Source organism: Prenolepis imparis, unplaced genomic scaffold, assembly GCF_030444845.1.
Source record: "Prenolepis imparis isolate NDT839.2.m4 unplaced genomic scaffold, iyPreImpa1.0 SCAF_4, whole genome shotgun sequence".
NCBI lineage: Eukaryota > Metazoa > Arthropoda > Insecta > Hymenoptera > Formicidae > Prenolepis > Prenolepis imparis.
Genome location: NW_028141162.1, coordinates 20618087 through 20759951, shown reverse-complemented (window position 1 = coordinate 20759951; position 141865 = coordinate 20618087). Strand labels below are relative to the sequence as shown.

General features: G+C 38.9%; 2 long non-coding RNA genes and 2 pseudogenes across 2 annotated transcripts; 1 reads left to right on the top strand and 3 right to left on the bottom strand.

Moving 5' to 3' along the window:
* Positions 1 to 75899: 75899 nt before the first annotated feature.
* LOC145935622 (protein GVQW3 pseudogene) lies at positions 75900 to 77254 on the bottom strand (annotated as a pseudogene).
* Positions 77255 to 79503: 2249 nt separating this feature from the next.
* Positions 79504 to 81849, bottom strand: LOC145935621 (uncharacterized; annotated as a pseudogene).
* A 2150-nt stretch (positions 81850 to 83999) lies between these two features.
* On the bottom strand, positions 84000 to 85353 carry LOC145935736 (uncharacterized). Its single transcript, XR_014425262.1, has 4 exons — positions 85219 to 85353; positions 84800 to 84899; positions 84248 to 84350; positions 84000 to 84142 (listed from the first exon to the last, which is right to left on the bottom strand). It is a non-coding gene; the product is annotated as an uncharacterized LOC145935736 (long non-coding RNA).
* Positions 85354 to 122295: 36942 nt separating this feature from the next.
* On the top strand, positions 122296 to 123167 carry LOC145935641 (uncharacterized). Its single transcript, XR_014425251.1, has 3 exons — positions 122296 to 122437; positions 122551 to 122761; positions 122968 to 123167. It is a non-coding gene; the product is annotated as an uncharacterized LOC145935641 (long non-coding RNA).
* The last annotated feature ends 18698 nt before the right edge of the window (positions 123168 to 141865 follow it).

The window sequence follows — 141865 nt, the reverse complement described above, 5'->3', positions numbered from 1 at the left end:
ATGAACTCGCATTGTTAGCGGTCCAACGCTTATAAAACTGTGGACATCATTAGAGTCGTTCCGAAGAAAATTTTAAAGTATCATCGAATATGAAATTTTTATGCTTTTATTCCATATATTCCTACATTTTTTTTTTTTTTGAAGATCTTATATTGAAAATTATTGTACGGAATTCACAAATTTGACATAATAACTTTATAAAAGCGTATTTATTTCGTTTTTAAATCGGATTTTTTTTTTTTTATCCAAAGAATAATATAAAATCGTAAATCCCCTTACTAATCTTGATCATTGAATAAATCTCACCATTTATCTACATTTCCCTTCAATCAGAAATTTATATAAATTTAAAATCATACTATATTATCGTATGCAATTAATTACAATTGCGATTTAGTGCGATTATTTATATTTATAATAAAAAATGGAAAAATGTTTATATTTGTTTTATTTGAATATAAATGCATAACGAGAAGACTAGAGGAGACCGGGGCTAGTAGGCTCAGTTCAAAGATATTATAAAATACCTCTTTTGTTATAAAATATATTTTTTTTTGTTTTGAACACGCGTTTAGATTGGTTATCACTAATTAAATAAAAATATATTATATAACTAATTTTTATCAGATCTATATTGATGTTTTATTTCTTCTAATATAACAATATTGATATGTGTGCAATTGAAAACTATTAAAATCATCAAAAAAGCCCGATCTCTAAAAGTTAATAAATTATATAATTTTTTCCGTGATTCACGTATATGGCACCACTGTGCGACATCTCTCTCGCGCTATCTCTCGTAAACACCTCACGCTCTCTCTCTCTCTCTTTTAAGCGTTCTCATGGTCCTTTCCGCAGGTATAAACAAAACAGCGTATGGCGTATAGCATTACGGTGAGCGCTGATGTCCAACCGCTCGAATTTATAAACAGATATTTATTACTACGATTTATCTGAGGGGATGGGGCTGAAGCTTATGGAGAGAGGGTCTGTCTCTGCGATGTTCATCACAAAGTTTAAAGCAGTCGCTGAGCTAAGTATCGCTAAGTGTCATCGAGCTAAGTTATTAAGTGCAGTGCAAAATGCCTTTTGGATCGGGAGACATTTTGGGCCCAAATTTTTTTTTTTAACAAGAATATCCTTAGGACTTCATGAAATAATAGACATAATATCTTGGAAGACCCACCTGCTAGAAAATTTATTGAGGACTCTGTTCCTTATATTCACAATGCCGGTAAGTTTTTATTATTATATAATAAATTTGTTTATTAATATTATCTACCAAATTTGTCGATTTTCAGAAAATAACCGAGGAATCCATCCAAATCGGTGGATACCTTAATCATCGGCATATAGAACAAGTACGAAATTATCGGTGGTGCGATCGGCGGGAATTGGCCGAGCTATGGGACGACGCGGAGGGGATCGTGGAATGGGCACAGGATTACTAGTGAGATGACGTCTTCTGCCTCAGAAAATTGTTCGGCGAGGAATCATATCCTCCCGAACCTGTCAGGGAGGAATTATGGGTCTAGTGAGTATCTCTTTTTAATTTTAAATATTATTAAAATAATAAAATAATTAATAAAAATTTTAAATTTTTTAAGTTGTTTTTATATCGCTAGTACAATAATCAAAGGGGTAGTTGTAAATTAATCGACCAAACTAGCCAAAATTTGTTTATTTAATAGAAGTTACAACGCTTCGACCATATGGTTGTGGTCCTTTTCAAATATAAACTGAAATAATAATTAATTAAAAAAAAACGGTTTGAATTCAAAAAGCAGTAATATACATAAATGGATTTGCTATAAAATTTTGAGTACACATGTTCTTATTGAAACACTTCACAAATTTGAGTTAAAACAAATCATTAACATCTTGTTGAATTTTAAAGAGAGAGAAACATTGTATCAGTATGAAACTTTGTCAGTGAGTGAAATATAAAAATAGGAAACCAAGCTAAACGACCTTTATTATTTTGTCATAGATTTTATTTAAGCTATCTGTGTCCTTTGTAGGTTGATTGTATTATTGAATTTTTTAATATACATTTCCGCGATTTCTCTCTTTTTCACATATTTCTCATTATGTAATATATTAGGTTTTGTCCAAATCAAATTCATGTCCGAATTCCAACTTATGTTTACTTATAACGGAATGATTGGTTTCATGCAATTTTATATTGTTAAAATGCTCTTTCACTCGAGTACGTAAGCGCCTTTTTGTTTGGCCGATATATGACGCATTACAGTTTTTGCAATCTAATTTATATACAACATTAGTTCTCTGATCATTATGTAAACTATCTTTACCACGTTTAATCAATGTATTTAGTTTTTTTTTTTTTTTGTTATTTTATAGACGTTGAATGCCACGCATAACACGACATAGATCATAACTCACATCTTTAGCATATGGCAATGAAATAAAAGATGTTCTGTCAGATTGTCCACGATTCATATCACAATCATTATTGTGATTACGATTTTTTTAATACATTAATTCTTTTTTTTGTATATGTCGTTTGATGATGGGTTTAGGGAAACAATTATTAAGTAAGATATCATTCACCATCTCAATGCTTTTATGATGGAAAATGTCATTGGATAGTAGAATGACATGATCAACCAGATTATAAATAGTATTAATTTGATATTTTAAAGGGTGGTTAGAAAAAAAAAGTTTATATATCTTCCTGAAAATATAGGTTTCCTGTACCAATTAGTAATGAGTCTATTGTCAGAACGAATGATCGTTGTATAATGGAAGAACTGACTTCAATTTCATATGTGAAATTCAAGTAATAATTCAGGTAATTATTAAAAGTCATTAATATCTCATCTATTTTTGTACGTGGCAATATAGCAAGAACGTCGTCTACATATCTATAATATATGGATACAGTGACACTTAACTAACATAAACATTGTGTCTCCAAATCATCCATCACAATATCTGCTAGGATAGGTGATAAAAGAGAACCCATCGGGCTGCCAAATATTTGTTCATAAAACTGACCATTGAAGCTGAAACTAGTTGAATCTAAAATTAATTCTGTTGCATGTAAAAATTGAGCTAAATTGAAATTTGTGTTCTTAGCAATGTCAGTCCAACGTTTTTTAATGGCATATAAAACCAACTCTTTAGGAATATTTGTGAATAATGATCTAAAGATATCATTATATCATTATCATTAATAAAAGTATCTTTAATATTTTTAACGTTTATCACTCGTTTATCGCAGTCTGTAACGCTAACTCAGAAACGACTACGAACGGCTCAGAAACGACTACGAACGGCTCAGAAATGGCTTTGAACGGGTCAGAAACGATTACGAACGGCTCAAAAACGGCTTTGAACGGGTCAGAAACGACTACGAACGGCTCAAGAACGGCAACGAACGGGTCAAGAACGGCTCAGAAACGGCTTTGAACGGCTCAAGAACGGCTACGAACGGGTCAAGAACGGCTCAAAAACGGCTACGAACGGCTCAGAAACAGCTTCAAACGGGTCTGAAACGACTTCGAACGGGTCAAGAACAGCTATCTTACGATAGCGGACGATAAAGAACGGCTATTGAAGAATGACAACAGGAAATGTATGATAAAACAAACAACAAACGGCGATCGGGAAAGCAAAGAAACAACATAGTTTGGAGATACGGCAGTTTGTGAACGAACTGCAGGCTCCGTCGAGAAAAAATTTTCCCCGAAGATATGTCATAGTGCGGGATATGATGACCTGTGACAAGCCGACATCGTCGAGATGCGTCCGTATTCTCGTTTCAATAGAGGTTACCACTCAAGAGTAAAGACAAAAGCGAGAATACGGACGCATCTCGACGATGTCGGCTTGTCACAGGTCATCATATCCCGCACTATGACATGTCTTCGGGGAAAATTTTTTCTCGACGGAGCCTGCAGTTCGTTCACAAACTGCCGTATCTCCAAACTATGTTGCTTCTTTGCTTTCCCGATCGCCGTTTGTTGTTTGTTTTATCATACATTTCCTGTTGTCATTCTTCAATAGCCGTTCTTTATCGTCCGCTATCGTAAGATAGCTGTTCTTGACCCGTTCGAAGCCGTTTCAGACCCGTTTGAAGCTGTTTCTGACCCGTTCAAAGCCGTTTCTGAGCCGTTCGTAGCCGTTTTTGAGCCGTTCTTGACCCGTTCGTAGCCGTTCTTGAGCCGTTCAAAGCCGTTTCTGAGCCGTTCTTGACCCGTTCGTTGCCGTTCTTGAGCCGTTCGTAGTCGTTTCTGACCCGTTCAAAGCCGTTTCTGAGCCGTTCGTAATCGTTTCTGACCCGTTCAAAGCCATTTCTGAGCCGTTCGTAGTCGTTTCTGAGCCGTTCGTAGTCGTTTCTGAGTTAGCGTTACAGACTGCGATAAACGAGTGATAAACGTTAAAAATATTAAAGATACTTTTATTAATGATAATGATATAATGATATCTTTAGATGTTAGTTCATTATTCACAAATATTCCTAAAGAGTTGGTTTTAAATGCCATTAAAAAACGTTGGACTGACATTGCTAAGAACACAAATTTCAATTTAGCTCAATTTTTACATGCAACAGAATTAATTTTAGATTCAACTAGTTTCAGCTTCAATGGTCAGTTTTATGAACAAATATTTGGCAGCCCGATGGGTTCTCTTTTATCACCTATCCTAGCAGATATTGTGATGGATGATTTGGAGACACAATGTTTATGTTAGTTAAGTGTCACTGTATCCATATATTATAGATATGTAGACGACGTTCTTGCTATATTGCCACGTACAAAAATAGATGAGATATTAATGACTTTTAATAATTACTTGAATTATTACTTGAATTTCACATATGAAATTGAAGTCAGTTCTTCCATTATACAACGATCATTCGTTCTGACAATAGACTCATTACTAATTGGTACAGGAAACCTACATTTTCAGGAAGATATATAAACTTTTTTTTTCTAACCACCCTTTAAAATATCAAATTAATACTATTTATAAACTGGTTGATCATGTCATTCTACTATCCAATGACATTTTCCATCATAAAAGCATTGAGATGGTGAATGATATCTTACTTAATAATTGTTTCCCTAAACCCATCATCAAACGACATATACAAAAAAAAAAAAGAATTAATGTATTAAAAAAATCGTAATCACAATAATGATTGTGATATGAATCGTGGACAATCTGACAGAACATCTTTTATTTCATTGCCATATGCTAAAGATGTGAGTTATGATCTATGTCGTGTTATGCGTGGCATTCAACGTCTATAAAATAACAAAAAAAAAAAAACTAAATACATTGATTAAACGTGGTAAAGATAGTTTACATAATGATCAGAGAACTAATGTTGTATATAAATTAGATTGCAAAAACTGTAATGCGTCATATATCGGCCAAACAAAAAGGCGCTTACGTACTCGAGTGAAAGAGCATTTTAACAATATAAAATTGCATGAAACCAATCATTCCGTTATAAGTAAACATAAGTTGGAATTCGGACATGAATTTGATTTGGGCAAAACCTAATATATTACATAATGAGAAATATGTGAAAAAGAGAGAAATCGCGGAAATGTATATTAAAAAATTCAATAATACAATCAACCTACAAAGGACACAGATAGCTTAAATAAAATCTATGACAAAATAATAAAGGTCGTTTAGCTTGGTTTCCTATTTTTATATTTCACTCACTGACAAAGTTTCATACTGATACAATGTTTCTCTCTCTTTAAAATTCAACAAGATGTTAATGATTTGTTTTAATTCAAATTTGTGAAGTGTTTCAATAAGAACATGTGTACTCAAAATTTTATAGCAAATCCATTTATGTATATTACTGCTTTTTGAATTCAAACCGTTTTTTTTTTAATTAATTATTATTTCAGTTTATACTTGAAAAGGACCACAACCATATGGTCGAAGCGTTGTAACTTCTATTAAATAAACAAATTTTGGCTAGTTTGGTCGATTAATTTACAACTACCCCTTTGATTATTGTACTAGCGATATAAAAACAACTTAAAAAATTTAAAATTTTTATTAATTATTTTATTATTTTAATAATATTTAAAATTAAAAAGAGATACTCACTAGACCCATAATTCCTCCCTGACAGGTTCGGGAGGATATGATTCCTCGCCGAACAATTTTCTGAGGCAGAAGACGTCATCTCACTAGTAATCCTGTGCCCATTCCACGATCCCCTCCGCGTCGTCCCATAGCTCGGCCAATTCCCGCCGATCGCACCACCGATAATTTCGTACTTGTTCTATATGCCGATGATTAAGGTATCCACCGATTTGGATGGATTCCTCGGTTATTTTCTGAAAATCGACAAATTTGGTAGATAATATTAATAAACAAATTTATTATATAATAATAAAAACTTACCGGCATTGTGAATATAAGGAACAGAGTCCTCAATAAATTTTCTAGCAGGTGGATCTTCCAAAATATTATGTCTATTATTTCATGAAGTCCTAAGGATATTCTTGTTAAAAAAAAAATTTGGGCCCAAAATGTCTCCCGATCCAAAAGGCATTTTGCACTGCACTTAATAACTTAGCTCGATGACACTTAGCGATACTTAGCTCAGCGACTGCTTTAAACTTTGTGATGAACATCGCAGAGACAGACCCTCTCTCCATAAGCTTCAGCCCCATCCCCTCAGATAAATCGTAGTAATAAATATCTGTTTATAAATTCGAGCGGTTGGACATCAGCGCTCACCGTAATGCTATACGCCATATGCTGTTTTGTTTATACCTGCGGAAAGGACCATGAGAACGCTTAAAAGAGAGAGAGAGAGAGCGTGAGGTGTTTACGAGAGATAGCGCGAGAGAGATGTCGCACAGTGGTGCCATATACGTGAATCACGGAAAAAATTATATAATTTATTAACTTTTAGAGATCGAGCTTTTTTGATGATTTTAATAGTTTTCAATTGCACACATATCAATATTGTTATATTAGAAGAAATAAAACATCAATATAGATCTGATAAAAATTAGTTATATAATATATTTTTATTTAATTAGTGATGACCAATCTAAACGCGTGTTCAAAACAAAAAAAAAATATTTTATAACAAAAGAGGTATTTTATAATATCTTTGAACTGAGCCTACTAGCCCCGGTCTCCTCTAGTCTTCTCGTTATGCATTTATATTCAAATAAAACAAATATAAACATTTTTCCATTTTTATTATAAATATATATATAATCGCACTAAATCGCAGTTGTAATTAATTGCATACGATAATATAGTATGATTTTAAATTTATATAAATTTCTGATTGAAGGGAAATGTAGATAAATGGTGAGATTTATTCAATGATCAAGATTAGTAAGGGGATTTATGATTTTATATTATTCTTTGCATAAAAAAAAAATCCGATTTAAGAACGAAATAAATACGCTTTTATAAAGTTATTATGTCAAATTTGTGAATTCCGTACAATAATTTTCAATGTAAGATCTTCAAAAATTGTAGAAATATACGGAATAAAAGCATAAGAATTTCATATTCGATGATACTTTAAAATTTTCTTCGGAATGACTCTAATGATGTCCACAGTTTTATAAGCGTTGTACCGCTAACAATGCGAGTTCATACGATTAACAACGTCAAACTCATAAGTCTCGAATCTTCAAATGTATGCATGATGATGATCGAATCGACGTTACACCATATGTTCGATCTCGATCCATGCATTGATGTATCTTTTGATCGATTGGTTAAAATTACCGAAACAGTGGATGTTAAATTTACACAATTTTCATTATCGCGTCTAATGTAACGGATAATAAAAAAAAAGTATCAAATATAATACGCGCTAGCGACGTCTTCACTAAGCATCAGCTCATCGATTGCGAGCTGGTAGCTTTAGTTTTTTACTCCATAATATGCATGAAAAAGAAAATGTAAAAGAGAGAAGAATAAAGAGATTTTAAGTTTAAATCATGACATAATTTCTTCACACGCATTTCCATTCTCCATTTTCTCCCCATCCGTAAGCAGTCCCAGCTCTCATACGAAGCTTGTAGCGGTCCTTGCGGGGGATAACGTCATGCAGGGAAGGGGAACGTGATGCTAGGGACCGCGAGAGAAGATAGAGATAGCGCGAGGCGAACGTGAAGGAGAGAGATGTTGCGTCGAGGTACATGAAAGAAAGAGATAGCGCGAGGTTAGGGACTGCGAGAGAGGTAGCGCTTAGGAGAGCGTGAGGTGTTCGCAAGAGAGAATTTTTTCTATTAATAATATTTAATAATAATTTTTAATAATTTAAATAATGTCGCGATGGGGGAGAGGAGAAGGACATCTTATTCTAGAATAAATATATTTTTTTCTTTTAATATTAATAATTTTAATATGTATCATGTGTATTGTACATTTGTGTGTGTGTGTGTGTGTGTGTGAATTTAAAAATATAAATGAATATAAAATATGTGAATATAAAATTTAAAAATATAAAATTAAAGAATATAAAATTAAAAGTGGGAAGGGTGGCCGCTCCTTCTTCTTACGGTCACCATTATACAGTGGTCTGCCAGTCTACTGAAACAAAAAAAAAATAAAAATTTATTATTAATTTTAATATATATTATAAAAATAGATTAAATATACTTACAATATTACCAATCATTAAAATCTTCGGGAACGAGTCCGAAAAGTTCATCTGGCGGTGGCGATGGTGTTGATGGTGGTGATGGTGGTGATGGTGGTGATGGTAGGTTGAGTTCTGTTACACAGAAATTATGAAGTCCCCAGCGTGACTATAGACGTTCTGTATAAGATTTTTTTTTTTAAACCGATTTCACGACTTTGTATCGCTTGCACGATCGAACTCACTGGATTATTTCCCGATATCGCTGGTACACTGACACTAGGTTCGAAAAGTCTGCGTAATGAGTACTTCAAACCCTCGAGGCGTGCGATTCGAGCGCGAAGCAACGCATAATAATAATCTTCCAAATGTTCACATTCAATTTGTTTTTGCTCTTCCATCAACAATCCGATACACTCGTCACATTGATCCTCCTTTTTATTCATAAAATGTGTGTGTGTGTGTTTGTGTGATTAAAAATATATAAAAGCATGTAAAATTTAAAAATATATATAATATAAAAGAATATAAAAGAATACAATAAAATGTAAATATAAATTAATATAAAAGAAAATTAAGAATATTTTTATCGGCTCAATATCAAAGATATAAGTATGAAATTGAATGGATAAAAGAAAATATAAAATAAAAATGAAAATATATGAATAAAAATTAATATAAAATATAAAATTTAAAAAAAAAATGCTAGCGGCAACGGCAGCTGTGAGGTGGTCGGGCGATAGAGGTTGTTACAGTGACTGCAGCGATGACTGGTGAGGTAGTAGAGTGGAGGCTGCGTCTTATACTGAAAATAGAAACAGTGAATTTTACTTTTGTTTTTTCAAATTTTTAATTTATTATAAATATAAAAACGGATACTTACAATGATTACAAAGTGGACACATGTTCCGCATGAATATCAGATGCAGCGGAGCGTGACAATTGCTGCACCACTCTTCTATAATCACTTCATAAGAAGTGGTACAATGCACGCGTATGGCACAAATGTTTACAAATAGTTCCGCATTTCGTACTACACAAGCAGTGCATAATTTAATATAATCTTCAGGTATATAATATGAATATATAGCGCACACCTTCGTTACAACATTTATGTTGCTGATTACAGGCACTCCCAATAATTGTTCAATTATATCCAAGTCCCCGCCGTGCTCGCTATTATAATCGGAGTCTGTTGATTCACTCACTATATCATTTTCTTCTCTATCACTATCTTCCGCAATATCTATAATTTCTATGTCATTATCACTATCTTCCGCAATATCTATAATTTCTATGTCATTATCACTATCCTCAGTCATAATAATATCTTCATCCATTTCTTTTACTCTGATCTGTGCTATACGAATGCTAAAGACTGTTTGATGCGGAGACAGACTCTCTCCATAAGTTTCAACCCCCATCCCTCTCAAAATTATCGCAAAGGAATATCATAGTAATAAAATCGAGCGCTATCTGTTTACGACCGATTTTCTGCGAGGGTACAAAGCTGCCGAACGTCAACGCTTTTACATTTGCACTTATATAAATATTAAGAAAAAATGTTTTGCTCTCGTTTTTATGGGAGATTTTCCGCGAGGGTACAAAGCTGCCGAACGTCAACGCTTTTGCACCTAATCACGTTTCAACATGTTCGTCGCAGCGTTGGCCCTAAAATCTTCATTTCTTTCCTAATGATAAAATGTCTATAAAATGAAAAACATAGTTTTATGGATTCTAGAACGCTCCGTTGACAAGTTCGAGCAGCCGGACATCGGCGCTTCCGTAATAAAATTATTCTAATGAGGGTACAAAATTGTCGATCGTCGGCGCTTGTTCTATACCTTTTTGGGAAAATGTCTAGGATCCCTCATAAAAAAAAAAAAAAAAAGTCGTAAAGATATCCATCTACAAATATTGCACTCAGAAAACTCTCCTCCCTCCTTTGTCGAAACATCCCCTCCACCCGCGTGACGTCAGCCCCCGCGCCAACGAGTTCCCCCGCCCCGCGTGACGTCATACCCCGCGCCGAGAGATACCCCCGCACCCCGCACTCCCCTCGGAGCCCCATGGGTTAGAATTGGCATAGTATACCTACTCAAGCATTCGCTATAAGATTGCGTTAATGTCACTCCATGTCACTTCATGATGTTAGGTTATTATGTTGTCAGTTTTGACATATGTACACGCACCGGCATAAATGGTGTCCGGCGTTAGATGTGTGCGAATACGTGTATGACAGCCGAAAGTCATACGCACACATACGTAACGCGACATACGTATATGACTTTCGGCTGTCATACACGTATTCGCACACATCTAACGCCGGACACCATTTATGCTGATGCGTGTACATAGGTTACGTTTAACTTGATGTTTAGCTTGATGATTGAAAGAGAGTAGAAAATTACTTGTATAGTATACGAAAAATTGTTCTTATAAAATGAGAAAATTAATAAATATAAAAGCTAATAATAATATAATAGATAACATAAAAAAGTCATAAGAATTTTATAACTCATAGCATTGAGTGCTATGAATTATTAAAAATGCATATTCTTTATGACTTTTCTCTTTACGTTATTTATTATATTATTAGCTTTCATTCATTTCCTTATTTTACATCAATTATATATTTATGAAAAATTAGTAGGATGGTAGTGTAACAAAAAAGTGGTTGTAATGAAAGAAATATGTATCACTTAAGGCTATCGCACACAAAATGCATAGAACATAGACATAACATAGCATAAGCATGAGAAAGATATGCAACTTACACAAATGTTCATAGACATAATGTAAAAGCACCTTAACCGCGAAATATTTGAATTTGACATATGTCAAATTATTTATTTTTAATAATTTTTATAAATGCTATTGACATGTGTCAAATTTAATGTCGTCCGTAGAGATGTCAATGATGCAAAGAAAATAAAAAAAAACGATTAAATATGATAATTGATTCTTTACATAGACAATATGCATATACATAGGTGTCATATGCATAGAAATTTCGTTCTTATGGATTTTTTCATTTCTATGCATATGTTTATGCTTATGTTTATGCTATATTATGTAAAGCAATATGGCGACTTTATGTTCGATGCTCATTGGTTCAGACAATCTTATGTTATGCATATACATCTATGTTAATTTGTGTGCGATAGCCTTTATATGTGATATTGTTTCGCATGACATGTATGTAGTAATAGTATTGCAAAATGTAGATTCTGCTACTTCTTATATATGTATATATTTATATAATATTTGCAATATTATTTAATCCTACTATTTCTTTCATAAGTATATAATTGTCGATAAGTTAGTAGGATGATAGCGTAAGAAGAAAGTAATTATGAAGAAAGAATTAGTAGGATTGCAGCGTTAGAAGAAAGTAATTGCAATTATTATATAAATATATATTTATGAAAGAAATAGCAGGACTTTGTAATATTATACTACAAAAAAATAACTTTCTTGTTACTGGAATAAATACACATACCACATATGTGTGATATACTATATTTCTTTCATAATAAGAACCACTTTTCCTTGTTATGCTATCATTCTATTATTTCTTTATATAAGTATGTAATTAATATAAAATAAGAAAGTGAATAAAAGCTAATAATGATGATAAATAACGTAAAGAAAAATGTTATAAAAATTTAATAACTCATAGCACTATTATGATTGCTCTGAGCTATCAAAAACGCATATTATTTATGACTTTTCTCATTACTTATTATATTATTAGCTTTTATTTTATTACTTTTTATATATTCAACAATTTCATACTTATGAAGAAATAATAGGATGGCAGCGTAATAAAAATATAGTATATCATATATATGTGGTATGCGTATTTATTCCAATATTAAATATTATGACATATCGTTTTATTTCACAAATTCTTTAATTATAGAATAAAAACTTACTTTATCATTTATCTGCCCCCTTACCACAATATATCCTGGCTATGTTCCCATATATGTATATATACATCACTAATACAGAAAATCTAAATATACGTAACATAAATTATAGGTTTCTAGTATTGGCAATGTATCTGGAAATCATAGCTTCTCCTTGAAATTTTTTATTTTATATATAATACGTAATACACATACACATACAACGTATTAAATTTATTTATATATTTATTAAACTAAATAAGCAGTAACGATTATTAATCAATAAATTTAGAAGAATAGATTATGAATAATAAATCTATATTTCTGATATATTGATTTGTAATTATTCGTTATTCTTACAATAAGAGTAAGCAAAGAAAGAAGGATCTGTGGTATTTACTGTAAGCAAAGAGGATCGTCGTATTTTGATAAAATATGACGGGGGCGGTGGTGGGTTCTTTGCTTCTTTGTTTTAAAATGTATAAATAAATATATACTACAAAAATGAGAATGATATCATTAAAAAAACTTACCTTTGTAAAAAAGGTAAAAAAGGGGCGCCAAGTCTACACGCCATGTGAAAAAGTGTTATACAAAAAACAGGGTTTTTAAATTATTGTAAAAAAACTTAATATTTCTAAAAAAAATAATGATATCAAAAAATTGCGCCAAATAAATAAAAATTTATGTTTTATAAAAACTTTATTTGTTTTATTATTTTAAATATCTAAAAAAAAGTTACTCAGCCAAATATAAATGTGTATTTTGCAGATTATTATCTGATCTGATATAAAATTTATCACAGAATCATCTTTGTATTTTTAAGAATGATGCATCTGCACAGTCAAAACGATTTAGACCCGGTATTGAAACAATTAAAATGACGAACAAAAACTTGGCGTGCCCGAGTCGGGGCATTAAAAATTAAATTTTTAAAAATTAAATTTGACATGCAATCTTCAAGTATCTGCATATAAATAAAAAATATATATATAATTAATTAAAAATACATTATCTTAGCATAATATAGCATAATATAGCATAAAATGTAAAATATCAACAAATTGCGGACACAATGCAGCGCTTACTTTTTTTATGTTAATTTATTAAAAAAGTATTTAGGCTGCGATATCTTTGGTACAAATGTAATCTTCACACAATAAACTATCGAAATATATACAGATAAAATTGTTGGCGTGTTTTAAAATATTACATATCATCAAATTATCGCGGCGGACACAATGCGGTGCTTATTTTTTTATGTATATTAATTAAAAAGTATTTAGGTTGCTATATTTTTGGTACAAATGTAATCTCCACACAATAAACTGTTAAAATATGTAAATAAAAAATTTTTGGCGTGGTTTAAAATATTACGTATCATTAAATTATCGCGGCGGACAAAATGCGGCGCTTACTTTTTTTATGTATATTAATTAAAAAGTATTTAGGCTGCTATATTTTAGGTACAAATGTAATTTCCACAATAAACTATCGAAATATGTAAATAAAAAATATTTGGCGTCATTTAAAATATTATGTATCATTAAATTATCGCGGCAGACACAATGCGGCGCTTACTTTTTTTATGTATATTAATTAAAAAGTGTTTAAGCCCCTATATTTTTGGTACAATTGTAAGCTCCACACAATAAACTATCGAAATATGTAAATAAAAAATATTTGGCGCGTTTCAAAATATTACGTATCATAAATTATCTCGACGGACACAATGCGGCGCTTACTTTTTTTATGTTTATTAATAAAAAAAGTATTTAGACTCCTATATTTTTGGTACAAATGTAATCTCCACACAATAAACTATCGAAATATGTAAATAAAAAATGATTGGCTCATAAAAAGTGTTTAGGCTTCTATATTTTTGATACAACAGTACTCTGCAAACTATATACAATCAAAGTATGTATAGAAAAAATTTTTGGCTTGTTTTAGAATTTTACGTATCTGTTGTGTGCCTCGAGCAAGGCACTGGGGTTGCGCCGAATAAAGGATGGGGATCCTCCGATGGGGGTCGCGCAGGATATTTGCAGAGAAGATGTATTTTTCTTTTTCAAGAATATATATTTTCGTTAAATTGGATTTGGTGTTACACTTTTGATTTAGTCCTCGATTCCACTTAAATATTCGCGTAGTATTCGGTGGTTAGGTAGCGAATGTTTCTTAATGATTCGAACTTTTATTAGCGACTCTCGTTTTGATGTTTCGGATTCTTATTAGCGACTGTCGTCTTGATGTTTCGGATTCTTATTAGCGACTCTCCCTCGCGGGTCAACTCTCGGTCTTATATCCTCTTTTGTTCTTGGATTTCTTTCGGAAGAGGCCCTTGGAAACAGGTCTCTGATTGGTTAATAATATTCACGCGTTTTTTATCTAACAAGGGGAGGTCGCGGTTGACTCTTCACCGATTTTGATCTCCTTTGGTATGGTGAATCTACATCGAAAAAAAGTTGCTCCGTGTTCGAGCTTTTCGTCCAATGCGCCTTGTAAAAAAAAATTTTTTTTTCCCGAAGTTTAGAGAAATTGTCAGGTTCGTTACGAGGCCTAAAGAAAGACACACTTTCGATCGGTGCCGCTAGTGCAGCGGCAGAGCACAAGAATAGTAATCCCCGGGATCCCAGGTTCAGAACTTTGGGCTGTCATAATTTTTTTTTTTTTTTTTTTTTTAATAACGTATTATTTATTATGATAAATAAATATTCGGCATATTTTTATCGTTAGTTATGCATATATCTCTTTATATATTTAAAATTAATAAAATGATCGTAATATAAATAAAATATTTTTATAGAGAAATATTTTTAGAAATATTTTTACTTTTTAAAGATTTATACATTTTTTCAAATTTTCTTAATCTAATTAATAATCTAATAATGTTAGAATACACACTTTTCATAGCTTTACAAAATTTAATTTATTACTCATTATTATTTTTTGCTTCAATATGTAATAAATATGTCATAAATATATAAGTAAGATATTTTCTAACCGACCTTCTAGAACCCTTATTAGTAGACAGGATCAGACGACCCTCTCCTCTCCCTCCAACGTTCCTTACACTTTCACAACCAGCGGTTTCATCCAGCGGTTCACAGCAGGTAGAAAATCCGAATTTTGTAAAGCTATGAAAAGTGTGTATTCTAACATTATTAGATTAAAGAAAATTTGAAAAAATGTATAAATCTTTAAAAAGTAAAAATATTTCTAAAAATATTTCTCTATAAAAATATTTTAATTATATTACGATCATTTTATTAATTTAAAATATATAAAGAGATATATGCATAACTAACGATAAAAATATGCCGAATATTTATTTATCATAATAAATAATACATATTATTAATAAAAAAAAAAAAAAAAAAAAAATTATGACAGCCCAAAGTTCTGAACCTGGGATCCTAGATTACTATTCTTGTGCTCTGTCGCTGCACTAGCGGCACCGATCGAAAGTGTGTCTTTCTTTAGGCCTCGTAACGAACCTGACAATTACTCTAAACTTCGGGAAAAAAAAAATTTTTTTTACAAGGCGCATTGGACGAAAAGCTCGAACACGGAGCAACTTTTTTTCGATGTAGATTCACCATACCAAAGGAGATCAAAATCGGTGAAGAGTCAACCGCGACCTCCCCTTGTAAGTGCAAGCGAAGCAGGTCGAAGTCGCAGGTCTTCGCTTGCATCTCGCGATTTCCGGTGCTTCGCGCGTGTCTCGCTGCGTTAGCGTTTTCGCGCGACGAGCGCTCTTTTATGAGTAAAAATATTTTATAATATTCTACAGTAAATTCTTATTCCTAATAAATACTGATTATAGTCATTCGGACTATAACATATCATTAAATTATCGCGGCGCACAATGCGGCGCTTACTTTTTTTATGTATAAGTATTAAAAAGAGTTTAGGCTCCTATATTTTTAATATTACAGTAATCTACAGACTATATACTATCGAAATATGTAAAGATAAAATTTTTGGCGCGTTTTAAAATATTACGTATCATCAAATTATCGCGGCGGACACAACGCGGTGCTTATTTTTTTATGTATATTAATTAAAAAGTGTTTAGGCTCATCCTATATTTTTGGTACAAATGTAAGCTCCACACAATAAACTATCGAAATATGTAAATAAAAAATATTTGGCGTGTTTTAAAATATTACGTATCATTAAATTATCGCGGCGGACAGTGCGGCGCTTACTTTTTTTGTGTATTGTGACGTGACATTTTGAGAATGTCCGTCACAAGGGCCGAATGGCCCGACCGGGAAGGATTGGGGGGCCTCTGCTCTTCCAATTTGTAAGGAAAGAGAGAGAGCGACTCGAGCGCGGGGTCGGACGCGATCCCGCTGCTTTTTGTGTTGTACGCGACTTGCGTTCATTTTTTAGTAAACTTGTAGCGTACTTTTTGGCGTTTTGTGGCGGCGAAATGGATGTTCGGCGGAACCTCATCCGGTGGTGGACTCGGAGAGAGAGAGAGACGCAGGACGAGAGGAGGCCGCACGTGAAGTGGAGCACGCCAGGTGAGAGGGTCGAAATTTTCGATGGAGAATTAATTAAACGAACGTATGCTGCCGCTTTTCGTATCGAGATTTTAATCCCTAGGAGCCGAGGAGACACAAGAGGGGAAGGCCACTCCGGACACAAATTGCGTAGGAGCCCCGTTATGGAGCGACGGTGCGAGATCCGAGGCGAACCCGGTGCCCGAACCCGGATGCGACCGAAAGTCGATTTATCACCCGACGAAGGGGACATCCGGCGTCACGGAAAACCCGGGTCGGACCCGCCGTTCGCTGCCGAGGAAATTCAATACCGGCGCCCTAAGAGGAACAGACAGCAGAGCGAGAATTTAAGAGGGCCCAAAAGTTTATACGGGCGCAACGGCCGAACGATCATCGAGGCCGCGCGACGGCCCTGACCCCGATAGCGCCACACGTGGCCTATCTCACGATTAAGCCACCGGCGTGACTCCTGCGGGCCTTCCGATCGTCACTGTACGGCGAGCGTGCTTGGGAGGCAGAAGTCCCCGAGAGCGAGACCCTGAGTGCGGGACGGAGCCGAGATCCGGACCACCGGTGAGACGACGTCGTCATCCACCAGCCGATGGGTTAAGATAGTGAGGTTTGGATGGGCCGTACCACGATTCCGAGGCCGTCGTGTCTTTAATTGCCGATTTCTAGTATGTGAAGTAAAGATTTCACGACGACACGAATGGCGGGATGGTATAAGCCGGTCCATCCGAACTCTCTCCTATGGTTCGTGAGTACTCTCTCTCCTAGTAATTAGTCGCCGACAGTCCGAGCTCTCTTATATATTACCGTGGAATAATTTTGCGAATATTGTATTTTTTTTGTGTTGGTTAACGGTGAGCTCGTAATTAAGAATCTTTCGTGTAATTTAGCGTGTGTGTTCGAGGAGTATGTGAACTTGTAATAATTTAGAGTCTAATACTAAGAGAGTGTTATTTGTATAGTTGCCGTATTTTGTTCGTGTGCGAGAACCCGACGCGTGTCACGTGCGCGAAGCGTGACCTTCGTTCTCTCGCCACCGTACCGCATTGTATTTCGTTTTCGGCGTGTTTTGAAAGTAAAATTGTGTACGGATTTAATTCGCGAGTCTAATTATGTGGATATCCGGTTATGTTGAGAACATCTAGAGTTTTGCGTGATGACTTTTTTTGCGCGTACGATTTCGTATCGACCTGCTCACACGTGATTGACTATCGAGCGCCGAACGAGCATTTCTCTTTGTATCCCATACTTATCGCGGACGAGAACAGGGCGATTATCGATCTCCGCATAAGATTTCATTGCCGAGGCCTTGCTAAGCCTCGCGTAAGAATATTTGAGCTGCCGCGAGATTGTTCGAGAATTTCGCGATTTTCGTAAGGTCCTCTTGTTCTCGTTCCGGTAACGAGATTTCTGACGCGAATATCTAGATCCGTCGACGTATTACGAAACCTTTGTCAAAGTCAAATTATGATGTGCGAACTGCGAACTCTACTTATTATACTCTAGCAATCTTTTCTTTTCTTTTCGTAATATATTGTTATATTTTTTTTCCTGTTAACAAGTGTCTAGTTCTTTTTCGATCCCTCTCGCCACGTCCACGAACCCCTTCGCGACTGAGCTACCGCGTGATATTCCGTTGCGATGCTATTTTGTGAGAATCTCGTTTAACATTACGTTCAGATACAGTGTCGAATGTAGGAGAGGAGCGGTAATCCGCCCTGGCGCCCAGGTTTTCTGCCATTGTTGAGTGACCACTGACAAGTAACACTACCCAACTGATACTCACCGATTTGAATGAAACTTAACATACTTATTAAACACCGAAAAATATTAAATACGTGTTTTTTTGTTTCGGCTAAACACGCTTTTTAGGGGAAGAAAGCACTCCTTAACCCCTGGAGATGGAAACAGTTATGGCTAATTATTTCTGAAACGATACATTTTCTGAAAAAAGTACTTAGGACCAAAGTTGTAGAGTTCAAAGTGATGCACTTGATGGCGACCTTGAAGTCGACCTTGAGGTCGATTTTCAAGGTCATTTGAAAATCATTTCATGTTTTTCAAAGGGAGTAGTTTACTTTTCATCCCGAGAATCGATAGAGCGTAAAATTTTACATTCAGAACGTTGGTGATTTGTAAATAAAACAAGCCTCTGCAATTTAAAATTGTTCATTGATCCAACTAATTAAGGCAAGATCAGTCAATAATTCGATCAATAAAGGAATTAAAAGTTAATTATTCATTCAAATAAGGCAAGATGTGAGCGAAATCCAGCCAGTAAAGGCAAGATATGGTCGAGATCCAGCCAGTGAAGGCAAGATGTGAGCGAAATCCAGCCAGTAAAGGCAAGATATGGTCGAGATCCAGCCAGTGAAGGCAAGCTTTCATAATTTCTTTTCATAGTCTATGAGTATAAATTCCATGATAATTGGCATTATTCTTTATATTCATGGCAATAATGAGGAATAGCTTTATCTTCTATCGCAAAAAAATGCTCCATACACAGAGAGTTAGTACACCACGCACATTTTATTACTGCAATGTTATTGCAGATTTTGCAGACTGTACCGCAATTCTTTAAACAGAAATCAACAGGCGTTTCACATCTATCTGGTTTTTCTTCAATATATCCACTTTTCCACCAGGCATATTTAATCATGTTTTGGAATCGGGGTGATGAGAATTGATTGTGGATTAATGATTGAATTTTGAGAATGTTATTCCTCAAATGTAGGTTAATATCATAGTTGTATAAGAGAATTAAGTCCGAAAATTGTTTCAGGAAGTTTTTCCACGGTCTGAATACGTAGACATCCAATGGTTGAGTGAAGCCAGTTGTTCCCGCAGGAATTGTAAGGATTTTTACTTCTTTATTACCCTTGTCTATATTTTCAAATTTCTTTTCTGTTTGTCCTGACCAAGAGTCCAAACACAAAATAGACTTCTTGCCAGCATTAGGCAAGAAGACATCTTCAAACCATTTAATAACAATGTCGGATGTCAATTTTCCAGATTTTGTGGCAAAAACGAGGATATTATCTGCTTTGTACATTGACTTCTGTATTATCGGTCCGAAACGGCCACTTGTTTCTTGCAGAACTATTAATAAGGGGGATTTCAAGATACCATCGGCAGATATTAAAGGTTGTATTGTGTAACTGTGAGTCAAGGAATTCAAAGATTGAGCAAGACACTCCACTTTCAAAGAACCCTTTGAGGCTAATGTACGACCAGCATGTGTTTCCAAATTGAACCCTGATTGATCTGAATTGTAAACGTTTGCTGTTCCTAGCAAGCCTATCTCTAGTTTAACTTGACTCACATAATTGGAAGATTGTTCCAATAGTTCTGCTTTATTTAAAATATGCGCTTGTGTCACGAATTTATTTATTTTTCTTGAAACAATACCATGTTGTATTTTAAAGTTGTGTATCCATTTTGATGAAGCCGTAAATAATTGAGAAGGCAAATGAACTACCTCTCTTGCTTTCAAGGCCCATCTCTTTAGATCTAAATCGTGAATGGGTAGATTTCGATCAGATGCACTGTTAAATTGTTCTAGAACGTATTGAGAGATATATAACAATTTATCAGTCCTTGACCCACCCTCAGCAACTTGTGCTTCCCATCGGTACAATTGTGTTACATTTATAACTTTCTTAAATCGGTTTTTAACTGATTCTATATTCCTTCTTTTCTTTTGTCCAGATCGCCAAAATTCAATTACTCTCTTCTTATAATCAATGTCTACAATTTCTCTGAATTTTGTATCGTCTTGCATAACTTCCGAAACATCTTCTGGATTGTCTTCAATTAAAACAGCATCAGGAATCATACTAGCATCAGTATAGTTCAAAGTATCATAAGTCTCTTTAAATATATCAAAATTGATAGCGTCTTTTATCAAATCTGCAAGTTGAGAAGCGAATGATCTTTCTTCATCTGTTATTCTAGATTCTATATTGTACCTCGAAAGTGAGGCATAATAACTTTAAAATATTTTTTGGGTTTAATGACATTATGAAATTTTACAGATTAACAATGCTTTAATAATATTATAACAGAGATTCAAAGTAAATTCATAGAAACCAGAGTTTATGATTGTAAGCCTAAATGAAATTAACACAAAAAATAGTCGTGGGAACAAATGATGGAAAAGTACTTGCAGTAAATACTTTCCGAAAGAATTTTGAAAACATTCACGAGAAACAGCAGTCGTAAGAACAATTGACGTAAAACTATAAACAATGAACACTCGCCCAACTACAGATGTGAAAATGATAATTGAAGGTATATTCGAACGAAATTCACGAGCAAGATAGCTCATAGCAAATAAGTGATCAAGAAGTAATTTTGGAAAATGCTTGCTCAACGACAGTCGGGAAAATAATAATTGATCATATGTCCGAATGAAATCCTAATACAAAATAAAGAGTAAAAGATATTGTGGATAACTCCAGAGTAGCAATAAAAATTTTAAAAAATTTGAAAATTTCTAATATAGCATGAAGGTAATGTTTAACTTATAATTAGAGTGAGACATTTTATGTTTTCTTATCTTTACTTCTATTCTGAAGTTACTTACAAAACTTTTTTCTCCTTCTTATTTTTTCTATAAATTTGCGCCTATTTTCCCATTACGTCAGGGTTTTTTTCTTTTTTTAGCAAAATAACGCAACAAATCAATTCTGAAGACAGATTTAGAGTCAACGCATAAAATTACTGATTATAGATACAGGATGTGGTCAAAGTCCGGCAACGGCTAATTATTTCAAAATTTAATTGACCTTGAAAATCGACCTCAAGGTCGACTTCAAGGTCGCCATCAAATGGATCACTTTGAACTCTACAACTTTGGTCCTAAGCACTTTTTTCAGAAAATGTATCGTTTCAGAAATAATTAGCCATAACTGTTTCCACCTCCAGGGGTTGAGGGGTGCTTTCTACCCCTAAAAAGCGTGTTTAGCCGAAACAAAGAAACACGTATTTAATATTTTTCGGTGTTTAATAAATATGTTAAGTTTCATTCAAATCGGTGAGTATCAGTTGGGTAGTGTTACTTGTAAGTATCGATACGCTCGCAGCTATATCTATCTTAGTATTTGTAGCAATGTATATTAACGCTCCAATTAAGCTTTGGTACTTCTTCTTTTCAATCTTGTTTGATTCATCCTTCATCTTTCCGTAACCTGTATCGAGTGGAATTTTAAATTCCTTTGCATCCTCCATTCTATATGTCTTTAGCAGCTTCTCTATATAACCTGTTTGACTAATATTATAGATACCATCTTTATTTTTTGTAACCTTGATACCTAAATAATAGTTAATATCTCCAAGATCTATTAACTCAAAATAATTATTTAATCTTTTATACATGACTGATATATGCTTTATATTACTACTTGCTATTATTATATCATCTACATACAAGATTACATAGACTTTTTCAACGCTGATTTCTTTAGTATACAAACGCAAATCTACTTGACTTTGTTTATATCCTTCTTTAATTAAAATACTATTTAACTTTATATTCCAAACTCTAGCAACTTGTTTTAATCCGTAAATGTTTTTATTTAATTTACATACCATACTTTCTTTTCCTTTTACCTCGAAGCCCTTTGGTTGTACCATATAAATTGTATCCTCTAGAACTCCATTTAAGAACGCATTTTTTACACCGTAATGCCGGACCGTCAAATTCTGCTTCCCTGCTACGGCCAACAGTGTCCTAAACATAGTTTGCCTTGCCACAGGTGCGAATACCTCCTCGTAATCGACACCATGCTCCTGAGTATATCCTTGCGCAAGCAGTCTCGCTTTGTACCTTACCACGTGTCCTTGAGCATCCGTCTTTGCCTTGTAAATCCACTTGCATCCTACAATATTCTTGTTTATCGGCTTATCCACCAATGTCCATGTACATGCATTAATGAGTGAATCATATTCCTTTTTCATGCCGTCCATCCATTGGATATTGTTAGATGAAGATATTGCTTCCTCATACGTGTTAGGTTCAAACGTTCCTTCTCCTCCTGAGTAAAATGTCAGGTTGCAATATCGATTTGGTGGAATACCTTTATTTTGCCTCTGTGATCTTCGTAACTGCTGCTTCTTTCCTCTGTGATTGTCTTCTTTTCTTCTTGACTATTATTGCCCTCTTTTTCGTTGTTTCCTTTATCTGTATTTTCTTTTCTTACTTCCTACGATCCTCTATGTTTTCTTCATTGTTCTGTTTTCTTTTGTCCTGCTCCTCTTGAATAATTACCTCTTTCGACTCATTATTTTCATCTAGAAAGTTCACATCCCTGCTTATTATGACTCTGTCTGTACTCGTGTCCAATAAACGATATCCTTTTGCATTTTCTACATAACCGACAAATATAAATTTCTTTGCCTTCTTGTCGAGTTTTCTTCTTAATTCCTTTGGAACGTGCGCATACACCTTAGAGCCGAATGTATGTATATGTTGTACAGACGGTTTCTTCTTGTACCATCTTTCAAATGGTGTTGTGCTTGTGACTTTTGTATATAACCTGTTCTGTAGATAGTTGGCAGTGCATACTGCTTCTCCCCAATATTTATTTGGTAAGTCTGCATCAATCAACATACATCTTGCCATTTCCATTAAATATCTATTTTTTCGTTCGGCTGTACCATTTTGCTCTGGAGCATATCCTACGGTATACTGCATCTCGATGCCTTCCTTCCGAAGAAAGTTCTTCAAATTTTCGTTCACATACTCTCTGCCTTGATCAGATCTAATAATTTTCGGTCCCTTCTTGAATTTAGTCTTCATGTTCTTCACGTATTCTTGAATTTTTTCTGTTGCTTCCGATTTGTGTTCCATAAGGTAAACTACTGTATACTTACTGTAATCGTCAATGAGAGTAAGTACATAACGCTTCTTTCCTGGAGTGACTGTTTGCATAGGTCCACAAACATCCGTATGTATTAGATCTAGTGGTTCATCTGTATTGCTGTATGACCTTTTTGGAAAAGATCGCCTTGACATTTTGCCTTTTATACATGTTTCACAGACGCTTCTAATACTGCAATCTGTTATTTTTAAGCCTGTAACTAGATCCTTTGTTTCCATCTGTTTTATCGCTTCTGGATCCCTATGGCCGAGCTTCCTATGCCATGTGTGTTGGCAATCTTTCCTGTGCTTGTTTACAACCATTAGAGCCTTATTGTCGAACCGCAATCTATACAAATTATCGCTTAGATCTGCAGTAGCTACAGTGATTTTATCCTTCATTATATTGCACATTTTTTCTGTAAACTTTACTTGAAGGCCCTTCTCGGTAAATCTTCTTACAGATAATAAATTTCCTTCTAGCGTTGGAACATACAATACTTCTTTTACCATAATTGTATTTTGCTTACCCATATTATCTTTACAGGTAAGATAACCATCTCCTTTTCCTTGAACTTCTGCGCTATTACCATTCGCCAGCGTTATATTTTCGTTTGTGCATGTATTGAGTGTTTCAAAGAAGTTCTCATCGTTGCTCATGTGACTAGTAGCTCCTGAGTCAATATACCATGTCCGTTCACTGCAGTTGCTGTTCTTGATGCTGAAACAAGTGTGTGTATCCTTATTCTCGTTTACTGCTTGATTTGCCTTCTCTTTTCCTGCTTTCCATTTTTTATAGCTTCTACAGTCCTTTTTTATGTGACCTGATTTTTGACAGAAAAAACATGTAACGTCTTTCATATCTTGCTTTTGTGTAGTCTTTACAAACTTCTTAGAATGTGCCTTAAGTGCTTTGTCATCATGTTCGTCTGTGTGATCTTTCGCGTTTTTTCGTCTTCTATCCTCGTCTAAAAGTTTGCCCTTGACAAGTTCTACAGTTAACTCGTCTTCTGACCTTGTCTCTAACGCTGTTATTAGAGTATTATATGATTCTGGCAGACTACATAGTAATAAAGCTATAATCATTTTATCCTTTAATGCCTCACCTAGTGCGGCGAGCTGATCCACCGAATTGAGCATTGCGTTTAAGTGACTCTCCATATCACCATTCTCTGAGAGTTTCATGCTACAGATCTTCTTAAATAAAAATACCTGATTTGTCAGCGAAGCCTTCTGATGATAATTTTGCAGCGCTGTCCATGCTTCCTTTGCACTGCTCGTATCCCTGATATGCCTTAATTGATCATCTTCGACTAACAAGCCGATCGTAGCACGTGCCTGCCTATCCGCTTTAAGCCATTTCTCATCCGGTGCCGCCGGTCTAACCGTATCGATTGTATGCCACAGATCATCCTTTATCAGTAGCAGTTCTACCTTACATTTCCACACTTGGAAGTTTGTATTATTTAACTTTGTAATACTGAACCGTGTATCTGCAATTGTTCCTTCTTTATGCCACGTATCCTGGGCCCATAACCTCTTAGAATAAACTCTTTATTAAGGAACAAAATAGAATACAGCATCCTCCTGATATAGAAGCACAGCGTACAGTACCTGACAAAAAAAGGTGTATCGCCCTGGCCGGCGCAAGCACAGCGCCCGCATGCACGCGCTACTAGTCATATTATAAACGCGCCAAAATTTGAATTGCTGTTATCCAACAGACTGGCTTACGTACAAATGCCGTAAACGTTTAGGACCTTTTGGTTCGTCTTTATCAATATTACATATTTATAAAATATTAACTAACTATACAAATCATTAATAAAAAATTAATTATTTTACAGAGACTATTCATATAGCTAATCAAATAGAAGAGCATTTTATTAACGCATCTACGAATGATGATACTGATGATATGTGCGAAAAAGCTCTCTTAAATGAAGCAGAAAAAAACGACGTAGGAAAAAACCAGCATATTTGGACGACACGTCAGAAGAAGAGCAAGGTAATGTCGTTAATGTATGATACAATTATTTTCAAATACAGGAAAACAAATATATTTAACGAAATATTTTGTATTTTGCAGAAACCGAAAGATGTAAAGATAAATGTGCTACAACCTCAGTTCGGCTACCACCATCTCATTATGAGCAACAAAATTTCGAGGAACATCAAACTTTTTTCACAAATACACCATCGTTACATTCACAAGAGAGAAATGAAACAAATATGTCAGGTAATTATATGTGAAATACATATATATTTATATTTATTTTTAATTGCACATGATTTTCGCATAAATATGAATATAAATACTATATGAATTAATATATTTCTAGAATGTGAAAGCTCATTTGTATCAACAGAAGTATTTGAAAATAATGAAGTTTTGGAAAAATCCTTTGTCCAGGATGAAAACTTGGATTCAACACTTGTACATGAAAATACAGAAGATACTGCCATTTTGCAAAAACAAAGTAAGTCTCACATTTTATTTATATATTTTTTTTCTGATCTGGGATAATATTGACATACAGTTGCATTACAAAATTTTTTTCAGCATTGACACATTTAAGGAAGAAAGCATGCATAGAAAAAGTTCGAGACGTTAATAAGACAACCGAAAATTTACTTAGATCTTCAAAATAACGCAGAATTGAAGCTACGACATGTAAGTCGTCTGCTTAGAAAATCTAGATATGCATACATTAATTCATTATGGCTATTACTTATTTGTGTTTTTACTCTTTATCCCGTGAGCAATTTGCTTCTTAAAATCGAATACATATTAACTGTGCAGCCAGTCCAGTACGAAATGTCTAAATGCAATTTTTTGTAAAGTAAGATTCTTGAATTCATAACAAATTTTAAAGACAACATAAAAACTATTAAATTAAAATTGTAACGATACCCCCGTTACCCGACCGAACACCGTGCGGAAGGCTGCGCCCGGCAAACACCGGCCGGGCGATGCAGTGGGCGCAATGCGCCATCATTTATTAATACACGCAAATCGGGCCAGTTATTTAAAATCCGTCCGGCGCACCGTACCGAAAACAACGACGTCACGAAACGACCCGAGCGCTACCGAAGACGCGCGGCAAATCCCGAACGCGAAACCGGGACGCTTAAAAAGAGCGATCCGAGACGGGAAAAGATCACTCCGGTTCCCGATCCGCTCTCGAGCACACGTCCAGAACCGATTCCAATACAGAACACTAGTAAGCAGCAAATAACGGGGGTCGGGTGTACTCTGCCTCCGATGGGTGTTCCCACCTAAAAACGCCCTAGTGCCTTCCGTCTTCTCTCTCTCTCTGAGCGTACGACCAAAGGGGTCGGGTGTGCCCGGTCTCTACCGAGAGTTCTCGGTTAGCGGAAAAACGCTTGCATCCTTCCGTACCCCAGTTCCGGCAATCAATCACAAGGTAGGGAGTTCCCCGCCTTGGATGGGAGTTTCCGTCGCCGGTAACTATCCTCCGCGCAACTGCATCCTTACATGCGGACACGAATAACGACACGCTAAAGAGCCCGCGTATAATACCGCGCGACTTCGAGATATATCGAACGCTCTCTCGGGCGCGAGAGAGTACGCGTAGAAAAACGCGAATTCCGGAGCCACGCGCTCGGCCCCGCAGCGCCCCGCTTCACGCGCCGTCACCGTTCGCGCAATAACATCAACACGCTTGAGACAGTGGCCCTTTAAAGTGTCGCTACCCACGCCTAGGGGCAATAACCTCGCGACCAAAACATATGATCGCGAATCTCTGTACTGCTATTCTCTCACCGCGTTATTTTGATGTATCGAACGGAAACGTTTCTCGCATTGTGTATGTAATTATAATATTAAATCACGGATATACTTTGATGTATTTAACGGAAGCGTTTATCGCCTTGCGTATGTAATTATAATATTAGATCCCGGATCTATTCTGAAGTATTTAGCGGAAGCGTTTACCGCCTCGTTCCGTTAACTGAATTGATAGTCTCGCGCGAATTATTGTCTGTACTCAAGGTGTACGAAACATTATTTTCTTTATTGAATAAACGAGTTATTCATTTGCATATTAAAATACCGTCTTGTGTTTTTCGCCTCAACCGTCTTCCCGAACCTTGTGATCCCGACTGAGCGAAGCCCGGCTGTATCGGGAAAAACGGTGCGTTACAAAATCACAAAAATTACACTAGTTTTATTAGTGCGATTGATTATTAGAAATCTCCGGATTCTTATTATATCGATTGGTATTCCGAAAAGTGTTCTTGACTTTAAGAATGAGATAACCAAAAATGTAATTTCATGATACTATGCTATTTAAGTATACTTATGTATACATATAAAATATCCAGTTTTTATCTAGAAAATTGAAATGTTCTTACAGCTGCAAATGCTGAATTGGAAACAAACGCGAATCCTGTTCTTGCCGGAGATCGGAGACGAAATGCGGAAGATCGCCCGGCACAAAATCAGCAGGTGCAAGAACGCAATCGTACACGGCGTAAGTTATTAATTTTTAAGTTTATGCTATTGAGCAAATGGAAAATTGCTCTATTTATATATAACAATAAAATGATATTTTTTTGCTATTGCATGCTATTGTGTTCTATGAGATACTATACTCGCACGAACACACACACACACACACATACACACACACACACACACATGTAAATAATAATATATATATTATATATTAAATTAATAATAGTTTCAGAACCGGTTACAGAAGAGCGATTTCTAACATATTACAAGAGCTTCAATACAAAGTTGAACCATATTATCAATTTACTGAAAGATCGTCATACAGACATGCAAGTAGATGAAGGAGAAAATCTCTTGCTAAACTTTCCTTTAAGAACTGTCCAAGAGTTTGAAGAGTTTCAAGAAAATCTTGTTACATCCTTGCAACTACAAAAATTATACGTAAGGAAATCATTTGTCATTTTCTGTATGTACAATATTCAAAGTATAATAATAATAATAATAATCGTTGCCTGTTTTTACAGATTCATGAAATAAAAATGATTGGAGGATCTGATCCAGGCAAATGTACAAGAGCCACATTACGCTATTTTATATCAAATGAGGTAGCCTTGAAGTATTCCTGGTCTGGTCAAAAAAATACGCGGAAATTTCGAGAGATCCTAATTTCCCAACTTATTGTCGGTAAGTTAATATTTTATAGTTAATATTTAAGGTATATCCAAATAAATTTGCATAGATGCATAACATAACATAAGTATATACATAAAGAAATGGTCTATTTCTTTATGCGTATTTTTATGTGCTATGCAAATTTGTCTGCATATATTTCTCGCAATCAGCTTTTACACAATGATAAACGATTAATTAAAAAAATATCCATTCTTTTCAAATCATCATTTTTTATTGGATCAGTATTCAAATATTAATATTGAATTATTTTTGTCATATCTATATGACTAATTAGAAAATTTTTTCTTACAGAAACTATTTCAAAAATAAAAAACATTCCCAAAAACGATATTGAAATAATAATAAAGAAGTGGCTGCAGCACGCTAGTGACCGATTAAAAAGTAAAAATTGATTTCTTTTACTTTTTTCAATAACGATATAAAATTTTTTTTCTTTCATAGTTTATTAAAATATTATATATAGTGATTATTCATACATTTTGTTTTCAATTCTAAGTTATTTTTATCACAAAATATTTTCAAGATTATTTTGTGTGTCTTAACTCTTATTTAACGTTTAGTTTTTTATAATATTTTGAACATTGCCATTATGTATTGTTCTTTTCAATGTATTTTAACTTTTGTTGTTAATGTATTATTCTAATTTGGGTACGTCGTTTTGATAAAAGTATATTTTACTTATTATTTTATATTTTAAATAAATCAATCTGTGATATTAAAACGATATGATTAATGGAAACAATATGATTTAAGTTTTAAACCAAAGAATATAAAAAACGTACAAAGATGTACAACATATACACTTTGAATAAAAATAATATTTAATTTGTAATAAAAATCAAAGTATGACTTATTCTTTAAAATTAAGAAATATAAATTAAAATATATTTTGCGTAAAAAATATATATTATGGAAAAATGTATTTTATACGATAAATCAAATTTGTTACTATAATACAAATATTTTATATTTTACTACATTTCTCCGTAGTGTAATTTTTTGTTGCAGTATATTTCTATATAGCGTGAATTAAAGAAAGATTTATCGTATAAAATACATTTTTCCATAAAACATTTTTAGCGCAAAATATATTTTATTTGAAGCATCAAAAAAGAATCCTTTACAACCTATCCAAGAAAAGTTTTTAAATCCAGAAAGAAAATAAAGCGACCTCTTATAGAGCTCTGTTAGAATACTATTTCGAATTCTTATAGAATACTATTTCGAATTCTTATGGAATATAAAAAGATTCCCTTTTGTATCCGAAGAAGGACTCACAATTGTTGAAAGGTGAATTCTTTTGGAACTCTTAAGAATAGTTTTAGAACAGAAATGGCGATGGAAAAAGAATTCTTTTTGAAAATATGGAATTCAAAAAAAATTATTTTGAATTCTCTGTGCTATCTGGGTTAGGTTATATTGCAATTAATATTTCTAATATTTTAACAATTTTAACATTCTAGTTTTATATTATTTCTGTTTATTTTTAATATAGACATAATAATTTTATAGACATAATAATTTTAATGTCATTTTAAAGCATGTTAAAAATGTGTCTTTATAAAATATGTTACAGAAAGCATTCAACAAATATTTTGGAATTAAATATCTAATGAATTTAAAACTATCTCTATTTAATACATTTGAATCTTGTACATTCGTGTTTTCCTTATTTTTATTATAAAATGTCATAACTTTAATAAACTCGTTTAGGGTATAAATAATTATTTCCAATATTAATATTTAATAAATATTTTTTGATGTCAATCTTCATTATTTTGTTTAGAAATTCAATATTAGATTTATTTTGCATTTTAATTTATGTTTAATATTTTAGGTCTTTCTTAAAAATTGTTGAAAAGCTTATTGTTTAAGTAAATCTGTCTGAACGCATGGTAATTATTTCTCAAGTATTTAAAGTGAGTTTCTCGAAAGTGCTTTACGCTGGTATAGTTAGTACCGCCATTGTATCGCGAGATGGCTCCGCGGCGAAAAGTCTTTTCGTAGTAAGAAGTTAGCGAAGAAAGTATATAAGGCGATGAAACTATTTAACTGATTCCTTGATGTTCAAGGCTTTTGAAGAATGTTAACCACACTTTTATCTTCGATACCACTGGATACAATATCGTTTCTATTCGCGTTAATGTGAAAATTTGGATTTGAAAACGTGATTATGTTTTAACTGAATATTGAAACCAAACTAATCTTTTAGATTTGTTGTGTGCCTCGGGTAAGGCACAGGGGTCGCGTCGAATTTGAGATTGGGATCTCTGGATGTCAGGGTTGTTCGGTCCGGGATCTTATATTTTATAAATAAACTGTAGATCTTCGTAGAAATATACTTGATTTTTATTTAACTGTTTACACTTTTATTTAACTCTTATCTCAGTTAGAGTACTCGCGCTCGCGTCGTATCCTTGAATGGTTTAGGATTACGGTCGTTCCGCGACGTTCGTATAGCTTAGAACGTTCGGCGGATCGCGTATGTTATAATTAGGGCAACCAAAATATGTTAGAGATTTTTTTTAATTTGATTAATAAAGAAATAGATTACATATATTTCGGAAGAAACTATGCATTTTAAACCCTATATGTAACAGCATATTTTTGCATATTTTAGTCGTAAGTACTTATTTTTGCATATTTTAGCTATAAGTGCATATATTTTTGCTTATTTTACTTTTTATATTTTTTTATTTTACTTACTGTGCAGATTGAAGTTGTAACATATGCTATGGAAGCAATTAATAATGTAAACGGCGAGACAGCGAATTTTATTAAGAAAAAATGTGCAAACGTTATTGCGAAGAATAGTGGATTTACTGTTTTAAAGGAACTTTCAGCACGATTGATTGGAAAATCTGATAATACAGATACTACAAAAACGGAAAAAAGTACAGCGTTCAAGAAATCTTGGCATTTAAATATGCACCTATAATTCTGTTGATGTCGAACGAAGTTTTTCAATGTATAAAAATGTTCTGCGAGCAAATAGGCAAAGCTTTTTGTTTGAAAACTTAAGTGAAATGTTTATTATTTACTGTAATCAAAATATAAATTAAAAGAGTTAAACTTTTGACTTTAATATGACTATGCGTTTTTATGTGCGTTAATTTAAATGTATGTGCTTTGTGTTTTTTATAAATTCAATGGAATTAATTAATAAATCTAAAAATAAGAATATATACAATGTAAATAATTTTTCATTAAGTTTATTTTAATTTTAATTTAAATTGTAATTTTTTAAGAGCATATTTCTCTGTTTTTAGAGTATTTTTTTTAATTTTATGGAGCATATTTTAAGCGCTTAAAACAAGATTTTCACAGCTTATTTTTGGTTGCCCTAGTTATAATCTTAGCGACGGCGTTACACTTAATTCGGTTCTTACTTTGCGACTCCCGCGAGTGCGTCTATTGTTCGGTTTTATAGCTGGATTTTGGAGTCTTTTGATCGGAGGGGGTGCCTGGTAACAGGCCCTCTTGGTCAAAGTCCCGGATGCAAACGAAGAAAATTCGAAGTCTCCTTCGCTTCGCTTGCATTTTTGCAATTTTTAGATTTCGCGCGTGACTCGCTGCGTATGCGGTTTTTTCGCGGCCAGCGCGTTGTCAAGTGGATGTAATTTAAGTAGTTATAGCTATTGAGGGCTATAACAGATTTTAGAAATATCTTGGTGTGAGTAAATATATTGGACAAAATTTCAGCTCGCATTTTATATGTTACCGATGTAATACCTGTGCATAAAAGAGATTACTCATCAAAAATAAGTCTTACTATATCAGAAAAAGCCACCTATTACTGTCAAAAAGTCCTATCGCAAAATTGAATGCCATATTTATGAATAACTTATTTCCAATTTTATTCAATCGTTTAGCGCAAATGTTTAGTTAATATAAACTTGCTTAACGTTAAATAGAGACTCTCTTAATCGCGATTACGTCACAAATTAATAGAGCAACATATTAATATTAAAACAAATATATATATACACGTACTTTTTTGAAAATAAGATTTAATATGAATAAGTATATTGATTACTATTAAGTAACAAGAAAAATTAAATATATTTAAATCAAACCTGTTTTGAAAATATCAATTATCATTTTAAATACTAGAACATATATTGCTCTTTCTTCTATAAAAGTTCGAATATGTTCCATATTATAATATGCATTCAGAAGAGATTAACATAAACTATCGAATGCGTATGTATTAATTACTTTTACTAATTTATTTTCTAATTTTATTTCTCGAAGACAATTGCTATTTTTTGAAATGGGTATATTTTGTTTTGGTTTTAGAATTTTATTTTTTATTTGTATTTTATTTGTATTTTCTTTTTCAAACTCATCTAAATTTATATTGTTGAAATCAGTTGTGTGCCTTTTTCTTTTTTGGTTGTTTATTCGAAGTTTTGCTTTAATTCTGAAATGTCCTGACTTGTGATAGGATATATTTTAAATAAATTTAAGAAATATTTTTTTATCGGCTCTCAGTATTTAATAAATAAATAAATATGATTTTTTTAAAACGACCAATAGATATATTTTAATATAATGTGGTCCTTTATAATTGATTACTGTTGCAAATACATTTTCTTGATTATCAATTGATATTCGAAATTGTGTCGGTGCCAACATTGTGTCGGTGATTTTTTAACATAAAATATTTTTCTCTTCCATTTATTTTTCATAAAAGTCCGAATATGTTTTATTCCTTACTAGGTAATCAAAAGTGATTGACATAAGCTGTCAAATGTACACGTATTAATCACTCTTACCGATTTGTCTGTCAATTTTATTTTTCGCAGATAACTGTCATTTTTTAAGATTGGTATATTTGCATTTTGTTCCGATTCCAAAATTTTGTCTTATTTGTTTTTTATCGATATTTTCTTTTTCAGATTTATATGAATTCATATATTCGTCGAAATCAGTTGTGTGCTTTTTTCATTTTTTCATTTTGTTTATTCGAAGTTTTACTTCTTCAATTCTGCTATCCAGACGACACTATAGTCCTGGCCGGGGGGAATAACTGGGGGGACGCGAAGAGAATGGCGGACCTGGCGGTGGCCTGTGTGGTGCGCTCTATTAAGGGCTTGGGCCTTAAGGTGGCTCCCCATAAAACCGAGGCCATTTATTTTCATAATGGTTCTCGGGGGAGGCCCCTGGTGGCCCATGTTATCGTGGACGGCATCCCCGTCCAGCTGGGACAGAGTATTAAATACTTAGGACTCTGGCTGGACGGAACTTGGCGTTTTGGCGACCATTTTGATCGTCTGGCAGTAAAAGCCAATGGGATAGCGGCGGGACTTAGCCGCTTGCTGCATAGCAGACGACACTACAGCCGGGGGGGAGGACAGAACGGAGCACACTGTCGTATGTGATGTCCCACAGCAGTGGGCCCAAAACTGACCCCTGTGGGACACCACACGACACCGCCCTTCCGCGTTGAGTACCGGTTTTATCCCGGTACTCCAGGCTTCTGTCTCGGAAGTAGGCCTTTACGACCTCCACGAGGTATGGAGGGGCGCCATGATCTATGAGGGCGCCCCTCACCTTTCCCCAGGGCAGAGTGTTAAACGCGTTGGTGATATCCAACGCGATGGCTATCACCACCCTGCCCTCGCTAGTTTCGGACTCCACGAGATGGCGGACGCGTAAAATCGCGTCCGTTGTTGACCTGTTCTCGCGGAATCAGAACTGTTCCTCGTGGAGGTTCGGCCCCACTTCCCTCATCTGCCTGAGTCGGTCGGCAATAATTCGCTCAAAGAGCTTACCGACCTCATCGAGCAGGCAGATGGGCCTGTACGCGGAAGGCGCTCCGTCCGTTCTGCCCCCTTTAGGGATAAGAACCAGATAGGCCTTACCCCAGACTGGGGGGAACTTCCCTGCTTTTAAGCAGTCCGTATACAGCCGTTTGATCGGCTCCGACAGGTGCGTCAAGGCATATAGCCAGACCCTCCCGGGAATGCCATCTGGCCCCGGGGCTTTGTTACCCCGGGCTCTGAGCCTCTTGGCAATCCCGGCCAACTCGACACTGGACACCTCATACTCCTCCTCCCACGCGACGGGTTCCCTTATATATAACTCGGGAACCCTATCGCACTGTGGGAAGAGGGTCGACAATATGTTATCTAACACATCTGTGTCCAGTGCCTCCGTCACAGGGGACGTCCATCTTCGCAGTTTCTTCATCACTGCTTTGTATGGACGCCCCCAAGGGTCCGCATTGAGGTCCTGGAGTTGCTCGTCCCAGGACCTCGCCTTTGACTTTCTGATGGCGGCGCTCAGAGCATTACGTGATGTCCTGTAGTGCTCGAGCGCCTCTGCCATGCCCTCGTCGTTATCGCCGAGGCCGCGCCTCCTCATTCTCTTAAAGCGGCGTCTGGCTTGGACGGAGGTGCGTCTGAGATCCGCAATTTCCTCCGTCCACCAGTACACCGCTCTCTGCGGCCTCGGCTTGGCTCGGGGCATTGAGATATCGCAAGCATCCCTTACTGTTTCCCCGAGCCATGCCACCTGGTCCTCAATCCCTTGCGGTGCCTCTGCACCGGGCCAGGTGACTGAGAGCATGGCTGCCACCAGCCTGTCGGAATCTAATTTGGCTAGGGCCCACCTTTTAGGTAGGTCCCCCCCTTGGGCGCGGTTTAGCACCCCTCGGCGGGTGATGTCCACCCTCATCCGAATATATAAATGATCGGAGAGGGTCTCTTCGTCCATCACCCGCCAGTCACTAATCCTGTCCGCCGCAGAGGGAGATGCCCATGTTAAGTCAATAATGGACTCCCCCTGCGGCCTGACTAGGGTGCTGCTCGACCCCTGGTTGACAATGCAGAGGCCGAGAACCGCTGCCCAATCCTCCAAGACCCTGCCTTTATGATCCGTTCGCCGGGAACCCCAGTGCGCCAATTTGGTATTGAAGTCCCCGGCGACCACAATGGGTTCGGGGAGTCTCCTCTGTACAATGAGTGATATCTCATCGAGGATATCCCCGAACGTGGCAGAGTCAACGCTGGGGGGGATGTAGCATCCTACTACCCACAGTGGGCCCCATTCCACGGCTGTATACGCTCGCCCGTTTCCAACTCTTATACATGGGGGGGAGTCTATCTCCCTCCTCCATGTAATCGCGACCGAGCCCGTATCATTACTTGCCCAACACGGATGGTCCGGTGGGACCCGATACAGCTCGGCCGCGATTCCAATCCCACGTTTCCACTGCGCCAGGGTGTGCAGGAAAAGATCCTGAGCCCTGGCACAGTGATTGAGATTCGCCTGGAAGAGGCCTATTTTCTTCGTCATTATAGACGTTGTTTAGGCCTCCTCCATGACCACCTCCACCAGCTCATTCTCATGAGCTGGGCGAGTGTCGACTCCCACCTTCTTCACCTGTTTAGAGGCGCCCCTTTCCCTTCGCTTTCGCTGGGGTTTGGGCGCCTCTTTTTGTAGTCCTTGGGTGAGCCCGGGGGAGGTCAGACCATCCCAGGAACCCCCCTTGGCTCCTCCTCTCTCTTTTCCCTGCGAACACTGAGCGGTCCCGAGGGAGGTCCAACCATCCCCGGAGCCCTCCCTGGTTCCTCCTCTCTCTTCCTTCCGACCGCTGCTCTTGGCAGCCTTTCCTCTCTTCTTCGCGTGGCAGCTTTCGCTGCCAACGCGATGATTAGCTGGCAAGCCAGCCTCTACACATAAGACGTATCGCGTCTTTTCCTTGCATGCATTGGCCTTGTGGCCGGGGGAGCCGCAGTTGTAGCAGCAGCCACTTCTATCAATTGGGCTGCTGCACTGCTCCTTAACATACCCTTTCTTTATGCAACGGAAGCATTGGAGAGGGCGCGCTTTAAGGGGCTCCACCCCGGCCACTACCCATCCTACTTTGACCTTGCCCACCGCGGCTACCTTGACCGCAGCCGCGACTGGGCATTGAAGCCAGAGTGTGCCCATGGCCCCCTTGTTAAAGCGGATTTGTCCCGCCTTAATTTCGGAGGCCTGGCACCCTCCTATCTTCGCCACCTCCGCCTTCACCTCTTCCACGGTGGCCGATTCGTCGAGTCCGTGTAACCTTATTTCACCCCTCTTGCAGGGGCGGGTCACACGGACCCCCTCTTTCCCTTCCAACGCCTCTCTAAGCTTCTGCGCAAAGAGATCCGCCTTTTGCGCTTTGCCTTCACCGGGGATCTCGTAGAGAATAACCCCGGTGGCTGCTCTGCAGGCGTTCACGTCCTTGATGCCCAGCTCTTTAAGGTCCACCTTTTGGCGAGCCAAAGATATTGTCTCACCATATAGACCCTCGGGGCATGTGATCGTGATCGCCGCCGTCCGAACGTCACAGACCTATGCACTTGGCACGAAAAACTGGGACACCTTAATAAACGGACAATCAAAGAAATGGCCGAGAAAGGTGTAGTTAATGGACTGAAAGTGTCAAAACTGAATGATTTCTTTTGTGCATCGTGCCAATATGGCAAAGCTCATCGACTCAAATTTGCACAACAAAACTCCAATTCAGTCACACAACCCGGTGAATTAGTGCACTTAGACGTGTGCGGACCTATGTCGATGGAATCTCTCGGAGGAGCGAGATTCTTTGTCAATTTCAAAGACGAAGCTACCGGTTACAGGCACGTATATATTCTCAAACACAAAGCTGATGTATTTGATCGTCTCAGAGAATACGCAGCACTGTTCAAAAACAAATTCGGAAGAAGCATCGGAACGCTTCGTACCGACAATGGTTTAGAGTATTGTAACAAGAAGATGACAGCATATCAAGCAGCCAAAGGAATCCAATTTCAGAATACTGCACCGTACACACCAGAACAAAATGGACTTGCAGAAGGAGACAATCGCACTATAGTGAAGTGTGTGAGAACAATGTTGCGAGGAAAAAACCTGTCAAAATCCCTGTGGGCAGAAGCGGTAAACACAGCGGTTTATCTACTCAATCGAACTATCACCACGAAGAACCAAAGCTCCACACCCTTTGAAGAATGGACGGGAAAGAAACCCGATCTGAGTCATCTACGAGTATTTGGCTCTACAGCCTATGCACATATTCCAAAATTACACAGAACGAAGTTTGACTCAAAAGCAAGAAAGGTGCTCTTGGTCGGATACCAGGGAGAATCACAGAACTACCGGATCTACGATCCACAATCAAAGCAAGTCTCAGTATCCAGAGACGTTGTTTTCGACGAAAAAAATTCTATCAACATCATTACAATCAAATGAAGACGAGAGGCTGACCGTCTTCTCCCCCGTTGTCCGCCACCTTGGCGTGGTGGGGGAGCTCACCCTTCGCAAGGGGATAGCCTTGCGAGGGGTGCCAAGAGCGGACAGTGCCTCATATCTTGAGGCACACCTGCCTCCCCCGGTTCCGGGTGGCTTCCCCCAGTTTCCGGGGGTTTCTCCTGGATCGTGGGAGTCTTCTCACGGTCTGGGGGAACGGGGCCCACTTCCCCGTCAGAGCCTTGGCTCGTAGGTGGTAAGGGATGGCGACCCGGAATTCAAACGCCCGGTAGCATGGCACCGTTAGGAGAGGACATTGCACGGCGCTTCGGCGCTTGCCCTCCCACCATGCAGTCTGCGGCCTCGGCCGCCGGGGTGCTATTCCGTGTCTCTGGGGGGGTTATTCCCGGGGGTGTTCCCGGGGTGCTGGTTGGGGGTAATCTCGGGGTGGGGCTTTTTGTGCGGCGGGGGCCGCAGGGGGAGGGGACCAGCCGTGACTACCCGAGGGGCATTGCCCGGAGGGAGTCACGGCGGTCAGTCGCCGGAGCCGCTCAGACGTTTCCGAGGCGGGGCCCGGCGACGAGAGCAGAGCCCCAGGGTGCTGGTTGGGGGTCTCCAGGCTGGGTAGCCTGGGTTCCCGTCCCAGCGTCCCTGGGGCTGCCGTTCCCGGGCCACTCGGACACATTCCGAGCTCGGGCCGGGGCGGTGGAGAAGGCCACGCGTGGTTACCCGAGGGGCTTTGCCCGGAGGGGTTACCCAAGGGACATTGCCCGGAGGGTGCCACGCGGGTCTGCCGCTGGGGCCGCTCGGACGTTTCCGAGGCGGGGCCCAGCGGCGAGAGTACGTACTCCTGGCCGGTCGGGACCGTTTCCCCTTCCGAACCGGCCGGCCGGGAGAGTTTCGCCGGAAGTGATGTAACCGGCGGGGGGACGGCTGGTCGCCACGGCGTGTAGGGCAGGGCCGGGGAGCGGCGACCCTGTCCAAAGCGTCCGTGGGGCCTCTCGGGTGGCGCCACCCGCTGCGGTGCCCGCACAGTCGGAGGTGTGGGACCCCTGAAACCCCATGGGGGAGTCAAACCCCTCTTGGGGGAGTAAGGGGCTCGGAGTCTGGCCGGGGTGCGGTATCCCCCCGTCCATTGACGTATGTCCCCTCCCCGGGGGAACTTGGGGCCCGGCCTTGGGGTGTGGCCGGTCACGTTTTGGGACACCCCTTGGCCGGTGGGGGTATACCCTGGGGGACGGAGCCGCAGCGGGATAGTGGGATCAATGAAGATGAGCGAACAGATAAACACCAACAATAACTTTAAGGGGGTCGAGGCCAAGGGACCCAAACTGGGACCTAAGTCCTCGAAAGCCATCATGAAGGAGATGAAACCATTCTCCATCGTGATAAGAAGGGAGGATATCGTCCGGGTCAAGCTCCCGAAGAAGTCTGTCTGCAAAACTGCAGACAAGGAGCAGGAAGGGGAATCGGTAGACGTTGTCTCCACGGATGGCGACGTATATATTCCGGACGTGGAAATGGAGCCTCTGCCCAAGAAGCGCAAGCAAGGGCGCCCCGAAACCACCGGGGACTACGGGAGGCTCAAGGCCAAAAAGGAAGCAGAACAATTGGCCGAAAGAGAGATGAGGGAAGAAAGAAATATGCTGGATCCCACATTGCCAATGAGCAATAGCCAGGCGTGGAGTAGGCTGGACCATAAGGTGGCTGAATTCGCCGAGGAAATAGTGGAATCTCCGGCAACGGATGTCACTGCCAGGGGGCTTGAGAGTGTCACCATTCTTAAAAAATGGGCAATCTTGAGTAAAAACCTGAAGGGCACCGCCAAGAAGGACGTATCAGAGGCTGCCTGTTACCTACAGGCAGCCCTAACCGCTCTGGCCGCGATGTCGATGGCGGCCTCGCCCAGTGTCGCACCCCGAGAAGGAGAGAGTGAGATAGAAGCCCTACAGAAACAAAATAGAATTCTGAGGTCTGAAATCCTCATTCTCAAAAATGAGGCTAAATACCTCAAGGAGGGTGGAGGGAAGATATTGGGGAAGAAACCCCAACCTACCCCCAAAGCGATGCCACGCACCATAAAACCGGTCACGGAGAAGCAGAACATCCCCATACTTCCATCACCGACTTCAACGGTGATGGAGGTGGAGATGGACATTGCAAAGGAGGACCCCAAACTTCCAATCAGGCGACCCCCGATAAAAGGGGTCTCCAAAAGGTTGGAGGATTCAAAGTACCCTCCTGAGATTAGAGGTGAGGAAAATCGCAGGAGATACGACGAACTAACGTCGGGCATCCAAAGTCTTCTCGATCAGAGAGAGGATTTGAAAAGGGGTGTCAAGGCACCCCTGTTAAAACCTCCCCCAAAGAAGGTGGACTCTCTCCGCTCTGCCCCTCCCCCCGGCGTCGACCAGCAGTACGCTGAGCCACAAAGGGCACCGGTCCCTGCCAAGGAAGGCGCCGGGAGAAAGGGAGGGAAAAAGGGCAATACCCAGAAGGGTAACCCCCCCCAGGGAGACCCGAAGAAGAATGGACCTAAGCCAGTGACAAAGGTCCAAACAGTGGATCCCCCTTCACATAATCCTCCCTCGCTCCCACGGCCTTCGAGCTCCCAGGAACCAGCCTGGACGAAGGTCGTAGGGAGGAAAGAGGCGAGGAAGAGCCGGGCGCAACCACCGGCGCCCAACAAGCCCTCCTCCGCAAACGGAAGTGGAGCCAAAGCCTCCTCCCCTCTCACTAAGGAGAGGGTTGAGGGAAAGGCCGCTCCTAAAGCTTCCGCGAGGAGAACCAGGAGGATCCCACGGACGGCGGCAGTGACAATATCGTGCCCCGAAGGCCAGTACGGCGAGACCATCTCCTTGGATCGCCAGAAGGTTGACCTGGGAGAGCTCGACATCAAAGATGTCAGAGCCCGTAGAACAGCCACTGGGGCCATCCTGTACGAGATCCCCGGCGAAGGAAAAGTGCAAAAGGCAGACCTATTTGCACAAAAGCTGAGGGAGGCCTTAGTAGGGAAAGAGGGAGTCCGAGTGGCCCGCCCTTGTAAAAAGGGCGATATCAGGGTCAAAGGGTTGGACGAGTCGGCCACCGAATGGTTCAGGCGAATGAGCCGATGGAGGTGGTCATGGAGGGGGCCTAGACATCGCCAATTATGGCGAAGAAAATAGGCCTCCTCCAGGCGAACCTGAATCACTGCGCCAGAGCGCAAGACCTATTCTTGCACACCCTGGCGCAGTGGAAATGTTGTGTAGGGATCGCGGCCGAGCCGTATCGCGTCCCACCGGATAATCCGTGTTGGGCAAGCAGCGATACGGGCTCGGTCGCGATCACGTGGAGAAAGGAGATGGGCTCGCCTCCGTGTACCAAAATCGGAGGCGGGCGCTCGTATGCAGCCGTAGAATGGGGCCCACTGTGGGTGATAGGGTGTTACATCCCCCCCAGTATTGACCCTGCCACGTTCGGGGATATCCTAGATGAAATTGCACTCGTCGTGCAAAGGAGACTCCCCGAACCTATTGTGGTCGCTGGGGACTTCAATGCCCATTCGGCGCATTGGGGTTTCCGGCGAACAAACCGCAAAGGCATGGTCTTGGAGGATTGGGCAGCGGTTCTCGGCCTCTGTATAATCAATCAGGGGTCGAGCAGCAGCCTGGTCAGGCCGCAGGGGGAGTCCATTGTCGATTTGACATGGGCGTCTCCCTCTGCGGCGGACAGGATCCAGGACTGGCGGATGATGGAAGAGGAGACCCTCTCCGACCATCTCTATATTAGGATGAGGGTCGACATCGCCTGCCGGGGGGTGCTGAGCCGCGCCCAGGGGGGGAATCCGCCCGGAAGGTGGGCTCTAGCAAAACTAGACTCCGACAGACTGGTGGCTGCCATGCTCTCGGCTACCTGGCCCGGTGCAGACAACGCACCGATGGGTATCGAGGACCAGGTGGCATGGCTCGGGGAGACAATGAGAGATGCTTGTGACATCTCTATGCCCCGAGCCAAGCCGAGGCCTCTGAGGGCGGCGTACTGGTGGACAGAGGAGATCGCGGATCTCAGACGCGCCTCCGTCCAGGCCAGGCGCCGCCTCAAGAGAATAAGAAGGAGGGGCCTCGGCAATGAAGACGAGGGAATGGCAGAAGTGCTCGAGGGTTACAGGGAAGCACGTAACACTTTGAGCGCTGCCATTAGGAAGGCTAAGGCGAGGTCCTGGGATGAGCAACTCAGGAACCTCAATGCGGACCCTTGGGGGCGTCCCTACAAAGCGGTAATAAAAAAACTGCGGGGATGGACGCCCCCCGTGACGGAGGTGCTGGACACCGATGTACTCGAAAATATATTGTCGACCCTCTTCCCACAGTGTGACAGAGTTCCGGATCTATACGAAAAAGAACCTGTCGAGTGGGAAGAGGCGTACGAGGTGTCTAGCGCTGAGTTGGCCGGAGTTGCCAAAGGCTCAGGGCTCGGGGCAATAAAGCCCCCGGGCCTGACTGCATCCCCGGAAGGGTCTGGCTATATGCCTTAGCCCATCTGTCGGAGCCCATTCGCAGGCTGTATACGAGCTGTCTACGGGAAGGAGAGTTCCCCCCAGTCTGGGGTAAGGCCAAGTTGGTCCTTATCCCAAAAGGGGGCAGAACCGATGGAGCAGCGCCCTCCGCGTATAGGCCCATCTGCCTGCTCGACGAGATCGGCAAGATTTTTGAAAGAATTATTGCCGACCGACTCGTCAGGCGGATGGATGAAGTAGGCCCAAATCTCCACGAGGAGCAGTACGGATTCCGCGAGAATCGATCAACAACGGACGCAATATTACGCGTCCATTCTCTCGCGGAATCCGAGACTGCAGAGGGCAGGGTGGTGATTGCAACGGCGTTGGACATCACCAACGCCTTTAACACCCTGCCCTGGGGGAAGGTGAGGGGCGCCCTATTGGAACACGGCGCCCCACAATACCTCGTGGAGATAGTTAAAGCCTACTTCAGGGATAGGTGCCTAGAGTACCGGGATAAAACCGGTACTCTGCGCGGAAGGGCTATGTCGTGTGGTGTCCCGCAGGGGTCAGTTTTGGGCCCCCTGTTGTGGGACATCACATATGACAGCGTGCTCCGTTCTGCCCTCCCCCCGGCTGCAAGGTTGTCTGCTATGCGGACGACACTATAATCCTGGCCGGGGGGAATGACTGGGGGGACGCAAAGAGAAAGGCAGACCTTGCTATAGCGTGCGTGGTGCGCTCCATAAAGGGAATGGGCCTTAAGGTGGCTCCCCATAAAACGGAGGCCATCTATTTTCACGATGGCTCCCGGGGGAAGCCACCGAAGGGCCAGGTTATCGTGGACGGCATCCCCGTACAGTTGGGGCAAAATCTCAAGTATCTTGATCTCTGGCTGGATGGGACTTGGAGTTTTGACGACCATTTCGGCCGTCTGGCTGAAAAAGCCGATGGGGTAGCGGCGGCACTCAGCCGCCTGCTGCCCAATCTCGGCGGACCAGACGGCCGAGTGAGAAGGCTGTATGCGGCCGTGCTAAATTCGGTGACCCTATATGGGTCACCGGTATGGGCGGACGAGACGGTGGCCAGGAGACGAATTAGAGACGTCCTCCGACGTCTACAACGGAGAATGGCCATCCGCGTCGTCCGCGGATGTCGCACGAGAGTGTACGAGAGAATCAAGGAGCTCCGTGGGTGGAGGAATTCTCTCCGTCTTCCGACAGGAAAACAACAATCAAACAGTCGAAGAAATAAATTTATCCGATGAAGATAATTAAGAATTATTGAGCGAAGAAGAAGCGGATGAACCTGCGGGCCAGTCCAAACCCAGAGAAGAAGCCTCGCAATCAAATATAAGGATTTCGGATACAAAATCCACACCTGCTAAGAATCTTCGTGACAGAGCCAAGATTCATAAGCCGATAAGGTATGAATTAAATGTAGTAGAATATAACATACCTAATTCTTTCAAGGAAGCCATGTCAGGTCCCGATGCCGATCAATGAGCAAAGGCAATTTTGGAGGAATTGGAATCTCATGAAGAAAATGAGACATGGACAATTATACAAAGGAATAGCAGCCACAAACCTATAGACTCTCGCTGAGTATTCAAGGTTTTAAAGGACACAAGTGGAGAGGTATATCGCCACAAGGCACGCCTGTGTGCCAGAGGTTTCCAACAACAGCCAGGGATAGACTATACTGAAACATATGCTCCAGTTGCAAGGTAGGATTCGTTAAGAATATTTCTGACCTTTGTTGCGCAACTTGATTTTGAAGTAGTACAATTCGACATCAAAACGGCCTTCCTATACGGGGAATTAAATGAAGACATCTATATGGAAGTACCGGAGGGAATCAATCTAAAACATTGGAACATAAAATTCCGTAATTTTTTGTCAAAATTCGGATTTGTCTTGCGATGCAGATAATTGTGTATTCTCCGGTAATTACTGCGGAAAGACAGTGTATCTAATATTATTTGTAGACGACGGATTAATTGCTGCAAAGTCAAAGAAAGTATTAGCAAATATTGTCGATTCTTTACAAGAATCATTCGATATAACTATTGGTGATGTACAATATTTTGCAGGAGTAGAGATCAAGCGTAATCGAAAATTAAAAACATTGTTCATATATCAACAAGCGTATATTAAAAGAATAATTGAAAAGTTTGGCATGAGTGATGCAAAAAGTATGAGTGTACCTGCAGACCCTCGTGTAATTTTATATCCAGTCGAGAATGAAGAATACAAGTATGAAAAAGTTCCTTATCGCGAAGCGGTTGGTTCTTTATTATTTGTAGCAACGGTCTCACGACCAGACATTGCGTTCGCTGTTGGTAACGTTAGCAAGTATTTGATTAAACACGATAATAATCACTGGAACGCGGTCAAACATATTATGCGATATCTTTTAGGAACTATAAATTACGATATTTTGTACGAAAGCAACACAAACTATTCTAGTCTTCTAGGATACACTGATGCCGATTACGCCGGAGATATAGAGACAAGACACTCTACCTCAGATTACTTATTCAAGTTCACAAACGGACCGATTACCTGGCTGTTACAGAGACAAAAACTAGTCACATTAAGTACGACCGAATCTGAATATGTTGTAGCCGCTGTCTCGACAAAAGAGGCAGTGTGGATTCTTAAATTGTTAGATAATGTCAATTATGAGCAACCTAACGCGACTATTCTTTTTATAGTCTCAGTACAATCAGACTGACTAAGAATCCGGAATTTCACAAGCGCACTAAACACAATGATGTGAAATATTATTTTATCAGAGAGAAGGTCGCAGACGGTGAAATAAAAGTTCAATATGTACCTACCAGTGAACAACAGGTCGATATCTTAACTAAGGCTCTTCCTAGAGAAAGATTTTGTTATATGCGTTCACTAATAAATGTAATTGAAATGAGAAGGAATATAAGGAAAGTTCTAACCCATTGGGCTCCGAGGGGGGCGCGGGGTTCTCCGGGACGAGGGGGTCTGACGTCACGCGGGGCGGGGGGATCTCGGAGGCGAGGGGGATGACGTCACCGGGGGCGGGGGCGCTTATCGCTGTGTGGGAGACGCTTATCGCGTTTTGTTTTTTCGCGGGTATAAACAAAACAGCGTATTGTATTACGCGCCGATGTCCGTTAGCTCATAAACAGATATTACTATGTTTTATCTGAGGGGATGGGGATCTTGCCACGCTTATCGCGACGAACGCGTCAGGACACGTGTTTTTCGCGATAAAAGACTGTGTTGCATTACGCGCCGATATTCGGCAGCCTTTGCGGTACCTTCCCCCTCCCCCTAAGCGGGATTCTTTCTCATTGTTTAGGAAGCGCCGATATCCGGCCGCTTGAACTTTTATAAACAGAAATGAGCGCCGATGTCCGGCCGCTTTGTGTCAAAAGCGATAACGCGATAAAAGAGGAGATCACCTTTCCAAGATGTAATTCAACAATCGATCATACGTTAAACATGAAGAGAGGAAGAAATGGTTTAGATGAAATATAATGAGGACTGCTGTCGAATCAAACCATAGTACGTGATTTGAAAGCACACAGATACGTCGGTCGAAAAACGATTACTTGTTGCAAGTGCTCCGTAGAAGACTGAAACAAGATTTTAAAAGTATTAAAAAAATGGAAAACATCGAGCAGACTGAACGCAATCTGTTGGAGCGGTCCCATCGAGTCGCCACCTTGGGCGAGTATTTTGCATGGGCGCAGCGTTGCGAGGAATTTATCAAACTCCTCGAAGAAAACAGCCGTGTCAAGCGTCCAGGACTCTCAATCGGAAATAGACAATCTTTGGTGTCTAGAATCGCGCGACTCGAGGGTATAAAAACTCGATTGCAGAGACAATTTATACCTAGTGGTGGTAATTACAGTGACGACAAAAACGTGGAAAGACTCGTCTGGCGAAAGATCGATACCGCATTTAAAAATCGTATACTAACCGATGCGGTGATTAATGCGCAGACTATATCGAACCGCGACAATTTTTGGAAGACGCTAGTAGTGTAGTACTCGAGCTGTGCAAGACGTTGTAAAAATACACAACTGTGTAAAAGTAAATACCATGTTTAATGGTGAGTTTGTGACGGGTGATAAACGTGCCAACAAAAGTATTAACACGAGAAATTATGAATTCTTTCTTACGTCCGATTTACGCGAGTGGTACGAGCGGCACGTCATCGAATCTATATTAACGTCTCTGGAAGAGTTCCAGGAACGTGATAGTGGTTGGGCGTTGTCACGAATCCTCAATCTTACGGTCAACGTCAATAAGTGCAATCTTATGCGCGCGGGATGCCATATTAAATTGCTACGAGAAATTATGACAAAGAGAGCGGTAATTAATGTGTGATCAACGGACAATGCATGTTTCATGTGGTCAGTGGTGGCTGCACTGCATCCAGCTGACAAATATACTGAGAGAACATCGTCATATCCGCACTATACGACGGTGTTAAATTTACAAAACATTGAGTTTCCGATGACGTTGAATCAAATAAAAAAGTTTGAACTGGCAAATAACATCTGAATCAACGTATACAGTATCGAGAAGAAGAAGGAACTATCAATTCTTCCGACTCGCCGATCAGAAAAGAGAAAAACATGTGAATTTGCTGTACGTGGAGGAGGAGGACGACAACATTGGACATTTCGCATACATAAAAAATCTGTCTCGCCTCGTAAGCTCGCAACTGAGCAAACACAATGGTCAAAAATATATCTGTGATCGGTACGTATATTTATTGCAAATTATATATAATTGTAAATAAAATTGTAAATAAAATTGTAATTTTTTTCACAGATGCTTGCACTACTTTAGTTTGATCGAAAAGTTGGAGGCTCACATTATGGACTGCCGAGAAACGAACGACTGCGCCATCAGATTACCAAGCGATAAGGATAAATGGCTCGGCATCGGCAACTATAACAGAAAGGAGCGGCTTCCGTTCGTGGTGTACGCCGACTTGGAGTGTGTGCTGAAGAAAACACAACCAAAACACACGTCATATTATTAACATCATGAGGTATTTAGCGTCGGGTATTATGTGCAATGCTCGTACGATGAAACATTATCCACATCGATCTTATCGCAACGTCGATTGTATCGCATGGTTCGCCAACAAACTCGAGGAATTAGCGCATCGCATAAAGGGTATTCTGTCTACCAATGTCCCCATGATAAATTTAACATCAGACGAGTGGGAAACATTTCACAGCGCTACGCAATGTCACATTTGCGAGAAACCGTTTGCGCAGGACGATAATCGAGTACGCGATATATCTGACTGGGCAATACAAGGGACCCGCGCACTCAAACTGTAACCTAAATTACAAAGATTCTTATGTCATTCCTATAGTTTTCCACAATCTATCCGGCTGTGACGCACATTTGATAAAAAAAATAGCTACCGCATACGAAGGACGCGTAGATGTGCTTCCAATAACAAAAGGAAAATACATTTCATTTACAAAGACTGTCAATAGTACCGACGACGACAACAAAGATCGGAAAGCTTGCATAAAATTACGATTCATCGATTCACACAAATTTCTCAGTGCTAGTCTTGACAAACTGGCACCCTTCCTCGAGAAGGACAAGTTAAAAATTGTACGTTCCAATTTTTCCGCATTATCCGCTCACAATTTCGAATTATTGACGCGAAAAGGTGTCTTTCCATACGAGTACATTGACTGTGTGGACAAGCTGCAGGACACGCGTTTACCACCACGCGAATCGTTTTACAGTTCCTTGACCGATGATATAGTATCCGAGAGCGATTACATGCATGCTGTCAACGTGTGGCAGCAGTTCTCCATTCAAACTTTGGGCGAATACAACGATCTGTACTTAAAAATTGATGTCTTGTTGTTGGCAAATATATTTGAAAACTTTCGCGACACTTGCATCGCGAGTTATGGACTCGACCCCGCGTACTACTACACTCTTCCCGGTTTTACGTGGGACGCGATGCTAAAACATACACGCATAAATTTCGAACTATTCACAGACATTGACATGATTATGTTTATCGAACGGGGTATACGTGGCGGTCTGAGTCAATGTTCAGGCAGATATGCGCGGGCCAACAACAAGTATATGCAGTCGTACGATTCATCGAAACTATTGTCATACCTTATGTATTTCGATGTAAATAATCTGTACGGATGGGCAATGTGTCAATCGTTGCCTTACGCCAAATTTCGACGGGTTGAAGACATTTCAAACTTTGACGTTAGCGCGATCGCTCCGGATTCGCTCATAGGTTATATTCTCGAGGTCGATTTGGAGTACCCACAAAGTAAACACAACACGCACGCTGACCTACCGTTCTGTTCGACGCGTGATAAACCGTCAGGCAAGCGGGAGGACAAGCTTTTCGCGACTCTGTACGATAAGATGCGTTACGTCATCCACTACCGTAATCTGCAGCAGTGCACTCGTCACGGTCTTTGTATCGTAAAGATACATCGTATACTACAATTCGCTCAATCTGCATGACTCCGCGATTACATCGAACTCAATACGAAATTTAGAACACAAGCGAAAAATGATTTTGAGAAAAATTTGTACAAACTGATGAACAATGCGGTATTCGGCAAAACTATGGAAAACGTTCGAAATCATGTGGATGTAAAATTATTGACAAAGTGGGATGGACGATACGGTGCGGAGGCGATGATCGCAAAACCAAATTTCCATAGCAGGAACGTCTTTGTGGAAAACCTAATCGCCGTTGAATTACGTAAACTTAAAGTAAAATTGTACAAACCAATCTATGTCGGTACGTGCATACTCGACATATCAAAAGTGTGTCTGTATGAATTTCACTACGAGTACATGTCACCGCTCTATCGTGAAAGATGCCAGATAATGTACACCGACACCGACAGTTTAATATATCACATCGAGTGCGACGATGTGTACGAGAACATGAAACGTGATATCACTAGATTCGATACGAGCGATTATCCACTTGATAACGCGTACGGTATACAACATGCAAACAAAAAGGTGCCGGGCTTGATGAAGGATGAGAACAACGGCGCGATAATGACCGAATTCGTCGGAATTAGAGCAAAAATGTATGCTGTAAGGGTGGACGGCAAAAAGGACACAAAAAGGCAAAAGGTGTCAAAAGTAACGTAGTAGCGCGTAGTATAACATTCACCGATTATACGCAGTGCTTGAATGATGAGATTGAAATAACGCGAACAGTCTTGTATAAGATCGAAATTGCATGAAGTGTATACCGTCCGCGAGACGAAAACTGCTCTAAGTCCGTACGACGACAAGCGGTGTCATACCTGATTCGACTGACACATTATCATGGGGACATTACCGGATACCCATATGAAATATAATGTATGTGTAATATAATGTTATGTGATATATGTGTATGTATTTCATATTGTAACAACTATTGGAAAGGATGTATTAATAAAGATTTTGTATTTCATATATTTTTATATTTCAAATACTTTATATGTTGTACACATTATATTTTTCTTAAAATAAATACAGCCTATATGAATTAAATCACATTGTCCTTATGTATCCAAGAATTGTGTGAATTGTCAAATCCCAGCCATTTCACGTAAACCTCGTCACCCCTCCTGCGCAGTACTTTCTCCACGAGATATACGTCCGGATGATTTGTGCGATGCAACTCGTACTCGTAAAACGCTCCAGCAACAGATTTATTGCGATAGTCCTCGAGTAGATAGTTTACGGGATTAGTACGCTGCACTTTGATAATTTTAAACACCTCCGTCGTCCAATTTGGCGTGTAACCCTTCTCGAAAAGTTTCTTGTTTCTTTGCTAACGCGTACCGAATCACCTACTTTGAATTTCGCCGGAACGGCAATCTTTATGTTACTATATACCGTTTTTAAAAGTTTATCAGCGATCGCGGGGGTGACGTCGACGGGTCGCATGTCGATTGTTCGGTGCTTGCGCGCGTTGTAATCCGATACGAGTCGCGGCAACACGTCGATCCACTTGTAAGTTCCATTCAGCGTAAACATCTTCCACATGTCGTTCTTCAGCGTACGATTGAATCGCTCAACAACCGATGCCTTCAATACCGATTATGTAGAATAATGATTGATGTCATGTTTCCGCATAAGCCGTTGCACGTCGGCATTGTAAAATTCCTTCCCCATATCAGTTTGAATGTTTATCGGGCATCTCTTGCTATCTCGAATTATTTCGGTGATAGCGTCAGCCGTCTCGCTTCCGCCTTTACTCTTGAGTGGTACGGCCCACGCGTACTTGCTCAACACATCGATGACGGTGAGTATGTAGTGATAACTTTTGTTGAAACGAGAATACGGACGCATCTCGACGATGTCGGCTTGCCACAGATCATCGTACTATGACATGTCTTCGGGGAAAATTTTTTCTTGCCGGCGCGTGCAGTTCGTTCACCAACTGCCGTCTCTCCAAACTATGTTGTTTCATCGCTTCGTCGGTTTTTCCCGATCGTCGTTTGCTGCTGTTTGTTTTATCACTCATTTCCGTTCCTGAGCCGTTCGTAGCCGTTCTTAACCCGTTCTTGAGCCGTTCGTAGCCGTTCTTGATCCGTTCGTAGCCGTTCTTGAGCCGTTCGTAGCCATTCTTGACCCGTTCTTGAGCCGTTCGCAGCCGTTCTTGCGTTGTTTACTTCGGTTCTTGACCCATTCGAAAATCGTTCTTGATTCGTTCGCTGCCTTGTTTACAGTCGTTTCTAACCCGTTCGTAGCCGTTCCTGACCCGTTCGCAACCGTTCCTGATCCATTCGCAGCCGTTCCTGAGTTGTTTGTAGCCTTGCATGTAGCCGTTAATGACTTGTTCATAGCCTCGTTCGCAGCCCTGCTTGAGTTGTTGGTAGGCTCGTTCGCAGCTGTTGCTAGGCCGTTCACAACCGTTTCTGGACCGTTCACTACCACTGCCACTCATTGTAGTTAGATAGCAGTTCGATAATCCTTCGTAGCTGTTCGATAACCCTTCGTAGATGTTCGATAACCGTTCGATAGCCGCTCCTAACCCGTTCACTGCTGGTCATTCAGGTTGATAGCCGTTTCTGAGTTAGCGTTAGCCGCGCGTTGAAGTTCGTTTATCGCAGTCTGTAATGCTCGCACGTTCTTCTCGAACGAAGTCAGCTTCTCATCTGATTCTTTCTGTTGATTCATCAATCTTTTAACGCAGAATTCCACATACAGTTTGTTGACAGCATCATTGTGAGCTTCAGGTTGCGCTACACGACGAATCTTGCGCGATCTCGCGTCATAGTCTGTAGCGACGCGACACAAAGCGTTTCCGCGCACGTAACTTCTCACCAATCTATCCCAATGATCGCTTGTGCCGGTTGCAACATTTCTCCGTTCGAATAATCCAAATTTGTTGATAGGCATTTTTCGATGCGAATGGCGCCGATCAACTGATTAGTTTTGCCGAGACCCCGTTTTATTTATAATAATGCCGACTTCGCTAAGTTCCTCGATGATTGATAAGATCTCGTTGTCGTGAGCGTTGTGGACAGCTCTGCGTGAAGAGTTGAGCAATCATAGCTGATCCACTAGCTCGTTTAGGTCGTCCCAGTGCACGTAATCGTTTTATTGTCGGTTACGTCATCGCTTGAGGCATGAATACATCCTTTCCAGATTTTTTCGTTTTTGGTTCGATCGACATCAACGGTGTGCGATTATTTGTTTGTATTTGTATCCCCTGTTGCTCCGTAATTGACCTTGCGCATCATATTTCCGTTTATGCGCGTTCGTGGCCAATAATATGCTCTTGTATTTTTGCATATCGTCTTCCGTGTAAAAACGTCATCGGGAATCCTCTTGAAGACTAGTTCGTATAATCCAGGTGTACCAATGTACTTTACTTTGTCTATAATTATAGAATCTTATTTATCCATGTCAAATCGTTTGTTACCGAGCAACATTCCATCCTTTTCGAAATAGACACCATATACGTGATCGATCTCGTTTTTTTTATCGCCACCGAGGAGAGCGCCCATGTATTTTTGTCCCAGTGGTCCGAAGTGCTCTCGCAACATTTCTTGACCTTCCGACGTTTGTAACGTGTTTCGAACGGATGTTTCAAGTGAATTGCTTGTGGTTTCGAAAACATTTTCGTTTGTGAGTGATTCGGGTATTGTAAATGGTAGGATTCTCGTTGTCGCGGACTGTGTAGAGGTGGACGGTGTAGAGCTTATCGGTGGTTCATCCGTCCGATGTACGTGGTGTCGATGAGCGATTTGTGTTTGGTCGTTTTCTCTTTTTCGGTGTCACATCTTCCTCCTCCTCCTCGTACCGCTTAACAGCGGGTAACGTTTTAATTTTCACGTCAGCTTTACTCTCAGGTTCGCATTTCACTGCGATCAAGCTCGCGTTGTCGACAATCTTTTGTAGTGGTTCGATAATAGGTTTAAAGTGAGTCTTGACTGCGATATCGTCATCGATCTTACCAGTCTTTAAAGCACGATGTTTCTTACGGATTGATTCGCTCGTTTTCACAATTTTCTTCGCAATCTTTTCACGCTCGCGAATGTTATGGTTATCAGCCATGTCTGCAGAGTGCTCGCGTTTCACTCTTCTCGACAGAATATCGGCAGCGACTAATCGTTTTGCGGTATCGCAAACTTGTTAAATCCTTTTCTGTATCGCCCGTTTGTAAGCAAGCTGTCCTTGTCTATCACTAGGAATCCATACTTTTGTTGCCAATAAATACGACATAATTTACTGAAATCTTCGTACGACATGTCGGTATTCACATGATCGTTGTACACGTGTTTCAAGTTGGTACCGTCCTGTTTAAACAAGATCAGTAAGTTCGCGTTGTCGCGTATAAGATGTTTTGGTATTCTCGCGTACGTTTGACAGAGATAGAAGCAATCAACGTTCGAGTGGCGTCCCATTGAAAAGTACTCTCTTATCGTATCTTACTTGTCACACGCCACGTCATCAAAGATGAAAATCGAGTTTGGACATGCCTCGCTCGGTGGAATGACGTCACTGTTATTGGAGAATATAAAGTAGCCGATTTCTTCGATCGACGTCAACAAATTCTCTAGATACCGATATTTCGGCTGTGGCAGTGACTTTGTGTACACGCACACGTTTTCGAGGCAAACACCGTGCGGGCTTTCTATCAAACTAATCAAGACGTTAGTTTTACCGCAATTCGAGGGGCCGCATACGATCGCGCGTATAGTAGTCGGCAACATCGTACCATGTCTGCGCATCTCCGCGTTGTCCCCCACCGAGCGTAATCTGTCGTCGCAATTCGTCACGCGTATCGTCAAAGGTTGTCGCACGAATCTCATTTTCCCACTCCCCGATTGAATCGAACGCTTGCCTATTTATAGCTGCGCGGAACCACGAGTCGCTCAGTAACGAAAAAATGTTTGTTCTGCTAACAAGTGCTTCCGATATTCACGGTTTAAGCGCCGAACAGCTGCAATTTGTGCCAAAAGCAGTTTTACTGCAATGTGAAAATCACATCCACTACGTGTGGGACAAGCTTCCGGAACACGGATCCAGAGATTCAGGCCTGTCGCCGCTGTTTCGAACATTACAATCGACCGTGGCAGCGAACGCACATCGACGGTCCAGCGCCGATGATAAAGGATTGCAGCGAATGTCAGCGAAAAAAATAGGTAGAGGACTATTAAATCACGCAATAAACGCACTTCCAATCGAATTCCATATCCCCGGCTATCAGTTTTGTGGTCCGGGCACGCGGCTACAAAAGCGATTAGCCAGAGGCGATCGAGGTATCAACCCATTGGACACGGCGTGCCGTGAACACGATATTGCGTACTCTCGGAGCAACGATCTCACCGAGAGACACGTGGCGGATAAGATACTCGCCGACAAAGCGCGAACTCGTATCATTGCGAGAGATTCGACTCTCGGTGAAAGAGCCGCCGCCACAGCTGTCTGGGCAGCGATGAAAACCAAGACGAAGCTCGGTATGGGCCTGAAGACGACGACGAAGACGAAGACAAAGGAAAAGACGACGAAGAAACGGATACTTCCGGTATCGAAACGCGGTGGCATATTGCCAATTCTACCAATGTTGGGCGCGCTTGGATCCATGATTGGTGGAGCGGCTAATGTAGCAAAGATAGTGAACGACGGAAAAGCTGCACAACGTCAGTTGTAAGAGATGCTACGTCACAATCGCGCCATGGAAGGTCACGGATTGTATCTCGCTCCATACAAACACGGACGAGGAGTTTCAACGAGAAAAAAGGGAAAAAAAGAAACGTCAAGAGACGCTAAAAATGCCACAGGGCGTAACTACCAACATACAATTGCTACAACTAGCAAAACGTATGCGCATTCCATACTTTAGAGGTGTTTTCATGCGTGATTCGCTACCGATCGGTGGTATATATCAAAACGAGAGCAGCATCATAAATTTGGATAACGCTAAAGGATCGGGTACTCATTGGGTGGCGTACGCAAAGAGGGGGAATCGCGCTATATATTTCGACAGTTTTGGCAATCTTCGACCACCGAATGAATTGGTGCAATATTTCGGGCGGAATGTGACAAAGATACAGTACAATCACACACCTGTTCAAACTTATGATCAGAGCATCTGTGGACAATTGTGTTTGCAGTTTCTCCGAACGGTCGATACACGTGAATTTAAAGACGGACATTGCATTATTTAACTCAGTATTCGTTAAACAGTTTTGCCGATATGTCTATGACATTCACGCTGACTGGAAAGAGTAGCGTCCTCGCGGCAAACTACTTTCCCGCCATAGATTTGAGCGACGATGAATACGAACTCGGTCTAGCGGATTTTGAGACTTATCACACGATATCGAACGTGAATTCGTCGAATAATAAATTTTACTTTGGCAAAGATGACGTGGAAATTACGATTCCCGAGGGATCATACGAGCTGCAAGCGATACATGAGTTTTTGAAACATGCAATTTCACGAAAACGTCCGCGACACGCTGTTCGTGATGACGATAAAAAACACATTGACAATGGTGACTTTGAAGATGAAGAATACCCGATAGTGCTCCGCGCTAATTACAATACGATGAGGAGCGAGATCAAATGCGCCTACAGAATGAATTTTAACAAGCCTAACAACATTGGATCGCTGCTGGGATTCTCGAACCGTATACTGCAGCCGCGAAAATGGTACGAGTCGGACATGCCGATTAACATTATCAACGTGAACATTATCCGCGTAGAGTGTAACGTGACCGCGGGCGCATGCAGCAACGGCAAACTCGTTCATACGATATATGAATCTTCACCGAGGGTACCACCAGCATATAAGATATCGGAAACACCGGCGCACATCATTTACTTGCCGATCGTCACGCGGAGCATTACGGATTTAACGTTACGCGTTGTCGACCAGGACAGACGATTGCTTGATTTTCGAGGAGAAGAGATCACCATTAGATTGCACGTACGACGACGACAGCGATAACGTACGTGTGCGGCGTATGAGATGCTTGTGTTGAACGGATCGAAAGACACGAGAGATAACACAATCTTTACGGAGCCAGCGACAACAACAACGTCCACATTCGCTAATATCCAATCATCCGGTTGCGCCAAGAAAAAGAAACTGAACGCATCAAACGTTGCGTTTTTACAATCTTTGGGATTCGCGGTGCGAAATATCTGAACAATGACCGACATCCTCAACATCGGGGAAGAGCCAATCTTTGACGATCGCATCATCAAAATTGAGACTCACACGTACAACCCGTTCGCCAACACCACGTTCGGACACAGTGATGAGATAAGAATACCCATACAACAACAGGATCTGTATACGTTGCCGTTTGACAGTTTTCTATACATTGAAGGAGAATTAAGGATAAATAGACCAGCCGAAGGATCTGATGTGATACTGGGAAATAATTGCGTCGCATTCATGTTTGATGAGATTCGATATGAACTCGATGGCGTGGAGATTGATCGCAACAGAAATGTGGGAATAACAAGTTTGCTCATAAACTATGTAACGATATCATTCGATAGAAGCGTGATTATGAGAAACGCCAGCTGGAGTGATCCGACTACTGTAAATGGAAACTTCAATTTTTGCGTGCCGCTCTACATGTTATTGGGATTTTGCGAGGATTACAGACGAGTGGTGATTAACGCTCGTCACGAGTTGATCTTAATACGATCGCGCAACGACATCAATTGTCTGGTTGGAGATTCGACGCTGGAGCCTGTGATCAACATATTCAAGATACAATGGCGAATGCCACACGTGTTGCTGAGCGAGATTAAGAAGCTGTCTATGCTGCGCGCTCTGGAAAGCGGACGCTACCTCAGCATGGGTTTTCGCTCGTGGGATCTGTATGAGTTTCAGCTATTGCAGCGTACAACCAAGCATTCGTGGGCCATTAAAACCGCGACTCAGCTGGAGAAACCACGATACGTTATCTTTGCTCTGCAGACAGGCCAGAAGAATGTCATGTCTGAGGATATGAGTCGATTCGACGATTGTAAATTGACCAACGTGGAACTCTATCTGAACTCGGAATGTTATCCGTACGACGACATGAATCTGGACTTCGATAAAAACAGATGGTCGATTCTGTACGACACGTATGCGCGTTTCTGCAAAAACTATTACGGATACGAGTATCTCGAGCGAGTCTCACCGTCTCAATGTTTCTACGTAACGGCCCATTCGTAATCATCGATTGTTCTCGACAAAACGAATCGATCAAGAGAGCGCAACCGTGGATGTGAGATTGGAATTTGAGTGTAAGGAAAACGTGCCGATGAATACCTCTGCGTACTCTCTCATCATACCTGATCGCGTGATCCAGTACAACCCGTTGACCAACGTTGTGCGCAAAATCACCTAAATGCACCAACAATTTAGAGAGGGGGAAGCATAGCAGAATATAAATCAAAGTGTTATGAGATGGTTGTCATTCTTCTTTTTAAACTGATACATCGAAGAGAGAGATTTCGTCATGTCCGTACCAACGTTTGTGGATCTACAGGGGTTTATCCTCAATAAACAATTCATTGTAAAGGAAGCGGCAATCCTGAGAAGAGGATTTATTTTATCACATTATTTTTTCGCATGTCCTGTACCATGGGGTGTGCTCATAAAATCGGAGAGACACCAAGCCTCATGGTTGACTCGAAATCATCATGGATTGCAATGGGTAGATGGAAACGTTCCATACAGCATGGCTCAGCGTTTGATTACAACAGCTATCGTTGGTGGACCACATGAAGAAGAAGAAGAATCCATTCTCGTATATGTAAAAGGACTTGAAAAGCGAGAATGGTTAGCCGATATATTGGATGATGCGGGAAACGGTTTCATTATTGAGACCTTGGATGCTGATTACGACGATATCGAGTCTCTAAATAATCTAGATGTTAAAAACACTATGCGATGTGGAAAACATGTTAAGAATTGCGCATTACAAAATGTATTCAAAATATTTAACTGGTGGTCGCAACGCCAGAAAGAATTGCAAGATTTGGAAAAATAAAATATTTAAACATTAATGTGTTTTATCTCTTATTCCCCTTCCCCAATCCTTTCCTCACGAATCGTTTCTAAGAATTCTTTTTATCCGAGCGCCGTTCTCCTAAATTTCATACCGCCAATAGTATTCTAGAATCTCCCACCACATTTACCCCACTACTTTTAAAAATAAGCATCATGTACAACACTCGATTAATTTCTTTATACGATCAGTGTCGCGTTAACCGTTCGTACTGATGGTTTCACTTTAATAACGTAGAAAAAAAAATGTACTCCACCGAAAGAAGCAGCGGCTCGGGCAGACATGTGAATAATTACATACCGAATTGTGATGAAACTCCATCGTTTGAGAACAAATGCGACAAGTAAGTTTAACTTTTTCTATTTTTCTATTTTTATGTCTATATTTTTTACAAATTGTTTAATTTTTAAACTAATTTCATTTTTACAGCTTTTCATTAAAGCCTCATGCGGTTCGTATACTATGCAAACGATATGCATTGACAGCTACGGGATTTAAATTCCTCGAAATTGGTATCAAAGTGGATCCACCGAGTTACGTGGAAATCGCCATAGGAGATCATCGAGGAAAGAAACTGATACTATCTCTCGAAGCGTGGAAGGGACTCTACGAGCAACGTTACAATATTCAGAATCTGCTTCGAAACGACTCTAAAGATGCCTACAGTTTTATAAGCCTTGGACCACTAACAGTGCGAGTTCGTACGATTAACGACGCCAAGTTAATAAGTCTTAAATCTTCAAGTGTATGCATGATGATGATCGAATCGACGTTACACCGTATGTTCGATCTCGATCCATGCATCGATGTAACTTTTGACCGATTGGTTAAAATTACCAATACAGTCGATATCAAGTTTATGCAATTTTCAAATATCGCGTCCACTGTAAAGGATAATAAAGTATTAAATGTAATACACGCTAGCGACGCCTTCAACAATCATCAGCTCATCGATTGTGAGTTGGCAGCTTTAGTTTTTAGTTCATAATATGTAGGAAAAAAATATGTAAGAAAAAAATATGTAAAAATAAAAGAGTTAAGTTTAAATTATGATGTAATTTCTTTGCACGCATTTCCAATCCACACTCTCTCCCACCCGTAAACAGTTCCCTAGCTCTTATACGTATAGTTCCCAATAGTTGCTTGGTCCTTGCGGAGGATGACGTCATGCGGGGAAGGGGGAACATGACGCTAGAGACCAAGAGGCTAGGGACTGAGAGGCTAGAGACCGAGAGGCTAGGGACTGAGAGGCTAGGGACCGAGAGGCTAGGGATCGCGAGGCTAGGGACTACGAGGCTAGGGATCGCGAGAGATAGCGCTTAGGAGAGAAAGAGAGAGAGAGAGAGAGGCGAACGCGAGAGACAGAGATAGCGAGAGGCGTATATGCATGAGAGAGAGATGTTGCGAGAGATGATGAAGCGAAGGAGAGCGTGAGAGAAGAAAGAGAGAATTTTTAAATGAATATATTAATTTAATATTAACTATTTTTTTAATTATGAATAAATGTGTATTATACATTTGTGTGTGTGTTTAAAAGAATATAAATGTATATAAATGTATGTAAATGTATATAAATGTATGTAAATGTATATAAATGTATGTAAATGTATATAAATGTGAATATAAAATGGATATAAAATTATAATATAAAATGGATATAAATTTTTAAAAATATAAATGAATATAAAGATAAGAATATATGAGTATATAAAATTTTAAGGATCGCGAGAGCGCTTAGAAGAGATAGCGCGAGGCGTTTTATGAGAGAGCGAGAGATGGGGAAGGGGAACGCGATGCTAAGGACCACCAGAGATAGCGCGAGAGGTGCACGCGAGAAAGGGATAGCGCGAGAGCGCTTAGAAGAAAGAGCGTGAGGCGTTTATGAGAGAATGAGAGGCACATGTGAGAAAGAGATAACGCGAGAGGCGCACGCGAGAGAGATGTTCGCAAAGGAATCGGCGCACCCTAAACAATGAGAAAGAATTCCGATTAGGGGGAGGGGAAAGGTTCCGCAAAGGCTGCCGAATATCGGCGCGTAATGCAACACGGTCTTTTACCGCGAAAAAAAACACGTGTCATGACGAGTTCATTGCGATAAGCGCGACCTCCCAAGATCCCCTCAGATGGAGGAGGGGTGGGGGAGGTACCGCGAGGGCGGCCGAATGTCGGCAAAATTATCGCAAAATAATTCTTCCTAAACAATGAGGAAGAAACGTCACATATGGGAAGGGGAGGGGGAGGGCGGAAGTACCGCCAAAGCGCGTCGCCTTATGGGGGAAGGGAGGGGAAGTACCGCGAGGGCGGCCGAATATCGGCGCTCACTTTGCGGTGTTTTGTTTATAATAAAACATGTTAGATAATTCAAAGTAATACAATACTCTGTTTTGTTTATGAAAAACAATACGCGATAAGCGTCTCCCGCACAGCGATAAGCGCCCCCGCCCCGCGTGACGTCATCCCCCCTCGCCAACAAGATCTCCCCCGCCCCGCGTGACGTCATACCCCTCACCATGGAGAACCCCCCCCCGCCCCGCGCCCCCCTCGAAGTCCCATGGATTAGAACTCTCCTTGTATTCCTACTTGCATTTTTCTTGAGTTTGTTGCCGTCGGCCACCGGTATATTCGACACAGTACCAAATTGGAATGTATGGTGTTGGTCACTGGAGGCGGAGATGGAGGTCAGCTTGACATATAACTGATAATTGAAGAAATAAATTCATTTTTCATAAATCTTATTATTATATAGGATGTCTCAAGTCAATCGCTCTATCCGTCATAGAAATAAAACGGGTTAAACTGAATAAAAAGTCATATATATGTATATATATTGTGAGCATGTAACGAGGACAAAATCTCAAGCGTATGCATGCTTTGGGGACATTTGTATACTTTGGGGACAGGCCTCAAACTACACATATCAAACACGCGTGGTTCGGAGACAATCTCCTATACATATTACACTCATAGTTTGAACACCTTAAATTTTATCAATTACTAATGGATGACTTCACTGAATGAATTTGAAGTTATAAAATTATTTCAAATATTTATATTAGAGTGACCTCAGTGTATGCGTTGTATAATTTATAGATAATTTGTCTGATAGATCCGATAGTTAAGAGATACGGAGGTAGCCAAAAATCACACAAAAAGAATATTAACTTTCTACGAAGATTAAAATAACCACATTTTTTAGTATAATGTATATAGGAGATTGTCTCCGAACCACGCGTGTTTGATATGTGTATAGTTTGAGGCCTGTCCCCAAAGTATACAAATGTCCCCAAAGCATGCATACGCTTGAGATTTTGTCCTCGTTACACGATATATATACATATATATGACTTTTTATTCAGTTTAACCCGTTTTATTTCTATGACGGATAGAGCGATGACTTGAGACATCCTGTATAATAATAAGATTTATGAAATGAATTTATTTCTTCAAAAAGGGAAGTGTAAAAGTTCATTGAATTTGATAGAATTTGTTAATATAAGCTATAAAATGAGCTGTCTCGAGTAAAACGATATTTCTTTTGATTAGCTCTTTCCAAAATAATAATAGTTAGCTAAAATTAAGCAGTGATTCTTTCTTAATCATTTGAGAAAAGTTTAATATATCGTTCTAACAATAACATTTGTAATGTTGTATTGATTAGCAACTTTTGACCATAATTCAAATCTAACTTAATTTTTTTTTAATATTGTAATATTTTTGTATTACAATTAAAGACTTATTAGAAAGAGATAAATCGTAACAATAATATTAAGCATAAAATTAACACAGAATATAGTGATGCCAGAATGGATACGCTGGCAGCAGCAAATTATTTCACATAAGGTATAGCTCGGCGTTCAGCGCCTCTACTGTTTCGCTCGGATAGTAAAGGACAGATAACAATATGTCTGTCCTCTTCTATCCGAGCGACACAGTAGAGGCGCTGAACGCCGAGCTATACCCTATGTAAAATAATTTGTTGCTGCCGTATTCATTGTGGCATCACGTGCGGGTATATGCGTGAGAAATTGCAAGAAACCAGTTCGATTTGGGAACGCTGCTATTAACAGTTATTTAGTCCTTCCTATTAGTGCGTATATTTCGCAAATGCAAATCTTGAGTAAGTCTGCATTAAATTTTATATAGGGAGCTTTCCAACAAGGACACAAAGCATCATTCTATCTTCTTGAATACCAGTGAACAACAAAAATAAAATGATACTCCGTGTCACACTGTGTCCTTATTGGAAAGCTCCCATAATCTTTATTAAAATACGATTAATAATATAATGTTTGTCTTGTGTAGTAAATTAAACTGTTATAATAAAAAAATAAGATATAGCTTGATAAGAGGATGCAGTTAAAAGTTCTCGGATAAAAAAAGAGGTTAGGAGATTAGGTACAAATAAATTCTTGTCTTTATAATTATGTATCTACTCTATGTATATATGTTTTCCTTAATAATATAAGGATATATGAATTGTGTAAAAAAATAATGTGGATAGTATTATTTAAATGTACTAATTTTAAATTGATGATATTAACAATATAACAACAGAATTATGATAAATATTATGCTAACGTTTATAATTTATTATTCATGAGACAATTCATATAATTACTATTTCTTTCTTTTATATTGGATTATAGATATATTTTGATAAAAATTATTTTTATGCGTCATCGATTAATTAATAATTTTGAAAAAATGTCTTTACTGTATACGAAATTTACAATATTTTTAAAGATGATCATTACATTGTTCGACATAAGAAGTTTTAAGATCACTTTTTAAGAATGTTTTAAGATCACTTATGTTTAATTTACTATTTTTTTATTTGTAAATAAATTTTTAATATGTATCATTTATTATTACTTATATTTTTTATAAACACAAAAAATTGGTTTCAGAAATGTATTCTTTAGTACAGTTTGATAGTGGAGAACATTATGTGTTACCATCAAAACGTATTAAAATTATTCAAGGGAAAGACTGCATTATTAAATACAAAAATGGGGCGAAGTATAGTGGTAATTTAATTGAAACATCTGGTACGTACATATTAATTTATGATTAAGTAATAAATTATTACTGCATTTAAAGTAATAAAACTTTATTTTAAATTTAAAAAAATATTCTTTTAATGTTATTTTATTATATTAGATTTTTCTTATTTTATGTAATTTTTTATATTATTTTAATAATATGAAAATATTTCAATTTGTTACTAAAGTATTTTGATAACTTTTGTCTCTATTTTTTTATTATGATTGGTATATACATTGGTATATTCATTATTAAACAATATTTTCACATTAATTAGAAAAAGGATAATAGTTATGTACAATATAATAGTTTCACAGAGTATAAATAAATAAAAATATAATAAATTAGATATTTACTTTATAGATACAATATACAAAGCATTATATTAATCTATTCATACAATATGTTCTTTTTATTCTGTACATTCGACATTGTTTTCGATTCGAGTACTTCTCATCTAAATCCATTTGCAGTGTCTGAATTGAATCATTTTCTTGATACTTTACATTATATTAATGTAGTATTATAATAATGTAGTATAATTATCAAATATATATTTGATTTGAGTTTTTTATTTGTATTAATATTATATTAGACGGCAGCAATTAATTTTATTGTATTAATATTATATAATTAACATTAGAATATAATTTTTTTCATTAATGTGTATAAAATTTTCAGAATCAGAAAATGAATTAAGAAAACTTCAAGATAAAATAGAAAATGAATTATTTCAATGTATAAAGAAGAAAAACAAATTAAAAGATTCTATTGCTAAAGAAAATGATCAATGCAATGATGCAATGCAATTAGTTTCTTGCTCTACACCGATTAATAAAAAAACATTGGATATACCTGATATTCAATTAAGCAACATATTTGATTCTTCAACTACTGACCAAAATGCTAATGATCATATAGTACAACAAATTCCTTGTTCCACGCATAATAACAAATCACTGCATAATTCTGATATTCAATTATCAAGTAATAATAATCAACCTGATATTATTAGTGTTAATCAATCTACTAAAATCCCAGAGAAGAACGTTACAAAAAATAACATAATTCAGAGTGATACATCTGAAAGTACAGTACCTAGTGGTGCTACAGAAATTTTAAATGCTATTGGCGATGATTGGTTAACATCTTCAACTGAAAAAAATGATAATAATAATCTTAATGTTAACAATAATTATCATAATCATGATAATCAAGAAAATGAATGTAATAATAGCGACAAACTAGCAAAAACCTCAGATTATTCTTCAAATCAAAATAATATAAATAATAGGTCTAATAGTTCCAATAATAATAGCACTAATAATACTTATGAAATTTCACAGTCACTCAAAAGATAACTCATCAATGGAAATTAATCCTGTTCACGATGTATCACCTCTTGATATTCGCAATATACAAGTTCCTTGTTCATTCGACAAATCAAATTCAACAAATTCTTTGAAAAGAACAATCAAGAAACAGTTTTGTCCATACTGTAAAAAATTACAAACAAAATTTGCTCGACATCTGGAATTAAAACATAAAACGGAAGCTGATGTCCAAAAGTTTATACATATTAAAAAAGGAACTCATGAACGGGCGAAACTTATTTCAGCTATCCGTAATCACGGTAACTTATTACATAACACGCATAATGAATTAAATACAGGTATATTAATAACAGTTAGACAGCGTCAGGCTAAGTATAAAAAATCTGCTGACAATTATATTTGTTGTACGAATTGTAAAGGTTTTTATTCAAAAGATACTATACGTATCCACTACAATAAATGTAAGGCATCACATAAGAAAGGTGTGCGTGAAATCACTATTATGGGTAGACGATTAACAGGATATATTCATACTTCTGCTTGCAAAACTCTTCGTGACATTGTATTCCCCGTTCTAAGAAATGATGCAGTTACGAAATGTATCCAGTATGATGAATTAATAATATTATTTGGCAATAAACTCTGTGAAAGATATACGAATACTCATCAACACGACATGATAAGAGCACATTTAAGATTGCTGGGACGTTATAAACTTGCTATTCAAGAGATTGATAAAGAAATTGATTTTCAATTGATTTTTCAGCCACAAAATTTTAATTCAGCTGTAAGCGCTCTTAGAAAAGTTGCTAAGTGGAATACATCTATAATGTGGTTTAAAACACCTGCAGTTGCTAATACATTGACCACTTTATTAAAAAAGTGTGCGAATACATTAAAGGCTGAATGTATAAAAAAACAAGATTATAAGAAAAAACAGGGTGTTGATGATTTCCTAATTTTGTAGCAAGAAGAAGTTCCAACTGTAATAAATAAAAAAGTTGTGGAAGATCAAGTAAAATATAAGCGACAAAGGAAAGTTATTATTCCATCAAAACAGGACATTAAATTATTATATGATTACTTGAAAACACAATGTGAAACTTCTCTTCATACTTTAGAAAAAGAATTCGATTTATCATCATGGAAAGCTTTAACTGAATGTACATTAATCTTGATTCAAATATTCAATCGTAGAAGAGCGGGTGAAATCGAAAGACTTACAATAGCAGATTACAAAAATCAGGAAATATTAGATAAAAATGTAAATCCGGATCTGTATGAGAAACTCTCTAAAGAATCTCAACAATACGCAAAAAGATTTGCACGAATAACTATTCGCGGCAAGTTAGGTAGAACCGTACCTGTTTTGCTCCACGCAATTGTAATAAAATCTATAGATACGATTCTTAAATATCGTAAACAAGCTGGAGTAAAATCTAGTAACGAATACATCTTTAGTGTTCCAAACGCTGGTAAATTAAAAAAAAATACTTAAGGGCCTGTCCTCTTATAAGAAAATTTTCTCATGAATGTGGTGCAACTATTCAATCTTCTCTACGGGGAACTATGCTTCGGAAACAAATTGCTACGTATACTGCAATGTTGAATATTGAAGATACTCAAGTCGATAATCTTGCTAATTTTATGGGACACGCCAAAGATATACACAAAAATATTTATCGAATACCGGTTCCTGTAAGAGAAATGACGGATGTATCTCGATTACTGGAAGTAGCAATGGGAAATGATATAAATGAAAACGAGAATGATGATAATGAAGACGATAATATCTCTGACACTGACAGTGTATCGCAGTTAAGCGTCATTTCTGAAGAAATTGCACAAAGAAACATTAATATGTCAGATTCCGATAATAATGATAACACCGAGAGTTCTTCTACTGACGCAAATAGGACTTCTTTTTCTGAATGTCATAATAGTGAGTTATCTTGTTTTTATTTATTCAGTATTAATGATATTTATTCAATATAGATAATAGATTCCATTTTATCTATTTTTCTAATTTGAAAATGTACTTTTTATTATTTTATAATTTAATTGAATTAATTTCTTTATTTTATTTAGCTTCTCAAAATAAAAAAGGAAATTTGAAATGCAGTGAGGGAAAAAAGCAATCTCGTAAACGTCGTAGCAGTGAGTTTTATTATTTATATATATTTAATGCGTATTAAGTAAATTTTATTTCATCCTTTATTTATATTTCTTTATAATTTTGTAATATATTTATTATTATTATATACGTTAATAATATTAGCTTTTTTTTATTTAATTCAGCTTCTCCATATGGAAAAACAAAACGTGTAAGGTGGAGTAAAGAAGAAAAAAATACAATTTTTAAACATTTTGGCAACATTATTACATTATCACAATTGCCATCTCTTCAAGAGTGTCAAAATGCAATTAATAAGTATAAAAGTTTAAGGAAGAGACAACCTCAACATATAAAAACATGGATTGATAATCAACGAAGAGCTGAAACTCGTTATGAAGCATATCAGATTTCGAAAAATTTTAAGTGATTTATTATTTGCTTTTTGTAGTTACTATACTACTTTTCATATTCGATAGATGAATATTCTCTTTATGTTATTTTTGTATTTTTTCTCATTTATGTTTTTTCGCCTCTGATATTCCAAAACTTTTTTTTCTTTTGTTCTACTTTTACTATTTCTATTTTTTTCATTTTTTTACTTATTCTTATTATCTCAATATAGAAATGTATTCATTCCATTTAATATTTTAATTTTAAGAAACTTTTTAATTTTAAGGAACAATATGAAAGATACAAGTATCAAATAATATTATTAACATGTGTAATATTATTAACATGTAAACTATACAAATCTCAAAAACAAAATAATTCGTTAAATAATAGTTTTAAGTACGTAACGTATTTTTACGTTAAATTAAAAGTAAAAATATTTTAGACAAAGGAATTAATTTTTTCATAACAAACATTTTTTTAGTTAATTTTTGTAAACGTCGCAATCTAATAATATAAACTTTACTTTATTTAGTAATTATTTAATGTATTGTTATATGTGATACTGTAATGCGATAGTGTTTTATTAGAATGTTATGTTTTAAGTACGTAACGTATTTTTACGTTAAATTAAAAGTAAAAATATTTTAGACAAAAGAATTTATTTTTTCATAACAAACATTTTTTTAGTTAATTTTTGTAAACGTCGCAATCTAATAGTGTAAACTTTACTTTATTTAGTAATTATTTAATGTATTGTTATATGTGATACTGTTATGCGATAGTGTTTTATTAGAATGTTATACTTTCAGTTTTGATTCTTTTCTGAGTATTTTTTTATACATATAAAAAGTTTCAATTTAATTTCTTATTTTTACTGCGTAACATCGATATAATAATATTGATAAATTTTGCTTTTTCTAAATTAGTAAACATATTGTTACTTTTCTTGAGTTTTGCAATATGAATAATTTCGCAATGTTGATCTAGATATTTATATATATATATATATATATATATATATATATATATTGACATCTATAGGAGAATGGGAGATGGCGGCGGAAGTAGTGACAAGCGTGTGGTAGTGCTCCGTGTTGGAGCGAGGAAAAGGAGGTGTTAAGAACGAGATGGAGTAAGTGGAATGGAGTTTTTGGATAGAGGAGAGAAGGTGGAGTTGGGAGAAATGGTGGAGTGTATGGAGTGTAAGGAGAAGGCTCTAGCGAAAGGTGGAAAATAAGGAGCAGCATGACGAAGGAAAAAGGAGACGTGGCGTAGAGAAGGAGTGAATGAAGAGGGCGCTGGTACAAGAGGAAAAGGATAAGGCGGAGGAAAGGTAGATCGAGGGAGATGGCGCTGCAGAGGTACGAGGTATTGAGAAAGGAGAGAGAGCGGAGAGAGGGCGCAACGGACGACGGGGAAGGATCGACAGAACAAATCGATAATCGATACAGCTGACGGATAAGAGGTTATGGAGAAGGTGGCACACGTGCGTTACAGGAGAAAGAAGCTGCGGAGAGTATTTATTTATTGATTTGTTCGGGTATCTGTTTGAAAGGAAGGAGACAGGAGGATGGAGTCGAAGGAGGGTGTTAAGGAATTAAGAGAAATAAAGGAGCTTTTGGTAAGGATTGTGAAGATACTAGAAGGAAGGACAGGAGAGAGAGTGAAGGTACTGAGAGAGAGGCAAGGAGAGACAGAGGCAAGGAAGGAATGGAGAAGAGAAGGAGAGATAGCAGAAGGAGAGAAAAGAGAGGTGAGAGGGATGAAATCATGGGAAGGAGTAACTCGAAGAAAAGAAGAGGGAAGAAAAGAGGACAGCCGGAGGTCAGAGGAGGAAGATATGTCATTCGATAGAAGGGGAGAGGAGGAGAAGTTGGAAGAAGGAAGGTACAAAGTTGGTGAAACAGAGAAGGAGGGAATAAAAGATGGAGGAGAGAAATTGAAGGAGAAGGAAGAGGATAGGAGAGAGGGAGAGAAGAAAGAGAGAGAGGAAAGAGAAGAAGATGTGGAAGCATGGAGATTAGATGAGGGGGAGTTGGAGAGCAGGGGGAAAGCGAGGAAAGAGAAGAGGATCAGGAGGAAGGCAGAGCGGAATGGTGGAAGATGGTAAAGGAAGAAGAGGACCGGAGGGAGAAAATAAGGCGGAACGAGAGGAGGGAAGGAGAGAGAGAGAGAGGGAAGAAGAGCAAATAAAAGAAGAAAAGGGCAGAGGGGACAGAGAAAAGGAGGAGGTAGATAGTAAAGAAAGGGACCACAAAGAAGTGGAGGTGTGGAGGAAAATAGAAGAGAGAAAAGAGAAGTGGAGAAGAGAGAGGGAAAGGAGAGAGAATATTAGAAAGGAGAGAGAGAGGAGAGAGGAACAGGAGAGAAGAAGGAAGAGAAGAAGGAACCTGATTTGGAAAGGAGTGGATGGAGAGGACCAGAGAGAAAGGAGAATTTTTGTGGAGAAAATCATAGAGAGAGCAATAGGGAAGGAACCAAAAGCAGGAGTGATAACGGAGAGGACAGGAGAAACAGGAGTCTGTGTACTAACTGTGGAGATGAAGGAGGAAAAGGATAAGGAGGAGATGCTGAGAAGATCCGGGGAGATTCATGAGAGATGGGGAGTGTGGATCGACGAGGATTTGACGATGGAGGAGAGAAGTGCAAGGTGGAGGAAAATGGAGAAGGCGAGGCTGGAGAGAAAAAAAGGGAGGACGGTGGAGATGACGAATAGGAGACTATGGATTGACAGCAAAGAGTGGTTCTGGGACACGGAAGGAGGGAGATGGGTAGAGGAAAAATGAGAGGGGCGAAGGAAAGAGGAGGGTGGGAAGCCGGATGAAGGGAGGAAGTGGAGGGCAGAAAAGGAGCAAGAAGAGAGAGAGGAAGAAAGAAGAAGGATCATAGAAGAGCGGAAGGAGGAAAGAAGAGGAGGATAAAGAGATGGAGAGAAAGGAGGCAGCAAGAGAAACAGGAGGACGAAGATAGAAGAAGGAGAGAGGACAAGGAAAGGGAGAGGAGATGGCGCAGAGGGAGAATTGTTATGGTTAGGTCTATGTTTGTTTTTCATTTATATGTGAAGGTAAAGGAAAGGGGACTTGGAGAGGAAGGAGCACACGTTGAAGGAGACGGCGTAAGACAGGAGATAAGAGAGAAGGAAGGATGAGTCTGGATGAGAGGAGAGAAGGAGGAGAGAAGATGGAATGATTCTGTATGTGTATTTTAGAGATATTGTGAGGTCGCAAGTGGCCAGGTGGAAGAAGGGAGATTGTAATGGGTTGGAGCTACCCTAAAGCTCCTAGGCAAACCCTTAGGGGACGCCGAATAAAGACATACAATATTGACATCTATAGGTGACTGCATGTAGATTATTTTACATCGCTGTATCAAGTTACAGCGGACTGTTTCTCTTGCCGCGCGCTTCTATTCGCGGATTGACCGATCTTTTCAAATTAATTTCTCGTTAATTATTGTGAAAGGAGCAAAATGGAGGACTTCTTATGCAGTTTAACTCGTTCTATTTCTATGACGGATAGAGCAATTGACTTGGGACACTCTATACAGGGTTTGTGACCAAAGTGACCTCAATGTATGCGTTGTATAATTCATAGATAATTTATTATTTTAAAATATTATCTTAATATTAATTATATTTTCAAAATTATATTGTTTATTGATTTTATGCATTTTTCTTGAGTTTGTTGCCGTCGGCCACCGGTATATTCGACACGGTACCAAATTGGAATGTACGGTGTTGGTCACTGGAGGCGGAGGTGGAGGTCAGCTCGACATAGTATAACTGATAATTGAAGAAATAAATTCATTTCATAAATCTTATTATTATACAGGATGTCTCAAGTCAATCGCTCTATCCGTCATAGAAATAAAACGGGTTAAACTGAATAAAAAGTCATATATATGTATATATATCGTGAGCATGTAACGAGGACAAAATCTCAAGCGTATGTATGCTTTGGGGACATTTGTATACTTTGGGGACAGGTCTCAAACTATACACATATCAAACACGCGTGGTTCGGAGACAATCTCCTATATACATTATACTAAAAAATGTGGTTATTATAATCTTCGTAGAAAGTTAATATTCTTTTTGTGTAATTTTTGGCTCCGTATCTCTTAACTATCGGATCTATCAGACAAATTATCTATAAATTATACAACGCATACATTGAGGTCACTTTAATATAAATATTTGAAATAATTTTATAACTTCAAATTCATTCAGTGAAGTCATCTATTAGTAATTGATAAAATTTAAGGTGTTGGCAAACTATGAGTGTAATATGTATAGGAGATTGTCTCCGAACCACGCGTGTTTGATATGTGTATAGTTTGAAGCCTGTCCCCAAAGTATACAAATGTACCCAAAGCATGCATACGCTTGAGATTTTGTCTCTGTCATATGCTCACGACATATACATATATACACACATATATCGTCGGACACCATTCCTGCCGGTCATGTACTTCATGATTTAGCCACGCAAAATGTGTGCTCATTTTCACCCTTTAATTAATATTCCAATAATTATTTCAAAAGTTGCATAATAAAAGATTTCTGTTTAGTTTACTGCGATCTACACATTCACGAGCGTTGGTTCAATCTTTATCAGATACTTCGTACATAATAAACGAATATTTCGGGAAGAATTCCTGAATTATACATTTCACATATACAATAGAAATTTTTATCTTGTCTTCGAAGCATGCCTGAAATTTAAGATCTTTCTTATAATAATCATATATTTATTGTTAGAGGACTTTTCTTTTTATACCATTAAAATTATTTATATTTGTTAGTTTGATGTTTTATTATAAACAGCAAATGAATTATTATATTTAAACATTATATTTAATTATTATGCAACTTGCACATATTCCTTTTTTATGTAAATGCAAAATATAATTAATCCTTGATTTTTAAGTAAAATAAAGTAATATTCAAAATATTTTATTTGTTCAAAGAATCTAAAATGATACTCAAAACATATTCCTTATTTATAAATGCAAAATATAATAATTCATCATTTGTTATTTATAATATAATATTAAACTAACAAATATAGATAATTTAGTTTTAATAATATAAAAAAAGTTTTCAAGATATGCGATTATTTTAAAGAAAATCTCAAATTTAACGCATGCTTTGAGGACAAGGTAAAAATTTCCATCTTATATGTAAAATGTATAATTCAAGAACTCCTCCCAAAATGTATTCGTTTATTATATACTATATATATAATAGTCCTCAAAGTATGCGGTTACTATAAAGTATACCTTTTTAAACGCATGTTTTGGGGACAATGTAAATATTTTATCATATGTATGTAAATTGTATATTTCGGGAACTGTCCCCAAAGTATTCGTTTATTATATACACGTATATATATAATAGTCCTCAAAGTATGCGGTTAACATAAGGAAGACCTCAAATTTAAACGCATGCTTTAAGGACAGGATAAAAATGACCGTCGTATATGTGAATTGTATGATTCAAGGACTGTCCTTGAAATATTCGTTTATTATATATATATTAAGGTCCCCAAAGTATGCATTGTATACTAAAAAGTTATGTAATTTTAAAATTATTGCCTTATAAAAAATTTAATAACTTTGGACATGTTACTGTGACAATATTACACACATTAACGCAAAAAAAATGGGGTGTCTCAAACTATGCGCTTGACATATATATATATATATATATATATATATATATCTTAATTATTATTTAAGACGATTTTATACTTATCTGAAAACAATTCGGTCTTCCATTAATATATTTTTCTTCCATCTACCGCGCGCCTCTCACAGGGCGTCGTACAGCTCCTATCCTTCTGAGCGCCTCCGAAAGGGTGAGCTATCCTTGACTTTAGCTCCTTATCTGTACCCATCTCTCGGAGAGCGCCTCAATAAGGGTGAACTTCTATCTATCCACAAGGTCACGCCTCTCTCAGGGCGATACGCACATCCATCTTAACCTGTAATTAATGAAAGACAATCAATTAACGCTATCTAAGAATTAATAGGAATAACGGTAGAAAAGCAAATCACAAACGCGCAATAAAGTTCAACCAAATACTTGTATAATAATTATATAGAAGAATAAATATAATCACATAATTTGAAAAGTTAGCGTTATTTTCTTATCACAAGCAGTAACATAGTAAATAAAAGATAGAATTTATTACTCACATTTCCTTCAAGTAGAATAATACCGGCACCGAGACCGAAGCGTGCGTATTAATTCACATTTATAATAATTATGTCATCCTGATACGTCGCGTTATCCTCATTAGTCCTGACCACGCGTGTTTTACCGCTCGGCCCGCGAGCCACGCTTATTATCGCGTACCATTGTAGAGTAACGCAAGAACGCGTCAAAAATCTCCCATCAGGACGTCACAACAGCAACATTTGTATATCTATTTTTAGTCGTGATGTTATTATCGCTGTTTTTATAATGTATGTTCTTTTAATATTTGTATTTGTCAAACAATAGGTGTTTTTATATTGAGTAAATAAAGAATACGTTGATTTCAAATGTTCCTGTGTTTTGGTGTTGTTATTTTAAGTGCCCTTGTTTTCATATAGTTGCGAAAAGATATATATATGTATATATGTAATTATTATTATAGAATTTAATAGGGAATATATGTATATATATATATATATATATGTATATACATATATACGTATGTGTGCCTTTTTATATGAGTATGTATGTACGCGAGTGTATTCGGTAAAATATAATATAGAATTAATAATTACATATGTGTATATATAATTATATAGCCCTTTTGACGCTTATAATACTTATATCTGTATTTAATAATAATATTACTATTGCAAGACTGTTTGTTAAAATAATATATGCTTATTACATATTTTCATTATATATATATTCATACTTTAGTGTTTAATTAATTTAATATCTATCAAGTTTTATTTTAAGGTTTCAATCTTGCAATTGACTTAATGCTAGTGTTAGTATTAAAGATAATATAATTCTTAGAATTATCTTAATTTAACATAATATAATTGTTTCTCTTAATATATATGTATATATATATGTATATTTAAGTATTGTTAAAAAAAAAAGGAAACGTGGAACGTAAATGTTCCTTGAGCGGTTTTGGATTTCCCGCGCGAGAGAGAGAGTTTCGAGATCTCAGGAGAGAATCGTACAGCTGTGCATTATTGCGGCGGCGCTGATATACGTGCAGTGACAGGGCGCCACTGACTGTCTCTTTAAATCTGTTTACGTGCAGCGTTGTGTTTACGTTTGATAATTGTCTATGATAATTAATTCTGTGTGCTGCAGGTGCGCGTTGAGTGAAGGAAAATATTATATCCAAGTGATAAGACAATCGTGCGCGTTGCCAGTGGTTCGGGAAGAAGAAAAGAAAATTTTACGTGACGAGCGGCGGTGGACGTCAAGTGGAGTCGACGGTCGTAACACCAGCGTCTCGTCTTAACGCCCGTCGCCGTCCGTCACTATTTTCTTTTTTTTTCTTTAATTATTTTATTTAATTATCTATCTTCTTCCTTGCCACCGACTTTTAAATTATATTTTACACGAGATTCCACTATAATCACATTTAATCTCAACGCGGTAATACGAATAAATCGCATCTAAATACTGCCGACAACAATCGAAGGAACACACAACATCGCGCCTGTCAAAACTAGCAGACAACAAGGCGGCCATAATGGAACGAGAGAGAATTTGGAGAGAAAGCTCTCTTCGATTATAGCGGGAAAATTCAAATAGCCTAATAAAACGATTTACGCTCTTTTCCCTTTTTCAATATTTAAACGTTAATTTAATATTATTATCACTAGACCATTCATGTCTAGCAGTCGAACTACGATATATAAACATATTTATAAAGATTAAGAAATTTGTAAGGCTCTCAATATCAAATATAAATAATATATATATACGAGGGTTGTCTGAAAAGTTTCCGACCTAACAAAGATACAAGACATTTTTTCTTCAAATTAATTTTTATTTTTCTACTCTAGTCTCCTTGTAAGTCTATACACTTCTCCCAGCGATGCTCCCATCTCTTCAACCCGTCCAAATAGTACTCGGCGTCTTTCTCTGCAAAATAGTTGTTTACGAAGGTGATGGCCTCCTCATTCGAGGAAAACCTCTGTCCTCCGAGCGCAACTTTTAGCTTAGGGAACAAAAAAAAGTCGCTTGGGGCTAGATCTGGTGAGTAAGGAGGGTGGTCAAGCAGTTCAAACCGTAATTCGTGGATTTTCGCCATGGCAACCGCTGAGGTGTGAGACGGCGCATTGTCTTGGTGAAACAAAATTTTTTTTTTCTGCAAATGTGGCCGTTTTTCCGCAATTTCTGCCTTCAGCTTGTCAAGTACTGATGCGTAGTATGCTCCTGTAATGGTTTTTCCTTTTTGAAGATAATCGATTAAGATAACTCCATGACTATCCCAGAAAACAGTTGCCATCACTTTCCCAGCCGAAGGAACAACCTTTGCTTTTTTTGGAGCCGATTCCCCCTTCGCAGTCCACTGTTTTGACTGTGTTTTTGTTTCTGGAGTATAATGGTGTATCCAAGTTTCATCTACAGTAATTAATCGGCGCCAAAACTCTGATTTATTGCGCCTAAACTGCGCCAACAGAGCGTTGGAAATGTTCATTCAAACACGTTTTTGGTCCAAAGTGAGCAAACGCGGTACCCAACGCGCGGACAGCTTCCTCATGCCTAAATCTTGATTCAATATGTGATAAACACGTTCTTTGGACATGTTCATAGCCTCTGCTATCTCTCTAACTTTAATTCGACGGTTGTCTAGCACCATTTGGTGAACTTGAGCGATATTATCGTCAGTGGTTGCAGTTTTTGGACGTCCCGAACGTTCATCGTCACCCAAGCTGGTACGGCCACGTTTAAATTCAGCAGCCCAAAATTTCACGGTGGTAAATGATGGTGCAGAGTCCCCGTACACAGCGTCCAACTCGTCTTTGATTTGCGTAGGCGTATTGCCTTTCAAAAACAAATATTTAATGACAGCTCGATACTCGATTTTTTCCATTTTCACAAAAACACTCACATCGACTCACTCAAATGATTGTCAAACAACAACTGCGCGTCCAAAATGGCTGAAATTTTGGTGAGTACCTTTCAAAGCATGCGCAAACACATTCCCCAACTTTTGTTTACGAGTGCTGCCATCTTCATGTTGAGGTCGGAAACTTTTCAGACAATCCTCGTATAGGCTTATAGAGCCGAACGCGGATGTCGGTGCGTTAGTTTTTTTGCGAAATTAATTTTCGCTGCAACCATTAATTGTGCACGGGGCACGAATATTTTCTTGGTATACTGCCAAGACTTAAATTTGGAATTCATACTTAATTCCTGTGTTCCCCTCTGACCCCCCTAAAGAAATGTGCGAGAAAAATATAGATCCGAAAGTCGCTGAATCGTGAATCGAACCCGAGACCTTTCGCTTGCCGGGCGACTGCTCTCACCAACTGAGCTATTCAGACCCTTCGATTCTATACTTTTCTCTTTGCTTGTAAATAATAACTAATTCTAAATAACGCCATCTCTCAGCCGGCGTAAATAAACATTAAGAAATTTGTAAGGCTCTCAATATCAAATATAAATAATATATATATATAGGCTTATAGAGCCGAACGCGGATGTCGGTGCGTTGGTTTTTTTGCGAAATTAATTTTCGCTGCAACCATTAATTGTGCACGGGGCACGAATATTTTCTTGGTATACTGACAAGACTTAAATTTGGAATTCTTACTTAATTCCTGTGTTTATACCATATATTTATAAAGATATTAATTTAGATATATTAATAATTACATTAAGAATTATGTACGAAGTATTGCAAATAAGATAGTTATATGTAATACGCTTACATTCGTATATATATATATATATATATATATATATATATATCAGTTAATTCTTTTTATTTACAAATTTTTAGTACTCTCTGAATGAATTCACACTCAAACAATTTGTCACACTTGTCATTCACACAAATATATTTTAAAAAATTTTAAAAACATCTTGAACTTTTTAAATATTTAAAGCTTCGAATCTTCGAAAATAAAATAATATTCAAAAATAATAGCTTTAGGCTATATTGCAATTCATATATTCTAATATTTCTAATATTTCTAATATTTTAACAAATTCAACATTTTATTTTTATATTATTTTTGTATACTTTTAATATAGACTTAATGATTTTAATATTTGAAGCATGTTAAAAATGTCTTGTGTCTTTGTAAAATACATTAGAGCAGAGCATCCAACTATTTTGGAATTAAATATGTAATGAATTTATTGAATCTTCTAAGTTTGTTTTTTTTATTTATTTTTATTAGAAAAATTTATAACTTTAATAAGTTCGTTTAGAGTTATAAATAATTATTTCCAATTCAATATTTAATCAATCCTTTTTAAAGTTAATCTTCAATATTTTGTTTAAAAATTTATTAAAATATTAGATTTATTTTGTATTTTAATTTATGTTTAATATTTTAGATTGTCTTTCTTAAAAATTGTTGAAAAAGCTTACTATTTAAGTAAATCTGTCTGAACCCACGGCAATTATTTATCAAGTATTTAGAATGAGTTTCTCGCGAGTGCTTTACACTGGCACAGTTAGTACTGCTATTACCGCGAGATGGCTCCGCGGCGAATAGTCTTTCCGTAGTAAGAAAACAGGTGAAGAGAGTATATAAGGCGATCAAACTGTTAAATTAATGCTTTGATGTTCAAGGCTTTTATAAAAGAACGTTGGTTTCATTTTTATTTTCATGCATCTGGTTTTAATATTTCTGTTCTCGTCAAAGTGGAAATTAGTATTTAAATATGTGTGATTATATGTTTTAACTGAATATTAAAACATTTTTTTTAAGAAATCGTTTTATACACAATCATATTTATAGCAAATTATGTGGTGTTTATAAACTTTACAGACAGAGAACAGATTCAAGTTATAAAAGTAACATGTTTAAAAAGAGGAAAGAAAAATAATAAACGACATAAAATTGTTCCCAAAATTTAATGTATATAAAATTATCTTTTTTTGATGAATCTTCTGATGATCTAATTTTATTACAATTTATCATACATATTATCTAGAATTTATTGCATTGAAATATATAAATGTCTCAGTTTAATAAATTTTAAAGTCAAACATTTTTTCAAAAGAATTGTTTTAAAATAAAAATTTTAATGTTTCAATAATTGGTACATAAGTGAACGTACAAGTTGAAGGAACCGTTTTAAATTCTTAATTGTGAGAATTAAAAAATGTTGATAGTTTGTGTGCCAACAAATAACGTTCGACTCATCTACATTATCCAAATTTTTAAAATACAGGATTGACAAGTTGAGATATACTGATATACATTGCAATATTTTATCAATTGTTGAATCAGGTATCCTAAAAGAATATGAATTTTGTATAAAAATCAACAAACTATTATTAAATTCATCTTCAGAAGTATCAGAAAGATTTATATGATCTGCACAATAATTTATATTAAAATCCTTATTAGTGTTTATATATTCGACTCAATATTATTATTGGTATTTAAATCTTTATCAATGTTATAAATACAATTATTAGGAAGAATCTCTGTCGAATTATTTGAATTATCTATAGCATTGACTTTTTCAATATTTAACTTACATTTAGCTAAATGTTTTCTAAATTTTGAATAAGTTTTGAACACGGAAGAATAGTTTGAAAAACAACATTGTAAGTTTAATTGCGAACCTTCATAAAACGAATAAATTATTATTGTCGACATAATTAATTGAACTTCCGATATAAAAAGTACAATTTGTACACATTTCAAGGCATGTTTTAAAAATATCTTAATCACTAAAATAGTTTAATCACTAAAATATCCTAATCACTAAAAATAGCTTAATCACTAAAATATCTTTACCATTAAAAAAATTATTAAAAACCAAGGCTAGGAAAGTTACTTTTTAAAAATAACTAGTTACCGTTACTCGTTACAGAGTAAAAAAAGTAACTAGTTACCGTTACTCGTTACCGAATAAAAAAAGTAATTAGTTACCGTTACCGTTATTTAAAAAATAACGATTCGTTCCTCTTTCCGTTACTTTTAATGCTAAATCGAGATAAGACTAAATAAAAAATAAATTTATTCTTAAAATGCAACTACAAGGATTATTTTGATTATAGAATTGTTTGGATTAAGATATAGGATTATCTAACTCACAAAATTATGTTAATTTTATCGATATTTTTTATTAACCTTTAATAAAAGTTGATATTCCATTAGATCATCATTTAGGCGACCTCTAAACGGTGACAATACAGAATTACCGATACGAAATAATCTTTCAACTGATACATTGCTTGGTAAAGCCGTATTAAACTTAATAAATAACTTTTTTAATGTTGGAAAATCTTGTAATAATTTAACATCAGATCTTTTTGATTTTAAAAATCGTTGCAGTTCTTCTTCTGACTCCGGAGTTGTTGATTGCCGATAAAAAATAAAAAAATCGTCATTATTTAAATTTGGAGAATTTTCACTTGAGCGAATGCCTAACAAATCTTCTAAATAGCTTTCAGCTACTTTTTTTTTCTCCACTTAACCAGTTTGTTTTAAATTTAGGATGTAGACAACTTGCGATTATTAATTCCTTCTTTTCGAATGTTGTACAAAATCTAAAATTTAAAATAACATATAGATACTAAAATTTTTATATTTTTATTGTTTTTTATACAATGTAAATTGTAAATACTGTATGTATTTTTTTAGTCTTTAATTTATAAATAGATTAACAAATTTGATTTACCTTTGATTTAAACCTTCCTGAATGGCTGTAACTAATGGCTGGTAATCCGTGAACTTATTTGTAATACTAATACTTTCTAGTTTTTCTTGTAAGCTGTTCAAAACAGGTAACAAATATCCCATACACATCCCCACTTCGCTTTGTAAGATGTCCAATGCCTTTGCCAAAGGTTCCATTACCTAAGAATCCAAGAAAATATGAAGAAATGCATTTTTTTTATCGTTTATACATATAATTTATATGTTTCAATTTTGTTATATTATATATGTGCATGTAATTTACCTGACAATACTCATCTAAAAATTTTATTTCGTCATTTGTCAATCTCTGTAAGTTACAATAATCCAAACATTGGTTTATTTTCTCTGAGCTGTCTTTCAAAAGAGTGACTAGTTGATATGCGGAATCAAAAGTTGAATTCCATCTATTATAACAACAAATAAATAAATAAGTTTTGTTTTTATATAATACATAATGCGTATGTGTGAGAATAATATATGTATATTCAAAAAAATATTAAGATATTTATTAAATTAAAATAAATATAGATAAATGAAAAATAGTAATAAAATATCTTTTTCCCTAGTAACAACGGGGGTTTTTAAATAAACGCCACAAATTTCTTTTATTTTATCTGCCACTTGCGTGGACTGATTTTGTTTATTCCATAATTTAAATAATTTTGCAAATGTTAGCCTGTATTTTTTTTATATAAAGCATTATTATTCAAAGCTTTTTCAGAATCTTTGGCTGCAATAAGATTAAGCGTGTGACTAACACACCTATGGTGTAGCGGAAGAGTAATGAAATCTTCTGCGTCTAAATCTTTTATTTCATCCGTGATTAATAAGTCATTTAAATTATGGAATTCCATGTTAGTCTCCTCATCATTTTCTTCTTTTTCAAATTCTCTAACAAATTTAAAGAATTTTATTTACAAAAAATTGTATTTATAAAAAAATTTAATGCGCTTTTAAATATAATTATGTATATAAAAATTATATATATATATATACATACACATATATATATATATATACACACACACACACATATATATATATATATATGTATAATCATATACAAGAAAAAAATTGTATATATTATAAAATGTTAATTTACCGAAATGCTTTGACAAAATTGGTACCATTATCTGTTGTTATACAACATACTTTATTTTAAATATGTTTTTTATTTTTTATATATCGCTAGTAAATTAATCAACAGGGTAGTTAAATTAATCGACCACACTAGCCAATGAATTTGTCTAAGTTATTACTTTATTGACCATATGGTTGTGGTCTTTATAAAGTATAACTTGAAATTATTAATTACAAATTTATACATACTTTATTTTGTATGTGGTATTCAAAAAATATGGAATTAATTGCTTTTGCTAAAACATCAAAAGTGTGTTTTCCTTTAATTCTACGGCAAGCCAGTGCGGTTGATTCCCTTTCTAAAGTTATTTAATTAATCCAATTAACCGTTATTCCTAAATAACTTCTATAAAAAATTCAAAGATTTTAATTGAATTATAATAAATATTAAAGAATAAAAATATACATTCATAAAAAATAAAATGCATTAATAAATTAATATATAATTAATATAAATAAATTAATGTAAAAATTAACTAAAATATATATAATTATGTAAATATTAAATAAAATATATAATCATAATTATATCTAAGCGAACTTTTTGCTTTGATCCATAAGTCTGCTGTAGTTGAGATAACTTCTATTTAATTGGTTTTCAAGAGTAGTTTTCATGTCACAATATGATTGACTAAGTTTTTCTCTTAACGTTTTTTGCACATTATTCGAATTGATGAAGGCAGTCCTATTTTAATTAAATCAATAAATGCAGGACTCTCTACAACTGAGAGGGGCTGATCATTTTCTAGTTTAATTAGTAACTTGAACAATTTGTATAATCAGACCCTTATACTGATTTTGCTGCAGAAATGTAATTTTACAGACCCCAAACAGTCACTATTGGATCTTACCAAAATGTTAACTATAATGCAGAACGGGTTCGATTATTTCAAAACTGATCATCAAAGCTTAAAATATTCTGAAACTTTGAATGCACTTATTAAACCACAATCGATCAATATTTTTGCATAGTTAGATTCTCGTTTAGCTGGAGAAAAACGCGAAGCTATCATATCAAATACAGAGATTCAAGTTATAAGTATAAAAATGGTCTTGAAAAAATTTTTCGAACTACCAAATATTTTATCTACAATTTTAGTATCTATTCGAGAATGTAAGCAATCGTGAAGCAATAGTTTCAAATCTTCAAAGTGAATTGTGGAAGAATATTGAGTCGAAATTTGAGGGAAAATCGAATCGACGAAGCGAGCTCCCGATCTGCACCTTGAAAGGTGGTACTCATGGTGGAAAGATAAAAAGTGAAGTATTCCGGTGGATGCGCAGTCATCCGAAAGTAGTGGGAAGTGATCCAATTAGATTTCACCCATTCGGCAAAATCATATGATTGATACTGCCATATGTATATTGCTGGCAATGTGCGTTAAATATTAAGTGTTGGAGTGTGATATTAAAGTGTTATTTTGGACATCAACATCATGCCGAATTGTTTTGTAAAAAATTGCAAAACTCGGACGTCTTATGTCTTCAATAAGAAAGTAATGTTTTATACATTTCCCCAAGATCCGGATTTGTGATCGAAATGATTGGAAGCTTGTCAGAAAGATAAAGAATACAAGAATAAAAATGGTAATTAAATTATGTTTTTAACATACATCGCTCATAACCTAAATTTTTTAATACAATAATTTTTATTGTAATTGTATCCAGAAAGAATATGCGAGATACATTTTAAATCAAACTGCATCGAGGAACAAATACATATTAAAATACATATTAAAATATACACATAAAAAATACATATTAAAATATACACTATAATTAAAATAATTATAAATATGTTTTTTTTTTATTTTTTTATTTTTTATATATCGCTAGTAAATTAATCAACAGAGTAGTTAAATTAATCGACCGCACTAGCCAATGAATTTGTCTAAGTTATGACTTTATCGACCATATGGTTGTGATCTTTATAAAGTATAACTTGAAATTATTAATTACAAATTTTTTCTTAAGTGAGAAAAATATTGGTCCGAAAGTCGCTGAATCGGGAATCGAACCCGAGTTTTTCGCTTTCCGGGCGACTGCTCTTACCTCTAAGCTATTCAGACCCTTCGAAACAATACTTCTCTCTTTTTGCTTTTATATAGTTATTTGTAAATAACGCCTTATATATCCGCCGACGTATACTAAACAGTTGGAAAATCATCTATACGGGTAGGCTCCATGATTAGGTCCAGGAGCAAATTTAAATATGTTTTTTATTTTTTATATATCGCTAGTAAATTAATCAACAGGGTAGTTAAATTAATCGATCACACTAGCCAATGAATTTGTCTAAGTTATGACTTTATCGACCATATGGTTGTGGTCTTTATAAAGTATAACTTGAAATTATTAATTACAAATTTTTTCTTAAGTGAGAAAAATATTGGTCCGAATTATTTTAATATTTTACAAATATTTATCAAAAATATTTTATAAATGTTTTTGGAGTCTTAGATTCAATAGATCATAAATATTTATCATAAATATCAGAAAAATATGTATCATAAATATTATGGTAGATATTATAATATATATTTAATAAATCATTATGCTAGAGAGACTTTTAAAAATATTTATATTTTCTTTAATAAATATATATATATAATTTTTTAAATGAAAAATTAAGTAAATTAAAAATAAAATTGAATATAAAAAAGCTTTGTAGAAAATTTTTTTATTATATAAAAAATAGATTTTGAATAACTTTTATAAATACATTAAACTAAGATTATATCCAAATTATCAAAATAGAATGCCTTTTAACCTAAATATTGTTTTTATTAGTATAAGTAGCATCGTAGCCACTCGTCGATCGTTTCACGTATGCTATAAGTTTTCTTCTTCATCAGAGGAGTCTTTTTCAAATTCTTGTCTCAAATTTGGGTTTTTATAACCACATTTACTGAAACAAATAATTTTTAATTATTTATCTTACATTTTAACAAATACATTATAACATAAATTAAATAAATTTTTTTAAGTACAAAAATTTTGTATTTTTTACTACTTTAATTTATTTTTCAGTCGAGATGCCGAATTGTCTAGCCAATAAGCTATAGCTACTTTTATATTGTCTTCTGTTGCTGAAGGTATATGCATTTATACAGCTTCTGTAAAAATAATACATATATGTATGTATTAACGTGAGTCTCTGTAAAAGTGAAAGATTTGTTTTCCAATAGTGTTTTATTTATTACGTAGCTGAAAAGACACAAGTATCGAAACGTTTTACGTTTATATGTAAGCATTGTTGATAAAGGATAAACATCAATAAATTTTCTTGATGAATTATTCCACTATTATGTTACTGCTCGCATAGGCCTTCCACAGATTATTGTTACATACAGTTTTAATATATTTACATTTGATAAAATAAGAAATGTATACTTATGCTACAAATATTGTGATGTAAGCTGCGATCAAAACTGCACTATGAATGCTTTGAAACATCATCTATTTTTGTTCTATATTCCATGAAAATATTAAGATAGAATGATATTTTGTGAAGCATTCGTAGCACAGTCTTGACTGCGCAGCTATATATGTATATATTACTTACTGATATGTTGGATTGGAATTGTTTTCCTTTTCCTTTTTCTTATCTTTTCTTTTTTTTCAATTTCCTTGTGTCTTTAATTTTTGTGATATTTTGTGTTTTTCTGCGAACATAAGATATAAATATAATTAATAATTCTCATAATTTTTAATTCAATATTGTTGCAATAATTTGGAGCTCTACGGAGCTCAAAATCATAACGCACGTTTACTGAATTTTATATAGAATATCATTTTATATAGAATGTCGAAACAAGTAAAATTATTTATATTAATGTTTAAAAAAAATTACAAAAGTGTATAATAAGTAATATATCTTACCTCTTAAAAAAATCCAATTACCACAAAAATATGATATCGAGTATTGCAACCTAAGTATGCTCACCTAACCTAAAAAAGTATGTATTAAAAAATATAACATACCTTCAGCTGAAGCACTCCGAAAAAACTAAAGTATTTTGACTTTATATGGGATTTGTATGGGACTCCACAAATAAAACCAAAAATCCTTGTAGAGAGCAAAAATCGATGTTTAGCCGAAGATAAAACGACACTTTTCAAAGACACGTTATAGAACTCTAAGAGCCAATTTCACCAACGTTGGTTAACTTTAATCTTCAGTTAAACTATATCTTTGTCTCTTTTCAGATACATTCTTAAAAAGAGACAAAGATATAGTTTAACCGAAGGTTAAAGTTAATCGACGTTGGTGAAATTGGCCCTAAGGCACGTTTACAAAAGAACTTTCTCTTGCTTGATGAAACATACAACAGATACAGTCGGATATTAATTTGCACTCCATGAAACAGATGGCGTTTCCAGTAAATAGTTAAAAAATATTTACAAAATAATTACCATAAATATTTATTTTTACTTACCATAAATATTATATAAAATATTTTATCTATATTTTAATAATATGTCAAATAAAGATTTTTATAAAATATGTATAAAATATTTATATAATATTTTTAAAAAATATATATTCATAAATATTTATGAATATTTATCATAAATATTGTGTGCTGTCTGGGTAATTATATAAAAATATGAATGAATAATTATTTTATTAATTATATATTAATTAATAATTATTTATATATTTTATTTATATATTCTATTTATTTATTTATATTCTATCATATATTATTTAAATTATTATTGAATAAACATAGGAAATATATAAGTAATCTGTTCGAAATGAGTTCAAAAAGAATTCAATATTCAAATTCATTATGAATTCACATAATTTAGTCAAAATGAGTTCAAAAAGGATTCAATATTCAAATTCGTTATGAATTCACATAATTTAGTCAAAATGAATTCCTAGAGAATACGTATTCAGTAATCGTTAGTTCCTTTATTTACCGCTATGCGACGTACGATGCGCTATCTATCTCGTATTTAAGATTTGTTATTAGAATTATATAAAGCAGAGCTGTCCACGTTTTGCACTTTTCGGCCGATTTCCGAGGCTCACCGCCTAGCGGCCCCCACTTACGCTCGAGACCTTAGCAACTACGGTTATCGGGCCACGCGTTGCTAAGGTCTCGAGCGTAAGTGGGGGCCGCTAGGCGGTGAGCCTCGGAAATCGGCCGAAAAGTGCAAAACGTGGACAGCTCTGATATAAAGCTTGCAAAAAGTGGCTATGAAGATTAAAGTAGTCGGATATCCAAATATTACTGGTGTAAACAGAATGAATTTACACAGTTTCTACGTATATTTTCTTATCTCTATTGAATGTCTGCAATATTTCTGCAGTCTTATGCGATGCAGTATTGATATATCTTTAATTATTAAAGCATAAAAAAACAGAAACATCTTTTTGGCCAATCAAAATCAGTTATTATATTCTATATACAGGGTGTCCCATAATTCGCGAACCACCCGTCAGTTGCAGGTAGAGTAGGTTAAACTGAGTAAAAATGTCCTCTACCATTTTGCGATTTTCTCAATAATTAATGAGAAATAAATTAAAGAAAATCAGCCAATTCGAGCGATGATAAGCGTGCAGCGAGAAGAGACAGCCCACTCGAGGGTCCAGAGTTAGCGCTCCTCGTATGTAGTTACTGTCTTTTGTAAAGCGCTCCTCCCCGCTTCATCGCGCGCCTAGCAACCGTGTAACATTATACTGTTTCTTTTCGCCGCATGCTTAGTAACGATATGAAACTGGGCTGTCTTTTCTCGTCGTCGTCACGCGAATTGACTGATCTTCTTTAATTTATTTCTCATTAATTGTGAAAATCGCAAAATGGTAGAGGACTTTTCTATTCAGTTCAACATGCTCTACCTGCAACTGACGGGTGGTTCGCGAATTGTGGGACACCCTGTATACATACATATATTAAACCTCAAAATTCATTAATATATGAAAAAATAAAAATTGATTTTTTATACGCTTCATTTTTCCGCTCATAGTCTATTAACTGTTAAGCAATCATCGCGATGAATTCGAAAAAGCACTTTGATAAAAGTTCTACTAGAATACTATTTAAAATTAATTTTGAATTTATTGCGAATTCTTAATAGTTCTTTTGGCACAGATATAGGTTAGAAAAAGACTTCATTTCAGAATTCGGGTATTCAAAAAGAATTCTTCTCGAATTCGCTGTGCTATCTGGGAAATGTCGTTCTCTGACATGATCTATTTGCCAATTATCACCTTCATCGTTATTAATAAAAACATTCCACAAAAAAGGGATATCCATCATCCTTATATATTTAATATGTTTATTCAGTAATAATTTAAATAATATATGATAGAATATAAATAAATAAATAGAATATATAAATAAAATATAAATAATTATTAATTAACATATAATTAATAAAATAATTATTCATTCATTTTTTTATATAATTATTGATTAACATTTAATTAATACAGTGAGTTATAAACAGTTATTCGTTTCTTTCCATAATTCTATCAGTAAAATGTATTTTCTATCAGTATACATACTTCTTTTATTAATAAACATTTTAGAGAAAATAAAACTGTTATTAATATTTAGAATAATAGTTTAAAATAATAATAAGGTACGCACCTATTACTTGTGCTAGCTCTTAATCCGATTGTTGCTGAGACAACGCAATGTTAACCTTTGGAGACGGTTAAAAATTAAGAAGGTGGGGGACGAGGGTATTATTAAGAAACCCGAAGGTACGCCGGTAGTCTCACATCTATCCAAGAAGGACAAGGGCATCAAGATTGTCGAGAATGTTCGTATTGTGCCGCCCCAGGATTGGAGAGTGGTCTCCAATAGAAGAAAAAGGAGGGCGACAGTGATGTCTGCATCAGCAACAGCAGCAGCAGTAGTAGCAGCAGCAACGGGAGCATGAACACCAGCATCATCGGTTTTCTCCTTTTCTTCGGGACCTTTCGGATATGCAACTTCCTCTGGAGTACAGATGGGTGGACCCTTGGTTAAGGCCCCCTCTGTGAGAACAGCTAGGCCTGACAATAGAATGAGTAAGCCAGAACAGCAGCAGCAGCCGCCGCCAAAGAATAGGAGCATTAATAGGAGGAAGAGGACCGCGGTGGAAAAGACCTCGGCGCGGCCATCAGACGATCCAAGGTGACATCCAAGATGACAAGCCGACGCGGACTGACGAGGATGGTGCGACGCGGACGACGCGGACGACGCGGACGAGGCGGACGACGAGGACGACGACGTTGTTGATCGCGCGCGCTTCTTGCGCCTCCTCCTGTCCCTCTCTCGCGCCTCTCGCGCCTGTCTCGCGCGACCCGCCTGCTTCGCGGCGAGTTTCGCCAAATGCATGGCTTTCCTCGCGCCCTCCACCGTCACGTTGCGACGCGCCGTCTCGTTGTCGCGCGCGACGACGACCCAGTGATTGAGCTGGGTCTGGGCGGAGAGGAAGCGGAACGGGAACACGTCGAACGTTTCGACAGCGGCGCGCAGTCGTCGCTCCACCTCCTCCCCGTCCCGAGGCCAGCGGAGGCTGGCGCGAACCACGTTCGCCATCGTCGTTTCGGGCCTCGTCGCCATGGCGCGCAACACCACGTCGGCCGTCACGGTCTTAATGATCTTGACCGTACAATTTACCGCACGTTCGGCGTACATGGCCAAGAATTTGGCCATGCCGAACGTCGACGCCCGCCCACCCTCCGTCGCCGCGTTCGCGAGCTCGTTCACGAGCTGCGCCTGATCCAGTCCGTTCTGCGCCGGCTGGCTGAGGCCGCAGCACCGCGTGTACGCCCACGCGGCCACGCACACCTCGAGATACACGGCCGCGTGCTCGGGCGCGTTCATTCCAGGCGGCATGAGTCGCTGTATCTGCGCGACGTGCCGCACCGCCTCGGACACGTCGTTTGGGAGACGCGAGGCGTGGAGGGGCACGTAGGCGTCGTCCCACTCCGCGTCGGCGCCCAACTCGGCGCACGAACGCAGACGCGCGACCCCGGCCTGTAGCGAGACGGCCTCGCTCCCACCCGCGAACACCGTTCGCATGAGGTCGTAGTTATATCGCGTGCTACGGCCGTGCACAAAATATAGGAGGCGCAGTTCGGCGCGCGCCACTTGCGCGATCGCGTGGCGCTGCGGCCACGCGAGTGTATCGGCGCAGAAATCTGCGTCGTGGACGCAGCGCCTAATCGTGCCGAGGTCGGCCCCGACCGTCTGGTCGAAGTGCTCCGGCCATCCCGACACGCGCGTGATGAGCCAGTTCGCTCGAGCTCGAGCACGAGCGTCGGCTCTCCGGGCATAAAAACGCGCAGTCGCTGAACGGTGGCGGCGATCGACTCGTGGCGCGTCGAGTCGAACGTCGTCACCTCCTCGATGCGGAGCGCGTGGCCGCGTCGCGCGTAATTTATTGCGTACGCGCTTATGTCGCGCACATATTGGCGCGCGTCGTCGCGCAGTTGTTTGTATCTTTTCCCCCCACTCTCGGCATAATAGCCACCAGGTAGGAGGGCAGATAGCCCGAGTCGCCCGGCCGCGACATTTTCGCCGACGCGTTGTAACATTGCGCGAAGGTGATGGCGTGCTCCTCGCGTGGCGGCGAGGCGTGTCGAGAGAAGTATCCGTAATCGGTCAGATGACCGATACGGAATCGATCTATTTTGTCGTCTAAGCGGACGCATCCGCGGAAGAGCGACTCGTAGTCGCGGCGGACGCGCCCGCTTAGACGAACCAGCAGCGCCTGGTCCGCTGCCTCGCACCGCAGTGTGTCGGCGCGGTGTACTTGGACGACGTCCACGTGTGGGTGGTCCACCAGGACGATGCGCGACAGGAGCACGCGCGCGCGGGCTCCTTTGCCAAGCGCAACCCGTGCTGCGCCACGTAGAATCGCGCGTACGACATGCCGCACGTCTCGCGCAGATCTCGCGACTCGATGGTGGCGGTTAAATGGCGAGCGAATCGCGCGAAATCCGCCTGGAAAATCGGAAACTTGCCCCGCCGCGGGCGGTCTCGCAATCCGCGTCCAGAAGCGCGGCTGCGCACAACACCACCTGTCGCACAAAAGATTTTGTGCACGTGGTGAGGCGGCCCTCCTCGTGCTTGGTCGCGCGTTGCGTTACGTCGCGCAGAAAATCACACTCCTCGTTGTATTGGAACACGACGAATAATATTCGGTCGTCGACCGACGCGAGCCGAAACTCGGAAAAGGGCCGATCCTCCCGAGCGTGAAGATCGCCCGTCGCCGCCAATCCGTGGCGTCGATGCTCCTCCGACAGAGCGGGAAACTGCGCTCGCGCCTTTAAATATCGCGTCATTTTAATATTCTCGCAGCGCAATATTCGCGCCGGACGCGTGTACAGTGAGGCGCCCACCTCGCAAGCGAAAGGCTCGATCGTCGAGCAACATACGAGGATGGAGTCGATGTCCTCGATTTTCGCGATCCCTTCCGCGGGGCCGATGCGTTCTACGGGCCGTGGATGCAGCGACCCTAGAACACGGACGCCGGCGTCGGCCATGTCGCGACGAACCTGAAAGAAATAAAAAAATTATTAAATGTACAACCCACACGCAAACACACACGCAAACATGCAAACACACACGCAAACACACACGCAAACATGCAAACACACACGCAAACACGCTCAAACATGCAAGCACACACGCACAAAATGTTCAACTTACCTCGCTAGGCCCGACAATCGGCCGTAAAGTCGCACGAGACCAACTATCCAAGCTCGACGATCGCGAAACCTGAAAAAGAAAAAAGAAAACATTAGTCGACAGATACAACACACACACACCAAGGACCACGACGGACCATTCGGGTGTTCCTTTGGGTTTTGGGGAACGTAAAAAAAAATTAAGACATTTAAATAAACATATTCCCTCGCTCCTCCGAGTCCCCCGTACCACCGCCACCATCGTCACCACCATTACTAGACGTGGATGTCCAGTGATGGTGGTGACGATGGTGATGGTGGTCGGGCCTTCGAGAGGAACGAAGGGTGCATCAAGGATACAAAGGAAAGAAACAAATTAATTCGCCAACTCACCTGTCTAGTTGCTCCAAAGTCGCCTCCGACTCGTACGATGAAATATATATATATATATAAATAAATTTATATACATCCGAGAGAATCTGAAAAGAAAGAATAAACGTTAGACGCATCGCGATCGCATGAATCTCGTATAGAATCTAACGGTGGATGCTACTTACCCAAGGATATCCTCGGTAGTCGCCAAAGTCGTCTTTAAAAAGACGGTTGTCACACGATCTCGAAGATCTGAAAATAAGAGGAGAAACGAGGTTAAGAGATTGCTGCAAATATATATATATATATATATATACTTATATATAAATATATTTGAAAAAGGGTTACTTACCTATGTCGCCAAACAAGGCCGCCGTAATAGTCTTTAAAAAGACTGATAGTCTTAAAAAAGACTGGTGTTGAGAGCCTGGTAAATCGCAGATATCGCAACAATGAAGAATATCGCAATGATAATCTGTAACAGAAAAAAAAATTATATTATTACACCAGGCGAGACGCTAAAAGTGTCGAGTCGCCGTAACTCGAGAACGGCGAGAGATACGAGGTCGGGCCAAGTCCCCCTTCGAGATTACTATACCCGAGGAACAAAAAAGGTCCTTTGGTCGGACCTCGTATCTCTCACCGTTCTCGAGATACGTAATTTTAGGACCTCCTGTCCTCTTCAAGGTCCCGTAACCTTGAAATGCGTCGAGCTACAAGGTCGCGCCAAGGCTCGTTGGAAAGCTGCATTCAAGCCCTTTCCAACGAGCCTTGGCGCGACCTCGTAGCCCCACAGGTTCCCGAGTTATGGGCGTTTGAAGTTTCGAAAGTGTCGAAAAATTGTTATTTACGAAAACACGCACCGACACGGTACGCTCTGGAATCCCCAGATGGATAGCCGAATTTTCGAGCTCGCTCGACCTTGTTCATTTTGTATCTTCCAAACGGAGCGAGATACGGCCTTGGACCAAGAGTGCTTTTCTATAGATCCAGGGACCCTCTATCCAACGGTACCATCCCCGAGCCCCTGGGGCGACAGGGGGTGGTGGAAGGGGAGTGTTTTGGCAACTTTTGAACGGAGCGAGATACGGCCTTAGACCAAGAGTGCTTTTCTCTAGATCCAGGGACCCTCTATCCAACGGTACCATCCCCGACCCCCTGTGGCGACAGGGGGGGTGGAGAGGGGGTATTTTGGCAACTTTGGAACGGAGCGAGATACGGCTTTCGAACAAGAGGGCTTTTCTCAGGTTCCAGGGATGCTCTATCCAATGGGATCATTCTCCCCTCTCTCCGGTTTACCTCACCCCCTTGAGGGGTTGAATCTTGGAATATCGTAAGAGAGAGAACCGAGATTTTCGAAACACCGCGTCTCTGAAACTCGACGAGATCCATGAATTTGAACCGTGGGATCGGTCTAAGCTCGGTGGAGGGTTCTCGCTCGTGATTGGTAGGTTTTCAAAAATAGCGATATCTCGGAAACGGTTAGCGATGGAAGATTTTTTTCAACGGGGTCCATCTACGTTCGTAGAGAGCTTCTCGCGCGTGATTGGTCGATTTTCAAAATTCCGATATCTCGAGAACGGTGCGTCGCAGATTAGTGGTTATAGGCGCGTTGGATCACATTAGCGAGCGCGTTCATGTTCATAAAATAAATTTAAAAACAAAATTTTTTTTTTTTTTTCGTTAATATTAAATTTATTTTGCATTATCGAGGGACGAAAGTGTGTGGATTTCAACGGGACAATGGTACCTTGCATCACGCGAAACCCCATCGCTGTGCGACCGATACTTTCAGAGATATAAATTTTCAAAGTTTTTTTCCTTTTTATTTAATTATAATTTTTCTATCAAAGATAGAAGGACGAAACTCGCAAGGTACAAGGAGTTTAACGATACCTACTTTGTCGCCAACAGACATGGCTGTGCGATGTATAGTTTTCGAGATATTAATTTTACAAGTATTTTCGTTATTATTTAATTACAATTTTTCTATCAAAGGCAGAAGAGCGAAACTCGCAGGGTACAAGGAGTTTAACGATACCTACTTTGTCGCCAACATACATGGCTGTGCGACGTCTAGCTTCCGAGATATTAATTTTACAAGTATTTTCGTTATTATTTAATTACAATTTTTCTATCAAAGACAGAAGAGCGAAACTCGCAGAGTACAAGGAGTTTAATGATACCTACTTTGTGGCCAACAGACATGGCTGTGCGATGTTTAGTTTCCGAGATATAAATTTTCAAAGTTTTTTCGTTTTTATTTAATTATAATTTTTCTATCAAAGATAGAGGGACGAAACTCGCAGGGTACAAGGAGTTTAACCGTACCTACTTTGTCGCCAAGAGATGGCTGTGCGATGTTTAGTTTCCGAGATATTAATTTTACAAGTTTTTTCGTTATTATTTAATAACAATTTTTCTATCAAAGACAGAAGAGCGAAACTCGCAGGGTACAAGGAGTTTAACGATACCTACTTTGTCGCCCAGAGAGATGGCTGTGCCATGTATAGTTTTCGAGATATTAAATTTCAAAATTTATTCCTTTTTATTTAATTCAATATTTTCTATCAAACACATTGGGACGAAACTTACAGGATAGGAGGGGGCTATCGATACCTAGTTGCACGCAAAGCCAGATGGCCGTGCGTCTGATACTTTGCGAGATATTAATTTTCATAATATTTTCCTTTTTATTTAATTTTATTTTTATATACAGAGACGAAGGGATGAAACTCGGGGGATCGATAGAGTTCAATGGTACCTACTTGGTCGCCAAGGGAGACAGCTGTGCGACCTGTACTTTTCGAGATTGAAATTTGCCAAGTATTATCGTCTTTATTTAATTATATTTTTTCCAACAAATATATTGGGACGAAACTACCACGGTCCTACGGGCTCCTCGGTGGTACCTACTCGATCGCAAAAGAAGATAATTGTACCTCTCATACTTAACGAGATACAAATTTGAAATACTATAAATCTTAAAAACGTCGTCTACTCGTACATGGATTTTCGACATGTCGCTCTTGGACGGCTGACGGTGCTGCGCCAACTCGAAATCTCGGATTACTCGGTGGACTTGGACAAGTTGGAAAACTGCGAGTCGGATGAGACTTGGAATATCTGGCGTAGAGTAGCCAATACTTGGGACTTGATCGTTAAACGGACGAGAGCTACAGAGTTAGAGCTAGAGAGAGAGAGAGAGAGAGAGGGAAGGAGGGAGGGAGGGAGGGAGGGAGAGGGTGAGAGGGAGAGAGAGGGAGAGAGGGAGAGAGAGAGAGAGAGAGGGGCTCCGCCCCTTCCCCCTGCACCCCCATCCTCGCCTTACGCGCGACTACTGGGGGGCTTCGCCCCCCCGAATCCCCCAAAGTGTAGCCGATAGCTCGCTTCGCCGCCAAAGTTTTTCAAACACTCGCGCGATTCGAGGAAACGTTGAAACGACCGAGTACGAATTATCCAACGGGTCCGAGAAAGTGTTTGTCCATTTACCAAAATATCCCTAGATCCCTCGAAACGTGAAATTTTTTCATAAAATTTACAATCAACTTGACTTTTGGCGTTTGAATCGCAAAGTGTCGACAATTTTGGAAAAACTCTCATTCCCGGGTCAGGATGGAGGGCGGTCGGGATGGATTCGAGTCAGGATGGCGCCGGGTTACGTCGAGCGAGGTCTCGGGTCGATTTTCAATCATTCGTTATTTTTCACCATTCTGCAATCTCTAGAGCGCTGAGCGAGGAGGTCGAAAGTGGTGGTGGTTGATCGAGCCCCTTCGAACCACGTTCGTACCTCGATCAACCACCTTCGAACCACTTTCGAACCACGTTCGTACCTCGATCGACTAAATTTAAAATTATAATATAAGTAAGCTGTCGCATACTGAAATTATTACGAGCACGTGCGGATATATAATACTTGTATGTGTGTGAGGAAAATGAGAGAACCAAGAGAATATTATTTCAATAAATTTATTCAATAAAAATTTATTCAATAAAAGGGTGTGGTGATTCATTGTGATGATTCGACCACCAATTAACACAACTCATGGATACATAAAATAATGTATTATAAACATTTATTTAAAATATCTGTACACTGTTTATTTTACAATATATTTATCTATAATTTTATAAATAAATACAAATATACATATAATATACATATACTATACAGTTTTTAAAACAAATATTATTTACAAAGGTATTTTATAATGTCCCCATGGTAATGTATCAGTGGTTTCAGGTATGATATACCGCTTGTCATCGTGAGGACTTAGAGCAATTTTCGTCTCGCGAATGGTGTATACTTCATGCAATTTCGATCTTATACATGACTGACTACGTGTCATTTCAATCTCTTCATTCAAACACCGCGTGTAATCATCAAACGTTATCGTTCTCGCGACAACGTTACTCTTGACACCTTTTACTTTTTTGGTATCTTTCTTACCATCCACTCGTAATGCATACATTTTTGCTCTAAGTCCTTCAAATTCAGTCATTATCGTACCGTTGTTTTCATCTTTCATTAGACCAGGTACCTTTTTATTCACGAGCGGTATACCGTACACATTGTCCGCAGTGTAATCGCTCGTATCAAATTTGTCGAGGTTGCGCTTTATATTCTCGTACACATCTTCGCATTCGATGTGGTATATTAGGCTGTCTGTGTCGGTGTACATTACCCGGCATCTGTCACGATACAGCGGTGACATATACTCATGATGAAATTCATATAAACATGTTTTGGAGATGTCGAGTATGCACATGCCAACATAGATTGGTTTATAAAATTTTACCTCGAGTTTGCGTAATTCGACAGCGATTAGATTTCCAGAAAAGATGCTTCTACTGTGGAAATTTGGTTTCGCAATCATTGCCTCTGCACTGTGTCTTCCTTCCCAATGTGTGATAAGTTTTACATCAACCCGATTACGCACATTTTCCATCGTTTTGCCGAATACTGCATTATTCATCAATTTATATAAATTTTTTTCAAAATTATTTTTTGCTTGCGTTCTAAATTGCGTATTAATTTCGATATAATTTCGAACCCATGGAGATTGCGCGAATTGTAATATGCGATGTATTTTTGCAACGCGAAGGCCGTGACGCGTACATTGCTGCAAGTTGCGGTAGTGTATCACATATCGCTTCTTGTCGTATAGCGTTGCGAGAAGCTTATCTTCCCGCTTGCCTGGCGGCTTGTCGCGTGTCGGGCAAAACGGTAGGTCAGTGTGCGTGTCGTGAAGATGTCGCGGATATTCTAAATCTACCTCGAGGATGTAGCCTGTGGGTGAATCGAGCGCGATAGATGATGTGTCGAAATTAGATACATCGTCGACTCATTGAAAATCAGCATAAGGCAATGGTTGACACATTGCCCATCCATACAAATTATTTACATCGAAATACATTAGATATGAAGATGGTTTCAATGGATTGTACGACTGCATATACTTGTTATTAGCGTGTGCATATCTGTTTGAACATTGACTCAATCCATCGCGTATACCCCGTTCGATAAACATTACCATGTCAACGTCTGTAAGTAATTCGAACGTAATTTTTGTGTGCTTTAACATGGCGTCCCACGTATACCCGGGGAGAGTATAGTAATACGCGGGGTCGAGCCCATAACTCTCGATACATTTATCCCGGAAATTTTCAAAAATGTCGGCTAATAACATAACATCAGTTTTTAAATATAAGTCGCTATATTCGTCCAGCGTTCGAACGGAGAACCGCTCCCATACGTTTTCAGCGTGCGCGTAATCGTTCTCGGATACAGTGTCGCCGGTCAAGGAACTATAAAACGATTCGCGGTGGTAGACACGTATCATGCAACCTTTCAAAACAGTTGATGTATTCATATGGAAAGACACCTTTCCGTGTTAATAAATTGAAATTTTCGGTAGATAAATTTTGAAATTTCAATTGTAAATTTTTGAGTTTATCTTTACTTAGAAATGATGCCAATTTGTCGAGACTAGTATTGAGAAATTTATATGAATCGATAAAACGTGATTTAATATTTCTGGATTTGTCTTCTTCAATTTGAACATTTTTTGTAAATGATATATATTTTTCTTTAGTTATTGAAGTAATTCGATTCCCCCTTCGAACGCTGTAGCTATTTCCTTAATTATGAAATGTGAGTCGTAACCGGATAAATTATGAAATACTATTGGAATACAAAAAGAGTTTTTATAATTTAAGTTGCAATTTGAGTGTGCTGGACCTCTGTACCGCCCGGTCAGATGGCAATGATCGCGTACGCGTGTATCGTCATCTTGCGTGAATGGTTTCTCACATATATGATAATGTGTCGCGCTATGAAATTTTTCCCACTCGTCTGATGTTAAATTTACCATGGGGACGTTAGTTGCTAAAATATTCTTTACGCGTATCGCTAAATTTTGTAGTTGTTCGGAAAACCACGAAACGCAATCTACACTATGACGAGAATAATACTCGGATAATGAATCGTTATATGAGCAATGTACATAATATGCTATACTAAATACTTGGTGATGTTGATATAAATTCTTTTCTTTTTCCTTCTTATCCGTCTTTGTCAGCACACATTCGAGGTCAGCGTATACGACAAAAGGAAGTCGCTCTTTGCGATTAAAGTTGTTGAACGCGAGCCACTTGTCCTTATCGCTCGGTAATCGGATGGCGCAGTCATTCATCTCTCCGCAGTCTACCATATGTGATTGCAGTTTGTCTTCAGACCCGAAATAATTCAGACATCTGTAAAATAACAATTATAAACAATTGCACATTTATTTATATAATTTGCAATAAATATACGTACCGATCGCAGATATATTTCTTGTGATCTTTTTTGCTCAATTGCGAACTGACAAGCCTGGAGAGATTCTTGATCCATGCGAAATGACCTACGCTGTTGTGATCTTCCACGTAAAGTAGTAGTATTGGTTTTATTGAATTCCCCTTAGGGTTACAATATCTTTACATAAAGGAAACAACAAAACATAACAAACTTATAGTCTTAGTCTCCTCACTCTTTCCCTGCTATCTTCATTCCCTATCACGTAATCTATTACCGTATTCCCTCTTCCCCCCGTAAATGTCCATTCCCCTTCCTCATCCCTTCTTATATTACCGTTTAGTATGCTCCATCCTCTTTCTTCTATAAACTCACACAATTTCCTTCCTTCTGCATTCGTCACCCTATCTTTTGATCTTCTCTTACCTTCCCCCTCTTCCTCCTCTTCTGTCCTCTCCTCTCCTCTCACTCTTCCCCCTTCTCTTCCTGTCCTCGCGTTAAAATCCCCCCTATAATTGTGTGCACTCCTTCTTCCTTATCCTCCATCCACTGCTCCATTTCCTTTACCGCTTTTTCCATTCCCTCTCTTACATATACCCCCACTATCTTCCATCTCTCCCCTCCCGCTTTGACTCTCCCCACCATAAATCCCTCCCTTTCCTTTTCTATCTTTACTCCCTTCTCTGTTATCTCTTTTCTGACTCCCATCATCATTCCTCCTATCGCTCTTCCTTTCTTACTCTTTCTACTCGCCCATTGTGCCTCCCATATATACCCTTTCGGTAAGTTCCTTTTGGCTTTCTTCCAATCCTTTTCCTCTAGCCATGTTTCTGCCAGCACATATTCTACCTCCCATTCTTCTAGCCCCTTCCAAAAATCCTTATCCTTATTCCCTATTCCCGCTATATTCCAAAACACCATCTTCCATCCTCCTCTTCCCCCCTCTCTCTTCCTCTCCTTGCTTCCCCCTACTTCCCCCCTCTCCCTTTCTGTCCCCCCTCTTCCCCCGCTTCCTCTCTTCTTATATTCCCTCTCTTATCCTTCAATACCTCCTCCTCCTCATCCCATCTCCACCATTTATCCCCTATTCTTATCCTCCCGTTTCCTACCCATGCCCTTTCCCCCTTCCTCTCTTCCATCCTTGCAATCTCTCCCAGCTTCCCTCTTACCTTTCTTTCCCTCCAAGTTAAATCCGCTCCAATCCTTTCTTTTCTGCCCCTTAACCTTCTTTTCTTCTCCATTACCTCCCACTTTTGCTCCTCCCTCTCTAGCTCCGCCATCACCATCTCCCTCCCCTTCTCTCTATCCTCTCCTATCTTCCTAATCTTCACTATCTTCACTTTTGCTTCTATCTCCTCCATCAGCTTTTCTGCCCCCTCTCTCCTCTTTCCTTCCTTTACCTCCAGCCCTCTTATCATAATATTCCTCCTCTTTTCCTCTTTTTCCATTACCTCCCATTTCCTCTCTATTTCCCCTACCCTCTTTTCCATTCCCTTTCCTACGTCTACCCCCTCTTCTGTCCCTCCTCTTCCTATTTTCCACCCCTCCATCGTCTTTTCCAGCCCCTCCATTCTCTTCCTCATGCTTTCCATATCCCTCCTCAATTCTCTCTTCTCTCTTCCCCATTCCTCCATCTGCTCCTTGCACTCTCTCCTTAATTCTTCCATCTCCGCTTTTATTCTATCTCCCTGCCCCTTTATCTCTTCCCTTATTTCCTCCATCCCCTCCATTATTTCCTCCCTCATTTCTTTTATCATCCTCCCTATCTCCCCCCTCCCCTTTTTCCGGCGATCTGGCCACCCTGTTGCTCCTCTTGAACGCCTCCTTCTCCTCTTCTACGCTTTTTTCCATTATCTCCCTTTTTCTTTTCCAAATCTCCTCTATATTCCCTAAACTTCCGCTCCTTTCTTTTTCTTTTCTCCCTCTCATCCCTCCACCTTCACCTTCCTTGTTTCCCTCTTTCTTTCCGCTATTCATTTCCCTCTAATTCTACTCTCTAATCCTTGTATCTTCTCCCCTATGCTATCCTTTTCTCCTATCCTGTTTCCTACCTATCTCCTTACTTACTCTCTGCTCTCCCCTAATTCCACTCTAGTAACTCTAGTAACTTTCTACCACTGCCGCGTGCCCTTCTCTATATACTTCCTACTCCCTGCCTAACTGTCACTATTCTCTCCCGACTTTAGCCTCCTCACCCTGCTTTCTCTCTGTCTATTCTCGCACCCTCCACTCTCTCCTCACTCTCCAGCACCTCCACTCTTACCTCACACCACTCTCGCTCCTCCCTTCCCTTTTTAACCTCTTCAAAAACTCCTCTCAACACACACACCTATTCCCCACGTGTCTCACTCCAACGCACCGGAAACGGAAGTCCGATCTTCCACGTAAAGTAGGTTGACGTGTTTCTCTCTCTTTTGCTCGCGAGACAATGTTCTTTTCTTCGATGCTGTACACATTTATCGAAATGTTATTATGAACTTCAAACTTTTTAATTTGATTCACAGTCACTGAAAACTCAATATCTTGGAGATTCAGCACTGTTGTGTAATGCGGATATAATGATTCCCGTTCCACATTTCTTTCGGCGGGGTACAGAGCAGCGACCACCGCCCACGCAAAACATGCATTGTCTTTTGATTGCACATTAACCACTGCTCTTTTGTTCATTATTTCTCGCGGTAATTTAATGTGACATCCCGCACGCATTGGATTATATTTGTTTATATTTACAATTAAATTGATTATTCGCGACAATGCCCAACCACTATCGCGTTCCTGAAATTCTTCTAGCGATGCTAGCGTGGGCTCGATAATGCGACGCTCGTACCATTCACGCAAATCGGAGGTGTGAAAGATTTCAAAGTTTTTCGTATTGATAGTTTCATTAGCACGCTTATCGCCCGACACGAACTCGCTATTAAACATAGTGTTCACTTTCACACTAGGGTATTTTTGCAATACTTTTTGCACGTGTCCGATCACAATGTCTTTGACCTCCTCTAGAAATTGACGAGGTTCGATGTGGTTGCTGTTTATCACCGCACCAGTCAAGATGCGGCTCTCGAACGCCGTATCAATCTCTCGCCATATGAGTCCGATGTCTCGCGAACTGCTTCCGGCACCTGCGTGTACAAAACGTCTGCGTACCGAATTCTTCAACTCTTCGAGACGTGCGATTTGAGAGACAAGCGATTGTCGAACTCCGATCGGTAATCGTGGACGTTTTATTCGACTTTGTTTTTCCAGTGATTCGATGTATTCGTCACATTGCTGCTCCCACACAATATATTCTTCCACCGAATTCACCCTTGTGGCTTGCTCCAACAAACTTGCTTCCAATTGCGCCATATTTCTTTACTCGAGATGCACTTCTTGAACCTCTGACAAAGATACTGACAGAGTATGCCTCCTTACCAGCATTTTTATTTGATCACTGACACTTGAAAAACTCGAGTATTTTGCGATTTTGTCACGTGCGGCTCATCGGCCTTGAAATTGATACATTTTGCGTCTAATATTTCATTAAGGATGGTGTCATAGCGACCATGCAGCTATTTGAAAATTGCAATTTTGCACATTTTGCTAATAAACTAATTGTGAACACCTGGGGGATGACAGCAGCCGGTGCATTGGCGCTCGTGATACATTTAGCACATTTCGCAAGATTCATCTCAAGGTGATAGCAGCCGTGCATCGGCGCTTGAAAATTTTGAACATGTTGCATTTTGCACATTTTGACCTTGACAATAATTCTAACATTTCATTTGAGGATGATGTCATAGCAGCCGCGCATCGGCGCTTGAAAATTTTGAACATGTTGCATTTTGCACATTTTGACCTTGACAATAATTCTAACATTTCATTTGAGGATGATGTCATAGCAGCCGCGCATCGGCGCTTGAAAATTTTGAATATGCTGCATTTTGAACACCTGGGACTGATGTCATAGCAGCAGCTGTGCATCGGTGCTTTGATTGGTTGAAAATAATATTGGATCAGCAATAATCCCCACCCCATCACAGTGGATATTATGGATAAAATTTAAAAATAATTTAGTATCACATTGATCACTCGATTGAAAAGGTTCTTTTAAAATGTACTCCGCCAGCATGAATTATTACGTTCCAGTACAAGAGAGCAATGTTTTGTGCAAGAAGAAATGTGACGAGTAAGTTTCAATATTATCTGTTAAATGAATTTTTAAATAATGATTTTTAAATAATTATTTTCAATAAAATTTTTGTAGCGCTTCATCTCATCGTGCGGCTCGTATACTTGGAAGAAGATACGTCTTAACCCCAACATCATACAAATATTTGGAAATAGGAATCAGCGTCGGAATAATATCCTATGTGGAATTGGCTCTCGATGATAATCGAGGCAATCAAATAATATTACCCATTGAAACATGGAAATCTCTAATGCGGAAACGAGCAGACATTGAGCAGCTAACTGAAACTCCGCTATGGATTAGTGATCTGACACTCGAAGCGGTTAACATGTATACTTCAAAAATTATAAAAATTACATTATCTGATAATTCTTTGTACATGAAACCATCAACGTTACTACATTTATTCGATTTCGACAAATGTATTGATCATATGTATTCCTGGCTGTGTGAGAATACTCATAATGTTAATGAAAAATTTAAGCAATTTGTAAATATTTTACAATGTGATAATATCCGCGATGTGAGCAATGCCGCAAAGGCGATACGTGATAGTAATATGTTTAATAGCGAATCACTTATAGATTGTGAATTGATAACTTGTGCTATAAATGAAATTATTTATAATGCTTGCAACAAATAAATTATTTTACTGTTAAACTGTGTTTAATTATTTCTTCCCTGTCTGATATACATAGTCGACAAAACTCTCTGGAGATGTAGAAAAATGATGAGTTAGATGATACTCCAGTTAGAACAGAGAGATGAAGAGATGAAGAGAGATGTAGAATTAAAATCAAGAGGGGAGCAACATTATAATATATGTGTCGTGTCATAGAGTAGCAGACTTATACTTGCATGCTCGTGCTGTGCGGTTGTATGAAACTGTATGATATACTCTAATTGAAGGGAAAACGTGTTGCAACTGTAGATGCTCCCTAAATCAGATTTTATCGTGCAGTGTGTGTCCTATTTGCACACATTAAACTGTTAAAAATTAAAACACTTAAAATGTGAATTCTGCAAGTGCTGTGAAGATGGTAACTTTGATGAAATATATTGCATCACTGGAAAAAGATCTGTTAGAAATTGCTGCTGTGATGGAAAGAGAAAATTTTGCAGTGCGTCCGACTGAAAGTGGTAAAGTGAGTTATCTGTTCTGGGAGTTAGATTGTGATGAATGTATCGACTTGTTAGAAGGACAATGCTCACAAGAACTATTGACATTTGTAGACCTGACAATAAACCCGAAAAACTTTTTAATTAAAAATTTGCAATCACGGACAGCTCGAATCGCGCGACTTGAAAGAGAAAGAAAATTTCTACGCAAATGTTACTTAAGCGTAGATACCAGTGTTCCTGCGCTTTCGACACACACTCCGGTGAATTCAATCGTCCAGATGATACATGGACGAGAAATAGGTTTGAGAAAACGTCATACAGCTACTCTACATATTCAAATATCTAATAATTTCCTAAAACCCACATAACCTAAGTTCCATCTCCGCGGAACCAGGATATCTCCTTGGAGATTTCCCCTGCGATATAAAAAAAATATTAAAAAAAAAAAAAAATTAAAAAAAAAGATATCGCAATTCCCTTGTGAGCATGGCGACTTCTTTGAGAAGGAATAAATGTAGTAAGTATCTCTTTAAATTTATAATAAATAAAAAATTTTAAAGATTATTAATATTTTTTTGTGTTATACAGGAGTCCCGCCCAGCCGTCGCCTCCGGTTGCTGCTTCAACCACCATCACCTCATTATCACCATCACCATCGCTCAACACCGCCCCACATCCCCCTATATATTTTATATTTTTATATTATTGTATTATTATATTTTACATTTTATATTAATTTATATTTTTATATTATTATTGTATTATTATATTTTAAATTTACACATACACACACATTTTGTAAATACACACACACACACATCACACGTGTATACACATACCTATTTTATAAATAAACATTATTTTAAATATTAAATAAATGTATTTTAGAATAAGTCCTCTCTCCTTTCCTTCTATTAAAATCTTATTATTAATTAAAAATTACTATAAATATTATTATAAAAAAAAGTCTCTCTCGCGTCCGCCTCTCGCGCTCTCCTTCGCTGCATCAGCTCTCGCGCTCTCCATCGCGTCATCTCGCTACCTCTCATCATCTCGCGCTATCTCTCTCGCTCTTGCATATACACCTCGCTTGCGTCATCTCTCTCGCGTGCGCCTCGCGCTCTCCTTCGCGAACGCCACGCGTCATCTCGCTACCTAGCCATCTAGCACTATCTCGCGACCGCTATCTCTCTCCTTCGCGTGCGTCATCTCTCTCGCGTTCGCCTCGCGCTCTCCTTCGCGTTCCTCTCTCCCCGCCGACCCCTCGCGCACCAAAATCGCGGACGCTCCCCCCTTCCCGCGGACCCTAAAATCGCGGACGCTCCCCCCTCCCCGCGGACCCCTTGCGGACCCGCACCAAATCGCGGACGCTCCCCCTCCCCGCGGACCCCTCGCGTACCCGGCTCCAAAATCGCGGACGCACCCCCTCCCCGCGGACCCTTCGCGGACCCGGCTCAAAAATCGCGGACGCCCCCCCCAACCCGCGGGCCCCTCGCGGTACATCGCGATACATCGCGGACGCCTCCCGCGTGACGTCATTCCCCCCTCCCCGCGTGACGTCATTCCCCCGCGCCCTGGGTTCCCCTCGCCCCTCCCTCCCCCTCATTGCCACTGAGTTAGAACCGGCCTAGTATTACTACTTATTTTATTTATCTATTCTTCATTAATATTACAATTTTATTACAAAGTTACAAGTTACAATAGTACATACCATTTATTTATTATGTATAACTTTGCTTGTATGGATAAAATTATTTTTATAATTAATACATGTACATATACAATTTTTTTTAACAATAACTTGTTAAAATCATTGGATTAAGTATAAATATATAGATGTTATAACTGACTACGACTACTTGCAGATGTAATACCATCATCTTTTGTAGGAACATTGTCTTCTGCTTCTATGACAAAAGGAATTTTATTTATATTTAGGATAGAATTATTATCACCAATATTTTGATTGATATCATCATCTAGAAATACATACTTTATGAAAATTTTATCTTTATTTTATAATATATTGTTCTATAAATGGAAAATATAAAAAATAAAATGTAGAATATCGCGTTATGTTCATGTAAGCTGTTATTTAATTCAGGAATGGAATCATTGTCGCTGATTTCGTTTTTACTGGAATTATTAGAATTATCTAAAAATATTTATTAATATCTAATATTATCTAAAAAATATTTCTTTAATATTATCTAATATAAAAAAATAATATAATATCTAAACAAAGAATAATTTTGTATATACACTTATCAAGGACAAGGTATGTAGTTTAACAATAAATTTTATGAAATACAATTTTTATACCATTTTCTTTTGAAATGTAACGTGAAATCTTTTTTTTTCTAAATTCACGACCTAATTAAGATTCCGATTTGGTATTACTTTTTTCTTCCATCAATCTTTTCTCCTTCTATAGAGCATGTTCGTATGAATCTAAGTCGTCTACAGACGATTCCGAGTCTCGACATCGAAACCCATGATCGACCGGTAGACGCCGTGCCGTCGTAGCGGTGAGATCCCGACGACGAGCGATGGCGCCGTACGGCAAACTGGGCTCGTGCGACGACCGGCCCGTGGACCGGTCGCCTAGTAGTGTCGCATTGTTTTGAGCCTTTCGACTCACGAGACTCCTAGAGATATCATTGTCACCTTCGACTAGAGAGGATACGGCCTTAGAGGCGTTCAGGCATAATCCCACGGATGGTAGCTTCGCATCACCGGCCGCTCGACCGAGTGCGTGAACCAAATGTCCGAACCTGCGGTTCCTCTCGTACTGAGCAGGATTACTATCGCAATGACTAGTCATCAGTAGGGTAAAACTAACCTGTCTCACGACGGTCTAAGTTCTGATTCCATGGGGGGTTGAGTTGGTAGTCGGCGAGAGTCAGCCGGGATCAGAGTGGCCAGGGAGGGGAGTGTGTCGACACACAGTGTCTGAGAGGTAGTTGTTGTCATCCTCCTGCGTGACGTGTCTCCCACTGTCATCCACGCGCCTGCGACGGCGGCGGCTTCCACTTCGTGCCAATGACGAGGTCCATTGCAGGGCCAAATGGAGGAGGGAATCCACACCTCCGAATATAGTATCGGAATAGGGGACATCTTACGAGCCAGGGACGCCAGAACAAAATACTGCGACAAATGCATCTACGCAGCTCAGCAGAGCCACGATAAGCGAAGTCACAATATTTAGCGGGACTGATGAACGTTGTCCCAGCCCACGTAACCTGCTCAACACTTGGTCCATGAAAGAAAAGGGGGTTACCATTGAGAATCATGGTCTTTAGTTCGCAGCTCCTGCTTATATTACTAAGAGGTGAACAAGCCTGCATAGAAGTCGTTAAAGACCAAACGAACGGAAAAGTTCTCCTCACATGAAAGAAAAGAACTTATCCTCATCTGTACGGGAAGGGGCAACAGATTTAGATTTAATCCCGGATCTTGGTTAGTCTCAACTACTGAAACATCAACGATAGCTGACTCATCAGAGGAGACATTAGTCACCTGCGAACTACAAAATCAGATGAAACCGAAGTTTCGAGCATCTCGCTCTCAAGAGTAAGATTCTCAGATGTAATTGTCAATGCAATATCATCACAAACAGTGAAGAAAATAGCACTGAAAGAGATAATCTTAGCTCGATGCAGAGAACAGGGCTCTAGAACAAGGTCATCCCATGGATCAAAATCCTGGATGCACTTCTGGACTAAGCAAGAGTCTTGGATGAAAACTTCACCAGCAACGACCATCATCTGATATGATTGTAGGACATTATAAAAATTCTCGGTACCCATGATGTAGTCGGTTGGTGAAATGGCATTGGCATACTGACCACTGAGGTCATTAAGAACCATATCACGATAAAATTCCGCACGTTCACGGTACTCTAACGCGAATTTCTCGATTCTATTACGCCGCTCCTTCGTTTTCACAAACCATTTCTTCTTCCGTAATGGCTCCATATTCATCTAATTTTATATAGATAGTATAGAAAGTAGGGAACATAGACAAAAGTCTACAAGCTAGAAATCTAACTAAATTCCCGCCGCACTTAGAACGAGGTGCATGCTACAAAAACAATCTGTACCATTTTAGATCAATAAATAAGTTGAATCATATTATTGATCGGTTTACCAAAAGTATGACACACGTAGAGATCTGTGATGCTCATAGGCGTATTCAGGCGATGCGTACGCATAGTTGCAGACTGGCACGTAGCGTCGCGCGCGCACTACCAATCACCATCTGCAATGAGTTTTTTGCTAGACAAAACAGGTCTCTTCGTTTCCACTTTGTGAGTGAAAGTAGCAGACTGGATAAGAAATTAAATTGGCTCATTGCCAAAAAAGAACGATTGATTAGAGCTAATATTCGTCCAGTCCAATATTTTTCTGTGGCACGTGATCAGCAGGGAGGAGTTAATCTTTGCGCGTCAGTGATCCCGTTTAACGGGCGTCGTGCGCGACCGTCCGGGGGTTCCGAATTTTCCTTCACACCTCTAAACGCTCCTTCTACTTCTTCCTCCTTTACTATTAACTTGAACCCCTTATCCTTTGACAACCACACAGTCTCCCCTTTGCACATCAGGGAGAAGTGGTTTAAAAACCTTTCCTCAACAGATATTCCATTAGAAATACAGGGAGTTTTGCAACTGGGCGACAACTTTTGTTTGCCAAGTAAGAATAAAGATCGAGTTCTTATGGAATTTATCAAAAGTATAGAATATAGTATCGACAGAGTGGAAGTTAGCGTTCGGCCTTTGGTTCGCCAGAGGTCGTCGGCAATTGTTAACAAGTTGGCCAGTTGCAACCCTGAAGAATCTTTGTTTGATAAGGAGCTCTCGGGCGCGTCCCTAGCAGCGAGAACGTTTATACGCGATAATCCTAATATCATTTTTACGCGAGCCGATAAGGGCAATATAACAGTCGCTTTAGAAAAGACATCTTATTTGGACAAGATGAAGGTCCTCCTTGGTGAAAAAATACTTACATTAGAGTAAAGAAGGATTCCACCAGAAGAATTATCAACAGTTTGCATGAATTGCTTACAAGGTGGAAAAACTTAGATTATATATCCGATACGACATACAGGTCGTTGAATTGTTCGGAGGGAGTACTGCCGAGAGCCTATGGGCTCCCTAAGATTCACAAGTCGGGCTGCCCCTGCGAATCATCGTCTCCTCACTGAACACGCCGCTGCACCGTCTTGCGACGTTTCTCCACAAAATCATATACAAGTCGGTCCCGGCGGCGGACAGTCATGTGGAGAATAGCTTTCGACTGGTCAACAAACTCGATGGAACTTACGTTGGTGACAATTGTGAACTTATTTCACTGGATGTGGTCTCTCTATTCACTAATGTCCCATTGGATTTGGCAGTCGACGGCATAGCCGCGAGGTGGAATTTCATAGAAAATAATTGTACGATACCGCGCGTGGAATTTTTGGGGGCAGTCCGGCTTGTTCTTCACTCAACTTTTTTCACCTTTGATGGCATAATCTATCAACAAACCTTCGGAGCGCCCATGGGTTCTCCGCTGTCTCCCATAGTAGCCGATTTAACCATGCGCGATTTGGAGAGCAGGGTGATAGGAGACCTTCCTTTTGAACTCCCGATCTACGTACGCTATGTTGATGATATCGCGTTGGCCGTCCCTCCCGGGACGAGCCAGGAGATACTAAGACAGTTTAACGCGTGTCATAATAGATTACAGTTTACTTTGGAAAAGGGGGGCAATAGACTCGATTTTTTGGATGTTACATTCATTCTAAACCGGGGACACGTTGAATTCGATTGGTATCATAAACCAACATTTTCGGGAAGATATCTGAATTATTACTCCTGTCACCCTCTCTGCCACAAGAGAGGCACAATATTTGGCCTAATAGATAGGGCTTTCTGGTAATCACATCCAAGATATCACCAAAAGAACCTCGAATTGGTCATTGGGGTGTTACGTGATAATGGGTATCCATTACAACTGATTTTTGAAACATTTCACGAAAGGCTTAGGACTTTGTTTGCGAGAAATAAAAATAATAATTCAGGTGACGCTAACAGAACACCTGATACTAATTCGGCTCGCGTTGCATATTTTAATGTCCCATACATACCCAAATGGTCCGAGCGGTTTAGCCATGTGGTCCGTGATCTAGATGTAAAAATGTCCTACACAGGTTTGAATAAGTTACGCTCGTTTATCCGCGTGCATAAAGACACACTGCAGAAAGACTGGCATAATAACGTTGTATACAAAATTTCATGTCAAAATTGTAATGCCTCTTATGTCGGTCAGACCAGCAGGCAGTTGAGAGCACGCATTAGGGAGCACAGAAATCACATAAAAAGAAACACCGCGCAAAAATCCGTGATCACGGATCACAGGCTGAATAACCACGAATTTGATTGGGATAACGTTGAGATCTTGGAACCGTTTCTAAGGAAGAGACTTGTTTCAGAGATGCTGTTTATCAGGCGCCAGATAAATGGCCTAAACCGACAAGAAGACACAGAGTGTCTAAGTCAAGCATATATATCTGTTGTGACAAATATGCCTCAAATTTCTTGAAAGACGGTCTTCGTTTAGTTGTTATCGAATTCCTTTAGAGAGCCATAAATCATTTATAACATTAATCTCCATACATCGTATGTTTGAGAGAGGGAGATAGAGAAAGGGGGGGGGAAGCGAGAGGAAGGGGGGACAGGGATAGAGGGAGAGAGACGGTGGGGTGGGGAAGAGGGGTGAGAAGGAGAGGGAGGGGGAGAGGGAGAGAGAGAAGGAGAAATAAATTCCACACATAGTTTGACATTGACTTCGATAACAGGCTATGAGCCGTGGTAAGGCGCCTTATAAATAGCATCAAAACGAATATCTTCTTCACTCGTGCGTCGGGCGCGTCCGCGTACGGTCGTGTGAACGTGCGATAAATGAGTGTGTGAGTAAGAGTGAGCCCCCTTTCGGGAATTCCTCACTATACTCGTCATTAGAGTCCACTTTTGAGTACCTCATGACATATTATGTCACTTTGACTATCTAATGGGATATCGATAGGGGGGACTCACGGCTTTTGCGCTACGTGCGGTAGTATGTAGATTCCCCATTATTGTTTATTGTATTAAATTTACTGAAGAAGGTCCAAAGAAAGGACCGAAACGTTTAGATTCAATAAATTTGTTATTCCAACAAGTTTGTTTTTAATATTTGCGTACCTACACCCTACGCGTGGCTCCATATAGCCTCCTTTTGAATTTGTAATTTATCAATGCAGGGAGCCTACATTGTTACTTATGAATTAACATTCTTACATTCGAATATAAGATGTTCATCACCAGCTTCATTGTTTGAAGTAGGTATGTTTAAAATATTTTCAGAATGAATATCAAAGAAGAATGCTGTATTTTATTAACATGTAGTTATTTTCTGGTCTTACGATATTTATTAAAAGCAATTCTACGAAAATGTCTGCTTGTCACCTTTGATAATTCTTTTTTTCCTTTTTGGAATCTATAAATAAAAAAAGAATACATATAAATAAATATTACAGAATAAAAAAATGTTTTATATATATGTATATACATAAATTATATTCTTATTTGATATTTCGTTAGCAGATTTACAACAGACAGATAATTTCGGAGAGTTTAATTTCCAATACTTTGCAAATGCAAATAAGATGAAAGACTTTACAAATGTCGTTTTACTTTTGCAGATAAACAGAAAAAATTATTATTGTGTATTGAAGCAGGTATCTAAACCTGAATTCATTGTAAAAAATATCGATACTATAATCTAAAAATAAATTACACTTTTAATTTGTAATTTTTGTTTACAATATAACGTGTGTTAGAAAATTAGTAACGTATGAGAAATTTACACAATTACAGTATTACAAATAATACTTCTAATAACAAGTTATTGTTAATATGTATGTATGTATGTATATATTTATTCTTCCCCTTGGGGATTGAAGGCGCTTTTTCGAGTAGCGTGCCCGAACCTCTCACACAAATTTATACTAGCCGGTCGCAACGCTTTTTACATTTACCTTAGTTCTATACTTAACTCTATAACTTAACTAACTTATCTTCCTAACTTATAAACTACCCTAACTAAACCGTCGAGAGAGAGAGAGAGAGAGCTCTGCCTCCTGACTACCGCCTCGCTTCGATTTCCAGTTCCAACATACATTCTCTTCATTCACCAATCATCCTTCCACCCTTCCATCCTCCTCCTCTACCCTTCTTCCTCCCCTTTCCGTCTTCCTTCCCTTTTCTCCTCAAGCTCCCTCATCCACCATTCCCCTTCCCCCTTGTTCTAAAAAATTTCTCTCATTTTCTCCCACCAGTTTCCTATCCCCTCCCCCCATACATTTCCCCAACACATGCTCCCACTTCTCTTCTCCTCCCCCACATATCCTACACACCTTCTTTTCCTCTTCTTCCCAGTATCTCGCTCCTCTCATCTCATTGTTCAGCCTAAACCTGGTCACCCTTCTCCATCTACTTTCCCCCCATCCTTTCCTTAAGTACCCTGGCACTCCCTCTTCCTTTATCTCCTTATACCATCTATTATAACTCGACTCCCTAATCTTTTCCCATCTCTCCTCCCTTTGCAATTCCCTATCTCTTTGTTCCTACCCTTCATACACCTCCTCTTCTCTCCCTCTCCTTTCCTCCATCTCCCTCACTCCTTTTCCCCTGCTTTCAAAAAACTCTTTCCTTTCCTCTTCCCACTTTGATAAATCCCTTCCTTCGCATATCCCTTTTTTCATTTCTTCGAAGCATTTTTCGCCAAAATTCCTCCCCTCCCCTCTTCCAGTTTCCTTTCGTACCCTACTGCTCTCTTTCCTGCTCCTATTCTAAACTTATCCTTCCCTATCTCCTCCCTCACCATGTATCCCGGCGTACACCAATCCACTCCTAACGTCCACCTTATCCATCTTTCTTGCATCGCCTCCACTTCCCTCCTTTCTTTCCAACCCCATATTTCTGCCCCGAACTCCATTACCGTCCCTACCAGCCTTTCACACAACCAAATTCTTCTTTCCCAATCTCCTGCAAACCTCCTTTTTCCTATTCCTCAAACCTGCCCTATCACCGCCCCTGCCTTCCTAACTCTTTCTCTTACGTGAGCCTCCTGTCCTCCGTTCCTCATTAACTTATATCCCAGGTACGTAAACTCCTTCACCTCCTCCATCTTTTTTCCCTTCCATCTCCATTTCACACTTTTCATCCTCCCCCCTCCCTTTCTAAACCCCATTACCTTCGTTTTTCCTACATTTATTTCCAGCTTCCTATCCAAATATCCCTCTAGCTTCCCTAACATATGACTCATTCCCTCCTCATTCTCCGCCAGTAGAACCATATCATCCGCGTACGCCAGACAATACACTTTTTCTTCTCTCAACCCCCCTTTCTTAACACTTCCTCCATGTCCGCCAATACCATATTAAAAAGATGAGGGCTCATAGGGCACCCCTGTCTCACCCCTCTAGCCGTCCAAAAGCGCTCTCCCATCATCCCCCCTACCCTCACTCTGCTCCTTGTTTCTTTATACACCTCCTCAATCCTATTTCTCACTCCTTCCCTAACCCCACTTTCTCTCGTAGCCTCCATTAGTACCTCCCTATCCACCGAGTCAAACGCCGCCTTTAAATCTATAAACGTAGCCACCACTAATCCCCCTTTCCTCCCTATTTGCTTATTCACCAGATAGTTCAAGACATATATGTTATCTACAACCCCCATCCCCTTTCTAAAGCCCGTCTGACTCGGTGGGATCATTCCCTTCTGCTCCACCTCTTCTTTTAGCCTTTCTGTTAAAATTCCTACATACACCTTATACAGTGTCGGCATCAACGTCACTCCCCTATACTTCTCTACCTTATCCCCCGTTCCCTTTTTCACCAATGGCACTATAATTCCCTCCTTTTATTGGTCCGGCCATCCTTCTCCCCTCCATATCCTATTGCAGAGTCTCCCCAACCATTCCTCCATCCTTTCCACACCAAACCTCCATACCTCATTCGGCACTCCATCTGCCCCTACTGCTTTTCCCTTTTTCAGCAGAACCACTGCCTTCTTTATCTCACTCCTCCCTATTTCCTCCTCTTTGTCCTCCTTTCTCCCTTCCTCCCTCCCTTTAATAACCTATCTTCCACACCTCCCAACAATCTCATAAAATATTCCTTCCATTCCTTCTCCTCTATCTCCTCATTTATTCCCTTCCACCTTTTCCTTTCCCTGTTCACTATTCTCCACACCTCCCCTTCTGTCTTTGCTTCTTTCGCTTCCTTTATCCATTCTTCATTTTCCTCTTCCTTTTTCCTTCTACATATCAGTTTATATTCCGCTCTTTCTTTCCTATACCTCTCCCCCCCTCCTATCCTTCTCCAATCCCTTAGAACTTTCCTCACCTCCTTCCTTTTCCCCTCACACTCTTCATCCCACCAGCCTCTCCTTTTCCTCCCTCCACTTTCCTTTACCCCTTCCTTTAGCTCTTCGTCAATTCTCCCCACCTTTATCTTTATCTCCTCATTTATCTCTTTATCCTCCCTATCATCCCATTCTATCATGTCCCTAATCCTCTCTCCTCCCCTTCTTGTCCATCTTCCCCCTCTCTCTTCCTCCCTTCTCCGTTCTCCCCTCACCGTCCTTTCCCCTTTCTTCTCTATCTTCACTATTAGCGGATGGTGGTCTGACTCCACGCTATCTCCTACTTCCATCCTTACCACTCTATCTCTCATTTTCTCTTCCCCTATCACATAATCGATCACCGATTCTCCTCTCCCCCCCGTATAAGTAAACTCTCCTTCCTCATCCCCCTTTGTGTTTCCATTTAGTATCCCCCAACCTACTTTCTCTAACTCTTCTATTAATTTCCTTCCCTCCGCGTTCCTCTTTTTATCCTTCGACTTTCTTTCATCCTCCTCCCCTTCACCGCCCTCTTTTCTTCCCCCTAAGCTACCTGTCCTCGCGTTGAAATCCCCCCCTATCATTGTCCATCTGTCTCCCCTCTGCTCTTCAAACCATTCCCTCATTGTTTCCAACTTTTTCTCCATGTCTCTGTTCACATATACTCCAATTATCCTCCATCTTTCCTCCCCCATCTCTACTTCTACTGCCATCATCCCTTCTTCCTTCTCCTCTACCCCAATTATCTTTGTTACCCCCTTCTCCTTCCTTATCCCAATAATTATTCCTCCCATCGGTCTCCCTTTTCTATTCCTTCTTTTCGCCCACTGCTTCTCCCATCTATATCCTCTCGGCATCCTACTTTTTACCCCTTCCCAACTCTTCCTGTCTACCCATATTTCAATCATCACCACCACTTCTTATTTTTCCACTTCTCCCCTAAATTGCTTCCCCTTATTCTTTATCCCTGCCACATTCCAAAATCCTATCTTCCATCCACCTCCCTCTCCTTCTTCCTTCCACTTTCCCTTCCCTCCACCTCCCTCTCCTTCTCTTCTCTCCTTTGCTCCTTCCTCCCCTCTTATTCCTTTCCTCTCCTCTCTACATTTCCTTATTCCTTTTCTCTCTTCCGGTCCCCTTCTTCCCCCTTCTCTTCACTCCCCTCTCTTATCTCTCCCTTCCAGTTCCTAAGCCTACCTTCCCCTTCGTCCCATCTCCACCAACATTCATTTATTCTAATTTTCCCATATCCTGTCCACACTTTATTCCCCTTCTTCCTTTCCTCGTCTACAATCTCCCCCAGCTTCCATTTTATTTTCCTCTCCTCCCACGTTAAATCGTCCTCAATCCTTACCGCCTTCCCTCTTAATCCTTTCTTCCTCTCCATTACCTGTCTCTTTTGCTCTCTACTTCCTAACCTTACCACCACCGTTTCCGTTTCCCCCCTTTCCTTTCCTCCCACCTTTCTAGTCCACTCTATCTCAGCTTTCACTCTAATCTCCTCTAACACTTTTTTCACCTTTTCCCTCGTCTCCCCCGTTCCCCCTTCTAATCTACGAATAACAATATTATTCCTCCTTTCCTCCCTCTCCTTCATTTCCATCTTCCTATCCCATCCTATCATCTTAGCTACCATTGTCTCCTCCAATCCCCTACCCCCCTCCATCCCCCTTTCTCTCATTACTCCTCCTCCCCCTTCCACCCCCTTTCCTTTTTCATTTTCCATCTCCGTTACCCTCTTTTCTAAGTTTTGAATCCTTTTTCCCATCTCCTCTTTTTCCTTTTTCCATTCTTTTTCCCTTTGCCATATTTCCAGTCTCAACTTCCCTATCTCCTCACTGATCTTCTCACTAATCTTATTCGTTATTCTTTCTTCCATTCCTCTAATCAGGTTGCCTATATCTTCTTTCCCCTCCTCCTGTAATTTCTCCGTTTTTTTGTATCTCCTCAATTCCCCCTCTTCTCTATCCTTTCCTTCCTCTCCTAACACATCCCTTTTCCTTTTGAAAAAATCCTCCATGCACCCCGTGCTCCCCGTACTCCCTCTCCTTTCCTTCCCTAACTCCTCTATCCTCCTTGGCCTCCCCACCTTTTTCTTTCCTGCCTCCACCGCCTCTCCCCCGTCTCCTACCTTCACCAACTCGAAATATATTGACAATATAATATATATTGAATATAAATTATATATAGATCAAGTTTTAGATTACATATTTAAAAACAGATGCTATATTTTATTATTAAACATGCATATTATATTTCCAATTATTTTATGTAGATTTTTAAAACATAAAACATTTATGCAATATTTCAAATTGTGTTTTATATATAAATTCGAAACATATTTTACACGTATATTTGATACAATTCATAAATATTACAATCGAAACATTTCATAATTGCTCGTATCGCGAACATTTCGAATGTGATATCACAATTGATATGTATCTTAAATATTTCAAAATTATGTTTCGCAAATGTATACAATATGATAGTAAAATAAATGTGTCAAAATTAACATATCATAATCGTAACTTTGAAATATGTAGGATGTGTATTAACTGTGATATTACTTTTGAAATATTTATAATATTGGTAATTATGAAATGTTTTAATAGTAATGTTTATGAATTATGTCATAAACATACAAGTAGAATGTGTCATTTGAAATCCGAGTTGAAATCTATATGAAACAATTTGAAATATTACATGCACGTTTCATGTCTAATGGGTCAATATTAGATTTATTTTGCATTTTAATTTATGTTTAATATTTTAAATTGTCTTTCTTAAAAATTGTTAAAAAAAGCTTACTATTTAAGTAAATCTGTCTGAACGCACAGCAATTATTTGTCAAATATTTAAAGTGAGTTTCTCGCGAGTGCTTTACGTCGGCACAGTTAGTACCGTCATTGTACCGCGAGATGGCTCTGCGGCGAACAGTCTGTGGAGGAACTCGCGAGAAATCACTAGACTTTTATATAATTATAAATATTTAATAAATTGTAACGATTAATACAATGTTTAGTAGAGAACGAAAGAATACAAATATATATATATATATATATATTGCGACGTCTTTTTCTCCCGACTCGATTAAAAGCCGGAAGAACGGAGCTTGACCGTCGTCAAAACACAGGGGTTTTAATGTTTCACGCGGCGGAACTAAGCTCGGGGTCGTCCCGCGCGTGCCGCAGCAGAACGCCAGCCGTGCTATTCGCGAGAGACTAGTTTTGGGCGCCAGACGCGGTCTTTCACGCGTCAAACCACAAATCGCGAACCCAACGCAAAGTTTGGCCGGGAATCCCGCTACGGGCTAACTAGCTCGCCTAACGGCAGAGGGGCAGAGTGGGGTTGCCGAAATTGTTCTAACGGAAGGAACTTACCCTCTTTTCGCGATGTGATGAACACAAAAATGACGACACAGACATTTAAGTTGACAGTACTAAAGAAAAGCAGTACTCGATTTAGTTAAGCAAAGCAAAATAATGAAGTTTATTATAAACCAATGCAATAGAAATAAATATAAAAGAAAAACATAATAGCGGATGATAATCAGAGAATAAATTTAATATAACAAAAGATAATAAGTAAAAGTTGAAGATAACAAAATATAACTGGAACCGATATTAATAATGAAGTATAATGGAAAACTATGAAAGTAATAAAGAAATGACTATAAAGACGGAAGATAATATACAAGACACAGTAAATCCAAAAATCTATACAAAAGAAAATATTTCGACGATTGAACACAGAGTTATATCCGCGACAAGCTTAAGCCCGAGATACGCGCATCGATAGCATAGAAGAATACGAAAGAATGACCACGACCATACAAATAGACATTATCGAACTGACTTAGATCGCGAACAATCGGAAATTCAGATCGGCGACGAGACTGGAGAGTGATACAATATCTGAATTAATCTATTTTTCGCGATCCGACGGGCGAAATTCACCGGTGAATCGAGGGTGCCGGAATCTTTTCCGCGCTCTGTCTCTCTCACTCACGCGCTCGACTACGCTCGCTCTCTCGCTCGTAATCTCTCTCACACACGCGCGTTCTCTCTCACTCGCGCGCTCGACTGCGCTCGCTCTCTCGCTCGTAATCTCTCTCCAACGCGTTCGCCGGTGGTCGCGAACTGCGTTATCACTCTCTTTATGTCGAATTCCTCCGCGATGAGATTAACACAAGGTGACGTCCGGACACAGCCGGATAACGCATACAACAACGAGACCCGACAAACATACGCACTAACAGAAGTAATATTAGAGAAAGACGCGACAACCGTGTAATATGAGACGCGGCATATATGATCGAATCCCAGAGAGACGAAGATTTCGCGTTAATATTATCCACTTGCCCGAAGGTGCGAAAGTACTCGCCGCTTGACGTCGATCGCTCTTACACCAAATAGTTTCCCGAATAAGGCAGAGCCCACGCGACAAAACTTCACTAAATAAGACAATCGCGTCAGAACGGACGAGACTCGGATTAACACCGTGACAGACGTGATAGTTATTTGATACGCTTACGAAAGGGTAGCCTCACCGGTACGTCTCCCTTCGACTTGATCCCTCTTGAGCTCGTCTTTATCGCCAGAATATCTCGGGTCGTCACCCGTCTCGCCAAGTTGAGCGGTCGCACCAATCTGCCGGATCTATCGGCCCGAAAATCGACAGCTGGATCAATGCTGCGCACGCGGGGTGCGTACGCGATAACCAATTACGGCGCCGTGCCGTCTACCGTCGTCGCGCGAGATTAGCAAGGCCGTACGGGGGTTCACAGCACCCCTTGTGATGGTGACAAAATATATTTATTCGCGCGGTATTTGCGTGGGGTTTCGAGGCCCTCGCGACCTCGCGCCGCGGGCCTCCCCGCGGTGGCCTTGTGTCCAGTATCCGACGGAGCGGTAACCCGCGGGAGGAAAGTTATCTTCCCGGTCTGGGCCCTTCCGGCGCCTGTTGTCGGGCGCCTCACTGGATCTCCTGTCAGTAGATTGTCAAGGCCGAATTCCTACGTGACGCTCTGTATTTGCTTCCTTCTTTGTTGTTAGGAAGGGCAGTTCTTACGGTTCTCGGCGGTATGTTTATCTCGCTAATCTCTCCAACCGCGGCTGTCTCTTTCCAGCGACGACAACACCTCTCTCTCTCTTTCTCCAGCGACAATATTCTCTCTCGGTCAGGCTCCCAAAAATAAAGTAAAATACACGCGAATTAGTAACAATTGATACTGTGTTGCTCAGTCTCTCTGAGATTTTCGGTTTCGCTCTCTCTCTCTCTCGCTCTCTCGCGATTGGCGTGACCGCTTGGCTTTTTGCCCCGCGATTAGGCTGGGGCGGACGCGCGTCGTGACGACCACGTCACAATATGTATATATATATTATAAGGAATGAATAACGTTGTTATGGAAATACATCAATCAATAAATTAATAAACATAGTAACATGGTAACAATCTTCGTCGATAAAAAGGTACATAAATCGATGGTCGGTAAAAGGATCGCCACAGTACTCCCCTCCTAGCGACATCCTATGTTGCGAAAAGAACCTTCTTTTTCCGACCAGGGTAGGTTTTCAATGTTCCATGACCAGTGTTAGTAGGAAAAACAGGATTAGAAGTAGAACTAGGAATAACTGGATCAGAAGTTATCTCCTTAGGCAAAAATACAGGCTTAAGTCGTTCAGTAGAAACATTAACAAGTTTACCTGCAACATCAATAGTAAAAAGATTATCACTTATTCTATTTATAACACGAAAAGGACCAGTATAAGGTGGTTGAAGAGATTTTTTAACAGCATCTTCTCGAATCCAAACGTGAGTACAATCAAATAAATTTTTATGAAAGAAAGGTGTTTTCTTGTGATGATGTGAAGTCGGTTGAGACTTGATCTCTCTCATGTGAACTCTAGGTTTTTCAATAAAAATTTCTGGATCAACAGGAAGATCTTCTTCGATGAAAAATTCTCCTGAAATCCGCAAAGTAGTTCCATAGAACATTTCAGCTGGAGATGCTTGTAAATCTTCTTTAAAGCAGGTACGTAAACCAAGTAAGACCGTAGGTAAAACTTCAACCCAGTTCTTATTTGAATGACACATAATGGAACTTTTTAGAGTACGATGCCATCTTTCAAGAATTCCATTGGTCGCAGGATGATATGCAGAAGTCCTTACACGCTCACAACCAATAAGATTGGTGAGAGCTTTGAAGAGTGTTGCTTCAAATTGAGGACCTTGATCCGTTGTGACAATATTTGGAGCACCAAACCTTGCAATCCAGTGAGAGTAAAAAGCAGTAGTAACAGTATCTGCAGAAATTTCAACCAAAGAAATTGCTTCTGGCCAACGAGAAAAACGATCAATCATGGTGAGACAATATCTGAAATTTTGGCAAACAGGAAGAGGTCCAATCAAATCTAAATGAATATGTTGAAAGCGTTGATCTGGAATTGGAATCTTCTGAGGAAAGTTCTTTGTATGTCTATGAATCTTGGAACGCTGACAACATAAACAAGTTCTTGACCATTCCTTAATGTCTTTCTTCATAGATGGCCAAACAAATTTTTGTTGAACTAATTTGCAGGTTGAGCCACCACTGGGATAAGATAAGTCCATGTACCACGTCAAAGATCCTTCTTCGCAATACTTGAGGAATATAAGGGCGGATATTGACAGAAGAGCAATTACAAAAAATTGGAGAAGTTGAGCCTGTAAGAATAAGCTTCTGTAACTTGAGAGAAGAATTTATTAACAATGATTTAAGTTCTTCATCATCTCTTTGATGAGTTGCTAGTTCTTCAAGAGAAACAATAATTGGTAAAGAAACGGATTCAATTCTTGAAAGAGAATCAGCAACAACATTATCTTTTGCAAGCAATGTGTTTAATATCAGTGGAAAATTGAGCAATAAAATCCAACTGACGAATTTGACGAGGCGAAGCTTTATCCAATCTTTGTTTAAAAGCATAAACTAAAGGCTTATGATTGGTTTGAATAAGGATTTGACGTCCTTCAAGAAGGTATCTAAAGTGTTTGATTGCTAAATAAATACTTAAAAGTTCTCGATCATATGTGCTGTAATTGCGTTGTGAACTATCCAGTTTTTTAGAGAAAAATGCTATAGGTTTATTTATATTATCAATAATTTGTTCCAGAGACGCGCCAACTGCTATATCAGAAGCGTCACAAGTCAAAATGAGAGGAACTGTAGGAGCAGGGTGAGTTAAGGTTGTGATCCTTAAAAGCTCTTCCTTGCAAAACTTGAAAGCATCCTCAGCTTCTGGAGTCCAAACGACTAATCTCTTATCCTTCTTCTTGCTGTCCTTCAAATAATCAGTGAGTATCGCTTGACGTGTAGCCGCATTCTTCATACAACGACGATAAAAATTAATGATTCCTAGAAATCTTCTTAATTCATGAGTCGTCTTGGGTTTTTTATAATCAGTAATAGCTTTAATTTTCTCTGAAGTGGGCTTAATTCCTTCCTTGTTAACCAAATAGCCAAGAAAAGGAATTTCTTCTTTTCCAAATTGACATTTTGAAACATTAATTGTCATCCCAAATTGTTTCAGACGTGTAAAAACAGTATGCAGATGATCGATGTGCTCACTTTCATTAGAGGAGGCAATTAAAATGTCATCAAGATAACAAAAGCAAAAGTCCAAACCAGAAAGGATAGAGTTCATTAAACGTTGAAAGGTTTGAGCATTTCGAAGACCAAAAGGCATCACAAGGAACTCAAATAATCCAAATGAAATAATAACAGCAGTTTTCGGTATATCATCCTTGGCAACAGGAACTTGATAATAAGCTTTCACCAAATCAATCTTTGAAAATATATTCTTTTTATGTAATCCAGCAGTGAAATCTTGAATATGTGGAAGAGGATAACGGTCTGGTATAGTGACTGCATTCAACGCACGGTAGTCACCACAAAGGCGCCAAGAATTTGATCCATCCTTGGGAACCATGTGGATTGGAGCTGCCGAGGGACTATTTGATGGACGACAGATTCCTTGATCAATCATGGAATTAAACTCATCTCGTGCAAACTTCAATTTCTCAGGAGATAATCGGCGAGGTGTAGAAGCAATAGGAGGACCTTCAGTAAGAATAAAATGTTCAACCTGATGAATTTTATCATTTGAAATCGGAGCGAAACGTGTCAACTCAGGAAACTCTGTAAGTATTTTATGAGACGGTAAATCTGGAGAAGTTGTACAAACTGTTAAGTGATTAGCTTTTGACAATCTTCCTATGTGAGTTAATCCAGTAACAGTATCAATTAATCGTTTACGTTTCATATCAACTAATAATCCATAATGACTCAAAAAATCCGCTCCTAAAATAGGTCGTTGAATGCTTGCAACACAAAATCTCCATTTAAAATCTCTGCGTAAACCAAGATTTAATGCTAAGGTTTTTGATCCATAGGTATCAATCTTGGTACCGTTAGCAGCAAAAAGTTTCAAAGAAGTTGATTGAGCATTTTGAACTGACCTTCTTGGAATCAGGGAGACATCAGCACCTGTATCAATCAAAAAACTAAGGCCCGAAAATTTATCAGTAATGATGAGACGATTGCTGGATGAGCCGTTGACAGCCGCCTCTACCCTCAACGGAATGTTTAGTTTTTTTCCTTGTTATCTGTGAGGGATTTGGACATACTACAAGGTATTGTACATTTAACAGCTTTATCACCGAATTTCTTATTATAAAAACAAATTTTTTCTTCCTTCTTATCAAATTTCTTGAATTAGATCTAAATCTTCTTCTTCCAAATCTAGATTTTGACCTATCTCGGGAATGTCTGACCTCTAAAGCTGATATTCGACGCTCAAGATCAGTTAAATCACAAGACTTTGAATTACTGGAATCGACTGAAGGTGAAATAGTAGCAACTTGAAGTCCAGACTCACGATCTATAATCTTGTCAGCTAATTCCGCTAATTTGACCAGAGGGCTATCTTCAACAACAGCCAGAGTAGCTTGAACGCGGTAAGGAAGTCTTTGCAGCCAAATAGAGTGTAAAACATTATCAGAAATCGTTCCTCCAGCTAACTGTTTAAGTTCTCTAAGTAAATCAGATGGTTTCTTATCATTTAACTCAATACCGGCTAATAATTGACGGAGCCGTTTTTCGTCAGAATCAGTAAAACGTTGTATAAGGAGATTTTTTAAACTATCATATTTATCTCTTTCAGGTGGTCTTTCAATCAATTCAGCGACCATAACAAGAGCCTGCTCATCAAGATGTCTAATAACAGTACTATATTTTATTTCATCTGAACGGATTCGATATACAAGAAATTCGCTCTCAAGCTGAACAAACCAGAGCTTTGGTTGTTTATGCCAGAAGGTCGGAAGTTTAAGAAGACGAAATTCATTGGCATTAATCTCTCGAGACTCACCTGAATTAGACGACCCAAAATTGATATGTTGAAATGGTCTCTCCATATTAGTATTATAATTCCTCTGCTCTTCAGACATTGAAGTAGATGTTCCTGGAATTTCAGGTTGTTGAGAAGGTGGAGGTGATCTATCGATAGGCATCCTGCAAAACGATGATGATCTCTCGATGAAATAAATCCAAACAGCAAGATGATTCTTGAACACTGAATTAAATTTCCCGCACTTAAGCCGATCACGTCGGGGTCACCAATGTGGAGGAACTCGCGAGAAATCTATATACTAGACTTTTATATAATTATAAATATTTAATAAATTGTAACGATTATTACATAATACAATGTTTAGTAGAGAACGAAAGAATACAAATATATATATATATATATATATATATATATATATATATATATATATATATATATATATTATAAGGAATGAATAACGTTGTTATGGAAATACATCAATCAATAAATAAATGAACATAGTAACATGGTAACAATCTTCGTCGATAAAAAGGTACATAAATCGATGGTCGGTAAAAGGATCGCCACAAGTCTTTCCGTAGAAGAAAACAGTCGAAGAAAGTATATAAGGCGATGAAATTATTGACTCGATTCCTTGATGTTGAAGGCTTCACAAGACGAATATTCGTTTCATTTTTATTTTCGGTACATCTGAATTCATAATTTGTATATTCTCGTCAAAGAAAATTATTTTTTGAATATATGATCATGTTCTAAATATTAAAATTAAATTAATCTTTAAGCAATAGCTTTAGACAAACATATTTAGGGCATATTATGCTATTTATAATAAGCTTTACAGAGAAAACAGATTTAAGTTATTTTGTAACGCGTGAAAAGAAAAGAGCAATAATAATCGATATAGAAAATTGTTTCTAAAATTTAATCTACATGAAATTATCTTCTTGATGAATATTCTGATCGTCTAATTTTATTGCAATTCATTATCGTCTGCTATTTACTGAAATAAAATAAGTGTCAATTTAGCAATTTTTTAACATATATACTGCGATCGGCAATACAAGTCTGAAGCGTCGAATCTGCTTTTTTACCTATTATTACAGCCGTATTCTTTTGTTATATCAAAATATATCCTCTGTTTCTTGGTTAAAGTTTCATGGTTAAGATTGCAGTAATCTTTTAATCAGCAAATATGTCAATCAATGTTCAATTAATGTTTATTATTCTGAAAATATTGATGTAACATTCGAGATATTGGGTCAAGAGACAGGGTAGTGTTTCGCGCCAAGTTGTTGCGCTGCAACAGTATCGTGTATACGCGAGTCGGCTCGTTGTAACTGTCAGAAATTATCAGATTTCAATCATAGTTAAGTTGATTGAAATTTTAAGTTTAATTAATAATTTAATAATTATACAACGAAAATGTCTTCATTTTTGCTATTCATGTATCATGAACAGAGATATTTTGACGTAAAGTCCCAATGTGAAAATTTTTACTTAAGAAACGTCGACGTCGCACAGCCTAAACTGGTTTAAACGCCTGATTTTGTGACAAAAATCTTAGTAACGATAATCGGGTGAAAAGTGGCCTGAGCATATAGAGTCTTGGAACGATATGCGAAAGATCCCTGGTTCGAATCCAATTCGAATCAACACACCCCACATGCCTGCCGGAAAAATGTGAAGAAAGGGAGATACAGAGTTGGAAGAGAAAGAAAGGGAGGCAGGTTCAATTAGAGAGAGGAGAGGAAGAATGAGGCTAGAGAGAAAAAATGAGGCTAGAGACGGATGGAAGAGGAGGAAGGAGAAACAAAGGAAAGGGAGAAGGTGATGAAGAAGGAAGAAGGAGGAAAGGAGAAGGAAGAAGGAAGAAAAGGATGAGGCTTGAGGCGGACCGGGAAAGGACAAGGGAGAAACAGAAGAAGAGGGAAGAAGGAAGAAGGTAGAAAAGGAGAAAGAAGAAGGGAGAGAAAAGGAAGCATAGTATAGAGATGTTGTATAAAGAATTGTAAGATGTAATTTAATATGAGGTGTAAAGGTTCGAGAACGCTCCTCTCAGAAAAAGCGCCTTGTAAACCCTTCGGGGACGCAATAAACCGACTTTATCCTTTTATCCTTTTTAGTAACGATAATCGCATAAAATTTAAACGACATTTGTTATAGCTTGGAAAATTATTTACTAATATATAGAATTACTAACATATATATAAAAAAGGTAATTATATACAGAGGGTGGCATTTAAAGTGTTAAAGATAAGCAATTGTTAAAGATGACGACTTCGATTTTTTTTCTAATTAAATAACAATGGAAACAAATATTATTATTACTTTTTTAAACTTATACTTTTTAAAATTAAAATTAAAATTAAAATTAGATATATTTCTAAAAACAATATATTCAAAATTAACCAGTCGATAAATAGAATATTGAATTATAGGAAAAGAAGACAATTTTATTAAGAGAAAACCTGATATGTCAGATTTTAGTTTTAAAATATGAGATAAACTATCTACTCGTTAAAACACAAATAAATTTCTTTTTTAAAATACTACATACATATATATTATACATCATATTAAATATTTTATTTTAACTAGAAATATATATATGTGTATTTAAAATATAAAATTTTGTATATCCCTGTGTTACTTCCTGGACTCCACGATTCTTTTCTTTCGGAGAACGCAAGGCGATATTCGAAATATCGCAGATGCACAAATAAACTATGATCTGATAGGCGAGGAAAACATATGCCGAGATAGTTCAATAATAATAGTAAAGAATTGTTACGTCCTGTGGACTCCACGATTCTTTCCTCACGGAGAACGCAAGGCGATATTCGAAATATAAAAATGGTCTTGAAAAAATGTTTCGAACTATCAAATATTTTATCTACAATTTTAGTACCTATTCGAGAATGTAAGCAATCGTGAAGCAATAGTTTCAAATCTTTAAAGTGAATTGTGGAAGAATATTGAGTTGAAATTTGAGGGAAAATCGAATCGACGAAGCGAGCTCCCGATCTGCACCTTGAAAGGTGGTACTCATGGTGGAAAGATAAAAGGTGAAGTATTCCGGTGGATGCGCAGTCGTCCGAAAGTAGTGGGAAGTGATCCAATTAGATTTCACCCATTCGGCAAAATCATATGATTGATACTGCCATATGTATATTGCTGGCAATGTGCGTTAAATATTAAGTGTTGGAGTGTGATATTAAAGTGTTATTTTGGACATCAACATCATGCCGAATTGTTTCGTAAAAAATTGCAAAAATCGGACGTCTTATGTCTTCAATAAGAAAGTAATGTTTTATACATTTCCCCAAGATCCGGATTTGTGATCGAAATGGTTGGAAGCTTGTCAAAAAGATAAAGAATACAAGAATAAAAATGGTAATTAAATTATGTTTTTAACATACATCGCTCATAACCTAAATATTTTAATACAATAATTTTTATTGTAATTGTATCCAGAAAGAATATGCGAGATACATTTTAAGTCAAACTGCATCGAGGAACAAATACATATTAAAATACATATTAAAATATACACATATAAAATACATATTAAAATATACACTATAATTAAAATAATTATTATTTTAAAAAATAGTTTTTTTAACAAATTGTACTATCCATTATATAATTTAAAACTTTCATTCAATACAAAGGAAATATTGTAGACATAACCAAATCTGTTAAAATAAATCCATGTAAAAAGTTTCGTGATTTCAATTTTTTTTGTTTTAATATAATTGGATACTACGTATATTTGAATCTTGACATCAAGAGGCACGGTAGTGTTTTGCGGCAAGCCCACGCGCAAACAATAGCGAGACGCTCCTGGTGTCTATACGCGAATAGCCCAGTTGCGAGACTTTCATATTTTCGGTTTTCATATAATGGTTGGGCCGATCGAGTTTTTAATAGGCTTAATCGATAGCTTGCATTGGAATTATATAATAAAAGTATCTCTTATTTTCGTTCTGCATATAACATAAGCGGAAATATTACGATGCAAAGTTTGAAACAGAAAATTAATGAGTAAGAAACGTCTTGGTCGTCTTGGTCTCCTTAGTCGTCTCCCGACAAACGTACAGTTCTCGCGTCTGCCGCTTTGCAGTAATGGCGCTCGTAGTCGGATGCAAAATTCTAACAGTACTGTACATAGACGTATAATATTGTAACGGGCCGTTTTCCCGATACGGCCAGACGTCGCTCAGTCTGTATCGCAAGGTTCGGGAAAAGGCTTCGCAAAACACAAGACGGCGTTTAATACTTAACAAAGAACGTGATTTATTTGTTTACGTAGTGTAGTACAAATTCATAGATTGTGTGTGTGTGTGTGTGTGTGTTCGAAGTCTCGCAGTATGTGTATCTGTGTAATATTATAACAGTCGTGTGAATCCGTGCTATAAATGTTCATAGGTATATAAATGTAGTATTTGTGTGAATCCGCGATATGAAAGTGCGTATTGAGCCTGAGCGTGCCCGAGAGAGCGTTCGATATCTCGAACGCGCGCGGCGTTATTCAGCGTTTTAATAAATTACGGTGGCACGGGATTATTTCGTGGTTGTAACCACAGGACTTTATGGTTCTCCAGGGACGGTTACCGGTGACGGGAACTCCCTACCTTGAGGTATTGTCCGGTACCGAGGTGCAAGAGGAAGTGAGCGGTTCCGATAACCGAAAACTCTCAGTAGAGACTAGGCACCCCGATCCCCTCGGTCGTTCGCTCGTGAAGAATAGGTAGAATTTCGCTAGGCAGCTGTGGTGAGAACTCTCACCGAAGGCAGAGCACACCCGACCCCCGTAATTAGCCGTTAACTAGCTTTTCGGTATCTGGTTCGGTTCTAAGAGTTGTGCTAGCTCTAGAGCGAATCGGAAACCGAAGTGAGTCTTCTCGCTCGGAATCGCTCGTTTTAAGCAGCCCGGAATTCGAGTTCGGGATTTTCCACCTGTCGTCGGGAAGTTTCGGGGCCGTTCCGCGCAGTCGTTGTTTATTGCAGTGTGGGGCGCGGGGCGGTATTTCAAACCCCGGTCGAATAACGGCCCGATCGCCCGGTTTATCTTAATGAATTAAAATGTGGCGCAATGCGCCCGCTGCATCGCCCGGCCGGTGTTTGCCGGGCGCAGCCTGCCGCACGGTGTTCGGTCGGACATCGGGGGGGGCCTCGTTACAATATTAAAGTCACTAGATATATAAAGTACCGCAATCGTTCCGCCATTTTAGCTCTGGTACGCAGCTATTTCAAATCTAAGTATATTAGGAATAAGGGAAAACTATAAATACTAAAAATTGAACAATAATAAATGATTTATTTCCCGTAACATTTAATAAGAGATTTTTTCATTGCAACGCTACGACTACTATTAGCGACTGCATGTATGTACAATAGAATCACAATTTGTTTTTAAAACGAAATGAATGCGTGCAATTACAAACATTTTCATTAGTTTATACGCAATATTGTGACATTGCGGGATAAAAGGCATTGGATATGTTTCTAAACATATGTTGACGAACTTGATAGGTGATAATTGTTAGGATAATTGTACTTTAGGTTACAAAGTGTGCATTACGTACACTTTTCGATGCCATATTAGCTCCAACGTGCTAAAGCATTATGGATTGCGGTACTTTATATATCTAGTAACTTTATCTATATACAGGGTGGGGCATTTATAGTGACGCGGGCATATTTTTCGGAAACGATGCGAGATATCAAAAAATGTTTCAGACAAAAGTTGTAGGGTTCCAAGAGGGGCATAACACTGTGACCTTAGATTATTCTTGGAATGCAATTTTGAAGGTCATTTCGAGATCAATTTAGTTTTTTTAAATGGGAGGGTGTACTTTTCGGGCGTACTTTCGACCTCGTCGATAAATGCCCCACCCTGTCTATCATATATATAAGTACCGTCTGTCTGTCTGTCTGTCTGTCTGTCTGTTTGTATGACCGCGAACTACTCATTCATTTATGGACCGATTTTCTCGAAATCGGTATCAACATTTTCCAAATTTTACGCGGAGTGCAACGTTGTAATTTAAAAAAAATTTTTTTTTTTTTTTTTTAGCAGTCACTTCTATACTATGTGTTTGTAATGGTACACACACACACATACACACACACGCGCGCGCGCGCACACACACATTTTTAAAAATCACTTCTTGGTTGTAGCGTAAGTGTGAGTATGTGTGTATAGAGAGGATTTTTAGTTGGTGAGAGCATTTATTTATTAATAGATTGATTTATTTAAATCGGTGCCAAAATTAAAAATATTTTTATGTATAGCGAGATTTTACCGAGATTTTGATTTTGTGTACAGAGAGGGTTTTGAAAGTCCTACACTCTCCCGTAACACCAGGGGTGCATAACACATTTTGCTTCCTCTTCCTTATAGAGGAAGCTGTTTTCGTGAAAAACATTTTTTTTGGATTTCTATGCCAATGTGTTCAGAATGTTCCAAAACATCGAAAAATAACATTTAAAAAAAATGTCCGTATGTGTGTATGTATGTATGTGCCCATCCATGTTTTTTTAAATTTAAATATCTTAAAAACTATTTGACTTGCAGCGTTCCAATTTGGCATACAAGTAAAGTAGAACAACACTTTTATTTACTGTCATTTTTATAAAAATTCATAGTGTTTCATTTTTTATAAAATTTTAAATTTCATGAAAAATGTTTGTGGTTACTCTAATTTTCGTAAATTTTAAGATATCTGGATAAATTTTTTACATAAATATTCAATCATTTAAACATGTTTGGTATTGAGTTTGGCGATGATCGGTGAAAGGATTCATTTTGAATTTTTTGAGAAATGTCTGTAGTTACTCTAACTTTCGTAAATTTTAAGACATCGGGATAAATTTTTTTATATAAATAGACTATCATTAAAGAATTGTTGGTATTGAATTTGACGAGGATCAATGAAAGGGTTTATTTTTTATAAAATTTTGAATTTTTTGAAAAATGTCTGGTTGCTCTAACTCGTAAATTTTAAGATATTGAGATACATTTTTTTACATAAATAGACAATTATTTAAACATGTTTCGTGTTGAATTTGGCGATGATCGGTGAAAGGATTCATTTCTTATAAAATTTTGAATTTTTAAGAAATGTGCATTTTTATTTTTTGCAAATTTTGAGATATCGTACTAATTTTTTTTTACATGAATAAAGTACCAATAGAATATTTGGTATTGAATTTAACAAGGATTGGTGAAAAGGTTCATTTTTTATAAAGTTTTTATAAAATTAAAAAAAAAAATTTATGTGGTTATTTTATTTTCTGTGAATTTTGAGATATCAGACAAATATTTTTACATAAAATTTTTTACATAAATAGAGTATCATTAAAGGATGTTTGATATTTAATTTGACGAGGATCAGTGAAAGTTTTTTTTAAATAAAATTATCAATTTCAAAAAATGTTTGTACATGCTTTAACTTTCGTAAATTTTGAAATATTGAACTTATCGAACTTTTGAAAATATCATTAAAGAATGATTGATATTTAATTTTGGGAGAATTTTTAAATGGTTTTTTTTTATAAAATTTTTAATTATTTTAAAATTTAAATAATTTTTTGAAAGTTTTGAATAAAATATCATTAAAGCATGATTGATATTAAATTTATTGAGAATTGGTCAATTTCTTTTAATTGTAAATTAACAAATTATACAACATTTAGAACACATTAGCATAGAAATCTTTAAAAAAATTTTTTTAAGAAAACATTTTTCAATTATATAGGGTTTGCTAGTATTGGAAAAAATTATGCAAATGGAAATTTGCATATTGCTTCCTCACCATTTTATTTCGCTAATTAAGATGGTTTTTCAATTATGGCTTCCTCATAGAGGAAGCTTAACTTGCACATTGCTTCTTCACCATTTTATTTTGCTCATTAAGATATGGTTTTTCAATTATGGCAATTATGGGGGATTTACCTATTCTATCGCGATAAAATAAATACAAAAAAAATAATAAAATACAAAAAAAAAACTTTCTTACTTACTGGCTCGTCTCGCACGTCTTACAATTTTTACAATGAGTCGCACAAGAATAGATTAATATTTACATTTAAAGCACGTTTTCCACAAAGTAAATTAATATACATTAATATAACTTATTATAAATAAATATATATAAATAAGTTCAATTATCAATAAAATGAAATAAAATTCTCGCTTAAGGCTTGTTTCGCTGCTATTAATTTCTATATGCTTCCCAAGATTTTTCCTCCTCCGCCTCCGCCTCCGTCTCCACCTCCTTCTCATTTTGTACCGCCTCCTCCTCCCTCTCACCCTCCTCCTCCTCCTCTTCCTCCTCTTCCTCGTCGTCCGCCTCGTCCTCGCTGCTCGCGTCACCCCGCCGAAAGGCCATTCTCGCCAAGCGCATCTCGCGGCGCGCCAACGCCACCGTTAAATGACGGCGAGGATCCCTCGGTTGCCGGTACTCTTCGTCGCCGTCTTTGTCGTCGTTGTCGTTGTCGTCGTCGTCGTGGCGGTCGTGGCGGTCGCGGTGGTGATCGACCACCACCCAATGGTTTAATTGACAGACTCGGCTGATCAATCGCATCGGCAGAACGTCTACGTTCTCTACATACCTCCGCACGCTATTCAAGTAATTCTCGGGCCAATTTGTGCTCGCGCGCACAATCTCGGCCATCGGCGTTGACGGCTCGAGGGCGATCGCGCGTACCACCACCTGGACGTCGACGGATCGAATAAATTTAACCGTGCATTCGCGGTGATTGTGCCGAGCGTAACAACGCAAAAAATGCCGCAGGCCGAGGCATCTACGATTGCCGGCAAGATCTACAATAAGTTCGTTCTTATTCACCGCGAGAGGCGCATTTTTGCTTAAAAAGCAGGATGTGTATGCCCAGGTGGCGATACACGTGAAAGCGTACCGCGCTGCGTGTTGCGGCGCGTTAAATCGCGCGGGCATCCACGTTTGAACCGTCGTCACCGTACGGCCTTCACAATGTCGTCGGGTAGACGGGACGCGTAGGCGGTTGAGAGGTACGCGTCCGCCTCGTCGCTCTCCCCGACGCTGGACGCCGCCGTGATCGCGTCGATCCTCTTCACGCGTATTACGCCGTCGCGCGCGGCGTTGGCCTCGCTGCCGTCAACAAAGGCGTCACGCATCAGGCCGTAATTGAATGTACGGCTGCGACTGTGCGCGAAAAATAAAACCCGAAATTCCGCTCTCGCGGCGCGCGCCACCTCATGAATTGGCGTCCATGCGTGCCGCGCGGAACAAAAACGGCCTATTGCGTGGACTCGTCTCAAAAAATCGACGTCCGCGCCGATGCAGCGCTCGACGTGGTGGCGCCACTCTGCCGACAATCGGATAACGAGGCGTCTCCTCAGCATCATACGCTTTATTATGCACAATTCTTCCGCAAACAGGCCGAGGCGGTTAATCGCGTCTTCGATGTTACGGGTACGCGTGCGATCTAATGTAATTACCTCCTCGATCCGGAGCGACTGTCCGCGCCACACGTAATTAGGGCGAAAGATAGTATATCGCGCAGGTATTGGCGCGCCGACTCGCCCAGCTCGCGCATACGCCGCGTGGGCCGTCTCTCCTGGCCGACGGGTGTTGTATCATATCCGCACGTAATGACGAAGGAGGCCGTAGGCCGTAGGGCCAGGTAGGCTGTATCCGCGGACCGCGCCATCTTGGCCGTCGAATTATACGCCTGGCAAAAAGTGATCGCGTGCGAGGCGTGCGCGGGCGAGGCGTGTCGCTTAAAATAGCCATAATTTTGTAAGAAACCGGCTCGGTACCGCTCCAGCCGGCCCCTCTGGCTACCGCCGCCGATAAAAATGGACCGATGAAACAGGGCGGACAGCGAATCGGGCTCCTTCAATCCGCTAGAAAGTTTGATTAGCAGCGCGCCGCTGCCGCTGCCGTCCGCGCGGTCCTCCACACGTAAAATGTCGCCGCGGTGCACCTGCAGGAGATCGACGTGCCGGCTATTAAGACGGGCGATACGCCGCAGCAAAGCGCCAGCCGGGCCCCTAGCGACGCGCATACCGTGTTGAGCCGCGTAAAACCGCGAATACGCGATCCCGCACACCGCGCTCAAATCGATATCCTCCATAATGCGACGAATGTTTCTCGCTAACGCCGGGAAATCTATGCGGAAGACGTCGTATGCGCCGTCTACATCATGACGGGCGTACCGTATTCCGCCGCGCGCCGTCTCCGTGCTCCGCTCCATTTGGCTTGCCGCGCGTAAGACAACTCGCTGCACAAAGGCTGTGCAGCACGCGCGCAAGTGCCCGTCCTCAGTATTGGTAGCGCGTCGTGGCACGTTACGCAAAAAATCGCCGCCCTCCTCCATCTGGAATAGGAGAAAAATGAAACGGCCGTCCAGCGTCGCCAATTTCATCTCGGCCCAGCGTCGGTCCGGCCGAGCGTCTCCCTCCTCGAGTGCGGCCCTGCGTCCGCGTCCCTGAAACCTGGGCCGTGCCTCCAGGTATCGCGTGAGTTTGTCGTTTAGACAAGGGGCGATGTACGGCCTTGTGTATATAGTGCAAGATACCTCGCACGTAAACGCCTCGAGCGAGGTGGCGCATATTAGTAAGGAGTCGACATCTCCTTGTACTCGCGTCGATTGTCGTCATCGTCGTCGTCGTCGTCGTCGTCGTCGTCGTCGTCGTCGTCGTCCGGGTGCCGGCGGACCATATCCGACTCGCGGATCGGTCGAGGATGTAATTCCTCCAGGATACGCCTCCCGTCCTGAAGATACCTGAAACAAAAAGAGAAAAGAGATTAATAAATTATAATCACACACAGACACATACACACACACAAACATGTAAATAACTTGGTGAAAAGTGCCTGTGGAAACTTACCGGCCACCCATCTCCTCCTCCTCCTCTTCACCGCCAGAATGATTATTGTTGAATGACGCCATATTTATATCGTATGTGGTTTAACGACAGTTCGCCCATCATGGGACCCCCACCGCGGTGAGGGATCTTTCCCCGCCGGAAAGTTACCCTGTTTAAGCGTCGGGCAACCGAGAAGCGGCTTTCGATCGGCCACACCTAGCCCGACGTGATGACTCTACGAAAAAGGTTCTCGGATTTGGGCCGAGTCCACTATTGATGCTAAAGGTTTTTACCCTCACCCCAGCTCGCGGGCGCGCACCGATCCGAACGGCCGCTTACCCAACAAGCCGGGCTAGAGGTTGCCGGTGTACATCCCCGCCGACAGGGTATGAGTCGGTGTCAGCCACGCACCGCCTCCACGCCGCGGTCACGGACTGCGCGCTTCAACTCCCGGATAGGCTCCGTACAAGGGTGCGGAGCGGTTCTTCCACGAGTTTGCATAACCGTTCATGGGCTACCACCCGTCTTACTAGGTCAGAGGCCCAGGTACTAACGTCACGCACCCTCACGGTCGGGGGGTACTACTCCCCCCTTGGTTAGTCTCCGAGGAAATATCGACGCGCAGCCGATCGCACCCGACGCACACGCAAACACACGCACATACACACACACACACAAAACACATACACACAACGCACAAAACACACACAAAAAACACAAGCACACGCACATTCACACGCGTGCTCTTAGTCCCCGTCCCTCGCCGCCGGGCCCTCCCGATGGTAGGACCGAAGGTACTGCCCCGGCGGGTCACGGAGACGACGAGGCCCCCCCACCGCGACAAGGTGGCACACGACGGGAATGGGGAAAAAAAATTTAAAAAATTTAGTAAGAAACAACAATGCAGACATGTGGATTGATCGACGAGAAAATCGCTGAAGTAAATACCGTGCACTTGTGAAAAGATAAGTGAAAGTGAGGAAAAAGTGAAAAAAATGAAAGAAATTAATAAAGTGATCAAAAGTGATAAATGTTAAAAAAGTGAAGAATTTGATATATGTGAAAAATGTGAATAAAGTGAAGAATGTGAAAAATTAGATAAATGTGATAAATGTGAAAAATGTTATAAATGTGATAAATGTTACAATTGTGATAAATGTGAAGAATATGAAAAAAGTAAGAAAAGTGAAAAAGGAGAAAAAATTTTAAATTTAAAATTGTGAAAAATTTTAAAATAGTGAACAAAGTGGTGAGATGCGGGAGAAGTCGCGGAAAAAAGCGCGTCACGGGCTCAGGGAGCAGTCCTCCCCCTAACGGCGCCGTACCGCCGGGCGTTTGAAGTCGGGGTCGCCTTCCCCTACCGACGACGGACCCTTGCCAGCATGGCGAGTCCTAAGGGATTCATCGGCCTCCCCCTGAAATCCTCTCCGCCCGGTGGTTCACCCTTCCAGGACCGCGAGGGCCCATTCGGGTGTTCCTTGGGTTTCGGAGAACGTGGAAAAAAACATATTAAAAAACACTATCTCGCCCCTCCGAGTCCCCCGTACCGCGTGGCTCGACCCTCTCTCGTTATAGAACGAGAGAGAACCGCGTCACGCGGTCGAGCCCTCGAGAGGGACGAGTACTAATCGAAAGGAAATTTATTTAAAAAATTTTACCACCGCTCACCATACTCCATCCTCCGTCCCCACTGGCTCGTCTCCCTCCTCGTGGTCCTCGTGGTGGTCCTCGTGGTGGTCCTCGTTGTGGTCCTCGTGGTGGTACTCGTGGTCCTCGTTGTCCTCGTTGTCCTCGTTGTGGTCCTCGTGGTGGTCCTCGTGCTGGTCCTCGTGGTAGTGATCGCAGTCCTCGTTGTGGTCCTCGTGGTCCTCGTTGTCATCGTTGTGGTCCTCGTTGTGGTCCTCGTGGTGGTCCTCGTGGTCCTAGTTGTCCTCGTAGTGATCCTCGTGGTGGTCCTCGGTACCGGTCCGCTTCCGCCGCTGGATGACCTGAAAAAGAAAAAGATATTAGTGAAAAATAATTTTCAAAGTCCCGTATCTCGGTAACGGTATGAGATACGAGGTCGGCCTAACCAACCTTTTCCGCAGATCTCGTCGAGATCTATAGAAAAGGTCCTTTGCACCGACCTCGTATCTCGCACCGTTCTCGAGATATACGGCACCATGTGGATACGACCGGCCTCTTCAAGGTCCCGTGACCTCGGGATCGGTGCGAGATACGCGGTCGGTCTTGGTCCCATTGGATAGATCTCGTCGAGATCTATGGAAAAGGTGCTTTGCACCGACCTCGTATCTCGCATCGTTCGCGAGATATGGTATTCGACCAAGTCGAATATTAGACCTGAAGCGGGGCGCTCTCCGAGCTCCGAGCACCGCACGCTCCGAAGTCCCGAGAGGGACTGGCGATTTCTCTAGTTACCCCCTCCACCACGTCGACTCGGTAGCGGGTGGGGGGGGGGGTGACCCGGATTTTCACAAAATTAATTTTTCGTCATCCCAGGGACGTAACACCCTAACGGTCCATCCCCGATGACCCCGCGACACAGTTGGTGGGTGGTGGGCCATTGGGGGGGAGAGGGGGGTTATTTGGCAACTTTTGAACGGAGCGAGATACGGCTTTCGAACAAGAGGGCTTTTTCTTCTATCCAGGGCATGGACATAGGAATAAAGGGACAGAGCAATAGCTGCGGGGGGTGAAGCCGTCTCCGGGGAGCGGGGAACTACGGTCACGTGGTACTTTGGTGCCGCATTGGCGATTGGTTGTGATCGCGCAAGCGCAATCTTTCATCGAGAGTCAGAAGTGTCATGGAAGTGTCAGAACAGTTTTATTGAGTTATAATTCAAAGAAAAAATATATTGTTTTTACAATGCCACAGTGCATTGTAAAAAATTGTAAAAACCGTACAAGAAGTCGTCCCGTTTTGGGACAAATAAAAGAAAAAAATATAAATAATGTCTCATATCACCGGTAAGAAAAATCATATTTTATTAGCATATATGAAAATTATATTGTATTATCAAAATAAGACAAATGATATAATATAAAGTAACACATTTATTTTTTAATAGATTTCCAAAGAATGAAAAAGCAAAATTGCTTTGGTTGAATATACTAGAGCTAAATGCGGAATTAGTTCCTATTGGAGCAAGAATTTGTTCCGCACATTTTGCAGAAGATGCCTTTAATTTTTTATATGGTACAAAGAGACTTCGACCAAATGCATTACCGTATATAGGTATCAAATAGTATTATTATTATCAGGATTGAGAAATAATACGTTATTTGTAATGCCATTATTATTATAATTTTTTTCTGTTTACAAGTTAGTAGTGGCATTATTTTTATCAAATAACTTTCCCAACTGTCTGATTTATTGTATGGCACAAGATTATGCAGTTTTATATTATAGTTTTTTATTATATATTGCTTTGTATCTTATGTTTACTTGCTAGAACGTGTGATTGAGAATGTTCCAAATGATGGTATTATTGCATCAAGTTCTGTATGTAATACTTTAAAAATTGATAGAGCCACATCTCCTATCCCTGGATGCAGTCATTGTAAAAAATATTTCATCTTATTTAATATAATATGTGTAACAATTTTCTAAAAAATTAAAATTTGTTATACATTATATTTTTAAAATTTTTTAGTTGCGGATCAGTCAACAAATACATCACCAAAGAGAGACCATAACGCTCTTGAAAAGGAATACCTTGTTGTGTGCCTCGAACAAGGCACTGGGGTTGCGCCGAATTAAGGATGAGGATCCTCGGGTCGACCGGGACGTCGTAGGAAGATAGGAAGATTATTCTCTCTTCTTTTGATTAAATATATTTTTATTTCGGATTGAATATGGTTTCGCTTTATTTCTCGTCCTTTCTTTAAATATATATTCGCGTAACATTCGATGAGCGTATATTCGTATTCCTCTCAATAATTCAGGTCTTTGTTAGTGAGTCTCGTTCTGATGTTCTGGTTTCTTATTAGCGACCACGTCTTGATGTTTAGGAATTGTATTCGAGACTCCGTCTTGATGTTTAGGAGTTTTATTCGAGACTCCGTCTTGATGTTTAGGAGTTTTATTCGAGACTCCGTCTTGATGTTTAGGAGTTTTATTCGAGACTGCCTTCCCGGGCGGGCTCTCCGTCTTATATCTTCTTTTGTTCTTTGATTTTCAACGGGCGAGGCCCTTGGAAACAAGTCCCTGATTGGTTAACAATACTCACGCGTTTTTGGTCTAATTGCAAGCGAAGCAGGTCGAAGTCCCTGGTCTTCGCTTGCATCTCGCGGTTTCCGGTGCTTCGCGCGTGTCTCGCTGCGTTAGCGTTTTCACGCGACGAGCGTTTGTCGAGAGCGCTCTTTTATAAGCAAAAATGTTTTACAGTATTCTATAAAGATATTCAGTAAATTCTAATTTCTAATAACTACTGGTTATAGTTCGGGCTATAACAACCTCCACAAAAAATTGCAAGACACAAAAACCTCTTTTTCAAAAAAGTTTAAACTTTTGCAACAGAAGGTTCGACGAAAGGAATCACGAATAATCTCTTTGGAGGCAATTCTTAATTCACTCAAGAAAAACAATATGTTAGGGACTGAAGAATTGCAGATATTACAAGACATAGGTGGGTCAAATTCTAAAATATTAGAAAGACAATTGCTTAAAAATAGAGGAAAACCTGTAAACAAACAATTTGATAGTCGACTTAGATCATTTGCTCTAACTTTACATTATTATTCGCCAAGAGCGTATGAATATGCACGACAAGAATTTAATAATTGCTTACCACATTGTAAAACAATATCTAAGTGGTATCAAAGCATTCATGGAAAACCTGGCATTATGTTAGAAGCTGTAAATGCTATCAAGCAACGATCAAATAGTGTCGATTATCAATTGTTTGGATCATTAGTATTTGACGAGATGGCTATCCGTCAGCATGTAGAATATGATGGTAAAAAATTTAATGGATATGTGGATATGGGTGAGAATGTAACTGTCACTGATACGAGGCTTGCAAAAGATGCTTTAGTTTTTATGGTTGTGTGCATTAATGGTGCATGGAAAATTCCATTGGCTTATTTCCTAATTGACAGAATAACTGCAGAACAAAAAAAGAATCTAACTTTACAATGCATTTCTTCTTTGCACGATGCAGGCATGCAGATTGTGTGTGTTACGTGTGATGGAACAGCTACCAATTTTGCTATGATGCAACAATTAGGATGTAATTTTAATGTTTTACCTTTGCAGACGACATTTCAACACCCAGTTACTAATGAACCGATAGCAATATTTCTAGATCCATGCCACATGTTGAAATTAATAAGAAATGCATTTGGGGACTTGAAAATTTTTGTCGATGAAGATAACAAATTGATGAAATGGGAATATCTTGAAAAATTGCACAATTTACAAGTAATAGAAGGAATGCATTTGGGAAATAAGTTGCGAACAGCACATATTAATTATGGTAAACAAAAAATAAAAGTGAGATTAGCTGCACAAACATTAAGCCGATCTGTGGCAGATTCATTACATTACTGCAAAGATGTATTAAAACTGGATGATTTTAAATATGCTGAAGCCACAATTAAATTTTTAAATATTTTCAATGATTTATTCGATATATTAAACTCTAAAAGTTAATATATAGAAATCACCTACGGCAACATAGATAGCCTAGGAAGGCTGTATCTCCCTAGTTTTATCTATGTTGCCGTAGGTGATTTCTCTTCCCCTTTTCTTAATGTGATATTTAATTAAGTTAAGGGGGTAACAATTATTCACTAAAAGTTCTTCTCAACAATCTTAAGGTTGGAGTCATGAAATTGTTGGTCAGACAGCAACAAAGCATGATCAGTTAAATTAATGATATTATTAATTTTATATTTGAGCGGGTGATTAGAAAAAAAGTTAATGTATCGTCCTGAAAAAGTTGGTTTGCGATACCAATTCGTCAGTAAGATGCCATTCTCTCTAATGACCGTTGTATTCAAGAAATTTAACATACTGTTTTCTTCTATCTCGTGTGTGAAATTAAGACGAGGATGATAGCTATTGAACAAATTTAACACCTCATCGATTTTATCCTTAGGGAGAACAGCAAAAATGTCATCTACATATCTGTAAAAATGGGGAACCTCAAAATCCAACTCAGATAAACAGTAAATCTCGAGGTCATCCATGACCATACTAGCTATCACCGGTGAGAGGGGGGATCCCATAGGACTACCGAAAATCTGCTCATAAAACTGTCCCTCAAAAGCAAAACTAGTGGAATTCAATATTAATTCAACCGCGTGTTGAAATTGCGTTAGACTAAATTTTGTCCGTGTAGAAATAAACCTCCACCTTTTCTCTATCCCACTAAGAACAAGATCCTTCGGGATGTTGGTGAAAAGTGCAGTAACATCTAACGAAACTAACAAATGATCGCTCTTAATTAATTTGTTTTTAATTGTTGAAGCAAAAGTCCAGCTATCTTTTATGTAAGATTTAGGTTTTGGGACAGAATCGAGCAAAATCTTATGTAAATATGCAGCTACGTTATATAAGGGACTCCCGATAGCTGACACAATAATTCTCAATGGAAGCCCTTGTTTGTGTACTTTCGGTAGGCCATAACATCTGGGAGCGTTCCCGTTAGTGCATCTCAACCTTTTATAGATATTATTGTCGATGAGTTCGTTATTCAGCCAGGATTTGACCAGTGTATTTATTTTACGAGAAATGCTATTCGTCGGATCTCTTTTCAATTTTCTATACGTATTACAATCATTCAACAAAGTTGTCATCTTTTTTATGTAATTATTCCTATCCAGAATCACTGTCACTTGACCCTTGTCCGCTCTAGTAATTAATAAGTCGTCACGATCAGCCAGAAATTTTTTAACCTTAATAAATTCTTTTGTAATGTGTCTATCAATAAAATTATGGTGTTCAGTTTTACGTCGCCATTTATTTAGAGAACACGCAATCTGATTACGTGTGTCATCTATTATCTCGTTTTCAATTTTATAGAAACACGATTCAAAATTCTTGATCACGTCTAAGGTAAACAGTAACCTTAAGATTGTTGAAGAAATTTTAGTGAATAATTGTTACCCCCTTAACTTAATTAAATATCACATTAAGAAAAGGGGAAGAGAAATTACCTACGGCAACATAGATAGAACTAGGGAGATACAGCATAGTTATAAGGATGGTGATTTTGTTTTGATTCCATTTATTAATAAAGTGAGTGATAACATATGTTCTATTTTGAAAAAATTAAGCCTCCAGGTACTCTTCACTATACCGAAAAAACTTACTGCATTATCAGGACTGGAAAAGATAGGCTAAATTACGATAAACAAACAGAACTAGTTTATCAAATTAATTGTAAAGATTGCGATGCGTCATACATCGGACAAACGAAGCGTCATTTATATGTTAGAGTAAGGGAGCACGAACGAAACATCAAGGGCTCTAATGATAACTATTCAGTTATCACAGATCATCGTCTCACGGAAAACCATGATTTCGATTGGAAGAATCCCAGAATTTTACATAAAGAAAAACAATTGCGTAAGAGAGAAGTGGCAGAAATGTTTTACATCAAGAAAACGAAGAACACCATTAACTTACAAAAAGACACAGAGAGCCTGAATAATGTATATGATAGTTTGTTTTTAATTTGAATTGTCATGTTTGCGCTGTGTTTACTGACAGTTGTTTATTCGCTTGACTCCTTGTCATTTAATTTATTATAAACCGAATATCGTTTAAAGATAGAAGCTTCACAAAATAATGTGAGACGAGAGCGATAACCATCAATTCGCCTGTTTGATGTGAGTTGGAAT